The sequence below is a fragment of the Phycodurus eques genome, chromosome 5, assembly GCF_024500275.1.
Source record: "Phycodurus eques isolate BA_2022a chromosome 5, UOR_Pequ_1.1, whole genome shotgun sequence".
In the NCBI taxonomy this organism is placed as follows: Eukaryota; Metazoa; Chordata; class Actinopteri; order Syngnathiformes; family Syngnathidae; genus Phycodurus; species Phycodurus eques.
The window spans coordinates 17,720,979-17,832,282 of NC_084529.1; the positions used below are offsets into that span (position 1 = coordinate 17,720,979).

General features: G+C 41.9%; 3 protein-coding genes across 10 annotated transcripts; 2 read left to right on the plus strand and 1 right to left on the minus strand.

Annotated features, from left to right (window-relative positions):
* The first annotated feature begins 725 nt into the window (after positions 1-725).
* map1ab (microtubule-associated protein 1Ab) lies at positions 726-41,536 on the plus strand. Of its 2 annotated transcripts, XM_061677846.1 has the most exons (8): positions 726-913; positions 3,302-3,403; positions 24,730-24,812; positions 24,969-25,106; positions 25,891-35,110; positions 35,267-35,791; positions 36,697-36,929; positions 37,298-41,536. In XM_061677846.1, exons 5-8 carry the CDS (start codon positions 26,044-26,046, stop codon positions 37,451-37,453), a joined length of 9,981 nt encoding a protein of 3,326 aa, XP_061533830.1. In that variant the 5' UTR covers positions 726-913; positions 3,302-3,403; positions 24,730-24,812; positions 24,969-25,106; positions 25,891-26,043; the 3' UTR covers positions 37,454-41,536. The 2 variants fall into 2 exon arrangements, with proteins under 2 accessions (XP_061533830.1, XP_061533829.1); XM_061677845.1 differs by having other exon boundaries at positions 25,891-35,791.
* A 2,530-nt stretch (positions 41,537-44,066) lies between these two features.
* Positions 44,067-84,243, minus strand: ppip5k1b (diphosphoinositol pentakisphosphate kinase 1b). Of its 6 annotated transcripts, XM_061677847.1 has the most exons (32): positions 83,966-84,243; positions 83,812-83,882; positions 77,383-77,428; positions 76,863-77,141; positions 74,452-74,647; positions 71,626-71,716; positions 70,825-70,910; positions 70,580-70,734; positions 70,172-70,273; positions 69,923-70,084; positions 69,593-69,714; positions 68,020-68,121; positions 66,966-67,052; positions 66,759-66,834; positions 65,997-66,106; positions 64,110-64,195; positions 63,511-63,636; positions 59,868-59,989; positions 59,605-59,787; positions 59,378-59,519; positions 58,455-58,678; positions 58,144-58,271; positions 57,948-58,062; positions 56,176-56,283; positions 55,896-56,012; positions 55,514-55,654; positions 55,282-55,390; positions 53,622-53,771; positions 51,022-51,084; positions 48,052-48,189; positions 47,855-47,968; positions 44,067-44,861 (listed from the first exon to the last, which is right to left on the minus strand). In XM_061677847.1, exons 4-32 carry the CDS (start codon positions 77,037-77,039, stop codon positions 44,770-44,772), a joined length of 3,624 nt encoding a protein of 1,207 aa, XP_061533831.1. In that variant the 5' UTR covers positions 77,040-77,141; positions 77,383-77,428; positions 83,812-83,882; positions 83,966-84,243; the 3' UTR covers positions 44,067-44,769. The 6 variants fall into 6 exon arrangements, with proteins under 6 accessions (XP_061533831.1, XP_061533832.1, XP_061533834.1 ...); XM_061677848.1 differs by having other exon boundaries at positions 76,863-77,428; XM_061677850.1 differs by lacking the exon at positions 53,622-53,771 and having other exon boundaries at positions 83,966-84,242.
* Positions 84,244-91,515: 7,272 nt separating this feature from the next.
* Positions 91,516-109,391, plus strand: acanb (aggrecan b). 2 transcript variants are annotated; one of them, XM_061677854.1, is made up of 18 exons: positions 91,516-91,576; positions 99,191-99,269; positions 100,600-100,983; positions 101,900-102,074; positions 102,318-102,445; positions 102,556-102,849; positions 103,498-103,689; positions 103,839-104,013; positions 104,093-104,220; positions 104,330-104,623; positions 104,719-104,874; positions 105,009-105,116; positions 105,262-106,572; positions 106,663-106,821; positions 107,352-107,434; positions 107,548-107,692; positions 108,075-108,257; positions 109,210-109,391. In XM_061677854.1, the coding sequence occupies exons 2-18, from the start codon at positions 99,197-99,199 to the stop codon at positions 109,302-109,304; spliced, it is 4,083 nt and encodes a 1,360-aa protein (XP_061533838.1). In that variant the 5' UTR covers positions 91,516-91,576; positions 99,191-99,196; the 3' UTR covers positions 109,305-109,391. The 2 variants fall into 2 exon arrangements, with proteins under 2 accessions (XP_061533838.1, XP_061533839.1); XM_061677855.1 differs by having other exon boundaries at positions 109,213-109,391.
* The last annotated feature ends 1,913 nt before the right edge of the window (positions 109,392-111,304 follow it).

Genomic DNA, 111,304 nt, shown 5'->3' on the forward strand with positions numbered 1-111,304 from the left:
AGCAAATCAAGTGTAATTGACAATTTCTTGTCGATTGAGAGGAGGCCACTCGGGACAGTCGAATCGAGTAACTCCTCGGTTGAAGCGGAAGAATCCCCTTTTTTTTTTTTTCTCTTCGGCGGCAGCTCAGATCCTCCACGACGGACGAGTTGGCGTTGACGTAGCTGCGCGAATCGCAAGTGGCTCTCTACGAGTTACCGAAACTACCATCTGCCTCTGAAAAAGGACAAGACTTTTGTCTCGTAATAGCTGCTTTTAAAAGTCTACGCAAGGGGCGCCACCATGTTTTTCGTCTTCGGAAATCACGCAATCTCTCGCGTTGTCACCGCATGGTCACCCCCCTCCTCCGCTCACGCGCCCCTCCGCTCCCTTCTCTCACTCCCAAACCTCTCTCCCGCTCCCCTTTATTCTCTCTTTCTCCCCCTTCACTCACTCCCTCATTTTCCCTCTCTCCCTCTCCTTCATTATATCTCTCTCCCCTCTCTCCCCCCCTCACTCACTCCCTCATTCCCTCCCTCCCTTTCCCCTCCCCCCTCACTTCATTCTTCCTCCCTCTCCCTCATCGCTTACTCAGCATCCTCTCACTCCCTCACTCCACCACCTCCACCGTGTTCGCCATCACCCGCCTGCACGAGGCCGGTTGTCATGGCGATGACGGAGTCATCCCCGAGGCGTGTTGCCATGGAGATGCCGGTGCGGGCTGCTCTCCCGGCGGTGGAGGAGGACGAGGGGGGATCGTGCGTGCGGCTGCCCGCCTTTGAGGAGCTCCTACGGTACCGCACTGGAGGAGGAGGTGGCGGGAGACGCCGACGCGGGCCACCCTTCAACCGGGCAGGCCACTACGTTCTGGTCGTGATCGGCGACATTGGCACCGAGCGGCAGCTGGACGCCGCCCGCGCGCACATCGAGGCCGGTGAGTGGGCAAGTCTCCTGTCCCGCGTGAAAAGTGTTCAACTGATGCAAATGTTTGCGTGTCATCACGAACCTACTGTAAATATTGGCGCAGCATTGCACCATTAGTCCCATGCAGTCTGAAATGACCCATTTACCTCCTTTAGAGTCCTCACTATAGTAAAAAGAACAAACTTAACTGAAGAATGATGATGAGAATCTATTGTGAACAACATGGTTGTGTTTGATCGAGTCACACACTTCATTATAAAACATTGAAAAATAGACGTGAGGACTTACCTCCGGTCTATTTGACTTGCTGATGTCATTTCTGCTGAGTCATGTAGCTCACTTTTTTTCCCTCTTCCTCGAGATGGCTTAAAAAGGTTTTGGTAAAGGTTTGCGTTTATGTTGAGAAACAAAATAATAAACATAATTTTTCTACTATTCAAAATATGTCTGTGATAAAACAATGTTTTAACAATTACAAGGAACATGGAGCAATGCAATCACCCCCCCCCGCCCCTAAAAGCTGATTTCAACTTCATCTCTTTCTATTTGATATGTCAGTTGGGGGAGGGACAAGAGTAAATAACCAACCGATTTAGAAGGTGCAAGAGGTCGTTGGTATTTTTAAATAAAGGAATCATCACTCTTATTGCCTATTTTGTGTATGGATTCTTTGAAATATCGTGGAGGGGAGCAGAAAATATCCTCAGTTCTGGAACAACTCCAAAACCAATTTAAAGTGGTGCCCAAAATTTGAGATATCAGTGCACTTCGGAACACCACCTCTTGATGGCGCCAGCAAACTTCATTACATCCAGCCACTATCTATTGACATTGGTTTCCTTGCAGTTGGAAGGACAGCATCAGTTGGCTGGCACTAATGCGCCATTAAGCTGCTCTGCCAACTGTCAACAGACACCACAGAAGAAAAAGAACAAGTTAGGGCAAATCGCCAGTCAAATGCTGAGAACCTTCATGAGAATGCTCAGCAAAAATCATCAGCCACACTTTTCGTCGTCAGTGTGACGCCACGGCAACTGCGTCCGTTTTCATCGGTGTGGCTCGCCCGCTCGTCACGTGTTCACTGCGGGGGGGTCGTCACAGTGTCGGCCCGCGAGCGGCCGCTATCGCTGCGGCACTGTTGGCCCGTGCCGAGCCAAGGCCGACTCGTCACTGAATAGACCTTTTCGCCGTGACGGCACACGTACTTCCACGTGGCAAAAAGCTCAAGCGTTCTCGTACTCAACAAACCCTTTGATGTCATTTGACCAAGATTGAGAAAACAGGCCAAATGTATTGAAATGATTATATAGGTCTCTATAGGATGGTTTTAGCGTGGACTGTCCTTTTTTCCTGGTTTTAAGGCCAGTAATTATGTACAGAGGGGGTGTCAAACTCATTTTGTTCAGTGTGATCAATTAAGCAGGCCCAGTATATTCGTGGATCAATAAGCTCTCTTCTATTCCAAATGTATCCCATTGTTTTACAGGTAATAATTACAAGTACATTCTGAAAATATTCACATTTTTGGTTTAATATCTTGTTGCAAATCATGTGTGCAATCTGAAATTTCTCAACAAAATGAGCGCAATTTCAACATTATGAATCAGTTTCTCCTTTTACATGTGCAACTTACAGATAAAAGTTGATCTATACAGAGTAATGTATGTGTCTTTTATAAAACAACGTTAAAATTTAAATGTATGTACATTTCCACATCCATCTGGAAAAACGTACTTTTGAGAAAGAGGATGCAGTAAATGAACACGAGTTGCAAGAACCAAACACGACAGGGTTCCACTAAACTCGCCTCTTTGGAATGACATTTTGCAATATTCCGTGTCTTACGCTATTTTTACAGTAGGCATTCATTTTCACAGAAATAAAATGTCGGTGTGACCTCCAGAGGACAAAATTAGAAAGAACGTTTCCTTTTATTGAAATGTTGCTGTTAATGTGTTTTACACTTTGCAAAAATCAAACCCACGGGCCGGATTGGAAGCCCCGACCGACCTCAGAGCCGTGAGGTGCGCACTTGGCCACCTTCCCGCCTCGTTTGTTATTATTATTATTATAATTCCAAAAGGTGTTCATTTTCTCCCCGGTCACGTGATCGGCCTATTGGAGAACGAGAGCCAGGAGTGAGTCAGCATTTGTAGGAACAGACTGCGCTCCGCTGTGAGGGAACATTTTAAGGTCAAAACACAAAAGGCTCCAGTGTGTTTTATCTCGCTGGACTGAAACACAATCTCACTTCCTGCTCTTACCGAGCGAATCGAATTTGTAATATTGTTTTTTTTTTTTTTTTGAAGATGAGACGCTAGAAAAGACTTTTACTCGGTGTTCATTATATGATGGATGCGGCAGGGATGAAACCTTCTTCCTTTCCTTCCTGTCGCAGGAATCCGATCTTGGGACGTGGACCTCAACCGCTGCGACCTCCAGCAGCAGCTGCGGCTGTTCATAACGCGCCACTCCGCCCATTTCTCCTTGGATGTCAAAGGTCAGTGCAGAGTGGTGGCACGTTTTTGGTTTTCAAGGGGATCTTTGCGCAAGATGAGACCTGACAAAAAACAAGTTCCGAATTTCCCAGTTAACTTTCGGGGAACACCTGGACTGGTTGCCAGTCGGCTGTCGGGTCGAAACATTAGAAACATCTCACTGTGTAATGCAGTGCACATAATGGAAACATGGAAATGTAATGTTTTTGTTTTTCTTTATTCAAAAGAATATTAGGCAGTGGAGGATATTAAAGAAGATTTTCTCTCTTCAATAAAATGTGTCGTAGCAATACAGACGTAACGATGGTAGATTTGGAGGGTGAGAAGAAACACCGCTGAACACCTTTCGCTTGAAACGTACGGCGCGGGAATAAGGATGGCGGCTGCCTCTATTGATTACCAACATGCACAAGGACGATCAATCGCATTTCAAAGGAGGGAGGTGGTCAGAAATAGATGAGAGAAGAAGCAAACATTTCCACTGGGGGGGGGGGGGGGGGGGGAAGCGCGCAGTCAGTCCACGAGCTGCCTGCATCGGGCCGACTGTATTTGGCGCCGGAAGGGGGGGTTCGTTAGTTTGCTTTAAACTTCTTCAGAGGACTTATCGATTGAAGTTGCTCTCGCTCGTTCACTCAGGAAAACACTTTCAACTTCACTGGGGATGACCTTTGGGCAAGACAAACGTTTTTCGGTTTGCCAATGCGTCTAAATTACAGTCAGACTCATTGAACATTCATCATGGCCGACATCAATACTGTATTTCATTTCTTGTATTTCTTATTCATGTTATAGTGGGTAAACTATGACTATGTAATCCCATACATGATGGTTATGTTTTTTAATCCAAAATAAATGTAAATTAATACAAATATTGTTAAACTTAAACAACATGCTTTCTCACTCTATGAATTAATCTTTTTTTACTTAAAAAGTGAACACAAAATTAAGTTTCTGTTCTATAAATGTATTCATTTTATATTTTTTGTTAGAAATTGTCATTTTGTTTCCTTTATGTGTATACATAAAGTAACTCCCTATTTTTTAATAATGTTCAATATATATATATATATATATATATATATATATATATATATATATATATATATATATATATATATATATATATATATATATATATATATAAAAATGTATATATAAAAGAAGTTCAAGTTACCAAGAAGGGTTCCTGTCCTTATGAATTGATCTTTTATTATTTAAGGAAAAAAATACAATTAAATAAAACATTAAGTTTACATTCACAAATGTGGTTTATTTCCCAGATATATTTTTTTCTTTACGTTAAAGACATCTAAATGAATCAGTTATTTTTTTTTTATTGTAGTCTAATTTATCAAACATGTTTTATGTATATAACTGTTTTCTTTCGAGAGAAATGTTTATTTAAAAAAATGTTTTACGTTTACATGACCAAATTTGGTTTGTCGAACCACAAATTTAAATTTTCCATTTTTTTTTCCATTTGAAAAGAAATTTAAATGCAAACTGAAGTTATGACATATGCTTAAAAAAAAAAAAAAAGAAGAAGTTTAAGTTGCCACATACTGCATAATGGCTAATTTGACTTCTCTGTTGTAGCACTAAGCTTCCAAAAGTTCACAGAGCAGTCAATCCACCAAAACGTGTTGTCTTTAAAAAATGATAAATTCTGCGTGTGTTTAAAAGTCTTTAAATTAACAAGCGCTATTGTGTTCTCTCTAATTCTTCGCTCTAATTCTTCCTTATCGGGACATAAAGAGAAAAAGGTGCTTCCACACGTCATTAAGTTTCATCATTGTGTGCTTAAAGGAGTATTTTTACGGCTAAAATCGGAACAATCGGAGGTTTTAGCCTCTTACCTCAGGTCGCATATCTTTCGTTTTCCTAATGCCGGTTTAGCACCATTCCTTTCAGCCTCGGGACTTTGCCCTTTGACCTTTGAGATTTAATCGTTCTCGTGGGGTTGGACTGTAGAAGCCGATTGATGCTTAATGCGGATGAAAAGAATGACGTTTCTCTGAGCAAAATGACATTGGGTTGTCAATCGTGTCTTCTATGAGTCGACCCCACAAAATAATCTCGAGCACACAACACATGCCTGAAAAACATGAACAGGAAGTCAGCCATTTTGGTCAGAAGCTGACAATTTTGGGTCATTAGTGGTTCATTGGCCCCCTCTAGTGGTAAGTGAAGAATCACTGAATTAAATGTTCAAACCGTGTGTACTACGTTTTTATATTATTATTATTATTATTTAAATCCACTACAGTCCATTTGTTAAGTACAATTCAGTTGTACTTTTAACTTTTAAGTACGATACATTTGGATTGAATCTTTTATGACTGTTTTTTTCCCCCCGAAAACATTTATGTCGATACAATTTTTAACTTATGTGGAATACAATTGAATGAATTCATTATTTAAGTATATTTGGGGTTTTACTCTCATGTTTAAACACAGTGTTAATGTTCAAGCTGCGCGAAATGTGACAGTGACATACTGAATTTTAATTGTAATACTTTAATTTTAGGATTAAAGCGTTTTCCTCGAGTTTGATGAAGGCAAAAGTTTGTGAACTGAAGATGGACGTCTTTAAATTGCGAGAAATGTGAATTTTTGTCATTGCGTTTGGGTGGCGGAGGTTTGATGACTCATTCTGCTGATTCTGTTTACATAATGACGATGGAATAACGATGCCCCACACAGGCAATTCTTGGACAGCGTGTAGCATAGTCCACGTTTTTGAAAGGTCAGAACAAAACTGTCTAATAAGGTTCCTGTTGTTAATGTCCCCCCACACTCCTTTTTATTCCCACCGTCAATCTCCCACTACCGCTAAAATCCGTCTTCCGGCGTGCCGTCAGTCATTTTGTGTCAACATTGGATGTTGTGACTGAAAATAGGTAAAAGGGTTGTTAGTAGTGGTTAGGCTAGGTTTAGCAACGCCTAAAAACAATACGCTAAATGGCCGACGTGCATCCATGTAGTCCCAGAATGACTCCGGCGCTTGGTCAGATTTCGGATTCACCATCCTCGATTTACTAACTAAAGTAACAATAAAAAAATAAATGTATATATATCCAAGCTGTGGCAAAAGTTCATGCTCATGCTCCGACCCACACTGTTTTTTTTACAACCAGTTGCGACCACTCTACAACCTTCTCCCCCCCCCGCGATGGCATTTTTATTGAACAGCTGAAAAGTGATGAGGCTTGAGATGAGGCACTTGCTACTAACAGCGGCCGCAGCGATATTCGATGATACAGTTGGGAAGCTCTTTTTCCCTGATGTCGGGCTAGCGCTTCCCGGCTCAACAACGGAGCCTTTTACCGATATCCCCTGCGCTTTCCCGTCATAAACGTCTGCGCAATGGTTATTTAAAAAGGAAGTCAAAATTACGATTCGCATGACACGAGGGTTATTGCTTTAGTAGTCCCAGCTGGCCGTGGAGAAGCTTCATTAAGAACTCGCTTGTTACGGAACACGATGTAATCAATATGCAGGTTGACACATAAAATGCAGTTGTCATTTGTGTGTGTGTGTGTGTGTGTGTGTGTGTGTCTGTCTGTCTGTCTGGAGGTTGAATATTGACAGATGGACTCCGATTCATTGGTCTCGGCTGTTAGACTGACAAATAATTGTTATGCAATAAATATTGAAGCCTTCTTTATTGCAGCCCTTAATGACAGCCAAACACATTCATTCTCCCTTGTTTCATTGTTATTTCTTCTCTTATTTCAGTATTTTAATATTAAAAGAGGGGTAACCCCCCCCCCCCCCCCAAATAATCAATTGTATGCAGAATGGTATAGGTAGGTTTGTAGGTAGTTACCAGTAGTAGTTATGAGGTGAGATACTGGAGGTCATTGTCATTGAAGTAGTGGCGATACGTGGCTGATCAGGCAGTAAAGGAAGACTCACCGGTTCAATTTTTTGCTGCGCAACACTTCCTGTCCTGACCTCCAGCGCCAAGTGACACAACTGGTGAGCTTGTTTGGTTCACCTCGGCGAAGCGGCGTGTGTGCGTTCGTGCGTTTCAGTCTGAGAAGAAAGAAAAGAAAGCCCAGCAAGGTTTCACCACTCGCTCCCTTGGGATTTACGAAGGCATTCAATCGGACAGAGGTTTCCAGGAGATTCACTGCCCGTGTGACCGCTTTGACCTTGTGAACGTACTGCGGTCGCTCTTGTGTGTTTCCTCCTCTGTCATGCGACACGCTGACATGACGGTATATGCGGAACACTTACAAGCAGTGTCAGCCGCCGGTACGCCTTCACGGGAGCTGTCATAAATTCCCATTGTGGACCTTTGCGGAAGAGCCTTTTACGCTGTTCATTCCACCTCTGTGCACATTGCCTCGTCTCGTGCTGTCTAGTAAAACACTTAAATGGCCAGAGGCAACGAAGTCGGGTTAAGAGTTTACATTTGCAACGACTGCTTGCCAGTGCACTTGTCTACTGCACCGTTTAATGGGCATTACCAATATTCGTGTTGTTGTCTCACAGAATCGATTAAACGCAACGAAAGCTAGCTTGTGCGTGTATAATGCAGAGGTTGCTAGGTAGATACCGTTGAAACCAGAAGTTTACATACGCTACAGTATATAAAAAGACACTTATTTTATTTCTTACTGTGTGACATGAAATCAGACTAAACTTTTCCTGTTTTATGTCAATTACGATGACCATAGTTATTTCTGTTCGCTAAATGCCAAAATAATGACAATGATTTTTTTTTTTAAAGACATTTTGTATTACTTTCTTGAAATAACAGATGTTTACATACATTTCAGTAGTATATAGTGCTATTACTTTTAAACTGTATGACTTGGGTCAAACGTTTTGAATATCCTTCCACAGTTGGCAGATATGTTGGCCCATTCCTCCTGACAGGAGCGGTGTTACTAAGCCAAGTTTGTAGGCCGCCTTGCTCGCACATGCCTTTTCAGGTTGGGGTTTATCTCGCAAAGACAGGCATCTGAACCTGGCTCCATTTTGCAACAGCACACTTGAAATCCCCCACACGCATGTGGAAAAATGCGTTATGGTCCGACTTTTTTGGCCATCATTCCAAAAGGCATGTTTGACACAAATTCAGCACTGCTCATCAGCAAAAGAAAATCATTCCTACGGTGAAGCATGATGGTGGCAGCGTCACGCGTTGGGGCCGTTTTTCTTCAGATGGAATCGGAGGTGGAGGGAATGCGGTTTTAAACTGCACTCTGTGTTAGCACAAAGCCTTCAGGCTTCTGTTAAACAAAAAGAAATGTCAGGAAAGGTCTACTAGAACATCAGAACTTTATTTGAGGTACCTTAAATGGCAGCAGTTGTGCGCGGACTACCATTTAACATGCGTTCACAAAACCTGCTTGGGTGTAGACTTTAAAAAAAAATGTTTTTTTTAGTTTTTTTAAATATCCGCTGTAGGTGATAGAGACATGCATTTATGCAAAAGTAAAAATAAATAAACAAATTTGCCAAGAAGCTCCAATTACGAGCAAGTGTTCCAAGTGTAACCCCTGATTGATTAGCTAATGGCTCAAGAGGTGTGTCTCAGCACTTTTGTGCATGTTTGTAGAAGGAACAACCCATAGCGTCCGCTCTGTGTCAATATTTTCTCTTTTATAGCTGTGCCCGAGGCCTGTGGGTGTTGTAGTTTCGTAATCCACCCGCTGTACAAACAGATTTCGCTCTCGCTGAATTAAAATGGATTCATCGTATTCACAACGCAAAGAAAACATCCAGCTGACAGTTGAGTCAAACGAGGTGCAGAAGATCAATTTGCTTTTCTCCGTCCACATCCAGCTGTTGTTTTGTTGCGCTCATTGTTGAATATAATTGCATCTTTAATTCGTGTCTCAGGAGGGGATGGACTATGTTTCTAATATGCCTCCAAAGTATTGTGTCAATTTTCAGGTGGGCAGGGGCTTCCTTCCGGAGTGCTTCATTGCGTCACGTATTATTGAAGCTACTGTTTAATTATGCAAAGCGTTGAGACTGATCCCAAATTACGCGATCGCCTGCATCATAAGAGAGCTCATATTATAGGTCACTTTATTTAGCAACATAATGTAGATTTTTTTCCCCAACATTTACTGAGTCAAGGCACATGTTTTACATTTGGGGAGGGGGTGGGGGTGGATGAAAATCTCATGGCATACCACCAAGCAAAAAGGTTACAAAACTGAATACAAAGGTTAATTGCCATCTAATGGGAAAACATTTCATTGTTCTGCCTGTCACTATACATCACTGGCATAGATAGATGAACAAAGATACATTTGTTGTAAATGAATAATGAACGGCCCAATTAGGGGACATTTTACACTATCCCGCAGCACAAAAATCAACGACATATATAATATAGCTAATAATGCACATGGGAGTTAATTTTAACGGACGTTTCCGTCTTCCCTTGACCCGAAAAGATTGACAGGCTTTGCTTTTGCAAATGTCAGCAAACTACTGATGTTTTGCCCCCTCTTGCGGGCACGTGGTGCAACTGGCGGCAAAACTGTGAATTCCATATTCAAAAAGTACGCATGTATTTTGGGGGAAAAAGAACATATCACATTTTAACCTTATCTGTTGTACTATTTATTTATAGTTATTATTAATAAACCCAACTTTATTGCTTTGTGCTCACTTTTAAAATAACAGATGCCTCTTGCAAGCACCTTTGAACTTATTTTACTATATTATTATTATTATTATTTACATTATTATTTATTTTATTTGGTTTTGCCTGACTTTATTGCTTTGTACTCAACTTTAATTTAAAAAAATATTTTAACACCTTTTAACCGCCTTTTGTTTTACTATATTATATATTTTTAAACCCAACTTTATTGCTATGTATTAACATTTTTTAAACCTATACATTTTAAAAATGATTATTATTACTAGTTTGTCTATTCTAACCCAACTGTATTGAGACTCTAAATTGCCCGTAGGTGTGACTGTGAGTGCAAATGGTTGTTTGTTTGTATGTGCCCTGCGATTGGCTGGCAACCAGTTCAGGGTGTACCCCGCCTCCTGCCCGATGATAGCTGGGATAGGCTCCAGCACGCCCGCGACCCTAGTGAGGAGAAGGGGCTCAGAAAATGGATGGATGTATTGCTTTGTACTCACAAGTTGTTGTTGTTTTTTTTTACGTCATTTATTCTACTATGATGATGATTAGGAGTTGAGTTTATTTTAACACAACTCAATTGCTTCGTACCCACCTTGAAATAAAATATTTTTGAAGACAATCAGCTTTTAACTTTATTGTACTTTATCTATCTATCTATCTATCTATCTATCTATCTATCTATCTATCTATCTATCTATCTATCTATCTATCTATCTATCTATCTATCTATCTATCTATCTATCTATCTATCTATCTATCTATCTATCTATCTATCTATCTGTATTGCTTCTGTCCCTTTGGTGACGTCACCAACATTGACCGCACGACGGGCTGTGAGATTGCTGGTGCGATGTCACGCGCGCTCACACGCGCGCGCACAGCGGCGTGTGAGTTAATGCTGAGCCATGCGCGCCCCCTACCCCGCCATCCCCATCGCGCTGCACCGTGCACACGCACGGCTGTCTGCGGACGGCCGTTGCCGCATCCCGACGCGCACGGCACCGCACCGCCGCCACGCTGCATCTGCCAAGTCTCCTCCTCCTCCTCCACCTCCTCCTTCTCCTCCTCCTCCGTCTGCACACGCGCACGCGCACGCGCATGCACGATCGCCGCTCCTCTCCTCGTTCTAGTCGCGCAACTCTCCGGCCAAGTGTCTCGTCTACCGCAAAGGTACGTCTTGTTGTTATTTCTGTGCTCACCATTTGCGTGTGTGCTGCTGCCTGCTTTGATGTTGCTGCTGTTTTTGTTTGTTTTTGTTTTTCGTTTTTTTCATTTTTGTCATCAATCAGTTTTGTTATCAATCCTATTTTCCGAACCCTTTTTTTTGTATCCACCTTATATAGTGTGGAGGAAAACAACGAGGGCAGGATCAAGTCAGTTAAATGTGGCTTGACGTTAAGAGGAGGCACTCGTCCAAGGCTTGATCCAAAGTAACGGGATTAATGCAGCCAGTTGGTTGACTCGTCCCACCTTGCTTAAGGTTACAAGCCCCCCCCCCCCCCCCTCCCACCACACACACACACCATGCCCCTGCTCTTGACCCCCCCCCCCCCCCCTTCTGCAATGAAGCAGAGATGGCGCAGGTTCAGCAACATGAACCCAATGACCCCAGCAGGCAGGCAGGCAACAACCATCTTAAAGCGCTGGCAAGCTGGTGGCAGGGTTGTCGTCATGGTGACAAGTTGGCATGCTGCTGGTGCTGCTGCTGCTGGCTGTACGATGGGATGGCATCAGTGGGTGACCACGCAGGTTGTGGCTGGAGTGGCTCCTCTTCTTTTTTCTGATGATTCATTCATGCCCGTGTTCATGACACCTTACTGCAGTGAAGCCACCTTGTGTGTGTGTGTGTGTGTGTGGATATGTGCTACCTATATGTGCATATAGAAAGAAAAGGGATATCAGTTTGTTGTTCACGAATCGTTCTTATTCATTTTGTGCTACAATATGGGCAATAGTTATTCAGCAAAACGTGTGTGTGTGTGTGTCGGGTTGTTTTTATATATTATATAATTATATATAATCGAGGTTAACCTACGGTGATGGCCAGGTGCCTGTGTGGGTTTTTCTCCAGGCATTCCGGTTTCCTCCCACATCCCAAAAACACGCATGGGACGTTGATTGAAAACTCTAAATTGGACGTAGGTGTCAATGTGAGTGTGAATGGTTGTTATTTGACTATATGTGCCCTGCGATTGGCTGGCGACCAGTTCAGGGTGTACCCCGCCTCTCGCCCAAAGTCAGGTGGGATAGGTTGCTTCACATCCACGACCCCAGGAAGGATAAACGGTACATAGAATGGATGGATGGAATGGCCATGTGTCCAAATACTTTCATTCACATTGTGTGCAGTATGGTATAGTATAATATAGCGTACAACAATCATGTGATTTTTCACAGCGTAACACAAATGGCGGGTCCAAATAGCAAACAGAATCAATTTTAATTGGAGTTCCTCAGGGAAATGTTTTAGAGCTGATCATTTTCTGTCAAGGTTGCACCCTGCTTGTCCTTGTAGCAAGAAACAATAATAGCAGCAATGCCACTGACCTCTGACCACACAAATGAACAAGAAGTCCCACATACACGCAGACTCTGCATTTTTTTTTCATTTTTATAGGTGGAGTGACCTTATGGCTGAATGGTTTCGTCCACAAAATCTATAGTATAAAGCATAGCATTCATCACATACAGGATTTGTCAGCCATCTTAAGTAACTATCAGTCACACTTTTGACCGGAGTTCCTCAGGGAAGTATTTTAGGTACCATCATGTTCTTCAAGTTTCACAAAAATTCCCACAGAGATACTCAAAACATATTGCAGAATGTCTTCCCAGAAGAGTAGCGGCTGTTTACATTAGTTCCATCCACTTCCTGTGGGTAGATTAGCCCTGCGTCCTAATACTTGTTCACAGCATTGGCGACTGGCTATGGAGACGCTGAGGCGTGCTGGCTAGAAGATTAGCTGCTGGCTCATCGTACACCGGGATCACATGACAGAGCAGACGGCTCATTTAGATGAGGTCCATTGATTGAGATCATCTTCACGGAAACACACAAACACACACACACATTCTCCATCCCATCTAATATGTCTAAGTAGCTTAAGCACTGATCGTTATGAAACACCCACACACCCTCATGACTCTTCCAGGACCAACTCATTAACATACTTCATTAAGCCGTCTTATTAAAGTGTTAGCCGTCTTTTGTGTTCGTGGCTAAATGTCCGTATGGACACTTTGGAGGACTTGCCAACTAATGACAAAACCCTTTTTCATATTCACGAACATCTGAAGTCCAGCGCAATTTGTTTCAGGATGCTAGTCACCAAATACTTTAAATAATTTAAATAAAAAGTAATTTGTTCCAAGTATAAAAAGAAGTTCATATTAAATGTAATGACAATAAAACAGTGTCTTAGCATGTGTATGTATGCATGTACGTGAACATTCACATTCTTAACATTCGTACCACAAAAGCAAACCGAAAGCATAAAACAACAAAACACTCGTAACTTGAATAAACTTTTTAAACATTCTCAATTGAAAATGTGTAGAAAATAAATAAATCAGCTAACCTATCATCCATCCATCCATACTCAACACCGCTTATCCTGGTTAGGGTCGCAGGGCGCTGGAGCCTATCCCAGCTGACTTTGGGCGAAAGGCTGACTACACCCCGAACTGGTCGCCAGCCAGTCGCAGGGCACATTTAGACACGGACAACCATTGTGTAAAAATACCCTAATTCTTAACTTTAATGAATTTGGCAAACATTTTTAATTGTACAAGTATAAAGATAAGCATAAGAATACAACAACAAAAAATAAATACCTTGAATGAATCTGCAAAAGTTCTTAACTGTCATACAAATGTAAAATGAGCCAACCTTAAAAACAACAATAAAAAATAGATACATTAAAAATATAAATATAATAAAGAAACAAAGATCCTTTGATGCTTGCTCAAATGCGTTCTGATGAGCCATGCTGAATGAGATTCAAGTTTTCGTGGTATATTTTTTTGAATTGTACAACAACACAACCCAATGCGCGCCCACGCACACACACACACAGACACACGCACACACACACGAGCAGTTGTTATCTGTGCACTGCAGAGCACAGCAAGTTTTAGCGAGTAGCAAAGTTGCCTTTTTTAGATGGCAGCCTTCATCAGCCGCACGCTTTTCTCCAGGATGCGGTGGAGGAAGGGTGGGCACCACTGAGCCGCTACCTGCACGCTTTAGATAAGACTTAATGCTGAAATTTAATTCAGGAACACTCTTTTTTTTTTTTTTTTTTTTTTTTTTTTTAGTGCCACTTTAACATTGTGATAACAGAAAAGTGGCATCCTATACACACACACACACACACACACATACACACACACACACACAAGCCTCCCTGGAGTTTTATGTTCAGTCTTATATATGACACTTAGGTACAGTTGTGGTTGCTCTATAAATAAATTTAAGTTGAGAGATGTTAATGTATGTTTTTATAAAGCAATACTGTAGAGTGCTATTTTTCCTCTTAAAAACACGTAACAAAAATTTCTGTTGGTGTCGTATGGGGGGCTGGAACGGATTGATGGCATTTCCATTCATTTCAATTGGGAAAGATGATTCGAGTGTTTTGATCGACGACCGTGGGCACAGAACCTGTTTTAAAAGGAAGCTCCATATGTTCGCAACTCCTGTTTCCATGCCGATGTTGTATTTAAGGACATGAACGCTGATGTCTGCGTAGATGTTTTGCAACTTCTCGTAGCTGACCTCAGTGTTGGACTTCTTTAGGCAGTAAACCATCTGAGACTGCGAGGTGGGAATATTAACTAACTGGAGATCGGCTAGCTGGAATAGATTCGGTTCCAGCTCAAGGGTTTCACCGTTTCTCCCAAAATGAGGAGCTAGCACGCCGGCAGTCTCTGGAGTGGATGACAACAATGGCGAAAATGGTGGCGATGTGTGAGAGTGCAGCAGACGTCGGCAATCTGTTTGTTTGATATCAAAAGCGGCAGTAAGTTTTTTTTTTTTTTTTTTTTTTTTCTTCCCCCCCCCCCTCCTCCTCTGCAGCCCTCCTTTCCATAAATGACATGAGCCTCCCTCGTTTTCTGCAGGATTTTCTCACTTGGGCCGCAGAAGCTGCTCAGCCACATTCTCCGTGCAACGCATAACATTTTGGATTTTTTTCCCGCTGGTGAAAACATCATCATGACCAAGCAAAAAAATGGAGAGATGAAATAAGCTCTAATGTGCTGGGCCGGTACGTGGACACGAAGAGTAGTCGCCTGCCCGTCTGTCCGGCCCATGTTGCAGCTGAGTGTGGCGCTGGCTGACGTCTCTGTTGGTGCAGAGCAGCAGCGGTGGACATCGATCGCTCCTTGACAAGCTCCTCCCACAGGAGGCCCCGCTTCCATCTCCGCTTTCTACTCCAATCCGCTGACTCGGCCACGCGCCCGACACACCCGAACCGGACCGTGACTGCACGGTGAAGATTCCGTTCCCGACTAGGCACGCATTGGGCCTGATTTGCTAAAGGTGTGCACGATCAAAAAAAGAAAAAGGTGCAAACTTGATTGGACACACAAAAGAGATACGGGAGCAGATTACCCAGGATCGCGTCGGCCGAATGGGCAGAATTGCCCCGCGGTTGATGTCGTGCGATCTAGGAGTACCAGATGCAAATAGATTCATCTAAACATGTCAACATTTTTGAAATGCCAGAAACAGAAATGATCGCGACACGTCATCCATTGGGCGATGTTATTTTGGAACTTCTGAATGATCCATGAAGGAGTCGTGCCAGCACCATCACCTGTAATAAAACTCTTTTCAATTCTGCATTTCCTTGTGTCTACATGGGTCACTTCAGCGTGCTGTGGCAACTGGCGCAGGTTTTTCAGTTTACTTAGTTAGTTAGTGGCAAGTGTTTTTTGGCCCACAGCTATTTAGCTAATTTGTTCATGTGTTTGTTAGTGGCCTGTTTGTTGGTGGTTAGCTTCTTAGCTTGTGGTCATTGGTTTGTTGATCCTTGATTGGCGGGGTTAGTTAGTTAGTGAGTTACTCAGCAGTGAGTTTAGTAATTAATTATTTAGTCAGTTTGTTAGTGGCTTAGTTTGATCACTATTTAGTGGGCGGTGGGAGGTTGGTTTTTAGTTTTTTAGTGATTCGTCCAAGATTAGTTGTTTAGTTCGTTCGTTAGTTAGGTGGTTAACTTCTTCGTTAGTCGCTAGTGTTTTTTGTCCTTAGTTATTTTGTGGTTTGTTTGTCTGTGAGTGGTCAGTAGTTGGTTGGTTGTTGGTTAGTTTGTCTGTTGGCTGTCATTGGGTGGCGTATGTGTCCAGGAGGATGACATTTAACCGGACATCCAGGTGCAGATTTCCATCTTTGTCGCTACGGCCGGCTTGCATCGAGGCCAAGTGCGGCGGTGACCCGCCAGATCCAGCAGATGGCGCTGTGATATTGTGCATTACCACGACCATCTGGAATAGGATGATGATGATGAAATAAGATTTAATTTGGGTTCATTTTTGCCATTCTGTCAGTAAGTAATATATTGATTCTCGGGTAAAAGTTATCATCCAACCCCCGCAGGTAGAGTGACATCAATGTGTCGTGCCGCTGCTCCTGTGCCTTCGCAATTCGAGATGATCTTCTCCAAATCAAAGGATTAAGGTAATCCGGCCCAATTGTTGTCCTGTCTTCGCTTTCTTGTCTTGATTGACTATTGTCCTTCGTCTTTGCGGGTGGGGCGTCCAAACTATTTTCTCGTCTTTAGCAGTTTGTTTTGAGCAGTAGCACTGGTTTCTATAAAAGCGAGGAGCTAGTGTTTAGAGTACAGTAGTATATCTGAGGTGCGATTATTGAATTGGAGCTTGTTAAATTGGAAGCGGCACGGTCCTCTCAACCGACTGGGGGCCGGTCAGGTTTGATGGACTTTTTGCCAGTCAATCCTCGGGCTCACATGTAGAAACGGACCAGTCCAGGGTGTGCAAAGTGTGCCCGAAGTCCTCTGCGATAGGCTCAAACTCACTTGTGATCCTGATGAAGAAGTGGAATAGAAAATGGATGAATAGATGGGCAATTTTCACCCCATTTTGCTGTCCTAATTTAAATCTCTGTACTTCCAATGAGGCCTACATTGGGCATGGGATTGGATGGGCTACTTGTTTTTATTTCGCAGTTATTACCAAGCCGCCGGCCTCTTTGAAAAGAAACTGGGAGTAATTCCCAGAGGGCCTCTCACCTCAGAGAGTGGCCTACTAACAGTTCTGCAGACAATTTAACAGCCTGCCACATCTGAATGGATTGTTTTTTTGTTTTTTTTTTAAACCCCCACGCAAGATCCCATTTTCTCCAGTTCGTCCTCAAGTCGTCCCCCAAGACGGCGCAACGTGACATTCTTGCGCTGTGTTTTTCCAACCTCGACAGATGGAATGGCGCATCGCGGCGTGCGGGAAGGTCACGCTGATGGCGGTTTTCACATAAACGCCTAGCTTCCATCACTGTGATGGATGAGAGGCCGCAAAGTGTTGCTGCTGACGTCCACATTAGGAAAAAGTGTCTGCCTGACTCCCCTAGTGACAGGGAGGAAAGTCTTTATTTATAAACATTTACAATATAAGAAGACACCACATATACAGTACGTTTACATTCATTCATTGAAGGGAGTGGAATTATGGTATGTCCGCCTCCATTACCCATAGGTGGCCCTAGAGTACAAGCATCCCCAGTGGTGGGAAGTATCGAAGTGCTGTGGTGCCTTGAGATGCATATATCTCAAATCATCATCTTCATTCAAATGAATGGAAATCCCGTTAATCCGTTCCTGTCTCTCCCCAAAAACAACACATTTTGCAATGTTTTTTTTTTTAATGACATAAATATCATGATGTGATATTATACTTTATTAAAGCATACAGTAATTACATAATTCAATAGAATTACAAATAATTCAACCATTTTTGTCACAGTTTTTCATTCAATTCAATGTACATTGTGCTGCTCATTCTGGTGTGTGCACCTTGCTCTCCTGAAGGCAGTAAAAAGGCAAATTGATACTTAGTTTCCTGCCTGGATGCAGGAGCCAATCATATTGCAGCTGGCTGTGTCCTGCCTGAAATTCATAGTAGTGCGAAGCAGTGGGGTGTGTCTTGCTGGTAGTGTGTAGTCATTCTTCGCAGAGGATAAAGGATACAATATATGACTATGAGTACTGTTATATTGTCTGTATACATGTGTTGCTGCAGCGTTTGCGTTAATAAAATATCTGTTGCTTAAAGGGTTATAACACAGCCACATAGATGCTAATCATTGCCTATGTTAGCATTAGCCTGCAGAGGCTAAGCTTCAGTATGTAGTTTTAGTTTGACAGTAAACTTAAAGTGAGAGTGGCAATAAACAGCTTGGAACCTCTTTTGTTTGTTGACCAGGTGAGGCCACTGAGTTGTGGACTCTGAGGAACTCGAAGCTTTCTACCCTCTCCACCTCCTATCCATGTAGGGGACGGTGTTCACAGCACTCCTGGATTTTCTGAAGTCCACGATCATCTTTTTCGTCTTGGCTGCATTTAGGCCCAGGTTGTTAATCTCATACCGTCACCGGAGATGTCGGATTGACTCATTGTTCTTCCTGGTCAGTCCTACAAGAATGGTGTCAGAAAATGCGACGATGGGTCTTGCTAGGGTGAATGGGAGAGCGGTAATGTGTGAAGAGGGACTGAGGACATATCCCTGAGGTGTTCCTGTGTTCAGGGTGTGGTAGCATTTTTTTCCCCCCATCCTTACATTTGGGGTCTGTTTCTGAGAAGGTCCAGTATCCAGGTGCACTGTGAGATGTCGATGCCCAGACATGTCAATGTCTTTATGTCTCAAAAGCGTTCTCTGTTAATTGACTGTCTGTTGTCGTACTAGAGCGCCTCCAACTACTGTTTTTTTGGACATACTTGGCAAATAAAGATGATTCGGATTCTGAGGTTCCTCAGCTTTGGAACTAAAAAGTATTCCCATACCGGGAGTTGAACGAACTAACTAACCCTAACCTGCCTGGTTGAAAACCAGGAATCCTAACCACTAGACCATATGGGAAGTGATGATGTTGAGCTTTTATCCCATACATTTCAAAACACCTGTAGTTACTATTCAAATGCAGATGAAGACAATGTAAAAAAAGACCTACGTAAAGCGATTTAAAGAAAAAATAACAACATGAAGAGCAGCGAATCGGAGGAACATGAACTTGGGAGCATTAACGACAATAATGGAACACATTCGGAAACCAAATTGATGTCGTCAGCTCCAGGCAAATCCTTTTTCTTTTGCCAGCCTAAAAACAGCTTCTGGTATTTAAAAATTCTCCATCTAAACTGAAAATAACAAATAAGTTGTATTTCTTTTCTAGATAATTTAGCTTTTTTTTTTTTTTTTTGGATAAAAAAACCCCCCCTCTGTTTATAAGGTAAGCAAAGCTATGGGAACATGTTTTGGTTGCATAAAAGCCTGCGCCACCGCTAGCTCGCTTTTGGTTCTTTACGTCGTGTTGTCATCCACGGAGGTTGAAAAAAGTAACAAGCCCATTTTGACAAGGTAATGTGTAGAAAGTACAGATATGCAGGAATTATATATGTTCAAATGTAGTGAGAAAAAGCAAAATGGCAGGAAATGAAATACTGAAGTAAAGTACAGATACATGAAAAATATTCTCCAGTCCAGTGACTAAGTAGTTGTACTTTGATACACACAATGTGGAGTCAGACTCCGTTTGCCGTTCCAGATACTGCCTGGCGACCAAAGGCATTGTGGGTATTTTTCGCTGCTTGGAGGCGGCGTGGGGAAATGTTTGCGCTGGCCTGAAAGAGACGCTCACACACACACACACACACACACAAAACACATTGTGTAGAGGATGTTTTGGCAGCCTGTTGTGTGTGTGCTATCAGCTCCTCCTTCGGGACTTTCAGAGTGATGTCATAGTTGCCGCTCGGCCAACATCCTGCTGCTGGCCGGAGCGACAATAGCGGCCTTCTCTCTCTCAGGGTGGTCGGCCCCCTCTGGTAGCCCCTCTGTTGGACCGCATTTGTTTCTTTTGGCTCGTTTCTTTTCCACTCTGGCAGTCAAACAACCAAAGTGGAACCACCAAACTGTCATACAAAGTGTCAAAATAAGTACAGTGAACCTCCGTTTATCTCACCTGCAATATAGAGTGAGACCATATAATAATCATTTTTTCAAATACTTGTACCCCTCCCACAATCTTTAAACACTTTTAAAAATATTAAAACACACTTAAATGTATTAGGAGTACACACTTTTTAACGTATTTCTTAGGGCCTGGTCTCGTTCTCCCAGTGTCAAGATATGGGGGCTGTCATATAATATCACTATGTGCCAAATTGCTGCCTGTTGTGAAGTTTGCTGCCCCCACATCTAAGTGCTCTTAACACCTACGTTTCCCCTCTGGGGAATTCCAATAAGGAATATCTTTTTCTCATATCCTTCTGCTGTAGCAGCACAAACAACGGCGTTGAAGTCTCGTGAGACTGATGTTTTGCTTGTACAGTGGAACCTCGGGTTTACGAATTTAATATGTTCCGTGACCCTGTTCTCAAACTGAAACGTTTAAAAATCGAGATTATGTTTCCCATTGAAATGACTGGAAATGCAATTAATCCGTTCCAGCCGCAGAACGATGTCATAGTTGCCCTATTTTGATCGTTGTGTGGTTAAAAATAGATACAGTAGTGTGTAATATTGAAATAGTTGAAAATACATCACGATGCTGAAATAACAGTGGCTTCGCGAGCAAATCACTGAGCAGTATCTTGACCTTTTAGGCCACAGTAATGTTTACATTCACTGTGGTTATTGCTAGCTCTAAATGGCTGCCACTGCCCACGATGCTGTGCAGCTTTTGCATTGCATTGTGGGATGTGGTGAACATTTCAGGCAAAACACAAAGATACCTGCAGCACAGAGCCCATGATGTTTCTGTGGCGCAAGAAAAAACACAAAGTTCTGTGCCTTCCGTGGCCATGTCAAGACTGTTCCTAAATTTGTGTGCAACCCAGGTTAGTTTTTCTGATATTAAACCGAATTGTTTGTTAACCGCTTCGTTTGTAAGTCGATGTTCCACATTTAATGGTTTTTTTTTTTTTTTTTTTCACTTCAACACTCAGCTTTTTGTTTGTTCCAAAAGGCTTTTAATAGCTCAGCGGCTCAATCGTTCAACGCTGCTAAATCACTGAAGCAGCGTTAGCATCTGGAGCTAAGAGTTTAGCTTCCTTTTAACACTGTGTTCCAGCTCCATCCATCCATCCATTTTCTGAGCCGCTTCTCCTCACTAGGGTCGCGGGCGTGCTGGAGCCTATCCCAGCTGTCATCGGGCAGGAGGCGGGGTACACCCTGAATTGGTTGCCAGCCAATCGCAGGGCACCTACAAACAAACAACATTCGCACCTACGTGCAATTTAGAGTACCCAATTAATGCATGTTTTTTGGGGATGTGGGAGCAAACCGGAGTGCCCGGAGAAAAGCCACGCAGGCACGGGGAGAACATGCAAACTCCACACAGGCGGGGCCGGGGATTGAACCCCGCTCCTCAGAACTGTGAGGCTTACTTTCTAACCAGTCGCCCACCGTGCCGCCGTGTTCCAGCTCATTATACAGTATACTTTGAAAAAGGCTATATTTCATGCTTTTGTTATTCTAACCTGACACAACATCATGACAGGCTATGAGTTGGGTTTATCGCGGATTTCTCGCAAGACTATTTGATGTCAAAATAAGGTCTACAAATAGTTACGTACTCCCAAAATAACATTTTAAAAACAAAAAAAATTCATAAAATCCATTTAAGGCCATTTATTTTGTATTAGCTCATAGTAGCGGCATGTGGGGGAGGAAAAGTGGGAGTGTTAAAACACCTGCTGGTACGACCCGCTTAGGCCGACAGCGACATCTGCTTTCAACACAACAGGGCGTTGGAAGTGAGTGTCAGGTTTTAAACTTCACACCCGTTTTTATGCATTGCGGACCTTGCAAGCAGGCAACGTCCCACCTCCAGTAAGTCTCTGCTAGTCCCTCAAAAAGCCGACATTTGACAACGAGACTTCACCCCCCCCCCCCCCCCCCCCCCAGTTCCCTCATCAAGAAGTAGTACATTCTATTCTTTATAATCTCACCCCCTCACAGCATTGCATATGTAGAACACTCTTATCTAGAGCAGTCTCCTTTAAACAGAGCGCTCTCATTTAGCGAGTTCATTTGGATATTTATATCAAGCAGGTCATCCATCCATCCATTTTCTGAGCCGCTTCTCCTCACTCGGGTCGCGGGCGTGCTGGAGCCTATCCCAGGTGTCATCGGGCAGGAGGCGGGGCACACCCTGAACTGGTTGCCAGCCAATCGCAGGGCACATACAAACAAACAACCATCCGCACACACCTACGGGCAATTTAGAGTCACCAATTCATGCATGTTTTTGGGATGTGGGAGGAAACCGGAGTGCCCGGAGAAAACCTACGCAGGCACGGGGAGAACATGCAAACTCCACACAGGCGGGGCCGGGGATTGGTCAGCAGGGGAAAAAAAAGAGCAGAAGCACTGACTTCTTTTACACCAACGATCTCACTTCCTGCTGGCCTTTTGGCTGGACCGAGTGGGAGTTCACCTCTCCAGAGATCCTAGCGTCAGTTTACCTCAACATCCACCAAGCAGTTCAGGTTGGTTCACTTTAGAATGATAACATTTTTTTTTGCATTTCAATAAAGTTGCAAAGGTGTCAAAATAAGTGATCTCACTTTTTTGGTATCCTGACATTCGGGTAGCAACCACAGTGGCAGCGTACCTAAAGGGCAGCGCAACATGCACTGCGGTATGCTTTTTTCGGAATAAGACAAAATATGTGGCAGTGGCCTACACGAGAACAATTAGTTCCAGACTCGTTTTGCCGAGTGCGGAAGCAGGTTCCGCATCTACCAGATTGGGAATTAAACAATCAGTGGTGGAATGCCAAATACATAATAATAAATGACATTTAAGCAGTGTGCAGACTATAGAGAGCAGTGTTGGTCATTAAAAAAAGATTATTAGCTCCATGAGCTGATGATCCTGGTCATTATTTTAGACCTCTCTAATTATAGAGTCCCATCTGTGCTGACACAGAGGGGATTTGGAACCTTTACACCACCGCGAGACCGAACGAGTTCCGGAATTGTGTTTCCTATTCCTCTTCGTTTGTAATGTACGTTTGTACTCATAGTATTGTGTTTGAAGTCCTTACTGAATATGTGGAGTAGATCGCGGATGACAAATTCAGATTTCAATACCCAGCAGACTCCAGTGGCCTATTTGCAACTTGTGTTCTAGCGCTGATGCACAAGTGAGTTGCTTGTCTCTATATAGTGATCGGCCTCAATAAGAGATAGAAAGCAGCACAATTAAAGGAGAGATAATAAGCAAAGGTGACTTTTTAATTGCTCATGTACAAATCGTCGGGTTTTTGAGTGCCTGCCCACCAATCAAGTGTGGAATTACACAACCATGGAAATCTTTTGTCAGAAAATGTGTCTTGAAGCAAGCTTGTCAGATGTTGGTAATTGGTGTTTTGTGTTTAAATAATACCCCCCTCACACTAAGTTTCTCCACCCATTATTTGGAAGCTACGATTTTTAAGCATCAGCTGAACCAGAATATCGAGACAGAAAAGCCACCCCGCTGACTAATTTGCAACCTGGATCACCAGCGTGGACTAGTGGTTAACAAGTTCTGCCGGCTTGGGTTGGAACTTCAGCTCGAGCCTTCCTTTGCGGAGTTTGCGTGTTAACCTCATCAGGGTTGCACAGTGTCCCAGAACTAAAAAGGTAATGCGATACCTCACCATCAAAGTCAATCCTACAACTTTTTAGTACCTGTTTTGTTGTACCTGTGTGCAGTTTGACAGATAATGAACAACTCTCCAAATAAGAGGCAAAACAGGCTTGCTTCAAGCTGTTTGTCACTTCCTGTTGAAGTTTACTGGAAAATTGACTCGTAAAACAAAGAGAATTAAAAACAATGAAAGTCCGCTACCCTACTGCAAAATGAAAGATGTTACGGTAATTGCAAACCAACGCTATACATGCTACAGTAACTTAGCAGCTGTGTGAATGATTTTATATTTGTTTAATAGCTGAACTGCTGTGTCAATCTTTTATTTTATGAAGAGGGAACTTATTACAATGTCACCTAATATCCTCCATTGCCTAATATTAATTTAAATGAATCGAAATACAAATTTGAATTTCCATGTTTTACCATCTCCATCTATGAATCCTTTTCTTTTACTATCGGTATTGAGGTACTTTATACAGATAGAGAATTGAAGTCAGCATTTTGGTATTGTAACTTCTATTCCGATGCTTACATGGGATATTTCTTGGCACTCCAGCTTCCTCCCACATTCCAAAAACATGCATGTTAAGTTCATTGATGACTGTAAATTGCCCCTAGATGTGAATGTGAATGTTGTTTATCTAAACGTGCCACCTCAGTTGGCTGGCTACCCCACCTCTCGTCCAACGCCGGCTGGGATATTCTCCAGGTCACGCATGACTCCAATGAGAACCAGCACGATAAAAAAAAAAAAAAAATGATGGATGGATTTCAAACAGATCTCTCCAACAGCCTCTACGTACTCACCTTTTTAATGTTTGTGTGCAGGACAAAGGACTCTACACCACAGAAGTGATGTCTTAGAGACGGTGGTGCTTGTCAACCCTTCAAATGACACTGTCATAGCAGAGGTAAACTCCATCCCAATCTGACCGGGGTATTTACTGTATGTCGATGTACAGAACATACATTTGAGTAAATTCCTCTGTCAATTTCTCTCAACCTTTTTCAGCCCTTCCAATGTAAATGCATATGTTTCACTGGTGGTGTGTCTTTACGTTTCCCAGATCCAAGCTCTCATCACAGACTCGGCGGGACACAAGCTTCTGGTCTTGAGTGGTCCCAGCTCTGATCACGGTGGCCTCCTTCTTCAAACGGGGGTTTTCACCTACGATACCTTTGCTAGTATATTTACTGAACCTGGGGTGAGTCCAATCCAGCTCTTCTCCTGTTCTACACGCGATGGCTAAATTGTTGGAACTCTTCCATTAAATCACGAAAACCCACAATAGTCGCTGAAATAATTTGAAACTGACAAAAATAATAATGAATAAAAATCAGGCATTTCTTAATTTTTTTGGTCCAACAAAAATATATTTAGAAACAAATTAATAAAACTGGCCCGCGCAAAAAAACTTAATACAATATTTTACACAATATTTTGAGGCAATGAATGCAATCAAATGATTTCTGTAACACTCAATATAAAGAAAAGAACAATACTTACTGTGAAACATGTGGAAGGCTCTGTTATGTTCAGGGGCTGCTTTGCTACATCCGTCACAGGGTGTGTTTAATTTGTGCAGGGTACATTGAAATCACAAGACTATCAAAGTCTTTGGAGTAAAGTGTGATGTCCAGTTTCAGAAAGCTTGTCTCAGCAACAGGCCACGGGTCCTCCAACAGGATAATGACCCCAAAACACATGCTAAAATACTCAAGACTGGCAAAGAAGTAAACATCAGACTGTTCTGAAGAGCCCTATTCAAAGTCCTTTTTAACATATGTGGAAGGAGCTGAAACCCTTCAAACCTAAGACCAGGTGTTAAATTAAGGGTACCATTGTTTTGGTCCAAGCCAGTTTTTTGTTGTTGTTGTTGTTTAGAATAAGCCCCTATATGGGACAAGCCCAAAGTCACACACAACAACAACACCATATAAAAAATATATCTTTATCGACATACAATTCTGCCCTTGTTCCTCCTGCAGGTCAGAGAACTACTCGGCCCATCCACCCCCAAGCAGCAGGCTACACTTACTGTGTCCTGCCGCGGGGAGGTGGGCTGGAACTCCCTGGGACAGCAGCAGACCCTGCGGGAGTTCCTGCACTACAAACTAAACCCGGACCCTTTAGTTCTCAAAATGGAGGGGGTCACCGAGTTCACGGACTACATCTGTGCGACAGTTGACGTCCCCTCACCCTTTGACCTCCTAGAACCGCCGACATCCGGAGGTTTCCTGAAACTGTCCAAGCCGTGCTGCTACATCTTTCCCGGTGGACGTGGAGACTCCGCTCTCTTCGCTGTGAACGGCTTCAACATCTTAGTAGACGGCGGCTCGGAACGCAAATCCTGCTTCTGGAAACTGGTCCGCCACCTGGACCGTATCGACTCCATTCTGCTCACTCACATCGGTGCCGACAACCTCCCAGGCATCAATGGAATCCTACAGAGGAAGATAGCAGAGCAAGAGGAAGAGGGATCTCAAGGCTCCACCAACGGTAGCGATTGGCTCAAGAACCTGATCTCTCCAGAACTTGGTGTGGTGTTTTTCAACGTGCCAGAGAAGTTACGTATGCCAGAATCTAATCTTAAAATCAAACGCAGCATCGAAGAAGCCTCACTGACTTTGCAGTACCTTAACAAACTGGGAATTAAACCGGAGCCTCTCTATCGAGTGGTCAGCAACACTATTGAGCCTATTACCCTGTTCCACAAGATGGGAGTGGGCCGGTTGGATATGTACGTTCTCAACCCTGTCAAGGAAAGCAAAGAGATGCAGTTCCTCATGCAAAAGTGGTCTGGCAACAGCAAAGCCAAAACTGGTATAGTTTTGCCAAATGGGAAAGAAGGAGAAATATCAGTGCCCTACCTGACATCAGTAACTGCCTTAGTCATCTGGCTTCCTGCAAACCCAACAGAAAAGATTGTCAGAGTTCTCTTCCCAGGAAATGCACCTCAAAACAAGATCCTGGAAGGCTTGGAAAAGTTAAAGCACCTCGACTACTTGCGTTATCCCATTGCGACACAAAAAGATATTGCTTCAGGAGCTTCTCCCTCTGTGGTAAAGCAGACAAAGTTAAAACAAAGGACAGAGAGCAAAGAGAGCCTTAAATATTCCCCGAAGACAACCGCAAAGGCCACCAAGGAAAAACAGGAAGGACAAGATGATGCGTTAACTGTCACAGAGACAAAAAGTGAGAATGTTAAGGAAAACATATCTGTGAACAAAGAACCGAAAAAGCCAACTAAAACTGTCAAATCTAAAACAGATGTGCCAGAAAAGAAACTTCTGAAAGAAAAATCCTTGAAAAAGCACTCCAAGGAAAGACTGTCAAAGATGGATGAGAAAAAGGACAAGGAGAAGAAAGAGATCAAGAAGGTCAAGAAAGAAGAGTCTATCAAAAAAGATGAGAAGAGAGTTGTGAAGTCCAAAGAGGACAAGAAAAAGGATACATTCAAACCAGAGCTGAGAAAAATAGCAAAGCCTGACCTCAAACCTCTCACGCCAGAAGTTCGAAAGACGTTACACAAAGCTAAAGTGTCGAGTAAAACAAAGACTGGAAAAACAAAACCGACAAAGGCTGAATCGAAGCCAGAGGAACTAAGGACTCGGCAAGTAAAAGACATAAGTAAAGAAAGCATTCAAGCTGAGCCAATACTTAATGAAGGTCCCTCTGAAGACCTCGCCAAGGGCATTGTAGTGACCAAAGCTGTACCTGTCAATGATCTAGCAGCCCCAGCATGCCGTGATGATGTTGCGTTGCGGACTACAGCTCACAGCTTTACCCAAGAGAAGCCAGAAGCACCAGAAAGTGTACTCGTACCTCCTGCAGAGTCTCCTGGAAAGGAGGAAACACTGGCAGTAAAACCTGTTGTTGAGGCAAAATATGACAACCAGAAAGAAGTGGAAGAGACCCAGATGTATGAGGATGAGGGAGCTGCATCTCAGGATGAGGATGAGGAGGAGGAGGAAGAAGAAGCTCCAACTGCTGAGGCAAGGACAGAAGACGAGGAGGATGAGGAAGAGGATATGGGCATTGGAGAAGAGGAAGATGAATTCCAGTTGAAAGAGCATGATGAGATGGAGAGAAAACACGAAACTAAAGAAATGGAGAAAGCAGAAACTCTCACTTCAGCAAAGGTTGACACAAAAGATGAGGAAGAGGATGAAGACGAGCCAGTGGAGAAGGCTGAACTGGAGGAGGTGGAAGATTTAGATGTGATAGCAGATGAAGAGATCACCGGTGAAGGTGTGGCTGAAGAGCCGGTAGTCGGCAAGAGCAAAACCGACACCTTGACCCAAGCCGAATTTGAGGAGGAAGATGAGGAAGAGGGCTACCTTTCACACGTGGGAGGGACCACAGCGCCCATAAGTGCAGTAGCTCCTGGAACTGCAGCAGTAGAACCCATCTCCTACATCCAAGACGAGACCATTCCAGGCTACTCTGAGACAGAACAAACCATCTCCGATGAGGAGATCCACGAAGAGGCCGAGGAGAGGATACCACACATTCAATATGACGTTGGCGCACATGATGTCTCGGTTCCAGATCAGACTGGATCATTTGTAAACATTCATGGCATGAAGGAGATGCAGGCTTCAGCCATCCCTGGGAAAGCTTTTATGCCTGACGGGCAGGAGCAACTGTCAATGTTTACCAACATATACACTGCTCCTCTGGCAGAGGAAGAGCATGTGTCCTCTGCGACATCCATCACAGAATATGACAAGCTCTCCTCTCTCCCCACTTCTCTTGCTGATGACCAGTCTGTTGCGTCCACTGTAGCTCTTGAAGAGCCAGCCAAAACTAAAGTGACCAACGAGCAACTTCTCTCATCAGAAACACTTTCACCGTCGTCTATTGAAGACAAGTCTCCTTCGGCTGACCTACAGCTTCCTCTTGAAGATGCAAAGATGGCCGCTAAGGATCCTTATTCCCATGACGATGATGATGAAGAAGAAGAGGAAGATCAGACTCCCAATGTTGATATCTCACTAGAAAAACTTCAAGAGTGCTATGCCTCATCCCAAAAACCAAATGGCAAAGACAAGGATGTTGAAAAGCCCTCTGGCTCGGCATCTCCTGTTTCCAAGTTGATAGAAGACGACCACCCATTCCACTTTCCAGTTGAAGAGGAGAATATTTATGCGATGGCCTCCAAAGGTGTTTCGTCAGTTGTGCCTACCAGGCCTTTCGGCTCAGACTCTGTTACCTCGGAGAGCGAGGAGCGTTGTTTCAGTCCGGATGACATTACTGTAAAAATGGCATCCCCGACACAATCAGGACCACCAAGTGCAACTCATTCCCCCCTTCGACATTCGCCAGTGGGAGCGTTCCCTGATTTGGAGCTCCTCAAGCTTGCCACCTCAACTGAAGACAAAACGAGAAAGGAAAAAGAAGAGGAGCAAAAAAACAAAAAGACAGACGAAAAAATATTTGACAAGGACTTGAAGGATGTTGTATCTATCAAGGAGCCAGAGCAAGACACAGAAAAGCAGACCACTATTAAAGACATACCTTCAACTGAAGTTCAACCACCTGCTCTCCAGGATGATGTTTGTGCCATTTTACCCATCAAGGATGAGAACGCAGTGAAAGATGCCAATATTTTCAATGTTAAAGCTGTGAAAAAAGAGTCACTTGATACCGCCATTAAAAATGATCTGAAAGAGTTAAAAAATGAGACCAGTCCTTTAGCTAAGTCACCCAAAGAAGATATTGTTGCTTTTGGAGGGAAAGATGAAGACTCTAAACTCAAAACAATGGAAGAAGTCAAGAAGGCAGATGCTGTTGTGACTGAGAATAAAGTAATGAAACGGGAGGAGAGAGATGAGGAGAGAACGTCTGACATTGTTGCCACAAAATCTGAAGAAAAGGAGATTCAAAGTGTTCACACCACAGAGGCAAAGGTTGAAACTTTCATTAAAAAGTCTTGTGAAGATGAGAAGCAGAAGATTGGAAAGGACGAAACAGTGGATAAGCTGATCAAAGATGATAAAGTAGAAATCAGACTAGTCACAGACGAGCAGACGGAAAAAGACAGGGCCAATACTACAGCGATTAAAATCACCAAAGAAGACATTGTTTGTGTGGCTGCTGCACACATTCCTGCAGAAGAGGATCAAGAAATGAAATCTACCCTACGAGCAAATTCTGAACAACCACATGCAGACAAATCTGTCAAAGAAGTGGAAAAGACACTAGGTGCCTTTGCTGCTGGCATACCCGCTGACGTGGAAATGACGAGCAAGAATAAGGAAGCTGAGGATACCACTGTGCAAGATGACATTTATGCTAGTAAAGTAGACGAAAAGGCTGATCGTGAAGTGGACACCATCACTATCAAACCGTCCAAGGAGGAAGAAGTGAAAATTGTGGATCAAGGTGTTGGTATCAAATCTCTGGAAGAAGAAACATACAGAGGAACAAGTAACGTGGAAGTGTCTGTCGAACCCACTAAAGAAGAAGACTGCAAAGATTCCATTGAAGTAAAACTAATGGCAGAAGTCGATAAGAAGGTTGATTTAGAAGAAAAACTCAAAAAGGAGGACACTGAAGAGAGACAAAAGGAAGAAGCTTATGATAAGAATGAACGTTCTGATGTACTAAAGAAAGAGGAAATGCAAAAATGTTTTGATGTTGCCTTATCCCAAACTATGGAAGATGAAAAGAGTGATGTTTGTGACAAAGAGGCTAAAGAGCTGAAACAAGTAGCAGTGTTAGAAGATGCAAAAGATGGCAAAGATGCCCTGGTGGAGTGCGCAGAGGATCAAAAACTGAAAGAAGTTAAATTTGAGGAATGTATCAGTGAGACAACAATGAAAGATGAAGTTAAGCAGCTCAATAATGAAGATGAAGCCATTAAAGACAACAAGAGGGTGCCCACAGCAGGTTCAAGGGGAGACAAACATGAGACAAAGACTGAATCATATAACACAAAAGAGGTTCAAAAGACTGTTGAGGCTGATGTTAAGACAGGTAATGTAAAAGAGGTGGACCACTCCCGAGCCCAGGCCATGGAAGAGAGGACTAGAGAAGAAATCTTTGGAGCTCCAAAAGAGGAGGAGGTGACGGTGAAAAAGCTGTGGGTATCCTTGGAGACTGATTCAGCTGAAGACCAGCCAGCAATGCAACCAGAAATATACAGGCAGGAAAAAGAAAACAATGACGCTGCAATGGTCATTATTAGTTCCAATCAGAAGATGGAGAAAGAAAAGGATGACGCTCATGTTGCCGAGTTGAGCAAGGAACAGAAGATGGAGAAGGAGCAGGAGAAAGAGGCAACCTGTGATACGGAAGATCTGCGTGAGCAAATGACCAAATCTGAAGAGATAAAAATTGCGTCAGATTTGAAGGAGGAAGACATCAGCGAGAAAGAGAGAGCTGATGCTGGACACGCAAAGGAGGAGAAATGGGAGCGAGAGGAGTTACAAGAGAAGGACCTCGACAAAACCTTGAAACAATCTGCACAGGCAACAATCGGAGAAGCAGTGTTAGTTTCAAAATTGGACTACAAGCCCACCCTCCTGTTTCGGTCCTCTGATGAAGACCAGGAAGATGAGGAGGAAGAGTATATATGTATGGGCTCCAGACCTTTGTCAGTTGAGCCGAGAAAATCCGAACCTCATACTAGCTCTGCAGGTCAAACAACTCCATTAAGCAATCAAACTAAAGAGGCATCACCCAGACAGACCGTAATAGTCATACCAACACTTACAATGCAGGAACCTTCACTTGATGAAGACATCAAAGACATTTTGACAGAAGGATGCAGTCTTTCTTCCGATGCTGGAAAACCTGAAACCCCTCCTTCATTGATCTCCCACCCTGAGCAATCTTCAACTACGGACACATTAAAAGGGGAGATAACTTCAATTAAAAAACAAGAACCATTTTCTGATGTATCAACATCTAAGACAGAACCAGAGTCCAGCTCGAACACTAAGAGCCAATCCACAGTCCAATCTCAAATGAGTTCTGGAGCTGGGGCAATAGTTAAGACGGAGCAACAGGAAAAGCCTGGCAAAGAGGCAGAGCGGGAGATGGAAGGAGAACGGGAGGCTGCTTCCCCAGGATTTTCACAGCCTTGTTCATACTTCCTATTGGACAAAGACTCTGATAACAGCAGCCCAACTGATGTTTTGAAATCTGACGGTGCAAAGAAAGAGACCACTGATAACGGACTACAAGATGAAAGCAAATCTGTTGCTACATCCAAGTATGATCCATATGAGAAGCCTATCCCAAAAGATCCTACCATTCGAGAGGAGACTGATGTGTTTGGAGGTCATACTTCTGACATCAGCTTAGATGATAACAGGAGAACGAGCCAAGCAGGGGCAGCCATGTTCCTACAAGAGGATCTTGTCAAAGAAGAACCAATGTTCTTAAGTGGAGTTGACTACAGCCCACAGAGTGAAAGTCACCGAAGTGCCTCACCTGAACAGGAAGACAGAGAGAAAGGGCAAGATGAAGAGAGGGAACGAAAAGAAAGAACAGACATGCCTCCTCCTGTCAAGAACGTTTCACCCTTGAATATGCAAGACAATAAAATTTCTCAAGAGTCTTATAGTCCCAAACTGGACAAACCAGAAAAATCGGAGAAAGAGAAGGAGGATATGGAGGAAGGAACTTCAGGAGAAAGGAACCAGGTGTCTACTGGTGCTCCTCTTCATTCTGCAGGGCAACAATCAAGGCAAGAAACTTGGTACCAATCAGATCTCAGCACTCCATTCACACAAAAGGGAACTGCAAAGGAGATGGAAAAATCACTGAAAGACACAATGGAGTTCTCGGATCATGAAGGATCTCCTTCTGGTCGGCGCTCCCCAGCAGAAAAAGACATTTCACCCCACGGTACTTCATCTTCTGCAAGGGAAGAGCAAGTAAGTAAAACGGGAGCAGGCTCGGCCTCCTCCTGTTTAGAACATAAAATAGATGACAACATTCTTGCCTCAGACAACAGTCAGTCCATGTTGGACTTTCCCCAGGGAAAAGAACACTTGATAGGTGTACGCTTACTTGTAGAGGGTGAAGATTTCAATGTTGATGATGACGATGACGACGAGGATGATGAGGAAGAGGAGTACTCGAGTGATGTTGATATGGAAAAAGGTGCCAGGGAGCAGTCTGAAAAAGAAATGTGTGGGGCTGGTCCCGATGAGAATAAAACCCTCTCTGAGGACTCAAACAAAACCTCTCCTGAATTGAGCTTTCATAAAGAGGAGTTGGCCTCTAAAGTTACACCTGATGATGCCTTTCAGATATCCAAGCAGGACCCAAACAAAATATTACCTTCTGGTGACACAAACCTTCTTGAAAAGGAAGTCTTCTATGGAGCAACAGCTGCTGGTATGACCAAACCTCCTGAGACAAAGACTGAAGGCAAAACAACTACATCACCAGGCACAAATGCTGCCAAACTGGACAGCATGTGCTTGGCTACTCCATTTGACACGAAACCTCTTGAAACAAAGGAAGACAAAACATGTTTATCCCGTGAGCCAGTAACACCAAGGAGGCCATCGATTGCTGAGGATGTTGCTTCCTCTCAGGTCCAGCAGTCAAAGGAAAAGGATGAAGACAAACGTTCTCTATCAGCACGATCAGAAGACTGTTGTCAGTCATCACCACCCACAAGCAACCTCAGCAGCTCAACCTCGGCAGCACAATCTGACAAACCGACGTCCGTGTCCATGCCTGCCTCTGGTCTCTTTGCACTGCACACAGGAAGTTATGCTGATATCGGTCTGAGTGGATCTGGAGCATACTCTGAGGTCAGTCAAGTAGGTCCACAAGATCAGCAGCACAAAATTCAGTCAGATGAATGTCGACGAGAAACTTTCAGCGAATCTCAATATTACCAAGGATACACACAAGAGGAAAGTGTGACTAAGAAGCAAAGCTCAGATTTTGCTGCTAAAAAGGAAGACCAGCTTCCATCGTCACCTTGCACCTTCACCACCTCTTCAGCCAGTTATACATCACCCTTCTCAAGTTTTTCCCAACAATTAGAAGACAGTGGTCAAAGGTTTGTGAGTGTATCAAGCAGTTTAGCCCAGCAGGTGCCATTTTTCAGTAGCGGGTCTGTAAGCTCAGTCTCAGATGGCCTTCAGAGAAACGAGTATATGGAGGTGATGACAAAACCTACAAAAGAGTATTCCCAGGCTGAAGGGGGCAAATCGTCATCATCTGTCATACCAAGTACTGAGCCCTCAAAACTGGCAGACATTTTCTCCACATCAGAAGCTTGTTTTGATATCTCTCCACAAAGACCTGAATCCACTGACAGGAGCTCCCAAGGAGCAGTAGAAGACATTGTATGCGACTTTGAATGGCAAAAAATGTCTGAAGAGAAAGACACCTTTTCATTAAAAACTGAGGCACAATTGATGGAAAGTACTTTAGATGCCACAGACACAAAGACTATCATGACTGTTGAGTCTCTACCAGAAGCGCTGACGCAAACAGTTCATCACACTGTCTCAGTCACTTCAGCAAGTGCAAGTGGTGCTACAAACACCTCATGTGCCATCGCAGACACCCCCAAAGCAGAGGAGGGAAAGCAGCAAAGTGTGAAGACACCACAGGATGAAAAGGAGGAGGTGATGATCCAAACTGAAGTGGAGCAGAAAACTGAAAGAACAGACATGGCAAAAGGGCAAGTGGAAGCAAAGTCTCTGGAAGACAAGTGCAAAGATAGCACTGAACAGATGAAAGCTTCAGTTGAGCAGAGTAGTAGTAAAGTAGAAGGAGAAGCTGACAGCCCAGAGGCAAAGGACATCTTTTTGGACAAGCCACCAGAGAGGTTAGAGGCAAGGCGAAGGAGTAGTATATCTGATTGGGAGCTGCTGCAGAAGCCTGATGATTTCCCAAGTGCCCCTCCACCAGTTTATGGTGACCAAGAGCAGGAAGCCTTCAAATGGATGACAAGCATCCACAGTGCCTCCTCAAAAGCAACCTCACTCACAGGAGGATCGAGTAAAACAAAAACTGATCATCCGTTGGACTTGAACACCGGAGCCGCCTCTGCCTCCTCTCTGGCGGACTCCTCCTATGAATACAAACAGCATAAAGGAGAACTCTCTCCTTCATTCATCAATCCTAGTCCACATCAGTTCTCTGGTGACGATGGTGAAGAGGACGACCAAAGTGACCGCTCTCAGGAGGGAGGCGATGTGGCTCACGAACAAAGATCTGTGAAAAGTAAGTCACATAAGCCGAGGCGTCACCATGGAGATGTCGGTTATCAGTCCAGCTCTGTCTCATCTGGACTGATTGCGACTTTGGCTGGAGAGGAAACACCTGCCACATCGGTGAGTGAGTCATTGCCTTCACAGTCTGATTCTGACGTCCCACCAGGAACCGAGGAGTGTCCATCTATTACCGCTGAAGGTAACCTGGACTCAGATGAAGACGCTGAACATCTGCCTGCTGACAAATTGTCTGCCTCGGGTGCTGCCGGTGGCCAGCGTCCCCCATCACCGAGGGCAGCTCTGCAGACACACGATCCCCTCCCCACCTCTGTGAAGGACCCTCCTCCACAACCTCCCCATCCAGATGTGTGCATGGTGGATCCAGAATCTCTCCTTCAGGATGTCAGCAGCACAGAAAAACGTCTCACAAAGGAACACAAGGCCACTAAGGGCCTCAGAAAAGCCAAACCCAAATCGGCTTCTCCTGCTCGGAAGGGGGAAGTCAAGAAGAGGTCCAGCACACTGGTGAAGCAGGCCCACAACGACTCAGCCTCACCCCGATCAGCCTCCCTCAGGAGGAAGGACCCAGAGAGGAGCTCTAGGCTGGTGAAAATGTCTGAGAACCAAGGTTCACGGAGTGACATCCTAAACCCCGTGAAGGGCCTGGTCAATGGAGTGAAGAGTAGTTCAGGTGGGTTGCATCTTTCAATTAGTCAAATGCTGGTGGTGCAAATGTTTGTTCCTGAAGATCCTAATACAATACAATCAATACTGTACCAGGAAAATAAGGACTATTTGGACTATGACAGTTTCGCTGTCCAGCCGTGAGTTCTGCCTTAATATGTGAACATAGCCGAGATGAGTGGTTAATAATGCAGCTTGTGACCAAAGCGAAGCAAGTCTAGTTCCGTTTACCCAAGAACAGAGGTGGCAAAAGTATTCCCAGTCTGTGTGTGAATATTCTCATTCATCGAGGTCATTGTTTTCTCAGGGCTTTAAATCGATTGCATTGGACTGTTCTGGTTGTCTTAATAGGTGTTTTGTCTCTCATACGAAAAGGCTTCATTGGTTTATGCACAATGGCAAGAAAGAACAGCTCTAGCCTGATTGTTGATGTGGAAACCCGAGTAATTATCCAATATGTTAGAGGCAACGCTCCACCCGAGCATGATTTCCCTCTTTCATCCGCTCATTTTCTATATTGCTTATCTTTTGGGATGCAAAACGACAGTCATTAAATATATTGGAGAGAGCCCTCCTGCCAGCCAAAGTCGTATTGTATGGGGGAGATAGGCGGTGTCGTAGGTCGCCTCCTCTGTTGAGCGATGCTTTCTCAGCCTTGAGAAACCATCTCTCAACAGAGGAGGGGGCTTACAATGCCACCTGTTTCCAACTTCTCCTCCTAGTTCAACCACTGCCCAACAGCCACTTACAGGTAAGGCGCCCAATTCCCATAACTGGAAGTCGGAGAACACGTGTACTATGTACTAAGTATTCTATGGCAGTTTTACTGTTAAGGAAAGCTACCGGAAATATTGACATCTGTGAAGGACTTAAAAGTTTGGTTTGTCAAGTCGATCATGTGCGTCTGTTCAGGAAACAGCTCTCAGAAAGCCCCCTCGGCTGTCCCGCCCGGACCGCCGGTCTACGTGGACCTGGCTTATGTGCCCAACCACTGTAGTGCCAAGAACGTGGACCAGGAGTTCTTCAAGCGAGTGCGGGCGGCGTACTACGTGGTGAGCGGGAACGACCCGAGCGGCGGGGAGCCGAGCCGCGGGGTCCTGGACGCCCTCCTGGAGGGCAAAGCTCAGTGGGGCTCTAACCTACAGGTACTCACGCAGCTGATACACAGATTAACTGTACCTTCTGCCTCTAACGGAAGAGCATTTAAATATTCTGCCTGTCTTTATATGTCGCTGGCAGAGATAGAGGAACAAAGATCCATTATTTAAATAATTTCGGGACCAATTAATTGTGACCGGATGATTTTGAGTGTTTTGAGTTAGGAACGTGGTCACGGAACAAATTAAACTTGTATCTCAAGGCACCAGTGTATTAAACTCATGGTTACATTAATAATCAATTATTAATCAAAAGATCTCTTTATTTTTCTCTTTGTATCGTTGTACGTTATGAAATGTCTTCTGATGTTATTCGTTATTTCTGAGCCGATGTGCCCTCTGCCCTCTCTGCTCAGGTGACCCTGATCCCGACCCACGACACGGAGGTGACCCGCGAGTGGTACCAGCGCACCCACGAGAGGCAGCAGGACCTCAACATCATGGTTCTGGCCTCCAGCAGCACCGTGGTCATGCAGGACGAGTCTTTCCCCGCCTGCAAGATCGAGTTCTGAGTCGCCCTTCGTACCCGTCCTCCTCCACTTCCAACTATTTGCCTCCTAGCAAAACATACTTAGTGACAATAATCAAGTTCATGAACTGTGGCAAAAAAAGTGGTGCCAAATAGACAAAAATAAAATAAAATAAAATAAAATAAAACACACGATAATCGGTAAACTACAGTAGAATTAACCAAGATAATGACGATTATCTTGATGATGATCTTTTTTCCATCTGTTGCAAAATGGAATTAAATTAATTTACCGGTCACTTCTAGTCACAGAGGCACAATCAATCTTAATGTCATAACAATGTTAATCTTTTTGTTTTGTTTTGTTAATTTTTATTGATTTGAATTTTCTTCATTTGTAACCTTGCTGGCGGCACGGTGGACGACTGGTTAGAGCGTCAGCCTCATAGTTCTGAGGACCCGTGTTCAATCCCCGGCCCCGCCTGTGTGGAGTTTGCATGTTCTCCCCGTGCTTGCGTGGGTTTTCTCCGGGCACTCCGGTTTCCTCCCACATCCCAAAAACATGCATGAATTGGAGACTCTAAATTGCCCACAGGTGTAAATGTGAGTGCGAATGGTTGTTTGTTTCTATGTGCCCTGCGATTGGCTGGCAACCAGTTCAGGGTGTACCCCGCCTCCTGCCCGATGACAGCTGGGATAGGCTCCACCACGCCCGCGACCCTTGTGAGGAGAAGCGGCTCAGAAGATGGATGGATGGATGCGTAATAGGGCCACACTGTAATGAAAAGCAAAAATTACTCTGAGGTGAACTGAGAGCTGTCCCTAATAATTTGACGCTTCTGAAATTATAATTAGTTATAAATTCAGAATCCTGATCTAACCTTTTTTCCATTGGTAAAATGTAATAATTGTGCAGGTATTCCTGATGAAGTGTCTAATGAGGAACGTTTTAGCCCTAATTGTCTCATTGCTGCTTTGTAATTTTTTATTTCATTTCATTTGGGATTTTTTTCAGTACTTATGTTGCTTTGTAATAATTTTAGATAATATAATTTGAATAAATATATTTTTTAAATAGTATAATAGTTTTTAATGATAAAATGTTCATTCTAGATTTTGAGTTTTTTTCTTAATCATTTCAGCACAAAGTTTTTCTCTGCGTTATAATAATTTCCCATCATTTTGGGGGATTTTAATGTAATTTTATTTCACTTTTAATCCTTAATAATTATGCGGATGTTTCCATCAAAGTATGTGACGGTGTTTCAGCGTTACAACATGGACAACATTAACTGGCTGTTTCTCATTGCGACAGAAATATAAAGATGAAAACACTAATGTAGCAACGGAAGCTCGTTTCGAACACAGGAAAGGACGAGACCAAATGTGAAATAAAAAAACAACAACAAAAATAACAAAAAAAAAAAACAGTCAGTCGGATGGGGAACTGTGATTGACTCGCGTTCGATTCCTGTATGCTAAAAATAATAAGAATGTATTTGCACCAAACCAGAATGCACTTTTTTTCCCAGAAGGAAGTGGGAGGAGTTTAGTTGTTTGTACTGAAGCACAGTGATGACCTCAACGACCATAAACGCACGTAATATGTAAATAATGATAATAATAATAATAACTATTTATAAATGAGCATGAATGAATGTTCAGGACGACACTTGCAGGAATGTGTTTTTTGTTTTGTTTTGTTTGTTTTTCAAATACTGCATGCTTGAGGTGGGCAGCTAAGAATGTCGTCCAGTTAATGACTTTTCTTTTAATCGCGCTAAAATTGCAAATCATTTTGCTCGGGCCAATAATTCAGTTAATCATCTTGGGCTCGTTTAACGCTAAACCGAATCTGTTTTCCACCAATCAGTACGATGCATTCCAGAAAATTGGCAAGTAGTTAACCGTTAGCCTAATAGTGTAGTTACCTAACTCAGATTAGTATGTTTTTGAAAAATGGGAAAGAATAAATAAAATTTGTAGTAAACACATTGGTGGGGGTTTTTTTTGGGGTGATATTTTAACAGTAAGTTAAAAATGATTTAGTCAATTATGCTATTAGGCTAATGAAATATCGCCCCAGAAATGTCTGTTGTAAACAAAAAACATTAAGAACAAGCTTAATCCAAGACGGAACGCAAGACATGCAACACAAATTTAGATAAATTGACATTCTATTGTCTTAGTTTTTTTTTTTTTTGTTCCAAACACGACACTGTTATTCCCGTAACAATGTGACTTTCTCGTCATATTAAACATTATACTCTTAAGATTATGACTTTTTTGTCCCTTTGCCACTTTCTGTTTATAGCATTATATTGGAACAATATGGATTTATTTTATTTTTTTTATCCGTTACATCTTTGATGTTTTTGTGCGTTTTTCAGGTTACTTTGTCATATTACTACGTATTCTCGCAATTGTGTTTTGTTTCTTGTAACATATTCTCACTTTATTCTGGTAGTGTTACAACTTTTCACTCACATTTCAACTTTACCCTCATAATATAACTTTATTCTCATAACAATATAAAGTTTTCTCATAATGCTACGTTGTTGTTTTCATATCACTGAGATGTTATCCTCGTAACAAAACTGACTTATTCTGGCCACATCCACATTTTTTTCAAACATAACTTTATTCTCGTAGAAGTACGACTTGTTCATTACGATGTTAACCTCTTAACAATATAACAACAATACAACTTTTCGAAGGACATTATTCCCGCAACAAAGTTTTCAATGTAACAATATTCCCATTACATCATGACTTTTACCTTCATAATTCTATTCCCATCATCCAGCTTTCTTCTCACAATACAACTATTCTCATAAAATTCCGATTTATTTCTTGTGATGAAGATGGTATGCTAATATTTTTCTTCAAAACATGATTAAATCCTCGCAACAATACACATTTTCCTTAATATTTAATATTCGCCGATCACAAATACTCCCAATATGACTTTTTTCGCTCTAAAAACCCTCACTCACAGCAATATTTGTTTGTAATTACATAATTATTCTCTTCGCATTCCGACTTTTTTAATCGCAATATGATGACTAACCTTGTAACAATCAGATTTTTTTTTTGGCAGCCTCTATCATACTTTATTTCGCAATAACTTCATACAAAGATGATAAAATATATCAACACAAGAATTTACCAGCACAAAATGTGTTTGATAAGGAGTATGATAAATGGTTTAAAAAGGCTTTGAGTGAACGCAAATCATACAAAAGTTCTATCATATTCGAGACTTTTCCTCGTCATGGATGAGAAATTTCCAACTTCCCACTTTTCTGGAATCCATCGTCAGCAACCTGCGCTCGTGGTGCATTTGAGTGAGCTAGAGACATTTTAATTACATTTTTTTTTTTTTTTTTTAAATAGATAAATATATACTACAAAACAGAACAACGCCTCAAAGTCCTGAATGAGATGTTTCCGAACGCTCCCGGATGTGATTTTGTAGGCCTTCCGGTGTGACTTTTCAAGGCATCGGCAGAACGCTGTAAAAAAGTATTTTTGTGAATGTAAATGCATAGACAAACAACTCAAAAGTGGATTTCACGGGAACACAGGCATGCAAACTCTTCTAATAACGCCAGAACGGAACCAGTGGCGGCCGGCCTCGGCTGCGACCTTCTCCTGAATATGACTTGAAACAAAGTCCAAATGGTCAAACACAACACGAATGTACCGCGCACACACACACGCACACATACACACACACATACTCACAGCTTTGTACATATCTCTTAACGTAACGTTACGCTTCGACAGTGATTCCGACCCGCCAAGAGAACATCATCTTAATCCTCTTGCATGTGACTTATTTGGTTATAATCCTGAATGTAATTGTTTAACACGGGATTAGCGCTAACGCTAAATCCGACCGACGGTTTCGGCCGTGCTTCTGTTTGTTTGTCGTTATCGAGACGCTGTACGGCGCTAACTTACGTTTGACGCTCTTTCTCTGAAAACGTATATCGACTTTCTTCTTCTTCTCTGGCGCAAATATGTCAACTGTTACAACTATCGCTGTCTCTCTCTGGTCAAGTAGAAGTGCTGCACACGCATTCATTGTAAAAGGGAAACAGCCCGGTGATCATCAAATAAAGTACGCTCAACTCAAATGAGTGTTTGTGTGTTTTTCTTCTGTGTTGCTTACTATGTAAGTGCCACATGTTTAAAAAAAAAAAAAAAAAAAAAAATTGAATTTGAAACCCTAATTCTGTTTTGAAACCGTACTTTGAAACCCAAATTCTGTTTAATTTGAACCCTAAACCTCTCTTTAAACCATAATTAAAAACCCTAACCCTGTTTTGAAACCGTAATTATGTGTTGAAACCCATCTTTGAAACCCTAACCCTGATTTGAAGCCCTAATTTGAAACCCTAATTCTATTTTGAAATCCTAATTTGAAACCCAAGTCTCTCTTTAAACCCAAATTTAAAACCCTAATTTGAAACCCTAAACTTCTCATAAAACACTACTTTGAAACCCTAACCATTTGGAAACCCTACTTTGGAACTCAAATTGTCGCAGGGTGTCATTCAATACGGCAACGGTCAAGTGTTCACTTCATATTTGTCCGTTTTTGTTCCAGGAAGAGTTTCAGCATTTTCATCTCCTATTTTGTTGTTTTCTTCTTTTGTTGATTTCCTCCATCTCGTTTACGAGTTGATCAAAATCTTACGCAGGTTAACTCTTTGTGCCGCTTCTGTCTTTTCATTTTACCCCTCAGTTCCCAGCGGCATCCCGGTCGTCCAAGGTGTTTTAACTTGTAATCACCAAATAAAGTAAATGACTATTTCACTCATTAGTCTTTTAAAATTTGCTAATTTCTGTTTTCAGAGTACTTCACGTTTTCGATGTGAGCCCCCCGTACTAGTCAGCGTTTATTCTTGGAAAATTTATTTTGGGGCATTGTCCTACTTGCCCCTAATTCATGATACAAAAACAGGATCTTTGTAAGTATCTGTGTGTGAACAAAATTTGATACCTAATCCTATTTTTTTCCCATAAATTCTTCTCCACGCTAATGCAGTATAGCACAATAGAACCTCCATTGAAACAAGAAAATATATTTCCCAAAATTATTTGTGAAGGAACCGTTTCAGCGGGTCCGCAAAGCAGGGTATTCAAATATCCCAAAGGACATCAAAACTCATTGATTGTGTGTGTGTGAGAGAGATTCACAGAGTACACATGTTCATCTTTTTTTGTTTTGGCATCCGGTGAGTCAGCGGTCTGGGACTCTCAGAGAGTCAATTACATCTGAGGGCGTCACCATGGCAACGTACAGCAGCAATAAGAGCAGGCATGACTCATCACTTTTCTTAAAAGCTTTTGTGAAAAGGGACAGAGCTGGAGGAGATGCAGGAGGGGAACAAGGTGAAATGACGAAGAGGACTGAAAAAAAAAAAAAACAAGATGAGAAAACGAGGGAGTGATAAAGAGAGGAAGGAGTGAGGAGAAGAAACGAGGTGAAAAGATGAGGAAGAGGAGAGGAAACGAGTAGTGGATAAGGGAGAGAGATGAGAAAAAGACATGAGGATAAGAAGGGAGAGTGAGGAGAAGAAACGAGGAAGTGGGACGATGAGTAAGGAGGTGGAGGAAACGAGATGATGAAGTGAGGAGAGGAAAAGAGGACAGAAGACGAGGAAGTGATGGGGAGACAGTCGAAGAAACAAGGTGTGAAGAAGAAAAAGCGAGGAGCGCAACAAGGAGATGAGAAGACACGTGATGAGAGAAAAGAAGAAAAGACAAGGAAGTGATGAAAAGAAATGAGCTGTCACGGAAGCAAGGAAAGAAAACAAAGGGTGTGAGAAGATGAGGACGAGAAGAACGGTGGAGGTGATGAAATGAAGTGAAGAGAAAACCAAAAAGATGAGAAGAGGAAACAAGGAGTAAACGTTAGGCCAGTAAACGAGGATGAGTGAAGACTGGTGTAAGGATAGGAAACGAGGAGATGAAAAGACGAGGAAGTGAGGGGAAAACAAGGAAGTTAGTAGAGAAAAAGGACATGGAGAGGAAATAAACAAAAGATGAGAGGATGAAAAGATTAAGTGAGGAGAGGAAAAACGAGAATACAAGACAGCAAGGAGAGAAAACGATGAGGTGCGAATAGAGCGAAATGGGCAGATGAGATAGCAACAAGGTGGGAAAAGAGGTGAAAAGACGAGGAAGCGAGGAGAGGAAAAATGAGAAGGTAGAAAGAGAGGGAATACAAAATGAAAAGAGGCAGAGAGGAAAAAGAACGAAAATACAAGGGTGCAAGGAAAGGAAAACAAGGGGATGGGAAGACAACAAAGAGGGGAGAAGAAACGAGGAGATGAGAAGGAAAATGGGGAGGTGAGAAGGCGAAGGGAGGAGAGGAAAAACGAGGAAAATACATGGAAGCAAGAAAAGGAAACAGAGAGAAGACAACGAAGCTTGGAAAGGAAGAAGTGAGAAGATTAGGAAACGAGGAGATAAGAAGACAAGGAAATGGTTATTTACATTAAAGGTTTGGCTTGTCATCTGTTGCTCGGTAGAACTCATCATAATCATAATTGGATGAGCTTCAAGATTTGCCTTGTGGTACTGCACATAATTATGTTACTGTCATCTTGCACTCAAACAAAACACAAAAGTCTCAATTTGCAGCATGACAACTGTTTTTATTTGGTTCGGTAACACTTTGGGTGACTTTCCTTTGGATGTAATTAAATAAAAACACGCAACAATCATAAATATAACACACAAAAACAACCTACAGTGACCCGACATAGTCAAACTGCCACAAAGTCAAACTGCTCTCATCTGATCGGAGGCATTTAGAAAATGTGGAGTTTTGCTGCCGTAGTGTCACCATTGTCTCTTTTAATGGCATCATCAGTGCATTACCAAACTTTTTTATCAAACTAAAATTGCTAAAAATAATAATAAAAATAATACTAGTAATCACATTTGATTTATGTAAAACTAAACATTCATTTTATCGACACATTCTTCAACAAACTATTACCTGTAATCTTCGACGGCTATATTTCAAATAAACGCGGCCTTGTTTGACCGTAAAACAACAGCAAAACCCTGATCGTACACTAAATTCTCATTTTGGACATGTGTGAAGCTTTGTCAACTCATCTGAAACTATTTGAACATTTTACATTTCAATTTTGGCAAAAACAAAATGCTGTAAAATTAAAAAATAACACCATAGAAGCTCAAGGCACAGCTGGTGTTTAAATACAACACGCCTCGGTCAAAAGTGTTAAGTCCAGTCTAATTGCTGCAGTTAACGAATAGCGAGGAAGTGATGAGGTGATCATAAAGTGCGTCACACAAGAAGGTGTGTGTGTGTGTTTACTCGCTGTAGCTGAAGTTGAGGGCGGCGTTCTCCGTGATGGGGGATGACGGGCCGGCGCTGGAGACAGCACTGGAAGGAACGCTGCCATCTTTTTAACAAAAAGACACAGATTGAAATGTTTACCATAATGTGTTATTACCTCTTACGACCGCATTATTACTGTGTTACAAATACCTTGTCATGTTTTTAACCATTATCATTATTACTGTGCTATTACATGTTACCACATTACCTTTTTTTTTTTTTTTATATATAAACTTAAACCTGTCCTGTTCGGCTGCGTGGTCGGGCTTTGTATCTCTTTTATGCCGGAACCAAGTTACCATATTACCGTGCTATTACCATGTTATTACCTTGTACCTGTTATGACCATGTTTTTAACATTTTGTCACCAGTTTTTGCCATGCAATTACTGCAGTATTACTACATATATGTAATTAACTGCTATTACATGTTATTAGGATCTTCCGGTTATTACCATGGTTTTAACTGTTATCACATGATATTCCATTGTTGTTATCACATATTTATCATGTGAATGTGTACCTGTCATGACCATGATTTTATCAATATCACCGGTTATTACAATGTTATAACTGCGTTATTAGTAAAATTTTTTAATAAAGCACTTTTCATGCAGTAAAAAATGCAACACAAAGGCATTTAAAGAGATAAAAACAGTCAATTAAAATAGCTACACAAACACACACATGCAAACACAGGCATCCACACACCCCACAGTACATACTGACTAATGGTGTGGAGCCATGGCAAGTTTTAAGCATTTCAATACTAACGAGTGCAGTGATGTGAGTCCACTATAAACGACAGCAGAAAAGGGTTTGGGGACAAATCGCTGATGGTTCCGACTGTTGTTGTTCAACAGACAGAACAAAGGGAGTCACACATCAGTGTCACAACAAAGACGGTTCATCCAACCGTCATGTGATGCTAAGTGTAGAGTAAGCCACGTCCGCAGCCACGACCCTTCCACCAGGGTCGGAAGACGAGACCGCAGAGGTCAATACATCAAATGAGACAAGTTACACAACTCGATAACTATGACACCGGCGCGAGATGCTCAGTGTTTCATCAACACAGTAATGCAGTTTGGGGGGCAAATACAGTATATCTGCTAATTAACAGATGACCATGCCGAAAAGGATGGTGCCCAAAAAAAAAAAAAAAAAAATGACAGTTACGTTAAGATGAAATGATGAGGATAAATACACCACAGCACTTGATTAGCTCTGCCTGAATCAAAGAGGAGAACATTTAAGATATATGCGCTGTATCAACAAAATGCCCTCAGAAATTATACCCTAACTCCAAATACATGCTTGTAGAGGACCGTTATCCTTGTAAATCCGGGCTAGTGTCCTTGTACCGTTTCATGTGTGACCTGCAGAGGTCAGTGTCTTTTTAGCCTTTTATCATCTTTAGAGACAAAGCAGCTGACCTCTCACGGGCACGAAACTAATCAATCAAAAAAACGGATACGGCTCACGGGCATTTTTTCCCCTGCCTCTGTTGCCTCATCCAAAAAGGTCACAATGACCTTCAGCAGAGTCTTCACAAAGGTTCCGATGAGCAGCTAAAAGATTAAAAACACTGTTTCTCATCTTCCTTTTAAATGTTACGTCAGTTAGAGAACACCATATTGGGCAAATCTGCAAATGAGATACAGTACAAGAGCTGTATGAAAAATTATATTGTTTACAGAGATAACTATAATAGTACAGTCGGAGAAAACCACAAAACAAAATCTACCAGATGTCTTTTACACGGTCTCGTCATTCCAATTCGGGATCACCAGAGTATAAGATTCATTGTTACTTGTTAAGAATTGTGATGATTGTGCGTCATCCCAACAAAACAATATTAAAAAAAAAAATAACCATTGAGTTTTAATTTCCCCCCTTGTTAATCAGGGAAATGCAGTCAAATTGCCATCCGTAATTCTAATACACAATTAGATAAAAGCAAGTAAAGTGTAGCTGCTTAATTTGTATTTCCGTCCGGGAAGAATGAGATACCACCTCTGGCCCATCTCAAAACACTTCTATGAACACAAATATAAACAAACTGGTCCAAACATTACTGACAAAAATATGTTTCATGTGTATTATGGTTGTTTTCACTATTCATGCCCGCTATATTGCAGATTTTCAAGCGATTGTTTTTTTTTTTTGGGAGGCGGGGGCTTCACAGTTTAACTGCAAGTTCGAAATTAGAGTTGCGCACCTCCAGTGTAGTACCACGCTGTGCCACAAAATGCCGGGCACCACAGAGCTCTAGTGAAATGTAAATGCAGCATAATTAAGAGCAAGAAGACGAGGCAAAGAGGGTCCCCTGTACGCCTGTGAGTAATGTTGTATGTCCTCTTCGTAGTGTTGCAGTTCCGTGTGTGTCAAAGTAATTGAAGGCTTTTACCTTTCACATCTATGCTAGTTTCGTTAGACCATCTATGGCGTTATGCACTATATAATAAAATTAAGATAGCAGACTTTCATCAGATGAAGTGATATTGTTTGGTTGAACATTTTGGTCTTTACAGTGAACATCAAATGGGAGCAAATAAAATAAACAGCTTGAAGCGAGCACGCTTCGCCTCTAATTACGAAAACTGTGCGAATCTTATTTTAATTTCCTCAAAGTGATATTATATGATATGATTTCTTCTCAACGAGCGAGTGAGAACAGGCTCCAAGGAATACTTTGAAAAGTAAGTTTTAGCAAGTGCAAATGTGTTGAAAGTTTGTAGAAAGGATACTGGGCACAAAAATGTTCTTGATGTGGTCTGTCTATATTGCGTGTGGGTCTGTAACATATCCCCCGCGATAAACTGCGGTTCACTGTATGTGCATTCACCCCCGCCCCAAAGTTGGGACTTCCTTCTGCACGAGCATATTTGGGCTGCGAAACCTGGTCATGTCGAATAATCGATACAATCACTCACCCCTCTGCTTATTAATGATAACCGCAACCTTGCATTACAGGTATGATTAGAATCTACTACTCAAAAACAAACCAAAAAAGTGAATTTACACGATGCTGCAAAAACATAACAGAGCCACTCACGCCAACAAGGCCGGCTCGGCGGTCGCAGAGACGCCTCGGACTCTGACGAGGAGAGCGGCCACTGGGGGCCATAGAGAGACGGCTGGCTCTGAGAGTCGAAGAGACCGGACAGCGCTGCGGCAGACAAGGTGTGCGTGAGTGTACTGTATATGGAGTTTAGAAGGCAAGAATTACAACGTAAGAGTTTGCAGTCCTACCCTTCATGGTCTTGGCGTGGGCCTCGCTGCTGCTCTCACACACTGCGTTGAGGAACTCGTCCACCTGCTTGAGGGAGAGCAAGTTGTGCAGCGTCTCCAGCGGGTAGATAGAGGGGACCATCGAGCAGCCTTCGAAACCTGCAGGGGTCAGAAACAAACAAAAAAAATAGATTGGAGGAACAACATGACTTCTCCAAACGTGTGTGGAACTACAAGAGGACCTCTAAGCTGTTCCATTTCCCCATAAGAAATCTTGAAAGCACTGTTAATGTTGTTTGTTTTGTACATTTTGGTTGAATTCTACCTTTAGCGGTCCCACTGTAGTCTGTCCACGGCAGCAAACATGAGTCGGCAAAATGTGCCTAATGAGTAAGTCCAGGTCACATGAGGGAATTTTTAACATCAGCAGTGTTGATGTTAATACTCTAAATATGTCCGCACATAACGAGCAGATGATTCCATATTCATTACGATTTATTAACAAGAGCAGCTGACACGACAATCTTTTGGCTTTTACCTTACAGCACAAAAAGGAGACTATCATCAATAGTCAGTATATTATATTGTACACACATGGCACACCAGAGTAGGTAAAGAAGCACAATCTAAGGAAAATCAAAAGCAAGATTAACAAAATAAAGAAATATGATGATTTATTCTTGACACTGTCAGGTGTCCATCTAATGGATGTTACCCAAAAAGTAGCTATTGGTAGGACACAATGCAGTGCTACAGGTTGTTATACATTGATACTGTAACTGGATTATGTAGCATGGAGCTGCCTTAAGACCTCACAAGTGACAAAACATGGAGTCATGCATTTATAGCGCGCCCCACCTGCCCAAATATGTCCTTCCCACTGCAAACGTGGGGCCACACAGAATAAGCCTTTTTCCAACATTAGCTCAGGGTGCATGATTTATGCTTAATTAATCATTCATGCACTGCTAATGCGTCGCTTTTATCTCACGTTACGATAAGATAAAACATTTCAGCTTCTTGGATATTTGTTTAATAGTTTATTTAATTACAAGATTTTAGTATTGATCTTGGAAGGACAGCTGCTTAGCTTTCTTTTGAGACCAACTAAGGTTTTCTGCTGTTAAATTTGGCCTTGGGGGAGGTCTGTCCTCTACTGGGGGACCACCACTTTGAAGCAATCTGATTATACATGTCAGGAGGGTTCCTTGACCAGCACACCATTCGGATGGACTTCACCACCTCTTTAAGCGTCGTATGTTATGTATGGAGCAAGTTGCTGGAAATAATGTGTTGAAGCATGTTATATTCATACTGCAGAGCAGTGTTCAAGGGGTGACTAATGAAAATAGAAAAATAGAGAAGGAGCAGAGGTGGATGAATAAAAGAACGAGCAGAAGCGGAATGGTGAACAGGAGGAGGCGATAGTAGGGAAAACTAGGGATGCAGGAGTAGGAGACAGCGAAAGGTTGCAGGAGGAGAAAATGGATGACGGTGGATGGGGGGGGGGGAATAGCATGAGAAGATGGGAGACTGGAGCAAGAGGAGGAGTCAAAGGATCAGTGTAACAGGTGTGCTTGAAAGGGGAGGAAAATCACCAATATGACGATGAATGCAACACTGCAACAGTCATGAACTCATGTCTATTATGTGTTTGACAACTGAAGGGTTGAAGGTTCCAATTTTGATAGTGGGAGTGATACTAGTGCGCGGTGCCCTTGAGCAAGGTACTGATCACCCCCATTCTGACATTCCTCCCCGCCTGCATGAGTGCCTAAATGAATTGCTCTCTTCTGTGTACAGTATTGCATCGAGTGCCCCAACTTTCAAGTTTCCAGATACGAGCTGTCGCTCGGCAGATTTTATGCCTTGACTTGCGCGCAATGACTTGAGTTACCAGTGTGTTTGGGACCCTCCACTGCTCCAGCGGAGTCAGATCAATTCAGAAACAACCTTTCCGGAACTATTGCTTGGGTTGGCCTACTATGCTTCCTGACATCCACGCAGAACGTTCAGTAACGCTCTTGAGTCTGGAATGGACTGCTTGCATCAGAGTGCTTATATCGGACATTTTTGCTCCATTTCGATTCAATCGGATACTGTTTTTTGCGCTGATATTGGACCGTTATCCGATATCAACTATCGGATTGGTACACCCCTACTTTCACTCACACCACATAAATGCCTTGCTGTAAATTAGCTGTGCTTTTGGATCCCTACATAGCAGTCTCCAGGCCACACCATTTAAAGGCACAACACACCAATGTGTGTGTGTGTCTCACTTTCGACTTATTAAACTTAAAAAATATATATATATTTCTTTACATTCGTTTTCATTGTTTTTATATTTTACAAAACAGTACTATTTTTATTTATTAATGAATTGATTAAAAACAAACACAATTTTTGTGCTTTTTTTGTGAGGTTGGAACGGATTAGTGACAATTCCATTCATTTCAATCGGGAGAGTTGATTTGATCTTAGACCACCTACTTTGGCTTCTAACATGACACAAAACTGCATGGAAAAACAACAACTTTATGAGTTAAATCAATTAATACAACCCAACACTCACCGCTCCATCTTCATCTTGTTTTGCTGTTACAAAACAAAAAAAACAAAAAGAAGGTTCCAGAAGTCCTAACTGTGGTTCATTGAAGAAAAGCAGCCTGATTTTGTGAAGGATTTTCACAATTTTCAAGAGTGCAGCTCGTGTGCAGCAATGACAAATCACCAAATGAGGAAGTTAAAAAAAAAAAAAAAAAAAAGATGCATGATTTATGTGGTGACACGTGATTAAAAAAAAAAGAGAGAGGTGATATTAAAGGGGAAAGGTACAAGCAGCAATCTTGGGAAAAAGAGAGCTCTCACAAACAAAAACACCACTTTGTCCCAGATCCACAAAAAAAAAAAAAAAAAAAAAAAAGATCATCATGCAAGATCGCCAAAAAAAGGGTGGAAAAAGAACTCAAGAAATAAAAGCAGACATACCGTTAGTCGGATGCCTGGCAAACGACACAGAAAATCTCTTTACTGGCGGCATAGACAACAGCTCTGAGGAGATAAGAGAGGTAACTTGGAGTTACTGCTGGCTCCGCCCCTTTTAGACATAAGAAAGAGACAGAAAGAAGAGGAGTGTGGCCACGGTGATACGCCACCCGGGACAAACCAGGAGCTCAGGGGGAGATTGGACATGCAGGAAGAAGGACGCCAGGAGCATCACAAGGCCAGCGAATCGCTGCCCCATAGAATATGAGAGAATAGAGGACGCTTTCACACATGCCACATTAGATTAGTTTAGCATAAACCCAAATGACCCTGAAGTCATACAATATAAAAATTTCACAAGAGTAGTGCATCAAAAGGTGAATGATTTGTGTTTTTCTTTAGCTCTTTTGCAACACTTATTCCAACAGAAGCGGCAGCCTCAACATGTGGTTCAAAGACGATCAAGAAGAATATGCACAGATTAAAATTTAAGAGGCAAGACTCCAGTGCAGCGGTTAACATTGTTTTACACGCATTTGGGGTGACATTTAAGAAAGTTGAAAAATAGGCGATTCACCGATTTTAGCAATTAATTCAAATATGGCAGAACGTTTTTGTTTTTTTTACTTTTTTTTTGCGGCTTTTGTAGTTCAAAATGTGTCCTTGCTGATTGTGAATTGCTTATTTTAACAATATGGCTGAGAACAGACAGGAGCTAGTTTTACAAATTTTGCCATTTAGCTATATTTAGCGACGTTTCGGACCACTCTTGCAAATATATTATATGGAAATATTTTTTTTTCATAAAGCAACTAACGACTTTAATTCCTGATGAAAAATAGGCAACGTGAGCAGAATCAGTTTCACATTTTTTTGTCCGTATAAGAAAGAATGCCGGTGGAAGATGCCGCAAAAGCAGAGACTGAACCACGTCTTGGAAACTTTTGGCCCAAGAAATCTGCTTCCAAGTCGCTTTGATCAGCTGTATAACTCTCCATGAGAAATGACCATGAGAGCTGGCAACCGACATATGCACCAACTGAGTCATACTCATTTTAGGAGGTTACATTTTTCAATATTAAGGATTGTGTCTACATACGTTTTATTAAAAAAAATTGACGTTTCTCCAAGAGAAATAACTTATTTTCACATTATCTGTAAATAAATACAAAATATTTTGTATAGATATTTATATTTTATAGCTTTTATTTTAATTTATTACATTATTTCTGTGAAAGTGGATGCAATTTAATGCTCGGGGGAAAATATTTTTTAAGCTTTTCTGATATCAGGAAAAACGGCAAAAATCCCACAAAGGGGGGGGGGGGGGGGAAATAAAAACTAGTTTTATAGCGTGTAATATCACTGAATTTAAAATTAATTAACATTTTAGAAGCTTCAGGAGTAATCTTAGAGCTCTGAATAGCTTAACTTTGAAATAAAACTCCAATGTTTACAGTTGCCCCAGCCTGAGATTTAGGAAATGTAATTTGCTGGACGAAAGTAATTTCAACAGCTTTAAAACTATTGATATTAGAAAGAAAAACATTATCCAAAATCATTCAAACATAAAATAATGCCTGAGTGTTTTAGTTTGACTTAATCAACATTTTTAATATATTTCTTAGTCTTCTCATTTGCTTGGAAAGCTGCATCACCTGACATGCTGGAGGTTTGAGAGGCCAAAAGATAGTAATTATTAGAATTTAGTGAATGTATGAAAATAAATAGGTTTTAATATGTATATATTTTTAAATAATGGACTCTGTCATGCCATTCACCCATATACACATTTTTATATTACTTATAAACTTGATGGTTTTATCTAAAAAAAGAAAAAATTAACCCACAAACATGCTTGCTGCTTTAGAACACGCCATAAAAACGCAAACAGGAGCAACTGATGCTAGGAAAATGAGCACTCTGCAGTTATTTTTTATTACAGATTAAATGCTTAAACTAATGCAGGCCTTACTCCCAGTACAAAAAAAATGACATCATTCCAAAGCACACCTGCCGAAGGGTGCTGGACAGTGACAAGAAGATGCAACAGAAACATGTAGCAAGAGTGTTCCCAAGTGGACAAAGTGAACAGTACACCTTCTGGAATGCTCCACATGCATTTGCTGCAGAAGCAATAAAGCTGGCAACATGATGAAGTTGAAGGATGACAACAACATCAGACACAATGCACATGACTAACCTGCCAGAGACCCCTGCTGGTGGATGTGAAAATCGGAAGAGTGTGCAGAAGAAAAATGGGATTTAATAGGCCGATCATCCTTAAGTAACAATTATGTTACCCCCAAACCCCCCCCCCCCCAACCCCTCAAGCATAATTATGGCTTCCGGACAGACGCAAGAAACCGCTTCAGTGAGGTTTATTTTGCATTCGTTACACAACAAAAGTACAGAACCCAAGCAGGCTCATGCAAATCGGATCTGGCGTCAGGTCAGCACCATCATCACCATGACGACTGCCAAACAAGTCACTCAACAGACTTTTGATTGTATAAACGAAGTATGTAAAAGATCAAGAGTTTTCTGGAGTGGAATAAAAAAAAAATCATAATTTGGGTGGGGCGTCAGCGGCGTGAACGTACCGAACATGCCAATATGGCAGGGCAGGCTGCCGGGGGACAGGGGGGGTTTTCGGTGGTGATGGTGGTGCGTGCGTACGTAGTCCCGCAGGTTGGGGGCGCTACAGGACACTCCCAGCATGGAGGCGCTGAAGAGGCCAGAGCAGTGCGAGCCTGTGTGACATAAGCCAAGTGGGAGGGGGAGAGGGAGGGGATGTGTGTGTGTGTGTGTGTGTGTGTGTGTGTGTGTATGTTTGGGAGGGTGGAGGGTGAAGGGTGAGCATTAGTTCATCACACACACACACACACTCACACACACACACACACACACACACACAAGTGCTGCTGTTATTCATAACAAACTGTTGCTATGAATAACTGCATTAAGAAACCCTGCAAGTGTGTAAAAAAATAAGCTGCTGTTTGTTCCTGGAAACCACAACATGCAAACTGTAGAGCGAGTGTTCTGCGAGTACGTGCGTTGACGTAGACACACACATGTGAGCGCAACCCAGCGTGTGCGTGCGCAGGGAGTGCAGAAGAAGAAGAAAGAGGAGGAAGAAAGCGTGTGCCCTGCCTGTCTCCTGTTTACTCATCAAAGGTTTGAATCGTACGTCGTGGAAATGCTGATTTGTCCTTAGGAACCGGCCCGGCAAGAGGGGTACCTCAAAATTGAGTCAGCTCCTCACTCGTTGCTATAAAAAGTCTCACGCGTGGCTAGGAGGGGGTCATCCCTGACACCTGCTGCTGATTTCACCTCCGCATGAAGTTTCACAACTACTATAAGGGACACAGTAAGCTGCAGTAACATTATTCATTTCTCGCAGAAGATAAAGAATATATGCCTGTGAGTATTGCTATATTGTCTGTCTATATGTGTTGATTCACGTGTTGATTCACTGTTTGTGTGCGAATATGCGTTGCTTAAAGCGTTATAACACGGTTACATCGATACTGTTCTTTAGCCTGTCTATGGCGTTTTGCATTGTTTGTTAGCATAAAGCTAAGAAGACTTTTCGAAGGCAAAGCTTCGTTGTTGTTTTACATACAAAACTAGTAATTCTCTTTATTTTATGTTTAGTTTGACAGTAGACTTGACTTCAAACCAGGTCAAACCAGACCTGACTTCAAACCAGGTGGCAATAAATAGCTTGAAGCCTATTTTTTAAAAAATAGTTAATTATTGATTTTGGCTCACAGGTCAAAGCAAAAAAAATAAAATAAAATAAAAAATAATCACCCGAACGACGGCTCGTATCTTAAAAACTTGGAGGTTGGGTCATTCGTACCACATAGCACTACTGTAAATGAAACTTAGAAATAATACATCTTGTGCTAAGCATAACCAAACAACAACAGGAGCCTGCAACATTATTTAGTTTGGAACAGAAAACGCTTGTTGATATCAAAAACCTCCTGGAGAGTTGCGAGAAAGAACTGGCTGGCTATCGCGGCACCCCGCTGGACAACGTGTGGGGAATGTGAAGGTGGTTGTGAACGTCCACCCGCTGACATGTGGCCTACATACTTTGGAGCAAAAGCTACACGAAAATGAGATGCACATTAGGAGTGGTGACAGTTGTGAGAAAGAGAAAAGTTGTAAAGGGGGGAGTCGTTGTGAATTGATGTCCTGTCCACGCATAAACACACACTCACGTACACACGACAAATAGGAGGCGCCCACCTAGGCCGCTGGGTGGTTTGATCTCGGGCGACTGGCGTGAGCCCGAAGGGAAGAGTCGGTGCGATGTGGAGCTTTTGGACGACTGGGTGAGCGAGGTCTCAGAGAGAACCTGAACGGCGTTAAGACCGAAACGTGACTCCAGGGACCCGCTTGACATAAATGTATTGGAAGGTGCCATGCAGATAATGTGAAAGGGGAGAAAAAAAAAACTAATATACTGAAATTACATTACCTCCATGGAGCCCGTCTTGCGGTTACGAATCATGGGCGACCTTCTCTGGATGTTGATGGGCTCGGAAACCAGAAGAGCCTGGTCGGGTTGGTCCTGAGAGAGATCCTCCAGGCTGCCCTGGTTCGGCTTTTTGTCCTGATTCTGATTCGTCAGAGAACAACAGTTATCAATGCAATTATTTTCTTTTTCTGGTAGGTGCCTTCACGCTTCACTTCATCCTTTACGCCTTCCTTAAATAGACATTTCCCATCAGGAAAAAAATGGGTCAGACCTAGTGCTACACCTATTCGACTGATTATCACATAGATTCATCGAGTAAAAATAGATTTTTGCATTATTAAACAGCAAACTGTGAACGTGAGACAAGTGCTAATGAAGGCACCTCTGATGAGGCCGGCCGGAAGCCGAAGCCAAGCGGAACGTTTTCCTCGTCCTCGCAGCCTTTAACCCCTGGACTGAAGTGCAGCTCCACGTGGAAACGCTCCTCTGAAGAGGGGTCCTGCCCACCGCACACCCGCATGTATACGCACATATGCATTCAAGTGGAGACATACAGACAACCAGGGAGTAACCAGAGAGCAATTAGTCAAAGTGTCAGTTTCATGTTGTCGTTTGTAGCATTTAGGACGTGACAACATACTGTAGAAAACGTTAGAAATCACCTTGTTGTTGTCTTCATACAGCATAATAACTATCTGAGTCATATAGTTGAGCTCAGTCACAGCACTCAGGTAGTCCATGGCCTGCTTCCATTGCTGGTCTTTTTCATACTTGAAAAAATGGAAATGCAATCATTAAAAAAAGACAAAAAAAGCAAGCAAGGAAAAATAAAAAGAGTACTTGTAATCTATTATGTGAACCAATAAAAACCTTCTTGGAAAGAATACATGAGTTATACTGAAGAATATCGTCATTGCAATATTTAAAAAAATAAATCAATCAATCTTAGAGTCGTATTCCTAATGCCTTAAATGTACTGTTTTGAAATTACATTTACTATAATAAAAGCAGATGCTGAATAATTTAAACTAAATAGAAATAGTATATTTCATACTACTCCACCTCTTCCAGTATGATAGAAACGTTCCTTTAAAGCACAGGCGTCAAACTGGTGGCCCAGGGGCCAGATCCGGCCCGCCACATCATTTTATGTGGCCGGTGAAAGCAAATCAAAATTGCTCATTGTGTTCTGGTGTAATACCATTGAGATATTTCTATTACAAGAAATGTAATAGTTGAAAACATGTATTTATATGTTTCTGATTTCAAAACTGGTTATTCATCAATGTGTTGTGTATACAGTATGTAATTAGAATATATGTCGTAATCTTTCATTTATATGGGTTTCACAGTCGTAGCGGCCCTCCGAAAGAAGTCATAACTACGATGTGGCCCGTGACAAAAATGAGTTTGACACCCCTGCTTTAAAGTAAATATTGTATTTTCTGACTATGCAATTATCCAAACAATTATACAAACAATTGATGCTAGTTAAAAAAAAAAAAAAAAATATATATATATATATATATATATATATATATATATATCATTACTACTCAAAAGGACTATGAGTTAGCTATTACCACACAAAATCTAAAAATACTTTTTTTCTGATTCATATTTTGAGATTTTGAATATTAAAGGCAGGCACGGTGGGCGACTGGTTAGCATATCTGCCTCACAGTTCTGAGGACCGGGGTTCATATCCCGGCCCCGCCTGTGTGGAGTTTGCATGTTCTCCCCGTGCCTGCGCGCGTTTTCTCCGGGCACTCCGGTTTCCTCCCACATCCCAAAAACATGCATGGTAGGTTGATTGAAGACTCTAAATTGCCCTCAGGTGTGAATGTGTGCGCGAATGGTTGTTTGTTTATATGTGCCCTGCGATTGGCCGGCGACCGGTTCAGGGTGTACCCCGCCTCTCGCCCGATGATTGCTGTGATAGGCTCCAGCGTGCCCGTGACCCTAGTGAGGATAAGCGGAATGGAAGATGAATGAATGAATATTAAACATGATAAGCATACATCTAAATAGATTTGTTTTCAAATGGTGTCATATTAAAGCTGTTATACTGATATCAAACTCCACAGCTGAGGCCAAATTTTAATATATGTATTTTTTTGTGTAGATTAAATTTTCAACCTAACACAGATTTTTAAGAGGCATTTTCAAATACTTACCTTGATCATGACTACTGCATGAATCATAATGAATAAATTAATCTACAGAGGATGCCGATCTCGTGAGTTAAATTGCATTATTCAACGTTGGCAGATGTCTATGCTATTCTAGCTTGGCAAATTCCACCAGTCTTCCCCCTTAAAATCCTTCCGCATTGTTTTTCAACTATGTTGCATTTACATGTTACCAGCTTAGCTTTAAGAGAGCATTAGCATTAGCATTCACTCCAAAGCAAACCTAAAGAAAGAATACGTACATCCAAGAGTCCTCCGTAGCGAAAGACGCTGAGCAGGGAGTGGACGTGGCTCTCGCTGGTGAAGTAGAGGCGCGTGCGGACGTGGCGACCCGGTGACATCACCCCCCGCGAGTACCTGACCAATATCAAAATATGACACGTCAGCAACCTTTTATTCCTAAATTGTAACTCAATGAATCTCCAGTGGAATTCTTACAGTGGGTGCAGCTTGTTGACGGCCTCGTCCTCGTGCGTCCTCTGCAGGTCCAGCTGGATCTTCTTCATCAGGGGGACGCAGTACGCCTGAGCGATGTCCAGCTTCTCTGCTTTGCTGATGCCATATTCCTATAGGAGGAAAGAACACAAAAACTAATTTAGTGGACTCGTACTCTTTGATAAAAGGTCCCACATGAAGAGGAGAGAAATAAAAAAAAAAATGGAAAAACAAATTCCATTAACATGCATTATAAATCGATTACTCATAAGGAGAAGCAATGTTAGTCGCTCACACAAAAAGTATAATTTGACCTGTGGTATGACAATGTCGGCCAGAGCCCGGGAGAGCCGGAAGAGCTCCAGCGTGTCATCCAGGTCCAGCGAGGAGTTGTGCTGCGTATCGTACTTGATGCAGTCATAGATGTCCGGGATCTTACTGATGTCGTAGCGTCCGCTCTTCATGCGGAAATCTCTTTCCAGTTTGGACCAGCGCTGCAGCATCAGCTCCAACGTCTCGCTGTGGTACAGCTGTAGATCTTGAGAACAAAACAATTCCAGTCAGATGCTCGATTGTGATTGTTAGCGTAGTAGGCATTGTGCAGCACTTTACGGTCTTGTCGATGTGTTACAAAATGATTATTACCATACAATTCAGTCAATTGAGCGCACCGGGAGAAAAGCCACACTCACTACGTTTAAAGAATTTTTAATACAGAAGCTGGTTTATAAGCTGCACATATTACAAATACGCTGGTACACTGACTGTTACCTGGACGTCACGAATAGCATCACTGTTGCTGTGTTATAACCCTTTAAGCAATGATTATTTTAAAACACAGGGTGGAGCAACACATGGACACAGACAAAAAAAATACTATTACTGCAGTTTACTGAGTCACTTGTGAAACTCTTTTTCGTGTGTGTCTCTATGTCTGTATTATACTGCCCACAGGTACCCAAGGCGCGCACACCAGAAGGAACAGCACAATGTCCACTGAATTGAAGCCAAAAAAAAAAAAAAAAAGTCTTTACATTCTATTTGATGTTTTTACTGTATATTTCTTTTACATGACATTTTTGGGGGGGAGGGTGGAACGGATTTTAATTTAATTCAGTGGTGAAAAATTATTTGGGATACGAGTAGTTGAGTTATAACGGTGGTCCTGGAACGCATTCAACTCATATCTCAAGGCACCACTGTACCTACTAATGCTAATGTTAGTTAACGCAGGTACCTGAAGACTTGGGATCCTCCAGTCGTTTTCTAATTTGCGAGGTGAGTCTCTGGATGAGCGCGTACACTTTGTCGCAGGTTTTGACCGGGTTCTCTATGACTTTCATGGAGTTCACCAGCGACGGGCTGCCTGTTGGCGCTAGCTGTAATCCAGTGTAAAAGAAAAGGGACGGATTACCTTCACAACCAACAACAACAACAATCCAATCAAACTACATCCCTGGTCACCTTCTGATAGTCATCTTGTGAAAACTCCTCGTCCTTCTGCATGATCTCATGCAGCCTGGCTTTCACCTTCTGCTGGCAGTCTGTCAATGAGTCACTGTCACTGTCGAGCAGCCCGTTCATGTTGGCGCTCTTCACCATTTGCACCAGGATCGGAGTCAGTTCACCTTCGAGAGCGAGGAGGCCCTGCAGAAAAACCCCGCAGCCTGAGTGAGAGTCGCCGTGCGGCATTAACACGGCGTTCTTAACACGTGATGTTGAGGGACCTTGGCAAACGCCGCAGCCGTCATCTGCACCCGGCCTTCGTCGGAGGCATAGATCTTAAGGTCGTGGCGGTAAGTGCTGTGCAGGCGGAGGAGCCCGCATCCGGGGAAGCCGGCATAGTCGCCTGGAAGGGTTGTGCACCGTCTCAAGCCTCACATTTAAACTTGGTGACATTTGAAACATGCTAGGAAAAATAATAAAGCTGTTCTGATTGCACCCATAAGTAACAGGAATAAAGGACACAGTGCCTTAGGTGGCATCACTTTCAGTTCAAATGTCTCATGATCAATGCGTAGTTGGACTAATACAGTATCTGCCAACGGTCATTTGGCATAATGGCTTGAAGTGTGTAGTTTAAAGCATCAACACAATGAAATGAAAGTGAATCAATATAAACCCCAAAATTAAAGAAGCCAGCTGCGGTGTGGATTAACTAAATGACAGTGAGAATCAGGCAATACAAGGTGCTAAAATGTTTCATTAATGGTGCTCCAGTTGATAAAAGCGTTGTAATGCTGGGGATTAAATCACACTGCTGCGTCATGCATTTTCTTTTAGACTGATGATGTATGTTTGATGAAGTGCAAAGAAGTTGGTTACAGACGATCTGTTCACTGCTCTAGACTCGAATAGACTTGAGAACCAGTGTTTGCAGACGAAGTTCAGTGTAAGTGCAATGGGAGTGAAATTGTGTGCAGCGTGAGTGGAATAAAGGTGATACACAGTTGATGTAAATTACAGTGGGAGTTCATAGTACTGCAAGTGCAGTCGGGTACAGTGGAGGTATGACATTCAATGCAGTGAAGCGGTTTCGTGTGGGTTGCAGTGCAAGTGCTGGAGAGGAGTTGAAGTGCAACGTAATTCAGGTGAAGGGATGCTGGAGTTTAGTTAAAGGTGTAATTAAGAGTAGGGCTGCAATGATTAATCAAATAACTGAAATACAAAAAGTCCAAGCAAAGTTCCTGCCACCGAAAGTCAGAACGATAAACGTGATAAACATTCATACACTATGTCAACAACTGACGCCCAGACTGGCTAACGGTGAGCCAGTTAGAAGTCTACTTTAATTCGCTGACAGACACGTCACTCACCAGGCCAAGCCCCGGCTTTTTAACGACTTTGATGATTCAGTGTAGAACGTGACTTTAAATGGAAAGTGGACAATAAAAATACCTGCACCTCACATGCCACATTTTGTTGTTTAACCATGCAAAATCCATTTTTATCTGATTACTTGATTAGTTCATGGGATAATCGGTAGAATAATCTCTTTTTCGAGAGCTGCACCCCTACTTGAGGGACTGTGTATGTGGTAGTAGTAGTGGAAGTGCAGTATGCTGTCCAGTGAGTATGAGTAGGCTGGGATTATGGTAGTGATACACTGAAGTTGCAGTGAGGGGTGCAGGTACAGTATGCAGTATGGAGTGCTATGGTTGAACACGGGTGCCGTTCAGTGGGAAAGCATTTAGAGTGCAGTGGAGGGATTAATAGGAGATCGTCGTCACCCATTTCCAAAACCAACCTACTTGCATGTTGCTTTATGTGCCTGCTCGTATCATACCTAGTGACATAACAACCGCAGCAACAACAACAATCCACAGCAATCGGTGAATGGACCGATTAGTCAGATGTATTCAAATCATGACAGGAAATCAATTAGTGGACAGATGATGAGCGAGGCGAGGAGGAGCGGTGCAACCTAGGTCGGTCACCCGTCTCTTACCAAACTCAACAGGGGACTCGCAGCCAAGGGCCCGGTGGCTACCGGCTAGTAGTTTACACAGAGCAAAGACCGGTGAGAAGAGAAGAGCAGAGTTAATAGGCAACACTTTATGATGGAAGAAAGGGGAAAGAAGAGGTCAGACTGTGTGGACTTTTAGCAGTGCTTGAGGTTGTAGGTGTGTGTGTTCAGTTTCACATGCACTACTACACAAGGTTTTACAGTAGAGAGCCTGTGAAAAAGGTAACTATGAAAAAAAGGAAGAAGGAATTGTTTATCAATAAGTTCTGGAAAGGAAAAGTGAAACCTGAATGTTAACTTGTCATATCAGATGGTGATGAGTAGAAACTGTTTGGAAAATCAGCAAGCCCTTTTCCAGTTGTTTTTCTTTCTTTTTTTTCAGTAGGTGGTTTAACATTTTAAGACTCTTTCACTGGGATGATGAGATGAATGGGATGGCCACACCTCAGTGAATCTTGTCAATGTTGGCATGAGTTCACGTTGATATTTGGCCATCTCCCAACTGGGCTGTCATCGTTTCTCAGTCAATTTGTTTGCTCGGATCCTGTTCAGTCTTGCTTGGATTATTTGTTCTTGGTCCTTGATTTTCTCCCAGACTTTTTTCCAAGTTCAAATGAAATTTAGAAAACTTCTCCCACAAGGAAATACAGTGCATACTAGTACAGTATTATCTATGTGAAGACTCTAAAGCCTCTTTCACCAAATTAATTGCAACAAGATGTGGCATTTATTCACCTTTGTCTTTTACACAACAGCCAACTAAACCAGATATGCAGCGGACATAAAAAGTTTACACACCCTTGTTCAAATGTTTTTGTGATATAAAAAAAATTGGACTTAGACAAATTTCAAAACTTTTTTGTGGTCTATAAACTGTACAAGTCAAGTGGAACAAAAATTTAATCTTTTCAACAGAAATAATGTAATAATAAATCTGCACACCGTCTTATAATTATTATGTGGCTTTTCATAATTAACCAATCAAATTCAAACTCATGTTAAATGGGAGCCAGCACAAAACTGTCACTATTTGAAGTGCCTCTGATTAACCCCAAATACATTTCAGCTGTTCTAGTAGGCTCTTCCTGACACCAATATGCTTCATTCGACGTATGGTGTTCTTTTGGTTGTGTCTGCGCCAAACTTATTGTTTGCAATTATGGCCAAAAATGTTCAACCAGGGTTTCACGGACCATATCACATTTTTAGTGTTTGGGAGATTTTGTGATGGTCGATGAAACCAAGGTTGAACTATTTGACCATTATTGTAAAAGGTATGTTTGGTGCAAACAAAGCACTGTAAATGATCTAAAGAACACCATACCTACAGTGAAGCATGGTGGTAGCAGCATCTTGCTTTCTGGCAATCTTTCTCCAGCTGGAAGGCAAGGTAGAAACAGCAGTTCAAAATAGCAGTCAGGTTTAGCACAAAACCTTCAGTCTGTTACTAAAAATGCCAGGAAATGCCTACAAGAGCATCCGCAATTTATCACAAAAACCTGGCATTTAAACATGGGTGTCTAGACTTTTTATATCCACCGTAGTTGTCCCTAGCTGTTTCCATTTTCACACAGCTTCCTGGGATTACAAAAATCAGATGACCTCAGCGCAAGGGCCTGCTGTGACGTATACTTGTCGGACAGCAACGACTGCTTTCAGTGGTTGGTTCCCCAAATGAAGGGTGCCATAACTTACTTTCTGTAACCTTCATAAGAAGGTAACCGTTCATGATCCAGTTTCTAAAGCCTGAGCAAAATTGGTGCAAATGCACTGATACTACTACCCCAGAAGCCATACATTGCCAGGTCAACGTTCTCCCCCTAGACCATGTCAGGAAAGCTGGGAAAACACTGTCTTTTACAGGGAGAGTGAAAGGAGCTTCAGTGTGCGTGTTTGGCACGTACCTTGGCCTCCAGGGTACATGCAGCGAAAGGCTCGGCCCAACTCCTCAGCCTGAACCCGGCCAGCAGGCGTCAGCTCGCCGCCCCACTTTAGGACCAGCAGCAGAGACGGACCCTCCCTCTTGGAGTCTGAACAACAAACAGCATTCAGGATTTTGGATTTGTGGCAGATTCTTATTTACACTTGTATAAATATTTGCCGACATACAGTGTGTGATGTGTTCACCTGTGTATTTGCAAATAACAGTAAGCTGAGCTAAAACAAAAATAGTCAGCATAACCTCATAAAAGAACCTCTGTTTATATTTGGTATGTCGATCTGGAGTCCCTCTACGAGAACCACCATGAACCTTGTAAGGCTCCCTTTATGTTGTATTTGCATTACAATACACTGTACTTGTAAACCAATGTGAACTGTGCATGATTGACAATATAAATAAACACATTGTGCCTCCACATGCTACAAATTCTTTAATCTGACATGAGAAGACTTACATTAAAATTGCGTGAAGCTGTCAAAGATTTAAGCTGCATTATACTAAATATTAAATTTTTTTACACAGTAACTTATTATTATTACAACACTACTACTGGCACGTTACCTTCCTCTTCGCTGGAGGCTTTAGGTTGTCCGTTACGCAAGTACGTCAACTGGACTTTCCTGTTGATACCTGAGAAGTGACCGTACCTAGTGGGATTGAACACAAAACACACGCACAGACAGACACAGACACAGATGCGCACGCGCGCACACGCACACACACAAGCAGAGAGAGGGAGAGTGCAAGAGGCAAAACAGTGTAATATGCACATACAGCAGACACACACACACAGACACACACACACACACACACACACATAAATACAATTAGTTGTAAAACTAAAGTGATTTGACCAAAACATAAGAAGCATTCCAGTGAGCAACAGTGCACCAGCAGTGTTGTTTTTTTGTTGCGTTGACATTCTGACAATTAGGCTGCAGACTAATGAGTCCATAGTTCTCTCTAAAGGAAAAGGCAGCTGCCTCGGCGGTCACATGATGACAGACGGCGAGCTTAAAACAAAAGCCTCTCTGGCAGGCAGCCAGTGAAATACATGTGAGGCTGTCAGGGAGCTGGGAATGCTACATGTGGTCTGTGAGTAATGACACCTTTAGTTGTGTCAAACAAAAGCACACGAGATGTCATTTAAAATCTATAGGCGTCACACTGGCAAAACAAAATCCCTAAAAAGTTTGAAAGTGGGACGATTGAAAAGGTTGAGCATGCACAGAATATGAAATGATATTTAACGTTGACCTCTGTTAACCTGAAACAATTTAGATTAAACATTCTCTCATAGTACATAACTCTCAAAGAGTGTCAGGTGGGTGGCTGTAAGTCGAGCAGCATGCCAATGGGTAATATTTATAAATTTTACTGAGGACCTCTACCGCCTCAAACATTTTGCGTAATAGACAGTGGAAACCAGATGTGTACATACACTATATAAAAAGACACATTGGCTTTTTTTTCCACTCACTGTCTGACATTAAATCAGACAACTTTTCCTGTTTTAGGTCAATTCGGATTACCAAAATTATTTGTATTGTAGTAGTGTAAACATCTGGTTTCAACTGTCGGTCCTTGTACTTGTACTGTGTCTGAAAAAAAAAAAAAATATTGCTGCATCCCTAATTTTGGGTCAGCCACTTTAAAATGAATGTGATTGATGTGGTTGAATGTTGTATATGGGCTAAGGTGATGTACAACCAGATCTTTACACTAAAGTCACTATGCGGCATAAAAGCGGGTTTCATTCTGCAGTCAGTTTTGGACCTTTGGTCTTTGCCACATTCATAATCATAATACAGATAACTGTGTGGTAGACTTGAATGAGATGAAAGATAAATATTAGCTGATTCAGAGTCCACGTGATATGTGATGAGAACCGCATGCACACGCAGGAGCACAGCACACATCGTTGATTTACACACATCCACATTTGACTGTGCATGGCCTGTGTATGTGTGTTTATATGTGTCCTGTTAAAGGCTAAACATGAACTGGAATTAATGGAGGTGATTCACAAATTGCTGTACAAAATATTTGGAACAGTCCTGAGTACGCTAACGTAATCATGTTCAAGAAAGAGATGGGCAAACATCAGAGGGCGCATGCGGGTTCCTAATATTTTGCACATCAGGTGGGCGAAATGAAGGAAGGAAATCTGCATCTTTTCATTAAAAAGAAAAAAAGAAAAAAAAGGAAAGGTAGAGAGGGTGCATACTGAGTGCCAATCAAGCTGGATTCCCTTTTGGAAAGGAGAAAGAAGGAGGGATGGACAGGGGATGGAAGAGAAGATGAACATTAGAGACAAAATGAGCGGGGATAAAAGATGGTCGAATGACCGACAGACCCGAGTGTATGATTTGGAGATGAGTGGATGAGGGCATGAACAAAGAGGGCAGGGACTTGTATGTGTGTGTGTGTACGTGTGTGTGTTCTCACATCTCCAGGACGGTCTTGAGTTGCTCCAGTTTGGACTTCTTCTCCTCAATTTCACAGTCATTATGTTGGCCAAGTTCAAGCAGCAGCAGGCGAGCGATGTCCAGCACTTCCTGGAAAAGGCACACTGTGAGTTATTTCAATGTTTTACAGTCGTATTAATCTGTTCCTTAACACATTGCCTTTGGGAGCTAGGACAGTGGTGCCTTGGCTTACGAGTCCATTTCCTTCTGTGACAAACTTTGTCACTCAAGACGTTCATATCTCAAATCATCTTCCCGATTGGAATGAACAAAAAAACCTTTTGTGCACCGTTTGTGTTGCACTATCCATTCCTTAAACCAGTGGTTCCGAAACATTCTCTGCTGGGCCCCCCTTTGGTTCATATTTTTTTTTGCATTTTTGTAATTAATACAAATCTCAACATGTTTTGAACAAAATAAAAGTGAACTGCCATAAACTGCAGGTTGTAATAAGTGTAACTGTTTTCAAGCACCTTAACTGTAATTACGTTCAGTGTAACAGGTTTAATTTTTTTAATATTCAACATTGCTATTAATGCAATGTTTTCGTTTATTCATTCGTCCCGTGCTCCCCCAACCACTGGTTTAAACGGTTATAAAAACTGCAACGTCAATGCCAGTTTTGTTAGCCCATCTATGGCATTTTGCAAAAAAATGGCCGAGCGACAGCTCGTATCCGACAAAAAGTCGAGGGACCATTGTATAGATTTTTTTAGTGTTTTGAAAAAGAGTTCCACCTCACCTGAAGCTGTTTTGGTTTTTTCAGCTTTACTTTTCCTGACTTGTAACCTCCGCACTTGTCAAACAACTCAAAGAATCTGTGGAGGGACATACAGAATAACACAGATACGAAAATTCTACTTACAGTGTATGTAAAAAAAACCAAAAAATATGAATAAGCTTCTCATGGGGAAGAATTGTGCTCAAAACTCAAGTGTTGAATACGTACAAAGGATGTCGAACCTCCATTTTCATTTTCTGCTTTGGTGTGCGGTCTCCATGGCGAATAATGGCGATGACACAGCGCAGCTCCATCCTGCGTCATGAGGAAATGAGGTTAAATGAGGCGCAATAAGTAATTTACTTTTGTAATTTGACATCAGAGAAGCAGCATAAATACACAGCCCATCACCATGACTGTGTCCCTGTTTTCATCAAGAACATGTCAAAACCACAGATGTGTATTGTTCAGTATAATAAAAAATTTAAAAATAACAAAAATAAAGGTGTGACTTCACATTAAGAAATACAATAGAATAAAAAAAAATGAAATAAAATAAAATAAAAATCCATTCACATGTACCTTTCGCTTAATTTTAGCATCTAAACTATTAAATGCTTTTTGGGACTTGGGGGACAAGCTCTCTAATAAGGAGATAATTTAATTGGAAAAATATTACACAATGTTAATAACTAAAAACTAAAACAACTATACATACTACCGCTCTCTCATTATTCAGTTCCTCATTTTAAAAATCCAAATTATTAATATCCCACATAAGCGAATTCATCCTACAGTATGTCCAAATGTGGTCAATTTAATATTTTTTCACGAATCGATACTATTGGTCAGTCCCCACGTGGGTTTGTTATTTCTACAAGTGATTAACCAATTGACTGTAAAGTGTTGAAAAATCTACAATGTTTAATAACACAAAAAATTATGCCGTTTTTTAAGATTTTCCGAGTAATAATGGTTTTGGAGATGCAAGGATTCTGGCCGACAGCGATGATGAGCTTTGTATTAGGAGAAAAAACAATATAATTGCATAGCGCATTATCTCCAATAATTCCCCAAAAAATAAATAAAAGAATATAATATTTGGGGACCTTTATAAGCTTTGTACGGGAACATAAATAAATGTAAAAAAATACACAGTAATCTAAATGTTTAATTTAAAAGATCAATATTAAGTAGAAACTAACATAACGCAACAATTATAATTTTTGATTCTACTTTTTCCAAATATCGTTGATCTTGATCGTTTCTACGCAGGACGTACATGGTTCCTGAGGTTGTTGGCACAATGGGGATGTCTTCGGCCTCCATCGGGACTGACCAGGGAATGTGGAACTGGGGGGCCAACTCTCTCATTATCATGTTCCTGTGGAGGCAAAGAAAAAAAATGTTACTGAATGACAACTGACAACATGTCACTGATGTGGGAAGGCGGTCTGCCAGACACGTAAGCTTAATTAAATTTGCACACGCATTTGTTGTTTTTGTTTTTTTTGGGGGGGCTGCCAAGGAATGAATCCCAAGGGCTTGTTAAGCACCTCAGGAATGCCATTAACACGCGTGGTGGTTTCCGTTTGCACTGCCATGGATGTCGTCGTCACGTTTACGAGTGCGCTTGGAGGGACGGCGTGATAAATCAGAAGGCTGCTAAGCCGCAAAGCTGTCAGCGGAATCCGACAAGCTGTACTGACTTGCGAATGAATTACGACAAACTCGGGGCAAGGAGGGAAAAAAATGGTGCTCAGCAGCTTTGATATCAGGTGCAGTTAAATTAAGGGGGAAGAAGTTAACTTGACAGAAATATAAATGATAATTCTTAATTTGTCTTCCCAAAAGCAGGGAACCTGAGTCAAGTTTTATTGGGTTGCAAACTGTGGCATTAAAATGCAGTGGAGTTCAAAACAAAATAAAAAGGATAACATTATGAAGAAATCCATAAATACTGAACAGAACTCCATGGAACATAAACATGGATGCATACAACATTATGCACTAATCACGTCACGTCTTTTGGAATTGTTGTTAAAGTTTCCATCTCCACTTATTGTAAGATTATCTTTAATAGTGCACGGTGAACTCGTATACATCATACGCTTAGTCTCCACACTTGAATTTATTTGTGAGACTGTTTACCACGATTACCACACAAATGAATCACTTAATTAAAGTTCAAACTGTGCATGTTAGTGGCTTAAACATTTAAAAATCCAATACAGTACATTTGTTGAGTACAGTTCAGTTGTATTTAACTTTCAAGTTTAAAAAAATCTATTTAATCTTTTAAAAATGCCTGTTTTCAAACATTCACTAAGGTACAATAGTTATTTAACTTTTACTTGCAATACATTTTAATTGAACCATTATGTACAGTTTTTTTTTATTTGCTCAGTGTCAGCCCAGTGTTAATGTTCAAACTGTACATATTGTTAAAATTCCTTACAATAATTTTGAATATACATTTTATGGATTAAAAACTCTGGCGCGCTTTGGAATTTTAAGGTCGGTCATGATGGTGACACTTGGGGAGTATTTCTTGAGGTGGAACTGTAAAAGGTTTGAGAACTACTGGGCTATGCTCGTCGCCTGGTGCTGGTGTTTCAGTTAGCAACAGAGTTCAAATGTCCATTTGTGAACAAAAGTGACTATGAAATGGGATAATTACAATAAGCGAGGCATGTATTTGAGGGAAGTGTTTATTTGTTTAAGTGGACGATGCACCCGGCATGTTGGTAAAGGATATATTGCTGCTTACTGCGTTTGTACTAGTTTATCAACAGGAGATTAGATTGCTAAATGACGTGTGACCTTTCGAGCACTGACGAGCTGGAGAGACTTACCCCAGCACTTTGGCACAATCGTCATAGTACTTCATGGAGTTTTTGACGAAACTGAACCCGTTGACGTCGCAGACAAACGAGTGGCCATTGGCTCGGAGCAGGTCAAAGCCACACACTGTTTGCTGGCATCAGGCACACATAAGCACAAATAGGGTTTATACACATTTAGAGAGCCAAACAAAATGGCTGAAATTAAGCAGTTTTGTTCCCTTTGGTTTAGAATAACAAACCCTGATGTCTTTTGGTATCCTTCCATCTGCCGATGGAAAAATGTCATTCCATACCATACCAAACTGAACCACTCCGTATTACTGAAGTCCAGTTACTTACCTTGAAGGCCAGGCAGACTTTGCGTGCGACCAGCTTCTCCATAGCGGTGAGCATGACGGGGTATCGAATCTCCTTCCCTTCACTGTCTCGCTCCACCTTCCCGTCCAGCGCAGGAGACTTCCGGGCCTCTGCGTGGGCGTAGTCCGGACCCACTGTGTACACCTGAGGAAACACAATTCACAAAGAAAGGGCAATGGTTTCAGCAGACAATATTAAATTCAGACACTCGCACATGAACAGCCGTCCCACCTTCACGTCAGTGCCGTCTGTGGGCATGAACTCCTCGTAGATGTACGACCCCGTCTTCCGAACGCTGCTCTCCGGGGAGTAAACGCTGCTACGGCTCCCAATCTTAAAGCAGTAAGGATGCAGAGAAACAAAACAAAAATTATGAATCGTTTTCCTTCCACCCAGCACACTTCCTTCCATCTTGATTGTGTTACTTATGCTGTGCCACCCACACCCGTCACAATTTCTGTGATTCCTAGGCTTTACATACCAACGCCGAGCAATGAAGAATAACAATTTTTCAACTGACAGGATCATATCCTCTGTGCATTTGTCTGCCAGCAAGAATTGCTTTCAACACATCAGTACTTCTTCGAACTGTGTCCTGAAGAGTTATACCTGATCTCCTTCATGTTGATTTTTCTTTACCTTTCTAAAGAGTCTCTGACTGCCGCCGCCTGCCGATGTTGGGTAGTAGATGTAGACGTTGTGGTCCTCTGCGCACACGGGCTTCTCCACGAAGGGCTTGGGGAACACCTCCCCGTTCACCTCCACGTGATCCTCCCCCTCCACCAGGTTACACTCTGAAAGGAGGTTGGTGTCCGTGTTTTAACCGACTTGGGGCGATTTTGTCAATTTCTCAATGAAACTGTATGCCTTTCCCAACTCTTTACCTTCAGGATTGTCTGGGTCTCGGTTGAGCACAGCATATCGAGGAAGGTCGATCCCCTCTTCTTGAAGGATCCGGTACACTTCCCTCCTGAGGTACCAATCAAAAAACTAATTCAAAGCCTACATTTACCTTATGTTCCCTGCCCCATTTGCCTAAAACACACTGTGGGATTTTGGCCATTTGTTTCTCCGTAGGCAAGTCTTGCTAAGTTTTTCTCACGCTCTATCACGGTATCCGTGAAAGGCCGTGGTGGGGACGAGGCTGCTCAAACTCCCAGAGGCTAAAAGGCACACTACAGTTTAGTGGTCTATCACTGATGCCAGTCTGTCCCGTTCCTATGGGGTCCCTCATGTTTATCAGGTTCTGTCAAGGTTTTCTACGGATGAAAGGTGGATGCCAGGCAGCTTTGGAGCATGTTTGTTGCCCCAGCAGAGTCGAATGAAGCTGCCCTTCTGGGTCCGGACCCAGAGTTGGCATCAGCGCGGGGGCTACATATTGCTGCTCAATAAATGTTTGATAATATTAGCTCTCTGTCAACAAGATTTAGTTGCGTGCACCCCGTTTTACTACGGCCAACTAGGGTTCCCATCCACACCGTGAGAGCCGTGGCAAATGTTTTGACACTTTAAATAAAAAAATCCCGCCAGGCTTCACGGACTGTCACGTTTGCCCATCCAGTGCCCCAGCGTTGTCCAAAGACCATCCTGTTTTGCCCACGGTTTTGTACACTCTTACTGAAAGAGACCTACTGACAACTACACCGTTTATTGTATTGCGCTTGTATGTGTGTGTGTGTGTATACCTGTCTTGTATGAAATACTGCATGTTGAGGTCATTGAGGGCTAATGGATTCCTGAGCTTGGCGTATTCCACAGCTTTGTCCAGTGGGAAACCTGCACAAAAGTTACAAGCACACAACAAATTCAACATTTTATCTATTGACATCTCTAGCATCTTGTCAATATGAGCATATTTAAATGAGATGGTGTTGACAGGGCACGGTGGCCGACTGGTTAGAGCGTCAGCCTCACAGTTCTGAGGACCGGGGTTCAATCCCCGGCCCCGCCTGTGTGGAGTTTGCATATTCTCCCTGTGCCTGCGTGGGTTTTCTCCCACATCCCAAAAACATGCATGAATTGGAGACTCTAAATTGCCCGTAGGTGTGAATGTGAGTGCGAATGGTTGTTTGTTTGTATGTGCCCTGCGATTGGCTGGCAAACAGTTGAGGGTGTACCCCGCCTCCTGCCGGATGATAGCTGGGATAGGCTCCAGCACGCCCGCGACCCTAGTGAGAAGAAGCGGCTCAGAAAATGGATGGATGGATGGATGGTGTTGACAGCATGACAACGGTGGGTTTGTTTTACTATGGAAGCAGAAACATTCTCATCACAGTCATGATAAACTATGAGGATTTGTGTGACAAGAAGTACAAATGAATACATTTGTTTTTTATCCATATTTTATCCATTACTCCATTAGAACCATTAGCTGTTTACAAATTAAAAATAAACTATTTGAATAAAACCTGGGGTTAACTACCACCATTAAGAATGAGAACATTGTATTTAATTAAGGTGTAATAATTCTTGCTTAAATATTTTTTCAAAGTTAAGAATAGTGACAAACACATTATGTACATGAGTCATTTAACTATCCATCCATCCATTTTCTTCCACTTATCTGAGATCCGGTCACGGGAGCAGGAGCTTTAGCAGGGACACCCGGACTTCCCTCTCCCCAGCCACTTCATCCAGCTCTTCCGGGGGGGGGGGATCCCGAGGCCAGCTGGGAGACAGTCTCTCCAGCGTGTTCTGGGTCGTCCCCGGGTTCTCCTCCCGGTGGAACGTGCCCGGAACACCTCACCTGGGAGGCGTCCGGGAGGCATCCGAATCAGATGCCCCAGCCACCTCATCTGGCTCCTCTCAATGTGGAGGAGCAGCAGCTCTACTCTGAGCTCCTCCCGGATGACCGAGCTTCTCACCCTCTCTCAAAGGGAGAGTAGGACACCATGCGGAGGAAACCCACGTCGGAGTCAGCCAGGACCCCGTTCCCTCAGTCACGACCCACAGCTCGTGACTATAGGTGAGGGTAGGAACGTAGATCGACCGGTAAATTGAGAGCTTCGCCTTTCGGCTTAGCTCCTTCTTTACCACAACGGACCGATACAAAATCCGCATCACTGCAGACGCTGCACTAATCCGCCTGTCGATCTCCTGTTCCATTCTTCCCTCACTCGTGAACAAGACCCCAAGATACTTGAACTCCTCCGCTCGGGGCAGTATCTCTTCCCCGACCTGGAGAGGGGACGCCACCCTTTTCCGACTGAAGACCATGGTCTCAGATTTAGAGGTGGTTATTTTTCATCCCAGCCGCTTCACACTCGGCTGCGAACCACTCCAGTGAGAGTTGGAAATCACGGGTTGATGAAGCCAACAGAACCACATCATCTGCAAAAAGTAGAGAGGCAATACTGAGGCCACCAAACCGGACCCACGCTACGCCTCGGCTGCGTCTAGAAATTCTGTCCATAAAGGAAGGTTATGAACAGAATCCGTGACAAAGGGCAGCCTTGGCGGAGTCCAACCCTCACCGGAAATGAGTCCAACTTACTGTCGGCAATGCGGACCAAACTCTGACACCGGTTGCACAGGGACCGAACAGTCCGTATCAGGGGGTTCGGTACCCCATACTCCCAAAGCACCCCCCACAGAACTCCCCAAGGGACACGGTCGAACGCCTTCTCTGAGTCCACAAAACACATGTAGACTGGTTGGGCGAACTCCATGCATCCTTGAGGACCCTGCCGAGGGTGTTGAGCTGGTCCACTGTTCCACAGCCAGGACGAAAACCACACTGCTCCTCCTGAATCCGAGATTCAACTCCTGTTTGGTGCACAGGCACAAACAACAGTCAGGACCCGTCTCCCCACCCGTAGGCGGAGGGAGGCTACCCTCTCGTCCACTGGGGTGAACGCCAACGTACAGGCGCCGAGCCGAGGGGGCAATAATTATACCCACACCTGCTCGGCGCCTCCCACCGTGGGCAACTCCAGAGTGGGAGCGAGTCCAACCACTCTCAAGAGGATTGGTACCAGAGCCCAAGCCGTGTGTGGAGACGAGCCCGACTATATCTAGTCGTAACTTCTCAACCTCGCACACCAGCTCGGGCTCCTTCCCCGCCAGAGAGGTGACATTCCACGTCCCTAGAGCCAGCTTCTATAGCCGGGGATCGGATCACCAAGGTCCCTGCCTTTGGCCATCTCCCAACTCACATTGCACCCGACCCCTATGGCCCCTCTCACAGGTGGTGAGCCCATGGGAAGTCATTGAACTCATTAATTAAAAATAATAATCATGAATTTTGTCATAACTGATTTCCTATTTATTGTTTTTCAATTATTAGATTTAGTAGAGGATACTCATTTCTTCTGAGCACTGTATAATAACGTAGTCTCATTGGCTCTGTGAAACCAGACACAATCAATTGAGAGATTTAGTAGGAGCCAATATTAAATATCTCATCATATCTAAACCTTCTAGCACTGTTATTGCTACTTACAGAACCTTAAAACTTTCACACACTTAGGATGTCACCTTAAAAAAAATTATATTACTCGTGCAAACGCCACCTTTGGAATGGAAGGAGATGAGGCAATCACACAGCGGCCATTTGTCCACAGGCTCCTCCAGGATGACGTCCTCGGGAAAGATGACCACCTCGATGTAGTCAAACTTGCAGAGGCGCTCCAGGATGTGCGTCATGGGCTTCGACTTGGACTTCTTCATCATGCAGCAGATGCCTACCACGATCTGTCGCTCTGGGGGCTGACAGGAAGGAAGGTGACGGCTCATAAATAATGCCTCATATGTAACAAGTGAGGAGAGGAGCAAGGTAACATTCAACTGTGCTTCTAAAACAGGAGTACGACACGATTTTTGGAAGTAAGCTTAAATTCAGACTACGCGCCAACTTGTATTTAGTAACATTAAAATTCAATGGGATCCTTGTGCTCATAGGCAGGGGTGCCATAATGAGCAAAAAAGTGATGACGACTATAAGGAGACAATAGTACAGTGGTGCATTGACCAATGAGTTTAATTCGCTCCGTAACCATGCTCGCAACTCAAAACACTCAAATCATCTTTCCGGATTGAAATGAATGGAAATGCCATTGCTTCGTGCCGGCCCCACAAAAAACACCAACAAACAATTTTGTTGACTCAGTAAGCTGCAGTAATAGCAGCTAGTTTCGCAGATCATAAAGAATATGCCTTTGAGAAGTTATAGTGTCTCTCTACACGTTTTATTGCACCATTTGTGTTCAATTATCTGTTGCTTAAAGGGTTTTAACCCATGACATCAATGCCAGTTTTGTTAACATGACTATAGAATTTCGCATTGGTGTTAGCATTAAGTTAGCAGACTTCTGCAAGTTAGGTGGTATGATTAAATACACAGCGTGTAATTCTCTTTGTTTTATTCTTTAGCTGGGAATGGCAGTAAACATCTTAATGCCTCTTTTTTTGACAATCTGTTCACTATCTGCTGCTTGTTATAAAGTCCCCTGCATTCATTTAGCACTGTCAACTAAAATGTTTGCTCGCAACTCAAGACAAATCTGCCGAGCAACGTCTCGTATCTCGAAAAACTTCTAAGTCAGGTCACTCTTAAGTCGAGCTACCACTGTAGTTTTAGTTTTGTGGCATTGAGGTGACGGGACCCAAAGTGATCTTTTTTTTCAGATTGCACCCCTCTTCATAGGAACTACCTGAAAAGGTAGAAAAAGGTGAAAAACAAGTCCTGAGAACGTTGGCTAAAATGTATTGCTTCTGATCTGAGCAGTTGTTATTTTGGTTTGACTAGTCACTAGCCTTTAAATTAATTATCAATCTGGCTTCGAAATAAAGACAATTTAGACGGAGCAAAATGGTTGACGGTTGAAAACTAGCAACTACAATTGGTGTGGAACATTATTGAAACATTTTGCCCACGATACTGAAATAATGATAAGACAGCGATTGTGCCCTGATCGATATCAATGCCATGATAGAAAACCATCTAGTATATCTATAGAAATGTAGAAGAGAAAACCTTTTTAATAACAGTCTTGCAGATGAAGCATGGAAAAATGTTTTCTCAAACTACAATCTGATATTAACTGTCCAATATTCATTAGTGTGTCGTTCCGATCACCATACCTGGACATTGACAACACCTCGGACAGCCAAGATATCAATATTTGACACTTCTGCATCGATACTGAATCATAAAACGATTAAATACATTATGATCAACCTTCCCTCTAATTTTTTATGTCTTAGCAAACACACTAAGCCCCTGAGCGGTCCCTTAGACCACTGTGGTCAGGTCAGTGTCACATCCATTGAAGTTACATGGCTTATTAAAAGAATCAGATTACAGCATTTACATTCCCATCAGAACACTTTTAAGTGTTTTTGCAAACTTACAATGAAAATGTCAACAAACTTCAAAGGTACATCTTACCATGCATCATCAATGCCCAGGTCCTGTCTATGGGACACACAGTGTTGTTCAGTAAGGTGTGATATTTGTCGCTTCAATAAAGCTGCAACTCCGTTGTGTTTTCCTAGCATTACTGAGGCACCATCTGAGGTCAGCATCACCATTCTCTGTAGGTCCAGTTCCTCCTTGGTGTAAAACTGAATTATTGCCTGCACAATATTTTTAGTAGTGCATGCTGACAGCTGAATGATGCTGCCAAACACAGTTTTATGGTGAACGTTATTTTCCTCCCTGTATTTAAAATACAGAACTAGCATTTTTTGCACTGTAATATCTGTGCTTTCATCAATGATGAGGGTGTGCCAAGGTGCATTTTTAACATTACACACCTTTTTACACACCAATTTTATGTGCGAAACGCAGAATGTCTATGCGCGGAGACCACATCAGCAGTGCGCAATTGCGCACGTGTGCAGCTTGGAGGGAACAGTGATTGGGATATCAACGTATCTTGTCCCAACAAGCGATCTCAACAGACCTTTAACTTTGACTTACCAACTCGTCATTTTCGTTCTCCATGTCTTCTTCTCGGAACATGTCGATCTTCACGTCCGTTTCCATTGGTTGCATGTCGGGCGCGTCATCGTCAGAGTCCACGACGGCCAAGTCTGCGCTGCCCCGCCTCAGACCGTCGCCGGCGTCCGGCTGCCGTCCATCACGCGTTTCAGACATCACATGCGTAACATGGCCAGGTCCGGGTTAAGTTGTGATTGCCAGATTTGACGTGTTGCACTGCAGAAGATATCTGTCGGGCTTTCCGGGGAACTTGGTGTTCTTGTGACCAATAGCAGAGAGACAGAGAGACAGAGAGACAGAGAGAGAGAGAGAGAGAGAGAGAGAGAGAGAGAGAGAGAGAGAGAGAGAGAGAGAGAGAGAGAGAGAGAGAGAGAGAGAGAGAGAGAGAGATAAGAGTGAAGCAGTAGAAAATCTGGCTTAGGCTCTACAAAGACATGGTCTCTCTGTGTCAGGACAGCAAAGTTCTGGCCCTGAAGGACAACATGTCGCAGTTCCCCACCGGGTCAACTTCACACTGCGCCGCTGCACACCATCGTTCTTTGCCCCTGGCGACACAAAGGAAAAAAGCGTGACACCACACAGTTGAGCAACTTCTACAGTGCAAGATAGTAGCGTTGCCACATCCATCAATGTGTGAAAGGAACCTCGGTTATGCAACAGAAGAAATGCTCTATTGATGCAAAAAAGGAGCCAGTTCGCAGAAGTGAAGACAAAAGATACGCGCCACTGACAGCGTGAAAGTATACTTGTTCCGTACGTCAAATATTTGCAGAATAACACACTGAAAAATCCTAACATACACTGACAATAACTTGTTTTGTTCCAACTAGCCTTTTGTGTTGACACTTGACACATTTTGCATGTACATTAAATAACAGTACAGATATGGGTCACTGTTAAAAAAAAAAAAAAAAAAAATGAAAAAAATTAAAATTCTGATCCAATGCAGGCATAAAACCTAATTGGGCACTCCAATCCAGCCTAAAACAGCCAGGATAGACTAGCTAGACAACATATGGATGGTCATGGTGGATTTGTTTTTGCCAAATCTCACTTGTGAACTTGAGCAAAAAAAAAAAAAAAAATAATTAAATTAAATGCAAAATGTGCAAAATAAATCAGTCACAGTCTCACAGAGCCACTCAAATGAGTGGAACAGACAAGGCGTAAAAGTAGAAATACCTAATACCAGATTTTGGATCATGTGACAAATTAATCTTTGATCTGCCTGGGAGTTTCATGGTTGAAACAGTTGTGAATGCACACATTAACTCCGTGACCCAGCACTTAAATTTCTTAGTCATTCCCAACTAGTGTACCATGAGAGATCATCAGGGCGCCATGGGAAATAATCCAATTTCAACAATATACGCTCTTCCTTCTTTTTTTCTTCTTAGATGGCAGAAAGCACAATAAACCAGTGTATTCACCGATTTTTTAACATTTATTTTATTTGTTGTCCTGTTCGGCTGTTAGGTCAAGCAGAATGGAAAATCTGTATCCCTTTTATGCCGAAACAGTTTTACTGTGTCAAAGTGGAGTTTTTAAGCGTCCGCTGTGGTATTATAATAGAGGTTTTTTTGAGGATCAGACTAGATAAGTTGACCAGAACAAAGTTTCTAGAAGGGAGAAAGAAACAAAGACAAAAGACAAAGCACTAATTGCAAACAGGATGAGTGAAGTAAATCATTACATAATCTACAACAATGAAATGTTAAATATGATTGTTGCATGGGGCTGTAGTGCTTCACCCTGTGAGGGAAGGACAGGACAAGATAGAACAGGACAAGGACAGGAGAAGAAGCATGCAGGACCAGGGTCGTGAACCCGGCTGTACAACGGAAGTGTGGTGGCATTAAATATGTAAAATATAAAAGTGTACAGGACGAGAGTATAAGTGAGGGGATACACTAGCGATTTGCATATTCACGAGTTATTTGTTGCAGTAAGGGGTGTGTGCCTGCAGATACATGCAAGTGAATTGATACCGTTTTACACTGCACAAAGACTGACAGAAGTGTCCTGTAATTGCTCTGGCCGCACCGCGGCGGCTGAGGACCCCACCCAATCAATCGAGGGGCGGGATCAGGCCCAGGGGTCCATTCACCTGTTGCCATTCATACAACAGAATAAGTCGTGGCTTCCTGCGAATATATATATATTATGTTCAATTACACAGGCCCAGACTTCACACACTGAATAAGTCAGTTTGGGAGTGAAGTGAGAGAAGATTGTCATTATTTCTCTTCGGTGGTGTGCCGTGATATTTTTCCAAAAACACTAAGAATATGAGGAACGTGTAAATATTTTTTTCTCAGCACTGTACATAACGAAGACGGTCACTACTACTCAGTAAGATGCAGTAATATTAACCTTTTTTTTTTGTTTGTTTGCTTGTTTATGTTTGTTCATGTGCTGCTTATTGTGAAGTTCGCTGCCACCATCTAGCACTTCTAACTCGAATTATTGCTCACAACTCAAGACAAACTAAAACGGCCAAGCGACGGCTCGTATCTAAAAAAAACTGTACCACCACCACTGTATTTTGAAGGCAGCACTTCATCACCAAGCCAAGAAATTACACTTGTCAATTAGTGTGCTAATCTGCGCATATCAAACACCAAACACATGCTTCCCCCACGGTTAAAACTTTGCCTTAAAAATTGCGGGTCTTCACCCAGCCGAGCTGCCAAGTCATGGGCGGGGAAATACGGTGATGGGGTGGGATTATTTCTAAACCACACTGTTTCGACACATTCCTGCAATTTTAGAATCCCTCTCTCACAGCAGGCAGAAAACTCAAGAAATACAGAACTTGGTTGTTTAATTTCACATCAGATGAGCAATTTAGAAAATGTTACAGTACGTCCCATTTAATTAATTCCACATAATGGACAGAATTCTTAATCATTACAGTCACCCCACCCCCCACTGCCTTGTTCTTGTCAGACCACACCTGCTGATTGCACAAACTGCCGCTCACCAGAATCCACCCCCCACTCTTGTTAACAGTTCAACCTTGGCGGAGGTCTGCCTGTGTTCCGCCATTTCTCCACTGACATACTGTATCTCAAATAATCTCCCCCTGACCTTGGCGGCTATAAATAACTGCGAGACGGGACCTGAGGGGGCTGAGCCGAGGCCCAGCGGGTGTTGGGGGGAAGTTTATACAGACCAGCTACACTAACCAAAAGATAAGTCATCCCAACCTAGCTTGGAGGCGACGACAAGTGGCACTAAAACTAAGAGGAGAGTGGCTGGGCCGAGATAAAAGTGTACATAAATACCTGTGAGGAGGCGCCACTTTAATGATGCTGCGCTTGTGAACTTTATAAACGATCAAGAGTTCTATACACCTAACAATTTTTTGGGTGGGGTACGTCATTATATTTTCCTGCTATCCTGATCTGAAAATAGCATAGAACTTCCTGTCTGGCATACTTCGCTGCAAAGCAATGCCTAAATTAGCTAGGTGACCACAAATGTTCCCTGGTGTCTACATTAGCCGACAAAACCAAAGAGACCGTGGCTAATTGGCGCATTAGAGCTGTAAGAGAATATGTGGCATTTATTTACTGAAATACAAGCCAACCTTGGATTTAAAACAACAGACTTGCTTCCCAGGCATCCATCCATCAATCCATTTTGTTTAGCGCTAGTTTTCATTAAGGTCACCAAGTGTACACCCTGGATTGGTATCCAGTCAATTGTACGACACAGAGAAACAACTAGTCATACCCCTTCAATCTCACATTCACACCTATGAGCAATTTGGAGTCTTCAATTAACCTAACACGCATGTTTTTGCAATGTGGGTGAAAGCCGCAGTACCTGGACAAAACCCGCGCAAGCACGGGGAAATCATGCAAATGCCACACAGGATCGTTTGCCAATTGACATTGGAGCAGTGTTGCAAACTAGGCTGCCTGGCAAGAGTTTTTTCTCTCCCAGACTCTAGTTCAGCGACATTTTGCGAAGCTTTGTGGTCATCAGAATGTTCCAACTCGTAGTACAATTCACGCTATCCATGGCAAGTTTCTCGAAAACAATATCTGTTCTTTACGAACCACGTAGCAGAAGGCGCGAGGAAGACCTCCACTGACGAAAACACACAACTCTTAGAGAAGGCATTTACGCAAATCCAGAGAAAGTCTATCTGGAGGGCTGCGCAGGAACTAACCAACCATCAACTAAAGCTCGATTCAGTGGATGCTGCAGAGTGATAAAGCTTTACCACTACTGACTTCAGGTTGTGGGCATCTTAATCTTCTGCATTGATGCCTTTGAACAACCTGAACTCGAACAGATCCTGTTTTGAGAAACTTGCCATGGAAAGTGTAAATTGTACAACACGTTGGAGCACTGCGACGACCATAAAGCTTCTCAAACTGGTGGCTGAACTGCAGTTGGGGACAGAAAAACGCCTTGCCAAGCGGCAATTTTGCAACATTGCTCCAATGTCAATTAGCAAGCAATGGGCAAGGGAATTACATGCTTACAAAATGTTCAAAGCCGAAGCTATCAAATGCTGATGGCCAAATGTCTGCTGAAGGATATCTGAGGGAAAAAACAAACAGAACAAAGAAACTGTACTTTTAATTTTTACTTTTGGGACACGCTACAGAGTAAAGAAAAATGAATACAAATCATAAACTGAAAGCCACGAAGAAAAGCGGTGAGAAGGAAGCAATAAAACAAGATGATAAAACGCAACCTTCAAAAATAAATAAATAACCTGAATCACATCCAAGGATTAAACTACTGAAGGAGACCACCATGAGACAACCATAAAAGCTAAGTACCTTTAACACAGAATCCAGCGAACTGCAGTCACCGGTCAACACGGTCTCAGATAATGAGATGCCATCAGCCACAAAGTCTGGCATGACGTATAAAATCCTTGTTGGCCAGCAACAACTGCTTTTGACACGACAGAGCAGAATAAGTGAGTGTCAGGTATTAAACTTCACACAGCAGCAACACAAAAATGAAAAATGGCAGAAAAATGCCAGCTTTTTACCAGCCGTGTAAAAGTGACTGATAAAACCTGTATGCGTGTCTTTAACCTTTGAGACGGTCTGCCCAAGGAAGGCCGTGTTGCATTTATGAGACTCTTGATTAGATGAGCGCAACGAGCCCCATGACGCTGACTCTTAAAAGATATCAACACAGCTGGTTTCTCACTAACATGAACTAAAGATACTACGAATGCTAATTATTCGTCCATCCTTTATCGACATCACTTGTCCTGCGCGGGGTCACTTCTATTCTGAAATCGGAACTAAGTTTGCTGCACAACGGAACGGATGTTATCTGTTAAAGGGTCTGGGGGCTGATTTATTAACAACACCGTAAACTACTGCATTCGATAAACTTTCAGGCTTAAGTACACAAACCAAATGTTAACGGGATACAGCAGAAATATTTTACGTTTTACGAATGGGAGAAAGCACATTTAGTCTCAATTAAACTTTATGGAGCACTTTGAAAAACAAACGCAGCTGTAACACAGGGCTGAGCATAATAAAGATCGAACATAAAACACAAATAATAATAATAATTAGATAAAAACGACTTACTGCAGTGCCTCGTCTGTCTTAGCCCCAACTGTCCCAGTAAAAGCCATTTAATAAGACATGAAATCAAAATGTGAGCTAGGCTAAGCACTCATCCACGTGTTTCCAAGGTATACTATACTATATTTTAGTTTTAGCTTTGAGAAATTATCTAACGTCATTCTAATAATGTATGTAATAATGTATCTTTGTTCATCTATCTATGGAATAGATAAATGATCAAAGGTACATTATTCTATGCTATCTAGTGATAGGCAGAACTATGAAATGCTCTTCCACTGGATGGCAAAAACTACAAGTAACCTGTCTGTGTATCCACCTGTTGGAATCCATGTAACAGCATAACAGCTTTGTGTTCAGCTAAACAGGCCATATTTTACACTAATTGTTACGAGATCATCATTATTTCAATATTTTTTGTGATATTTTTTTGTTGGGTGGTGTGCCGTGAGATTTTTCTAATGTACAGTATGTGCCTTAGCTCGGTAGCGGTTGGGAAACACTGCACTTAACTGTCCATTAGTTACACGATAACATACATTACAAGAGTGCTACCGATGAACAATTCACTCGCCCAATATAAGAATGCTCAGTTTTGACGCAAGTAATAAAAGGGAGTATATTTATTTATTATTAGGGATACTTTTACCAGTATCGCTACAGGTGCCGATACAGTACATGTTCTTGTAAAACTTCTCAGATACTACGACGCCGATACCACTTTACCAGCCAGACATTTACTCCTCTACCCTCCCTAAACATGCAGTGTGCAGTTTGGCAGATAGCAAACATTGCTTTAAATATATATATATATATATATATATATATATATATATATATATATATATGTGTGTGTGTGTGCACGTGTGTGTGTCAACCATGTGGCACTACTTCAAGGTAATATTTTGTAAAAGTGTTATATTTGAGTTAAAGATTGTGCTTTTTTAAAAAAAATGTCATTGAAATAAAACTAAATTCCATCATAATTTTAATAGGTAATGGCATTATGGCATGAAATGTATAATGTATTGGTACTTGGTATCAGCGAGTAATTCAATGTGAGTACTTGTACTCTGTCTGGGAAAAAAATAAAAGTGGCATTGGTGCATCCCTGTGGTTGCAGTTGCAAATATTTCACACGTTGTGTGGCAAATTATGGTAGTATGTAAGTAGCACACTACAACCATAATTGTGTTTAAAAATGAGCGTTATTATCTTTGTAAAGGCAGACTTTTTGATGAAATGGGATTACATTGAGCGACGACCCGACTCGCGTTGCCGTGTACTGTTCCAAAATGAATGAGCGTGGGAACTGCAAGCGTTCACAACACAACTTCCTGACTCCAACTTACGTGGGTCTCTTCACCACCGGGGCAACGTTGTTCTTTAAATTCGACCCCGCTTTGTAGTCCTTTTCCACGCACTTGGCGGTCACAAACAAACAAACACACAATTAGATCAAACTAATTCCCCTCGAACACTTGGACACAAATGAGCGGCACTTACCCGCAAAAAAGGTCGTTTGAAAAAAAAAAAAAAAAAAAAAAAAAAGTGTCCCCGCCGCGTCCACTTCCTTGTTTCTCCCCCCGCCTTCCTGAGTGAAGTGGACCCGAGGGGAAGCTGGCGAGAAGTTTACGTCCGGTCAACGGCCCCGCCGGACGGACTGACGGAGAGACATCCTTCTCCTCCCCCTGCACAGACCTCCACCAGCACACTCCCGCTCCACAACACTCTTCCCAAGTCCTCGCTGCTTGCCGCCGGTCGAGAGCGTGGCTCTCCCCGCGACGGTGCTGCCCCCTAGCGTCCTGTCCTGGTACACTGCAACACGTGCTACAAACGGTGTACCAGTAATATATGGCCCGAGGGCCATATACTGCTCATGAGAGCACTTCACTCGGCCCACCCTGCAATTCTAAATAAAAATTAAATGTATTCATATTGATGACATGTTATTGTTTATTTGATTTGATTATAAATTATTATTATTGTTTTTATTTTATCCCTATGAATCTATTAACATTATAATTATTATAGTTATCTTATTATAATTATTTTATAAAACATTTTATCTTATCCTTTCATTTTCTTCCACTTATCAGAATTTTGTAATAATATTAATATATTATTAATATATAATAATAATAATAATAATATTATATTATTATTATTATTATTATATTAGATTTCTTTAAGTTTGCCTTTAGCCAGATACTGCAGCTAACTGTATGAACAACATGACAAGCCCTTACACTGATGTCCATAATTCCACATTTTCGCTTCTTTTTGAGTGATAGACCCGCACGCCAGCCAGACTAGCTGGTATGGCCGATGCGCGCCTGGCACACCGTCAAGAAAGTGCGGAATGGCCATCGATCCCATCATGCAACGGGGCATGAGAAGCAGGTCTGTGCCGCCGCATAAGGAAGTGAGTGTTCTCAACGGGCCGGTAACGTAAATTATCCCTCCTTCCTCTTCGAACTCTATCAGCGCCTATGCTGCATCCAAACGTGTAGGGGGAGAAGAAGAAGAAAAAAATCGTTAAATATTATGTAACAAGTCTTAAAAAAAAATGCAAAATCCTGAATGAAGGCCACAGTGTTCGTGAAGGTCATCGCACCTCCAAACAAACAAGTCTTTGTCGTCTTCCAGAGGAGAGGAAACTGGGGAGGACAGGTCTGTTTGAAACAAATTAGTTAAATGAAGGAGCAACAATCTTTATCATCTTCAGTGAAATTCCAATTTAATCTCTGTGTGAGGCCTCCGAAATGATTGGTCATAAACTTAAATACGATGTCTCAGTAGAGCAGTCATCCACAAAGGCCAAACTGTTCGCAAAAGGTGTCTTATTTGCTTATGTCAGGCTTCGTTCACACTGCAGGTCAAATTCAAATGTTTTTTCCCAATACTGTATGTGACATCTGTTTTGTTTGTTTCATGTCAATGTGAACAGTTCAATTTGATGTTTTTTTCAAATCCGACACAGACCTCTTTCATATGCAAATATAAATTGGATTCGTATCTGTGAGTGTGAAAGGTTGTCTGTGTGCCCTGCCATTGGCTGAGCGATCAGTTCGCCTCTCGCCTGAAGTGAGCTGCAGCGCGAATGAGGAGAAACTGGTACAGAAAATGGATGGCTAGTCCACCCAGCCATTTTCTTTACCGCTTATCCTCACAAGGGTCGCAGGCTACTGGAGCCTATCCCAGCTATCTTCGGGCGGGAGGCGGGGTACACCCTGAACCAGTCGCCAGCCAATCGCAGTGGATGGGTAGTTAGCAGGTTTATTTCCTGGTTTGTGGAGGACACACTTTGCCATTATGGCATCACCTGAATGTAATGCAAAATACGTCTTGCATCTGCACCTGGAGTTTACCCTAGCTGGCACTGGGCAAGAGTCGAGTCAGGGAATACCAAAACGCGCATACACTATCCATCCATCCATCCATCCATCCATCCATCCCTTTTTTTTTAAATAACCGCTTATCCTGGTCCAGGGTTTGCAGTGATGTGGAGCCTATCACAGTTGATTTTGGGGCAAGAGCCAGGGTACACCCTGAAATGCTTGCTAGTCAATCACAGAACACAAACAGACAGTAGACTAGTGATTCTCAAAGTGTGGTACTTGTAGCCCAAATCATTGAATTAACATCCAGTTACTGTGGTGTTACAGTACTTTTAAAGAGTCTTATCAAACCAGAGCATGGAAAGAGCAACCATGGCTCTTTTCGTACTCCTATAAGGGCAACAGAAATATTTGGTTGGCGGATCCAGACATTTTTGGGGGTAAGACGAGGACCTCCTTCATTTCAATTCCTCAGCAGACAGGGCCACATTAGTCGTCAGCGTGTCTCACACATCCACATGTATGTACTTTTAAATTTAGGGAGCGGAGCGGCATCTGCCCGCAGCCATAAAGAGGCCATTCACGTCCACTGAAGAGAACACTGCGGCCCTCCCACTCGACGGACGGACTGCGAGAGACTGTGTCAATACACACACACACACGCACGCGCACACGCACGCGCACGCACACACACACACACACACATACACACACACATACACACACACATACACGTTCGTATGTCAGGAGGAGATGCAAAGCCAGAACCGAGTGAAAGAAGGTCTTATGATTAGGGGCCGTTAGGGACTTGATTCAGGATTACCTCTCACACAAACTACTGAAATGCTCTCATACACACATGAATGAAACACGTATTTCGGTATAATATATGAGAGCATTTCAGTAAGATGCGTGAAAGGATTTAGTGGTGTGTATGACAGTCTTTTAGTAGCGTATGTGAGCAAAAAATTGTGAAGTTCTAACTACCAGTCAGTGCTAAAACAAAATTCAATTCATTACAAACTCCAAATTGTGATGACTGTGTTCTACTTATACAAATAATGTTTTTCTAACCTCATCTACTGTACGAATGACCTGGCCCATCTGTGCATTTCAAAACTCAAATGCACAAAGGTTTTAAGTACTTTAAGAACATTTAGTGCACTCTAAATGTATGTTAATGATGACAGGATTGCATAATTCCCTACTAATTTGATATGGTGTTAAGTATTTACAAAGTAAAGTATGTTTTTTTTTTTCTTAGAAGCGGAATATTTGTTGTACAAAACTTTATAGGTGGGCTATAAATTCTAAGCACAGGTAGAGTGTATACAGCACAGTTAGTATATTCAAGTCTATATCTGTGTATGTAAATATATGTTGTGTGACTTTCTATTCCCGGACCCACAAAATTGTCATGTCTGACGTGTGATATTTATACAGTGTGTATATGAATGAGGGAAATCCTATTTAATAAATCAATATTGAATATGTTGCCGCTGCGACCCTGAACGAGATAAGCGGTGTAGAAAACGAATGGATGAATATGTCGCAATGATGAGCTGTGGTAGAGGGTGATGAGTTGAGAGAGGCGTGCAAACACAAACGTGCTTTATGTGTGAAAACCTCCAAGGTCACCAAAACACATTTTATGTTTAAATGTGGGTGAACCCAAAGCGTATCAATTTAATAAAAAGATGCATCAAGAATAGAAAAGTGCAGGGGAAGTGAAGTGGATGAGGGCGGAGGGGATCCAATAAAACGGGAAAAGGGAAACCGGCAGAAAGCATCAATTGAAAATAGTTTAAGTGCATGAACTGAATCATGGGGAACTCATTAATCAATTGCTTGAAATAGATGAAATGCAACAAATGCAATCGTAATAGTCGAAGTGAATCAACTCAAAGATTTATAACGCATCTACTGAGACAGGCAGAATACATCAATTGATACAGGTGGTGGCTATCAAAACAAACGGATTCCATCTCATTCAGTTGAACCTCTTTGTCTGTCAACGGAAACAGGTGGAATGATTCATTTGAAACAGGTGAAATGCAACAAATGTGACAGGCGGAATGCATCAACCGCAACAGGTGGAATGAAATGAATGCGGCAGGTGGACGACAACAACTAAAATACTTGGATTGTGTCAGTTGAAGCATGCAGAATGCATTAATTGATACAGGTCGAGGGCGTCAACCTGAACAGGTGGAATGAATCGTTTGAAACAGGTGGACTGCATCAACTGAAATGTAACAGGTGGAAAACATAAACTAAAATAAGTGACATGCTTCCGCTGAAACGGACTAAATGCATTTATTGATCCAGATAGAGGGCATCAAATGAAACGAGTGAATCACTTGAAAAAGGTGAACTGTTAAAGTTGACACAGATGGAATCCATCAAACGCAACAGGTGGTATAAACCATTTGAATAGGTGAAACGCAAGAAGTTTAACAAGCAAACTGAATCAACTGAAACAGGTGGAATGAATCCTTTCAAACGTGAAATGCAATAACTGTAACAGGTCGAAAATATCAACTGAAATATGTTAAAACAGGCGAAACAGATTAATTGATCCAAGTGGAGGGCATCAACTGAAACAGGTAGAAAATTGGTTTGGAAGAGGTGAAATGTAACAACGAAAACGGATAGAATCCGTCAACTGAAACAGGTGGAATTAATTCTTTGTGACCGGTGAAGTCTGTCAACGGAAACACAAACAGGTGAAATATATCAACATTAATAGTTGAAGTGCATCAACTGAAAGGACTGAACATATTGACTGAACAAGACAGAAAATGCATTGATTGAAACAGGTGAGCGTTATGAAACGAAGCAGACAAAAAAAAAAATCCAAAAACGAAAAAGGTGAAACGCCTCGACGTAAACGGGCAGAACTTATCAACTGGAACACGCAGAACCCATATCGACTTCAAACAGACAAAGTTGACCGGACTGAAACAGGTGGCGCACATAACAGCAAAAGTGTGTCCATTCATGCAAGCGAAACAGCAACAAGGTCGAGCTACTTTGGTTCTCACATATCTCACATATCGTATACAAATGTACAGTAAATTTACTCTGTGCATTAAGCCCTCAATTAGAGAAGCAGCAGGCAGCATTTGTGCAACGGAAACAGGCAGCGGGCATCGACGAAAAGACGTTGAGCGCGGCAAATGAAAACATATCAGGTCAACTGAAACAGGTCATTAAAGTGTAAGCACATGCGCATGTGCGCATACGCGCGCTTGCGCCCGTGTGTGTGTGTGTGTGTGCGCGTGTGTGCATGTGTGTGTGTGTGTGCGCGCCCTAGTCCACTCTGAGAAGAACTCTGTTCTGAGTCACGATGCCAGTTGCTGGTCATGTTTGCATATTGTAAAAGGAACATAAAAAATGACTCATACAGTAAGTCTGTTTGCAGAGAGTCATGTAAAAAAAAAGAAAAGAAAAGAAAAGAAGAGTCATGGATAAAATGAGTTATTTTGCAGGTAATATTGATTTTGTGAGTCAGCACAGCGACATGACTTTGGAGTGGGTGCAGATGTATGAATACATATAATGGATGCATTCAAAATACTAAGTTTACAACAAATTGGTACAATAGACAATTTTACATTTACGTTGAGCATTTTTCAAGATATTTAATTAATTGTAAATAATAGAACTAAAAGATGAAAATGAATTATTATTTTATTATCAAATGAAACTATTAATCAAACTACCAGTACGTATGCCTGTTTTTAAAAATCACATTACAAAGTTTGCCCACCCGTCCTAGACGGTCTAATGCACATGTGTCAAACTTGAAGCCGGGGGGCCCAGATATGGCCCGTCGTTTCTTGCTAAATTTATTTTTATTTTCATTTTGGCAGAAAAGATGTATGAAATTTTATTTTTTTTGCACTTTTTACGGATATTATAAGCATTTTCTTTTTACCAAATCCATTATTGACATAAACTGAACAATATTATCTATATTCCCGCGACCCTTGTGAGGATAAGCGGCTTAGAAAATGGATTATCTATATTTGATTCCATAACTCGATTTGTTAAAAATGTAAAAAGTCTGCACACCCCCTGTTCAAATGTCTTTTTTTTTTTTTGTCAGACCAAGATAAAGGAAATCTTTTAGAGGGGAACTGAAAATAAACAACTGAGATGACGTGGTTGCACAAGTGTGTACACCCTCTCCCTGTTCAGAATCAACCAACCACATTCAAACTCATGTTAAATGGGAGTTAGCACACACCTGCCAGCATTTTAAGGGCCACTCATTAAACCGAAATAAAGTTCAGATGTTTTAGTAGGCTTTTTTAAAAATGTGTGGGTAGACATTTTATATTCACTGTAATAATGTAATAATAGGATGAGATGATTTTTTTGTATGATTTTCAGTCATAATGGCCCTCTGAGGGAAATCATAACTACGAAGAAGTTGAAAATGAATTTGACATCCCTGAAATGTTGAACACTGCAAATGAAGACATTTTTCCTATTTAAAGACGTTTTTTTTTTTTTTTTCCCAACATAAAAGAAGTTTCAATGCGTCATTGCATTTCCAAACGTCCCCCGTGTACAAACGCCAAGTGTGCCGCACAAACACGTCTGCAAATGAGCAGCAAATGAGAGTTTAAAAACGGCTGTTGACATGTTTTGCTTTGAAAGTTCTGGGTTACGTGCGTGCGCGTCACGAGGGCGGCGAGCACAGGGCCCGCATTGACGCCCCTGAATGGAGTTTGGTGGGAGACACGCCTTTTATTTATTTATTTTTTAAACATTTGAGTACACTGAATGGCGCACATGCGGGGGGGTGAGCACATACTCCTACAAACACAGACAACTGTTTTTTTTTTCTCATTCCTGTTGGACCTTTTAAGACGAAAATCTTGAGTAATACCTCGAAGCTCTCATTGTAAATAATGGAAATACATGTACAGTGGATATACTGCAAAATGTCTAGACAGCCCTGTTCCAATGCCAGGTTTTTGATATTTAAAACAATGAGATCAAGCTAAAGCATTACACAACTTTTTACGCAATCAATGTGACCTATAACCTTTACAACTCAATTGAAAAGAAAGTCCTGACGTATAAACATGCAACGGTTGAAAAGTCAATGTTCTTTTACGTGTTCAAAAGCGTAACTAGGAGTTTAACCTTTTCAAAATCTCCTTCACAGAAAACAGATTGCGCCACAAAGTGGTGCTTCAAGGTAATATTTGGAAAAACATGTCATGTTTGAGACTACAGCAGACTGGCACATGACCAGAGCGAGCCAATCACAAGCGTCTGCTTTATAAACAGGAAGGGATATGGGAAAGAAATCGGAGCTTCTCTGGCCAGTTTGCAAATGTAACTAAAATTGGAAATTTTCAAAAACAACTGCAATTTAATTACACATTTTCTCCCACTAATGTAATGGATGACAATTACATGTCATTTTTTAAACGAAATTATGAAATATCGTTATGCATAATTCGTGACTCCCCAACATTGGTTATAGGTCACAGTAATGATGATTTATTCTATATTTCTTTTGTATATATTTCAGTTCTTACAGGCCACGAGCTTGACCTCAGCGCCTGAGCAGGAAAGGAGCACATCTTTCTCCTCGCCCTCCTTCCTCCCTTCCCTCGCCAACCTCCCTCCCTCCTCCTTTCCAACATCTAAATGTGCGCTAGCGTTTGAATAAAGCTTCTTTCTGCTCTCCTACACAGGCAGGAGCCACAGGCCCCCGCAGTCACTGGCCACCGGGAGCTTCGGAGCATCAACGGTACGTACTCGCTCGGGAATACTGGCAAGAGGGGCGCTTTGGACGTGAGGGGTGCCGGGGAGTAGAACAACTATTGATTGATGCGATAACTTGAAGAGAATCAGAAAGCTTTAATGGAATTTGACTCTTGTTGCACAAATGGGAGTTCTTGGATGGAGCTGTATGGTATAATTAAATTCTTGAGTGTGGGACGTTTCGAACATAAAAGTGTTCAAATGTCCTCTCAACACATTGTAACTGATGGTAAAAGTAATGAATTTAGAAATTGATTGAAAGTGATCAAATGAACCTTTTTCCTAACTCGGGCCCCGTTTCAGTAACTCAATTGATGATGCAATGATCAGATGTTTTGTTTTTTTTGACATACCATGCACATTTGTGGGGCTTGTTTTTTTTTTCCCTTCTTTTTTTTTTTAATCATAGTTCCTCTGAGGTTTTACCTTTTTGCACGAACCCAGAGCCTAACAAAGGGTCCAATGTTGCCCACCTTAAAGGGAGAAATGACTCCAACTATGTTCATTAACCCTTCTTTACCGATACGCTCACCCTATAAAAAGATCTTAACAACATTCACAACTTTTTGGGTCAGGAGGTTGAGATAGTCAAAATGAAAATGTACAGTACCACCCACATTACAAAGGATTGAGAAAGCGTTTTGTTTTCTTAAACAGAAAAAAATAAAATAAAAAAGCCTGACCCAGGCTGATAAAGCTACATTGTTTGACAAGATCTAGAATCACTTTTTGTCTTACGCTAACAACATAGTACTAACTAACAACATAATAACATACTAACAACATAGTCATACATTTCGACATCTGCATCTTAATCGTTTTTTTTAAACAATTATCACACACTCCTCCCAATTCACCTGATGGGACAAGCCAAAATTCACAATATAAACAATCTAAGAATTGTAGTGCCTTGAGATACAAGTGACTTGCGAGTTTTTCAAGATACGGGCCGTCGATCGGACGATTTCTTGCGTTGACCTGCGAGCGCAAACTTGAGTTTGGAGTTTGGCAGATATAATTAGAGAAAGTGTAAAAAAAAAAAGATAGAAAGATCGATATGTAAGATGTAAAGATAGAAAGTGTAAAAAAATATATTTAATTATTTTTAATTCTATTTCATAATGACATTACTTATGATTTTAAAAAGTATCATATTATAGAATGCTGCTCTTCTCATTAAATCATTAACATAAACATAAAAACGTTACAAAATAGTTTTTTTTCCTGGGAGGCTGGAACACATAAATGGCGTTTCCATTTATTTCAATGGGGAAAGATGATTTGTGATACGAACGTTTTGAGATCCGAGCGTGGGCAAGGAACAAATTAAAGCTGTGTCTCAAGGCACCACTGTCCTCTCATTCCAGTTATTAACACGTCTTATTGTTGGTTATTTACTTAATATCTTCATTTTTATTCTTACTTTTGCTGGTCTGCCTGGATTAGATGTTGGTGATGCGGACTTTTTGACTTTTTCTCTCTTTGGTTACATCCTGGTTTTTGTAACAATTATTGAGTCATTGTTATTTCCTACATGAAAACAGAAAGAAAAAAAAACGGTTTTCAATGTTAAAAAGAAACACTGATGACTTTTCCCTATTGTGAGCCTCTAACTGCATCTGAAAACATGTTTTTTTTAATTATTATTATTATTTATTTCTGAATCAGAGCGGTGGCACCTTTAGCAGTCCGGGAGCGATTTCTTTTTCCGCCTTTCTCCTCGGAGGCGACGTCCTGTTACTATAGCGACGTCGGGCTCCCTGGGCTCCCATTGTGAATTCCAATTGGCAGATGTTGGCTGAATGAAAGAAAAAATAAATTCATTCATTTTAAAAAGGGGGTATTTTGTACCGCAAATCACTAAATATGAGTGATGGGCTGTCACAACTTGTGTATTTCTAACACACTACAGTAGCCGCGTATGCGACGTGAGAATGTGGAATATGTGCTGCGAATGCACCTTTTACCACCTGTGATGTTTTTTTTTTTCACTGTACAAGAGCGTGTGTGTTCTCAAACATAAGCCTTACAGTAAACACACACACATATATTTCCTAGTATCAGACGCACGTTGCCACACGTCCCCTCTGAGTGTGTTGCACTGTGTGTGTTCATATCAATGTCCTCTCTGTTCTGCCAATGAGAGACTCTAGTGGGCTTTTGGGGGGGTTGCCCACCCCTTGTGTTTACCTTGGCAGGGTTGCACCCCTCCCAAAAAGCCCTGCCCCTGTCCGTAGCAGGAACAAACCAAGGCCTCATTGCCCGTCACCTCGACTGCAAGCGGAACATACCACAGGGACCGAAAAGGGAGCAGCACCCCCACCGCTCCCCGGCCCCCACCCGCCCACACTCAAATGAATGAACACACTGTGGAGAGACGCTCCATTTAGAGGCAATGATTCTTGATGAGCTTCAATGAAAAAAAGTCGTTTTTACTTGAGCCACTGAGAACTAGAGGGGGATAATTTTGGGACATTTTATCAGGAGAGTGATTTAAAGTCCCTGAAAATGTCTGGAGTTCTACATTTTTAAATTCGACATGCCACAGAGAAGAGTGTTGTTATCAACCCTGCCAATTTGGAATGATTGAAACCAATCTAAAATAAGGCTTCCAAATGCACTCTCATACATGGTGGGCGTGTCCGTGGTATGCACTGAAACCACACCCCGTTCAGCTGTGGCCTGTCAATCAAATATGGCTGCTACAAATTGATGCTACTTTGCCCAGCATCTTTCTTTTGCCAAAACATAACTACATATTTGAGCCACAAAATGCTGTATATCCACTTAAAGCCTCCAGCGGCTGGAATATAACCCAGCGGGTCAGCACGTGGCTATTCCGAGCCGTGACAACGAGGCACTCTAAAGCAGCCATGCCAGCGCAAAGCCCCTGTCCACACGCTGCCTGTCACATCTGACTTTTTGAATTGGTTTTTTTACCTCGCTCTACCGCCTTCCCTCCGTGACACGCGTGCACTCACGGTCGACAACGAGGCGCTCTACAGCAGCAATGCCAACGAACTATCTGAAGGGAAGATGCATTTTCGGGGTGTGGGCATAGCTCGTTAACGGGACTCATGCCCAGAGGCCAAAGTGCATCACTAGGCTCCGTTTTAGCCATGCCCAAAAAAAATCTAAAAAACTGAAATGGTGAAACTTTTGGTCTCCATAATTCAGTATTACATAGTTCTCAGTCTTTGCACACGTTTTCAGAAATGATCTTCAAACATGTATAATGTATTTAGAGACTCATCTCTGAATTTACGCTTCAGTGTTGTTAAAAGTTTTACAGCTGCACTACAATCTGGGAAATGCATATCTTTGGTAATTTACATGGCTATGATTATTTCTTCTGGAGATTTTTTTTTTGTGTGTGGTTTGTTTGTTTGTTATTTTACATAAATGGTTGTTTTCCTCATAGTTTCCCATTTTGGGCATAGATCATTCTGGATATTCATATTGGAACATATTGTGTGCACTTTTATCCTTAAGTGAAGTACTGTCATTCTCTTCAGTTTTATAGTTTGGATCCTCCTCAGTATCATCTAGGTTGTCTGAAAGAAAAAAAGCAAACGGTTTTATATATATATATATATATATATATATATATATATATAATGCATGTTATTTATTTATTACATATATATTTATTATTCATTGATTTTATTTGTTATATTTTTTCTATTCAATTTTGAATTATTACAAGAATAAAACCTTAATTTATTGACAAAATATTTGTTGCATTAATCGATGAAGTTGTTATATTAGAAGAATTAGAACAAGGACCAAAACATATTTTAATTCTGAAATGTTTGTTACAAAAAGCCTTTTTTTTCAACTCACAAAATTACAACTTTTCCACTTTTTCCTCCCAATTTTCAGCTCGGCATTAATACTACACGACTATGACAATGATATCATCCGCTTTGGAAAAAACAAACACCACCCTCCAGGAGATGTCTTCCGTTTCATATTAGGATCAAATAAACAATAATTTAGATTATCTCGTTCACATGTGAGCATTATTTAAAGAGTTAACTGCTGAGCCCAGTTGAACTCAATTGCGAACCAAAACAGCAGCACCCTACTGTTTCAGATTAATTGAACGTGTCCCTGCACTATGTTCTGTGGATAGTACCTTTTGATTTAGTTTTCAGCCCAAAAAATAAAGTTGAGCACACTTTCACTTGACATAAACTGTTGTATACCAGTCACATTGTTTCATATTATTCCAAAAACATGCAAGTGCAATTCCAGTTCTCCAATCTGCAGTTGAGTGTACGGTATAACCTTCCCTGACACTTTTTGCAGGAAATACGTTATTCCGGTGACTAAAATGGGAACGTTGTCCTTCCCCGCCGCCACCCCCTACCCCACCCCCCACCCCCCACCCCCACCACCTAATGAGCCTTTTAAGCCAGTAGCACGACATGTTGACTTTGTGTTTATTATTGGAGAGACCTCTTTGGTTCTCTTGTGCACTCTCACTCTGGGGAAAAAACGGAAACACACTGCGCCTTGTTGGAAACTATTTGAAAATGTCGTTGTCGGCCATATAAGGTTTAACTCTTACATACGTACTGTTCGTGTTAAATTTAACCTGTTTTGACATTTGACAGTTATAAAAATAGCCCTAAATGCCATTCTTTCACTCTGACAGTTGATGAGTTTTCACAAAGTGACCCAAAATACATCAACTCACTGAAGCTATTCTGTGTCAAATTTGACTCGTTTCTACTAAAATACCAGTGTGTCAAAATCAAAGGTAAGTATGGGAATCTTGAAATTGTACTTTCCATAAATGTTGATATTTTTACGGTCCAGTTCTAACAGAGTTCAAGTGGGAGCTTGCGAGTGTTTGTGTTTCCACCAAATTTGCTCAGGTTCCCTCAGAAACATGCACCTGTTGGTCTGGCGCTTTCTGGTATGTTCAATATGCGAGGCAGCACAGGGCAGCTTTTCTGGAGGCATTTGTGTCATTTGCGCCCCCCTTGTGGTTTCAGCTTCTGTAGAAGTGTGGCCACTGTTGAAGTGTCAAGGGGGAATCTCGAAACAGTGAAAGAGTCCAAATTGTGTGTTTTTTATGGAACAGTGGGGGTGGTGTTCATGGGGGAGTTTAAACTTTTTCCATCACATTTGCACAGGTTCTCAAAATGGGTACTTTAAAACCAAAAATATATATACTTTCCATTTTGTATGAAACATAGATTAAGTATTAATCATCCATTTGTTCATGTCAGGCAGGCTAAAAATACATTTTGAAAAGACCTGCTGCTCATAATTAGATATAGACAATTATGAGTATATTCACATTGACCTGAAACATACTCTGTGTGCATGGAAAATTAACATTATGTAAGGGTTCAAAGAAAAAAGAAAAAGGAAAAAAAAAAAACTTCAAACAATATTTAAAGAGGGCGACCATGCAAAAATAGTGAGGTGTAAAAAGAAAAGGTGACATCATGTGCATCCATTTGGGTCTATTCTGAACACACTGTGTAATATTTTTCATGCTGAGACAGCAGTATTGTCGATACTGTGTCTAGTGTGTACTGTTTGACAGTGTTAATGGCCTGCACACACACATACATATATTCATTCTTTGCCAGTTTAGAATTTTCCTGCTGCGTCACTCCAACTGAGAGCGATTTAATGCCGAGCGCCCTCCTGTGGTCACAATTTGTAGGTGTCGGCATCACACTGGCCACTTGTCTCTGAACGCCGGAGTCTTTGTTACGAGGGGGAAGAAAAAAAAGTTCAATTACAATGAATTTATTCGCAAGAGATGACACGGTTTTCTTGGAGAGAGAAAAAAGACTTCTATTAATTGAGAAAATCAGTTAGTTAATTATTAATGGAAGTAGTAATAATTATATGTCGAAGCCAAAAACTACATAAATATTCAGGGGAAACATCTTTTAGACGCCCAAAAGTACAGAAAGTTTTTTTGGGGGGGGGGGGGGGGGGGGGGGGGAATAGTTTTTTATAGTACACAAAGAACAGGTTAAAAAAAAACATACGCCAGAAAGTTAAAAGAAAAAAAAAAAAAAAAAAACGTGGGAAAAATATGTATAGTCCAGAAAGCACACAAATATTAAGGGGGGAAATTTTCAATTATGATGAGTTAATGAGATGACAACTGTTTTATAGAAATGATGTTTTTTTTTTTCCTTAAAAAAATGTTTATTAATTATTACTCAAAGTATGAATAGGTCATTTACAAAATAAAAATAAACTTATACTAATGGAAAAAAAACATTTACAGGTCAGAAAGTAGAGAAATATTAGAAAATAGAAATCGGAAAGTATAGAAGTATTTTTTTATTCTTTTTTGAGTATAGGCCACAACTACCAAAATTTTAGATAAAAATATATAATCCAGAAACTGCAGAAATATTTTTGGGGGAAAAAACAGAAAATAATAATTTAAATATAATAATAATAATATATATAATAATATATATTTATTTATATATATATATGTGTGAGCCTTTTTTTAAAAAAATAATTGCTTTAAAAGTCTTATTTACCATGTGGAAAGAAGGCCATCCTCCAGAACTAAACAATATGCAATAATATACAAAAGTATTTGGAAAGTGACGTATTAATTTCTTGTCCAAATAGTTTTCAACACCTGCAAATGATAATCCTCGGCATAAAAAGCCTGCCATAACTAAATGGTAAATGCCTGTAGTATGGTAGTCCCAGATTCAATTACTTCCCTGTTTTCCCTTAAAAGGTGAGACAAAAAGTTCCCCATCTAATATGCGTACTGCTGCAAATGCATTTAAGCGCAATGAATCATTCGTCTAGTCTCAATTTATTTGAGGCACTTAAGACATTTCCTGTGCCCTGGCGGCAACACTGTTCCTTTTGGTCTTTAGCCCTTCCAAATGATGTCATATTTCCATTCCGACAGGCCGAGCAAACGTGCGCATATCCTGAAGAACCGCAGGTGGGAACGTACAGGAGCCGAATAAAGCCACTCATTCATTTCAACACATCATGCTTTGTCCACACAAATTGGAGATTTTGATGTATTTGGTCTAAATAAATGATAGAGCAATGTGTCTCAAACTTTTTACATTATTGCATGCCGCTATAACATTAACACAGTTTGAACATTAACACTAAAGATTGTTAAAAAAAAAAAAAACATATTACAGAAAACTGAGCAATTTTAGAATTTTTAGATACATTCTAATAAAATATAAATAATAATAAATATCAATTTTTAGAGCCACAGAAATATTTTTTAAATTGGTTATAAATTCCAGATAATACAGAAATACTAGAAAAAATATATGATAGAAAATACAGACATTTTGGGGGGAAATAAAATTAAGCTAGAAAGTTCAGAAATATTTGAGAATAATGTTTTTTTTTTTTTTACATATCTGCATATGCAAGAAAGTACCAAAATAATGGGAAAATAATTATAGGCCAGAAAGTACATAAATAATAGGGAAAAAAATGTTTTATAAAACAGAAAAATAAAAGAAAATGTTTAAAAATGAGAGGGAAAATACAATCCAGAAAGTACCGAAATTGTTTTTTTTTTAAGTGTTTTTAAATGAAAAAAAATACATTTTTTCTTTAGGTAACGATGACTTCTCTGCTTCTGCTGTGTGTGTCTTTGCCCTTCATCTTGGCAACAACATCATTTCGACACCATGACGGTACGTTCAGTGCACTCACTTTCCTTTACTTGAAATGCAATGTGTTTAATGTGCTGTATCCATATAAAACAAAGATGATGCTGGCCAATCACAACCACTCAGTGGGGTCAAAAATAGTGACTGACATGTAAAACCGTCCAAAATACGATCATCCCATATTATTGTCTTATATTATTTTAGTTTAGACAAAACGCTGTAATCTAGTAAAACTTACATGACAAAAAACTATAAAACGCAACCATCTGTACAAAAACAAAGATAAAACTTAACTACTACTACTAAATAGCGCTTTGTTGTCTAGAATGCTAGAACAATTACAATAGTTTTTTGCTTTAGCATTAGTGCTAACATTACAAACCAGACAATTAAAGCAGGTTGCCATACGTGCACCCGAGATGTACAATTTTTCCATATTTCAATTTAGCTAACAAATTGTTCACCAGTTTGTAGTGCGCGAGTCCTGTACGATACTAACTACAACATTTTGCCAATGCTAACGATAACATCACAGTACAGCTACTGTGTGATATATTGGAAGAAAACGTACAACATGCTGTGTAAATATGTTGAATTTCTATTTTTCTTTATTCGTAGAACTATTATTCATACAAATATTTACTGTAATTATGACTTTACTGCTATGCCACTGTAGGAATTTCATCATGAACCAAGGATCCCTGTACAATTTTCCACAATATCAATTTAGCTAACAAATTGTTCACTGTTCAAGAGATAGTAGCGCATTTGTCCCATAAAATAACGTCACAATATTTTGCCAACTTTAACAATAGCATCACAGCTTCTTCAAATTAGAACAGTTGGCATAATAACATTGAGTTAACTGTTAGGCGCAACTTCAAATACAGCCGTTCTCGGCTCACGACGGTATCAACATAAGTGGTTTTGAGATTACCAATGGCATGCTATGAATTAGAGCAGTGGTACAAGAATATGGAATCAAGTGGTTCAAGAAGAGTGAAGAAGTTACTTGTGTACTTATTGTTTTTCATTTGAAGGTTTTTCATGGGTGGCCGAGAAGTGTTTTTCATGCAAATATTTACTGTAATTATATCTTTACTGCTGCATTACCACAGATTAGCAATAGAATACAGTATGCTCCAATTTATGGACAAAATGAGGTTATGTCACCCCCAAAGGACTAAAACTCAGTCGTAGACGAAGGATCCTCTGTACTTTTCAACAATGTCGATATTTGATGCTGGTGTGTCAATACTGTAGCGTTACTGTTATGATTCATTTTGATATCAATACTTTGTCCAAACGTTAGTCCCTACACAAGCAAATTACAGTGGAGCTGTCTTTCACGCAGGCTTGGATGGCACACTGCGTGTCAGCATCCCCATGGAGGTGCCTCTCCGCCCCCTGCTGGGTGGCAAGGTGGTGGTGCCCTGCTATTTCCAGGACAACACCGCCAGAGACCCTGCTGCACCGACCACAGCCCCGCTCTCCCACCGCATCAAATGGAGCTTTGTCACTAAGGAGAACGTTACCACTATCCTGGTGGTGTCGGAGGGGAATGTCCACGTGGAGACGGAGTACCTGGACAGAGTAACAATGGTCAACTACCCGCTGGTGTCCACAGATGCCAGCCTGGAGATAACGGAGCTGAGGTCCAAAGACTCGGGCACCTACCGCTGTGAGGTGATGCACGGCATCGAGGACAACTACGACACCGTGGACATCCAGGTTCAAGGTATGCCATGCACACACTATTGTTCATTTGAATTTGGACTGTGCCTGTTTCCATCTATCGGTACAGTTTGGTTGGGTTCAGTACAGATGCTAGTGTTTTTGTGTTCAGTTGTCAAGACTGGTAAAAGGTGAGTGTGAGGCAGTCGCGATGAGACTCGACACCTCTAAATCTGAGGTGGTGGTTCTCAGGAGGAAAAAGGTGGGTTGTTTCCTCTTGGTTGGGAGCAAAGTCTTGTCTCAGGTGTAGATAGATATTCAAGTATCTTGGTTCACGGAGGCAGTCACTGTGACAAAAATGTCACAGTGAAAACCGAGCTGATTCACACAGCAGAGCTCTAAACTTAATGGTCGGTCTATGTTTCCACCCTTACCTTTAGTTATTAGCTTTGGGTATGGCCCAGAAGAAGAAGATCATGGATAAAATGATTTTCTTTCACAGGGCATCCGGGGTCACTCTAACCCTAATGAGATAGTGAGCGTGAACCCTAAGCTCTTATAGATATTCATTGACAAGAGCCAGTTGAGGTGGCTTGACATATTTTCCGCGTGCCTCCTGGATGCCAAGCCTCTGAGGTGTTTGGGGCATGTCCGGCAGGGATGAGACCTCAAGGCAGACTTAGGACAAGCTAGGGGCACTATGTCTCACTGGTGGTCTTGTAACGTCTTGGTGTACACCCGGTGATGCTGGAGTAGGTAGCCACAAACAGGGAGTTAGACGACTTTGCTATGACATTGTATTGTGAGACCGGTAAGGGGTATCCTGTCTGGATGGGGAACAGGTAGACATTACATAGGATCAGGGTTCTAAACTGTACATCATGGTGGAAACATGACTTGTCAGGTGCCCACAAACAATGAATTGAAGATGCATGTTGTGTAAACATATTCCCATCACCGTCTTTATGTCTGATTTACAGGTATTGTATTCCACTACCGAGCCATCACCACCCGGTACACCCTTAACTTTGAGAAGGCCAAGGCAGCTTGCATCCAAAACAGTGCCACCATCGCCACCCCAGCCCAACTGCAGGCCGCCTACGATGATGGATACCACCAATGTGATGCCGGCTGGCTGTCTGATCAGACTGTTAGGTAGTATTCATCCATCCGTGGTAAATAGAGAATGGACTTGTGCTATTCTTGTTCACTAGGCACTTGTGGATGTTAGTGTTTACTGTGACAATGTAAAAGAATGTCGTTGGTTTACTACTACATTACAGGGTATGATACAAATTCTTAATTAGCTGGAAAACATGGCAACTTTTTGTCATATATTCTGCCTCTTCCAATCTCAGAGTCCAGGTACTGATTCCCATGTTTACTGGCCTTATTAAGGTACCCCATCCATGAGCCGCGGGAGGAATGCTACGGAGACAAGGAAAACTTTCCTGGTGTGAGAACCTATGGCGTGAGAGACGTAAATGAGACTTACGACGTGTACTGTTTTGCAGAGAAGATGGCAGGTACACTGATCAACAGGATACAAACTGCTCAGCCCTAAATTTCATAAAATGTATTGACTGAAATACTAACATATCATGAGACATTCCACTGACTGTGTTTCTCCTCCTAGGCAGAGTCTTCTACTCCATGTCGGTAGAGAAGTTCACCTTCGACGAAGCTGAGGATCAGTGCACCAAACTGGGCGCCAGGCTCGCCACCACCGGAGAGCTTTACCTGGCCTGGAAGGGTGGTATGGATGTGTGTAATGCCGGTTGGTTGGGAGACAGGAGCGTACGTTACCCCATCAACATTGCCAGACCTCAGTGTGGAGGCGGGCTCCTGGGAGTTAGAACAGTCTACCTGTTCCCCAACCAGACGGGATACCCCATCCCGAGCTCTCATTATGATGCTATCTGCTTCCAAGGTAAGTGCTCAACCTCAACAAGGGTGAAAATGCCTCATTGTTGAAGGACAGAATGTAGGATGTAGGTTTAAGAGCAGGACTACAATTGCAGAACTGTAGCACTTCTAGGGTGCCCTGATGCAAGGAACCCAAAACCTCAACTGCTAAAGAACAACCTTCCCAATCTCTTCTGTCTATGACTAGACTATGTCTCACGTGATTTTGAGTGAAAACAATATCAACTCAGTAATTAAAGAATACCTAACCCAGTGATTCTGAAACATAGTTATTCTGTTTCACCTAATTGGTCTTGACATTTTCTACAAATAATGTGTCCTTCTTCATCAAGCTATGCCAGCGACACATACTAAGAGGCACAACAATTAAATGTTCTTCCACTAGATGTTAGATAGTACAGTTAACCTGTGAATCTACCTGGTGCCATTAGTACAGTAGAATGATAGCTTTGTGTTCAACTGGCCCAGATTTCACACTGAGTAAGTCAATTTGTGAGTAAATTGAGACAAGATCATCATTATTTCAGCATGTATATGTTTTGTAAAATTTTTGTTTGTTTTTGTGCTACATTTTGTTTTTAAATGTAAAATGTGTGCCTTGCCTCAGTGAAGATTGGGAAACACTGCCCAACCAATATTGTCATATTAACAGGCAGTGACGATGAAGGTGCAGTTCCCGGGAGGATCACTCCTTTCCCAGACATCATGAGCATAACCCCAGCACCTGGAGTTTATCCAGGCCTCACAAGCCCCCTTGGGGGTCAGGAGATCAAGCATGGCGGTGTGGACATTCTCACCAAGCCTATCTCACCTCCTTTTACAGACGCCACCATGGCTCGCACCGGTAAACTTGAAAACTCGTTTTTTTTTTTCTCTAACAAAACGTCAGCTAGTGCATTACAAATGCTTAAGATATAAGGAGGTGACCATAACATTGAAGCCAGAGTGCCTTAAAACCAAATTTTCTGTTTTTCCCCCCCCCATGCTCAATAGGTGTGGTGTTCCACTACCGACCTATTAGTGGTCGGTACACGCTAACCTTTCTGGAGGCCCAAGAGGTCTGCAAAAGTATTGGAGCAGTCATCGCCAGCCCTTTGCAGCTGCAGGCGGCCTTTGAAAAAGGCCTGCACCAGTGTGACGCTGGTTGGCTAGGTGACCAGAGCGTTAGGTATGTTAGTGGTATGATTAATGCAGACGTTTTACAACTATTAATAATAAAATAAATAAATAAAAACTCTTATGCGCAGGTATCCCATCGTCTCCCCCCGAGATAATTGTGCTGGTAACCTGCTGCACCTACCAGGAGTCCGATCCTACGGTCTGAGGCCAGACACAGAACGTTATGATGTATTTTGTTATGTCGAACATCTGCAAGGTCAGGAGCAGGTCACACTTAATAACTGAATTCATATGTGCCGTCAACACTAAATCTAGGTCTTAGCATCATGCATTTGAACTCCTCAATGATTCTGTTCCTCTCCAAGGTGAAGTCTTCTTCACCAGCGATTATGACAGCTTCTCCTTCGAGGAGGCCGTGCTGCACTGTGAGAAACTCAACAGCACACTGGCCACAACAGGGCAGCTGTACGCCGCATGGAACCAAGGCCTTGACAAGTGCCGCCCTGGGTGGCTGATGGACCGCAGTGTCCGATATCCCATCACAACCCCCAGATCCCACTGTGGGGGAGGCCAGGTGGGCGTGCACATCATCTATGCTTTTCCCAACCAGACAGGCTTTCCAGATGAGCACTCCCGCTACGACGCCTATTGTTTCAAAGGTAGGAAACAGTGTGGCTGGATTCATCTTTTGGATTTAACTTAAATTTACTTTGAATGTCACTCACAATATCCTATTGGATTCTGCGTTTTCCAGCTGAACGACCCGCCATTGAAACTGACAGCGGAACAACCATTGACACTGACAGTGAAACCACCACTGACACTGACAGCGAAACCATTTTCGACAAGTTACTGACAGTTGACGTCATCAGCAAGACAACGGTTGCAGTTGATCATGCCACTCCCACTAGTAGGACTATTACTGTGACATGAGATGTCTGTTCTTTTATTTGTTAGGCTACTCTAGTTCACTCTTGATGTTGCTTTCTATTTTGGCCACTCCACTTTCCTATTTTTATGTGGTATTTTGTTTTTTGATTTTAGTTGAACCTACTGTGGATTACAATGACACTGAAAGAGGTCTAAACATCACAGAAATAGAAGAGGTTATCCAAAAGACAAACATCACAACTCAGCTAATTGCGCCTACTGGTAAGACAATTGTGATCTATTGCACATAAAATGCTTCTTGAATGTGTATTTATTGTAGAATCATTGCAAAGTACCTACTCATTAAAACAAATAAAATAATTGAATTTAGTTGACAATGTATTTTCGTCTGCATTTTGACATCCAGTCCCAGTTGATGGTTCTGCCTCTGGATCAGGCGATCATTCAGCCAGTGGGGATATCTCAGGGGAGTCCAGCACCACCAGCGGGAGTGGAGCCTCTGGTTCGGGACTAGACATCACCTTCAGTGGACACACAGACATCCTGTCAGGAGACCATTCAGCCTCTGGTGATCCACAAGGAGCAGAGGGTGGCAGCACAATATTCACCTCGGGAGATTCCTATAGTGCATCAGCATCTGGATCTGGTTTTGTTGTATCAGGATCAGGTTCTGCCAGTGGCAGTGGAGACAGTGGCTATGGAGCTGACATTGTGATCAATATACTGGATAGAAAAGAGAAAGAACTGTTGATCCCAACCATCACTGAGCAGGAGTTAGATAGCGGAGTCTTGTGGACTTCAGGTATGTCCGGAGCAGGAAGTATATCCGGATCAGGAACTATGTCCGGATCAGGAAGCATGTCTGGATCAGGAGGTATGTCTGGGTCAGGCAGTGGATTTTCTGGTATCACCTTTACGGACAACGGTTCCATTGACCTAACAGTTCAGCAATCAGGAGAGCAGGAGTTGTATGGTTCCACTGTAATGTCCGGATCAGGATCTATGTCCGGATCAGGTTCTTTGTCTGGGTCTGGCATCAGTGGATTTTCTAGCATCATCTTTACAGACAATGATGCCATTGACCTAACAGTTCAGCAATCAGGAGAACAGGAGTTATACGGATCTGCTGAAATGTCTGGATCAGGATCTATGTCCGGATCAGGCTCTTTGTCTGGGTCAGGCATCAGTGGATTTTCTGGCATCTCCTTTACGGACAACAGCGGCATTGACTTAACAGTCCAGCCATCAGGAGAGCAGGAGTTGTCTGGATATCATCCCTTTACAACGGGATACCCCAGTGGCTCTCCAAGTGGTTTTGCATCTGGTGTTTCGGGCAGTGGCTCCGCCTCTGGCCAACCTTCACAGACGGACAGTGACATCATCTTTCTAACAGATGACAGGATAAAGGAAGTTACCATTTCTCCCCAGGAGCACCACCCAGAAGAGGGTCGTGGCATTATAGAAATAAGCGGCCAGGAAAGTGGTTCTGGAATCCATCTTCAAATCTCAGGCAGTGACAGGCCGTCAACTGCTGGACTTTCTATAGCTTTTCCTCCTGGATCTACCATGACCTACCCAGACTACAATGGACCATCAGGGCACGAGGAGGAGGAGGTCATCGTTCTGACTCCAGGCCCTGCCTATATCAGCCCGACCACTGCACCGACAATTTCACTGGCAACCCCTCCTGTTGTGGAGCAGCCAGAAGTAGAAGAGGGTATGTTGGTTGAGGTGTTGCGCAAAAAAAAAAACCCCAAAAAACAGATAATGTATCTTAAAAAGTCCTAATTTTTTAAATTGTCTGCAGTTGTGCATGGTTGTCCCGAGGGCTGGTTGGAGTTCATGGGAAGCTGTTACCTCCACTTTGCTGACAGACACACCTGGTCAGATGCTGAGCAGCGTTGCCAGGAGCTCAATGCCCACCTGGTCAGCATCAGATCTGAAGAGGAGCAGCTGTTTCTAAACTGTAAGTGATACCCTTTCTCAGCAGATTTCAGATGTGTGGGTCTTATCCTGCACCACATTGGCAGAGTGGTTAGCAGAGTTACTTTGGGTTCAAATCAGGCTGTGACTTTTTCGGAGGGGTGTGTTCATACCTGATTCTGATTCAGACTATTTTGCATCACACATTTGATTATGGTTCACTTCAACCTTGGCAACGTCAACATTCAACCAGCCAAGTGCGAATCATATACGGTAGATGGATTTAAACTCTGATTGAGCTGTGTTTGTGTTGTGCCAAAACTCAAACTTACCATGCTTTGACAAAGAAGTCGCACTTGAACCAAATCGTTCTTGTGTTCTCCCTGTGCTTGAGTGGGTTCTCTTCAGTTAACAAAATGTTATGTCAGACTCATTGAAATTTACCGTAGATGGAAGTGGTTGGCGCTGACAGTTTAGAAAGAGGATCAAAACTAGAGTAAACATTAATCTATGTTTGTAGAACTGGACTCCGATTGTCTCAGCGTCTGAAGTATCTCTCTCTCTGCTTCACAGCCAAAGGTCAGGACTATGAGTGGATAGGTCTCAATGACAAAGACGTTCAGAATGAATTCCGTTGGACAGACAGCAGTGCTCTGGTGCGTTTAAAGACAAACGGATGTTGATCGCATTTCATATTCAGGACTTTCATTGAATCTCAGAACGAGAGTTCACAGATATGCACTTTTTGCAAACATTTGTGACCTCCCAGACATACGAGAACTGGAGGCCCAACCAACCTGATAACTACTTCAACTCCGGGGAGGACTGCGTGGTCATGATTGGGCATGAGGGAGGCCAGTGGAACGACGTTCCCTGCAACTACTACCTTCCCTTCTCATGCAAGAGTCAACCCGGTAGGTACCAATACAGATAGATGAACCTCCCTGGTACTTGTTTGTTTGATACTTGGCAGGATTATGCTAAACGACTTTGTGGGAGGGTGAGGGTATTGATTAGGGAAATATGCTACTCACAAATAGTGAGGGATTTTGAGCTTTCTGCTGAAATTTCAGGATGAACCTAAAATACACTATAACCTATAATTTGACCTTCTCTAAATGTTTAAACGGACACCCAGCTGTTCAATGTTCAAGGTTCATCCCGAAATTTCACTGAAAGCCAAATATCCCTATCTTTTTGTGAGTAGTGTATGTAAGAAAATGTTCAAATAAGTGCTGATCCAAATTAAGACATCTACCAGTTCCTGTTTGATTCTATCATTGTCCTCCCTGTCAGCGGGGTGCGGAGCGCCCCCGGAGGTGGAGCACGGCTCACCAATGGGCGTCAGCCGAGATCACTACGCCGTCAACTCCAAAGTGCGCTACCAGTGCCAAGCGGGCTACACGCAGCGCCACATGCCTATCATACGTTGTATGGAGAACGGACAGTGGGAGAGGCCACAAGTGGAATGTACAGAAAGTGAGTTTCTCTAATTTTTCAAATTTTAGTAGGATTTCATACAAAATAGATCCTTACTTGAAAATACTTAGTTGAAAACAGGGATATTATTTTGATTCTTGAAAAAATGTGTGCTATCTTTCAACATTTTAATTTCTTCTTGTAACGTTTTAATGAGGGCCATGGTTAATTTCAGTATTAGAATATGCAGCGGGCCAATTAAAAACAGAATACGCTGTGGGCCGCAGATTTTGGACACCTCTGTATTAATTGCAGTTATAAACCTTTAATCCATAAGGTAATTACAGTAAAAGTACAACAACATTTTGCATTTTAGGGGCAAAATGTGACAATTTAATGTTTAAAAGGCTGGTCACATGTCACAGTTACTACAGTGTAGAATGTGAGGATGGCAACCCCAAGTGGACAAAAATAATATCTGCACCTCACATGCATATACTGTGTGTAGATATTACAAAATGTACATGAAGCGTTAAAATATAGATAACTAATCAAATAAACACTTGGTCGCTACTTCTTCTATTGTGGGTGTGGTCTGCAACATAACTCCTGCAATAGATGAAAGATTGCTGTAATCCAGATGACCACCCATGTATTACCAAGACTGACCTGTTAAAGGCAGCACGGTGGCACGTGGCATCCAGACCGCCCAACAATACAAAGAAGAAGAAAGATGCGCGGTGACTCTCACATTTAAGAATCGGTTAAGATGTTAAAAATCGGTATCTTAGTAGTACCCCGCTACTGAACTTAAAAGTTACATACAACTGACAACTTTTTTCCCATACCAGTTAGAGGGAGGGAGGGAGGGAGCCCATACTTCAGAATCACTGTTTTTCGGTGCATCCGATAACCAGGCATTTGCTGACTTTGATCGTGAGGGCTGAAAAATGCGCAGATTGGTCTCGATTGTCAATATGTGCTTGACTAAATCTTTCCCTCGGCCCTCCAGCAGCCGGCGGCAGCGGCAACAGGCTACACAGAAGATCGGTGAAGAGCAGAAGTCGAGGAGTCAGCAGCCGACGGGAGCACAGGAAGATGCTCTGAGCAGGACTGAATGAAACACAAGTGAGATTCACAAAAGGACCCCTCTCGTGGACACCGATGCTAATGCCCGACCAAAAATGAAAGCATTTTGCCCGCCCCCCACCCCCATGTAAACACAAGCACTAAAACACATTTAGACAAGTGATGATGTAACTGACTCACGTTGTTTTTTCCCCAGTGTCTTTAGTGATGGCACTTTTCCACATTGTTATTTATAGAGTCTAATTTATAGCTATAACTCATGTTCTCCATGCACACGTACTACTGGAGGAATCAACAAAGGCTTATTTGAAAGTGTTATTGATTGCAAATGATAGCGGGTTGCTATAGTTTAAGCTCTTTTTATTTGTGGGCCTGTCTTTGTATTTGGTCCCTGGTGACTACTTTTTGAAAGATTTTATTCCAAGACTGTGATTCTCTAGTGACATCTTCAATGATCCCACTCTCGTGTAGTACAGGAGAACGTTTTTACTAAATCACAAGATGTTTTTCACAACATTTTTTGTTTGTTTGTCAGTACAAATCAGTTCATCATTATGAACAAACTGTTCACAAACAAATAAATGCAAGACACAAAAGGCTTACTGAGAAAATAAATAATAATATAATAATTTTTATGGAAACACGTTCATTAAATCCTCTGAATTGTGTTTGATGTTTATGAAAACACATTAAATTGGCTTGCAAGTTTGCAAGAACCCACATCAAACAGTTTACTGAAGATGAATTATTCATAGAGCATGTACGTTCATTGAAAAATCTGATTTTTATAGATATAAAAATAACATACATTTAAGATTTAATGTGCAAGTTCACCAAATTATCAAATAAGTGCTTTTCAAATCATTCTATTTTGATGTTCATGAAAACATGGTTCTTTGAAGACTAAATTGTCTTTGATGTTATTGATTGATCATTCAAGACTAAATCGTCTTCACTAACAGAAGAAAAAAAAGTGTCTGACGTTAACAAAACGTAAAACATTTCACTTTAATTAGTTGGACAGCTGGGATAGGCTCCAGCACGCCCGTGACCCTAGTGAGGAGAAGCGGCTCGGAAAATGGATGGATGGATAGTTGAAGACAAAAAGGTTCACTGAAGATAAAATTTTCCCACTCTTACGGAGGTGCAGGACATTTTTTATTGTTAAATAATGAGCACTTTTCAAAATCTTTCATTTTGCTGTTTACGAAAATATCTGGTTATTTGTAAACTAAATTGTCTTTAGGTTATGTTACATTATGTTTGCGAAAATGAGTACGTTTAATTTAAATGAAGACCGTCTTTGATTTTCACGAAAACACTTTTCAAGCCATTTCATTTTGACATTTATAAAAAAATTAATTTCAGTGAAGAGTGAATTGTTTAAAAAAAAAAACACGCTAAATTGTTTCGTTTACGAATGAATATGTGTACATTTAGTTCAATTAAAGACTAAATTGTCTTTGATGTTCTCGTTACACGTTAAATTTATTTCAAATTTTGCAACAAAAAAAAAATGGTTCATTCAAGATAAGATTTTCCATCTCTTACGTAGTAGGTGCAGGAATTTTTTATTAATAAATAACAAGCGAAGCGTTACATTTTGACGATCTTGAGGAATAGTCTTTGATGTTAATTAAAGCACATCCGTTAGTTTGACTGACAACTCTAAATTGTCTTCAATGCTGACCAAAAGACATTGAATTATCGTTTTAAGTTTTCCAAAAAATGCGTACATTTGTTTAACTGGTGACACAAAATGTTCCCATTCCTGTTTAGTGCAGGATATTATTTGATTATTTTAAAATAAGCGATTTTTGAAACATTACCTATGCAAGCACAAATCAGAATTCATTTCGACTACTGAGACAAATGTGTCCTTGTCTGTGAATAAAAACTCACGTTTGAATAGTCACTGTTAGTGGAGACCCATCGCTGGCTTAACGCATGGGACTCACTGTAAATATTCTACACGTCAACTATGTGAACAGCAGGATCTGTCAATAACCTACAATTTC

Excerpts from the sequence above, each read along its gene's own strand:
- map1ab (XM_061677845.1), top strand. The coding sequence starts at position 26,044 with ATGGAGGGGGTCACCGAGTTCACGGACTACATCTGTGCGACAGTTGAC. Across the intron at positions 35,792-36,696 it reads TGGAGTGAAGAGTAGTTCAG|GAAACAGCTCTCAGAAAGCC; the intron begins GTGGGTTGCATC and ends GCGTCTGTTCAG. Across the intron at positions 36,930-37,297 it reads AGTGGGGCTCTAACCTACAG|GTGACCCTGATCCCGACCCA; the intron begins GTACTCACGCAG and ends CTCTCTGCTCAG.
- ppip5k1b (XM_061677847.1), bottom strand. The coding sequence starts at position 77,039 with ATGTCTGAAACGCGTGATGGACGGCAGCCGGACGCCGGCGACGGTCTG. Across the intron at positions 71,717-74,451 it reads CATCTCCTTCCATTCCAAAG|GTTTCCCACTGGACAAAGCT; the intron begins GTGGCGTTTGCA and ends ACTTTTGTGCAG. Across the intron at positions 58,063-58,143 it reads GTCAACAAGCTGCACCCACT|GTACTCGCGGGGGGTGATGT; the intron begins GTAAGAATTCCA and ends GATATTGGTCAG.
- acanb (XM_061677854.1), top strand. The coding sequence starts at position 99,197 with ATGACTTCTCTGCTTCTGCTGTGTGTGTCTTTGCCCTTCATCTTGGCA. Across the intron at positions 106,822-107,351 it reads GGAGCAGCTGTTTCTAAACT|CCAAAGGTCAGGACTATGAG; the intron begins GTAAGTGATACC and ends TCTGCTTCACAG. Across the intron at positions 107,693-108,074 it reads CTCATGCAAGAGTCAACCCG|CGGGGTGCGGAGCGCCCCCG; the intron begins GTAGGTACCAAT and ends CCTCCCTGTCAG.